This window comes from Pagrus pagrus (genome assembly GCF_965226575.1).
Source record: "Pagrus pagrus genome assembly, chromosome: 20".
Lineage (NCBI taxonomy): Eukaryota > Metazoa > Chordata > Actinopteri > Spariformes > Sparidae > Pagrus > Pagrus pagrus.
Window position 1 is genome coordinate 1,264,747 of NC_140207.1, and position 121,186 is coordinate 1,385,932.

At 41.7% G+C, this 121,186-nt stretch overlaps 6 protein-coding genes across 16 annotated transcripts; 2 read left to right on the forward strand and 4 right to left on the reverse strand.

Moving 5' to 3' along the window:
- Window positions 1–3,778: 3,778 nt before the first annotated feature.
- Window positions 3,779–20,173, reverse strand: LOC311249186 (protein NLRC3-like). 4 transcript variants are annotated; one of them, XR_014621137.1, is made up of 11 exons: window positions 20,073–20,173; window positions 17,212–17,370; window positions 15,017–15,225; window positions 13,045–14,827; window positions 12,402–12,575; window positions 11,769–11,942; window positions 8,652–8,825; window positions 7,601–7,774; window positions 4,994–5,167; window positions 4,135–4,830; window positions 3,779–3,960 (listed from the first exon to the last, which is right to left on the reverse strand). XR_014621137.1 is itself a non-coding variant. In XM_084340034.1 (10 exons), the coding sequence occupies exons 2-10, from the start codon at window positions 17,337–17,339 to the stop codon at window positions 4,824–4,826; spliced, it is 2,994 nt and encodes a 997-aa protein (XP_084196160.1). In that variant the 5' UTR covers window positions 17,340–17,370; window positions 20,073–20,173; the 3' UTR covers window positions 3,779–4,823. The 4 variants fall into 4 exon arrangements, 2 of the variants coding, with proteins under 2 accessions (XP_084196160.1, XP_084196159.1); XR_014621136.1 differs by having other exon boundaries at window positions 3,779–4,830; window positions 4,994–5,117; XM_084340034.1 differs by having other exon boundaries at window positions 3,779–4,830; window positions 13,045–14,824.
- A 3,084-nt stretch (window positions 20,174–23,257) lies between these two features.
- Window positions 23,258–74,183, reverse strand: LOC311249175 (uncharacterized protein). 4 transcript variants are annotated; one of them, XM_084340002.1, is made up of 20 exons: window positions 72,228–72,995; window positions 71,836–72,012; window positions 71,638–71,717; window positions 69,649–69,777; window positions 69,193–69,312; window positions 68,804–68,923; window positions 65,555–65,778; window positions 52,073–54,551; window positions 47,331–47,504; window positions 39,720–39,896; window positions 35,441–35,614; window positions 34,848–35,021; window positions 33,752–33,786; window positions 33,555–33,616; window positions 27,791–27,837; window positions 27,377–27,594; window positions 26,784–27,049; window positions 24,980–25,096; window positions 24,700–24,841; window positions 23,258–24,396 (listed from the first exon to the last, which is right to left on the reverse strand). In XM_084340002.1, exons 4-20 carry the CDS (start codon window positions 69,756–69,758, stop codon window positions 23,480–23,482), a joined length of 5,556 nt encoding a protein of 1,851 aa, XP_084196128.1. In that variant the 5' UTR covers window positions 69,759–69,777; window positions 71,638–71,717; window positions 71,836–72,012; window positions 72,228–72,995; the 3' UTR covers window positions 23,258–23,479. The 4 variants fall into 4 exon arrangements, with proteins under 4 accessions (XP_084196128.1, XP_084196129.1, XP_084196131.1 ...); XM_084340003.1 differs by having other exon boundaries at window positions 71,859–72,995; XM_084340005.1 differs by having other exon boundaries at window positions 52,073–54,548; window positions 71,836–72,995.
- Window positions 74,184–75,487: 1,304 nt separating this feature from the next.
- On the reverse strand, window positions 75,488–96,304 carry LOC311249177 (uncharacterized protein). Of its 2 annotated transcripts, none has more exons than XM_084340008.1 (20): window positions 96,273–96,304; window positions 95,901–96,053; window positions 94,776–95,011; window positions 92,100–94,170; window positions 89,892–90,065; window positions 87,770–87,946; window positions 85,983–86,156; window positions 85,387–85,560; window positions 84,246–84,286; window positions 84,039–84,100; window positions 82,119–82,165; window positions 81,772–81,945; window positions 80,631–80,671; window positions 80,424–80,485; window positions 78,504–78,550; window positions 78,090–78,307; window positions 77,499–77,764; window positions 77,017–77,133; window positions 76,737–76,878; window positions 75,488–76,433 (listed from the first exon to the last, which is right to left on the reverse strand). In XM_084340008.1, exons 2-20 carry the CDS (start codon window positions 96,032–96,034, stop codon window positions 76,051–76,053), a joined length of 4,740 nt encoding a protein of 1,579 aa, XP_084196134.1. In that variant the 5' UTR covers window positions 96,035–96,053; window positions 96,273–96,304; the 3' UTR covers window positions 75,488–76,050. The 2 variants fall into 2 exon arrangements, with proteins under 2 accessions (XP_084196134.1, XP_084196133.1); XM_084340007.1 differs by having other exon boundaries at window positions 95,901–96,074; window positions 96,273–96,296.
- Window positions 96,305–97,409: 1,105 nt separating this feature from the next.
- On the reverse strand, window positions 97,410–101,895 carry hus1 (HUS1 checkpoint clamp component). Its single transcript, XM_084340097.1, has 8 exons — window positions 101,760–101,895; window positions 100,961–101,088; window positions 99,992–100,168; window positions 99,509–99,616; window positions 99,307–99,381; window positions 99,078–99,177; window positions 98,044–98,178; window positions 97,410–97,823 (listed from the first exon to the last, which is right to left on the reverse strand). The coding sequence occupies exons 1-8, from the start codon at window positions 101,809–101,811 to the stop codon at window positions 97,741–97,743; spliced, it is 858 nt and encodes a 285-aa protein (XP_084196223.1). The 5' UTR covers window positions 101,812–101,895; the 3' UTR covers window positions 97,410–97,740.
- A 1,141-nt stretch (window positions 101,896–103,036) lies between these two features.
- Window positions 103,037–107,311, forward strand: cidea (cell death inducing DFFA like effector a). Of its 2 annotated transcripts, none has more exons than XM_084340100.1 (5): window positions 103,037–103,228; window positions 104,961–105,096; window positions 105,188–105,340; window positions 105,975–106,147; window positions 106,988–107,311. In XM_084340100.1, the coding sequence occupies exons 1-5, from the start codon at window positions 103,161–103,163 to the stop codon at window positions 107,106–107,108; spliced, it is 651 nt and encodes a 216-aa protein (XP_084196226.1). In that variant the 5' UTR covers window positions 103,037–103,160; the 3' UTR covers window positions 107,109–107,311. The 2 variants fall into 2 exon arrangements, with proteins under 2 accessions (XP_084196226.1, XP_084196227.1); XM_084340101.1 differs by having other exon boundaries at window positions 107,006–107,311.
- Window positions 107,312–108,255: 944 nt separating this feature from the next.
- On the forward strand, window positions 108,256–118,515 carry tubb6 (tubulin, beta 6 class V). Of its 3 annotated transcripts, none has more exons than XM_084340076.1 (7): window positions 108,256–108,424; window positions 109,702–109,810; window positions 110,358–110,468; window positions 111,105–111,220; window positions 111,839–111,967; window positions 112,068–112,882; window positions 116,565–118,515. In XM_084340076.1, the coding sequence occupies exons 1-7, from the start codon at window positions 108,368–108,370 to the stop codon at window positions 116,635–116,637; spliced, it is 1,410 nt and encodes a 469-aa protein (XP_084196202.1). In that variant the 5' UTR covers window positions 108,256–108,367; the 3' UTR covers window positions 116,638–118,515. The 3 variants fall into 3 exon arrangements, 2 of the variants coding, with proteins under 2 accessions (XP_084196202.1, XP_084196203.1); XR_014621138.1 differs by lacking the exon at window positions 116,565–118,515 and adding an exon at window positions 113,550–113,953 and having other exon boundaries at window positions 108,258–108,424; window positions 112,068–113,506; XM_084340077.1 differs by having other exon boundaries at window positions 108,258–108,424; window positions 112,068–112,904.
- The last annotated feature ends 2,671 nt before the right edge of the window (window positions 118,516–121,186 follow it).

Sequence of the window (121,186 nt, forward strand, 5' to 3'; positions counted from 1 at the left end):
TACACACAAAAGCCTGATGTTGGCAAGTGTAAGTGGGTTTTTGTTGCCAGTGTTAAAGGGGTAGAAGAGACCAGGAAGTAACACAGAACAAGAAGTAACACAAACATCAAGCACACACACAAAAACACACACAGACACACATAAAGACAGTATAATAAAACCAGTGAAAACTCCAGCTGGTCAGTTTTCTTTAAATCTGTGCTCGTTTCCTTTAGTTACAGTGGGTTTAATACGTATATGTGTATTATTCAGTCAATCACAACTTTGTTTCCACAGATGAATCAAACTGTTGAGTTCATTCTAACTTTACTTTACTTTACAGTCCACAGGGAAAAAACTGACTCAGAGGATTTAGCCGTATAATAATAAACACAATAATATTAACACTCACTGCCTGAGTTCAGTTTTCCTCCATCTGCTGTGTCGACTCAAATCTGATAATCTGAACTGACAGAACAGCTTCAGGTCACCTTCCTGTTCTCATACCTGGATCATCTGGTTTGTGTTGCTCCTCCCCTCAACATGTACACTCACACTGTGTCTGTGAGTAGGTGGTGCTCACTCAGAAAAGACTGATTTAAAGAGCCCGGAGTCAGAAAGTTGATATTCCGACCAAACGCGGGCGTGCCTCAGTGAAATGTCGCGAGACAGCTGCGAGATTTCCCACTTTGCAACTCGGGCAAGTGGTGTCCCGTGTATCTGGAATGCAGCATAAGCCACACCTGAATCACCTCCACCTGATTGGTCCACCTGGTAAGAGGGCTGGATAACTCCTTATTTCTGTCTCCGATGCTCCCAGCCCGCAGGCTTTTAGTTTCCTGTAGTTTGCATTAGTTTAGAATTGGTCTCATTTAATTCAATTTGATTGAAGAAAATATTGTTTAACAATTTTTGCCATTGTGTGGTCTGCCTTCGCGTTCCCCTGAGCTGGGTTGTAAAAAAACAAAAAAAAAGGAGACTTGTCAGGGATCCATCTTTGAAAAACCTAAAAGGTAATTTCATGAAACTTGCTGCTGTAATTAAAGTGCTTCCAGAATCCAGCTTGAGATGGCAAGTTATTTTAGAGGCATTTTTTGTTTTACATGTAGAACAGAAAGCTGTCGGCGACAGCAAGATCAGAGGTAAAACCTTGCAGTGTGAACTTGCCATAACTAATTCTAGTTATCTTTGGTTTGCTCACAGCTAACATTTAACTCATTTGAAGATACTAAAAGATATTTATGTACTTCATGCCAAACTGCAATGCTAACCCTAACCCCAAACCTATTGGGCTACTTTTTAAAAAACTTACTGCTGATGAAAAAGGCAGATCATGTTGCTGGTAGAGAGAAAACGAAAAGAAAACAAAAGAGGCAAGCCAATGTGCCTGCACTAAGGTAAACGTTAAAGCAGCACAATGTGATGTAGGCAAACTCTCAAATCAAAACAAGTGATTGACTGTCTTCGAACCATTTACATATATATACAGTGTACAGAATGGCTCATCTATCAGTCATCTTACAACACCAGGGTTGTTACACACAACTGAAATGTAGCTGTTCTTATTCACCAGCTGTGTGAAGACTGAGTGGAGGCTGTTATCTGTTCATTTAAATGTATCTGCATTCATATGAAGACATTTGAATAGAATTGAAGCAGGAAAGAGAAATCTTGGCCCAGATATCCATTATTCATATAACCAGCAGCTAAACCAGAAGCCCAGAAGAAATGTCTGTTGTCCCCAGAGGTGAAACCACCATCCAACAACAGCTGATGGGTTCCAGGTCCGGTTCTGATGTTGGATCTTGGACCCGGCGGCAGGCTAGTTCAACTCTGGCAAATGTTAGCATTGTGGTTTGGCGCGCAAACATGAGTGACGATTACCAACAGCGACACTGAATGAATAAATGGCGGCTGTGCTGCTGAACTCAGATCAGTGAGACGTGTGAAGGTGTGAGCATCACTGAACTGCATCGTGCTGTTAGGATGTAGAGACGATGTTACACCAGGTCAACATTTAGACACACTTAAAGACAAATCTCATCTTCTTATCTCATCTAAAGTTAGCTGTTACTGGAGTCTCACTCAAAACAGTAAGCTAACCTAGCGAGCTAACGGTTACTTCAAGACCGTTAGCGAGCTAGCTCATCATAAAGCGTCCTGAGTCAGACTTTACTAAACTTTACTGTAATAAAACTCCACCTTCATCTCCTCTCCTCTCCTCTTCCTCTCCTCCTCCTCTCTTCCTCTCCTCTTCCTCCTCTCTTCATCTCCTCTCCTCCTCCTCTCTTCCTCTCCTCGCCTCCTCTCCTCCTCTTCCTCTCTTCATCTTCTTGAGGACGTTTCTTTGTCGTTTATTGTTTGGCGCCATTTTCCTCCATGAACCTTCTACAAGCTTCCTCGCGAACAGAGGGTGGAGCCGTTAGCTGCGTCCAGTGCGCCTGCGCAGACAGCTGAGTGGGCGGAGCCTCTGAGGAAGCCCTGATGAAGGCGGAGTTATAAAACGGAGCTGAAGCTTCACGAACACATCAGGAGACATTAATAACACGAGGACATCAGCTTCTGATCTGTTTTCTGACTCATCATGAGAAAAGGGTTTAAACAAACAGAAGCAGACTACTTTTATCTCACTTTTAACTCAAACTGAACCTTCCTCCAATAAACGCACAACTTTGGAAATCCATAGAAAAAAATCAACAAGTAGATTTATTATGACATCATGTGTGAAATACATCAGTCTGTGTACAAGTTGGACTCTTTAGTTGGAGTTTACATGACGAGACAAGTGATGAGTTGTTAATATCAGGATGTGAGTTTTCTGAAACATCATTTCACACTCAAAATAATATAATTCAGATAAAACCTCAGGGAGGAAATGAAACCAGTCACAGCAGCATTAATACATAAAAACACAGCATTAGTACTAATAGTGAAAAGAAAACAAAGTCACACATTATTTTGTTAACTTATTGTGGAGCCACTCGTCAGTTTTTTCTGTGTTTTTAACCTTGTTGACTCGAGTGGTTGAAGTACTGCTTGGATCTTTTACTTACATGTACTGTAGTAATGTTGTAGAGTAAATACACCAAAGTACAAGTAAAAGTTCTGCATATAAAATCTTATTGGAGTAACAGCTCAGAAGTATTATACCTAAAGTACTGAAACATTACTGATGATGATTATTAATCAAAAATCTCACTGTCTCACAAAAAAAGTTTCATTCAAAAAATTTCAACAAGGTCCTTACACTTGGAGCAACACATGTTGCACTCGGAGTTGCATGTTTCGGTGACTTGGCAACTAAACACACAACAAAGACACCACGAGTGACGGTGTGTTGACCGCTGCCACCAGCTGAGAAGGTTTTAAAGGAGTTTTACACATCAAACTGTCCGAAGCTCAGCGAAGATACTCGATAGTTGTCTGAGCACAAACCACCAACAGAAAGCTTCTGTTCATTCAGACTGTGTTCATGTTGTTGGTAGAGGTTTGTGTTATTGCTCATTAAGATGATTAGAAACAGCTGATCAAATGAAAACAGTGTTTTTGATTCAGTCAGTAATGAAGGTAACATAAAGTCTTGTATGTGTCTCTACTTTACGATGCTGTGCCCTTTATACGCTGATGACATCATAGACGATGAAGCACTCAGTGTATTTAAATTTCATTTGTAGCACACAATTTGTGATTATTAGGTTTCATGACTGTATCATTAAAGTTCACTGGTCCAATAACTATATAGTGGATATAAACTGTACAGTACATTCATGTACAACACAACAGGGAGAGGAGACCACAATAGTTTTTTGTCCTTTTATTTTGATATGAAACAAATTACAGTGACTAATGCTTTGTTGTCATGCTTACGATGTCTACTGGAATCATTTACTTCTTGTTTCTTTATTTTCATTTTCTGAAAGTCGGATTTCCTCAGTGTCATTCTGCTTCTCTTTGTTTTTTAAGTGTGTGTCCTACAGACATCTGACAGTCAAACACACAAAGCACAGAATGGATTGTGAGTGTTGTAATAGAAAAGACATCATAAACACATGAAACACATTTCAAAACGTAGAGAAGAAAAACGGAACAAATACATTTAAACTTTCATCGAGCACGAAGCGAGAATTAAGAACTAAGAATGATACACAATCTTACTTTCATGACTCTGCACCTGCAGTCTGGCTGCTGCAGACTGATATCAACCTGCAAGAAGTTTAGAAACACAATGTGGACATTAGCTGCAGTTCTTCATCAGACCACAAGGTGGAGCTACAACACAAAGTAATAAACTAATAATCAGAGAGTTTAACAGGCCTGTGTGAGACTTAAAAAGCTTCAACAATAATGATTACAAATAGTAATAATCTGTTTTGTTGCTTTGGGTTCAGAGTTTCTGAAGGAATGATAAAAAACGGTCCAGGTCCAGGTCCAGGTCCAGGTGGAGGAGGTGTCTGAGTGTGGAGCAGAAGGAGTGGAGGAGTGTCAGTGTGTCTGCAGAGACTGTGTAGAAGGACAGAGCAGCAGCAGAGCAGTCCAGATACACTGATGATACTCTGTCACATCCAGAGGAACACAGGGATGATGCTGGACTGGACATTGTGTGTGACAGTGGAGCTGATCTCAGAGCAGTTCACACTGCAGCACTGACAGTCGTCTCCACTTGTTGCGATTGGTCCGTCAGTCACTGCTGGATGAAGCTCTCCTCTCCACTCCACCTCCCAGTAACACGGCCCAGTCAGAGCCTCTCCACCCACCAGCTGATGGTGCTGCTTCAACCTCTCTGGATCATCAGGACACAGCTGATCCTCTCAACACCTCCACCTTTCTCATCACTCTGACAGAGATCACCATCTGATGAGAGAAGCAGAGGGACAGTAGAAGTGATAAATCTCATGTCCCTCTCTCTCTCTCTCTCTCTCTCTCTCTCTCAGGAAATACTGGATCTTTACTTTGATACTGTGTTTAGTACAATCATGCTGAAACCAACATGAACTGACTCCAACCCTCTACTGACCTCAGAGTCTCCAGTGGACAGTCTGGACTCTTCTTCAGATCAGACAGCAGCTTCATGTCTGAATCTTGCAGCTTGTTTTCACTCAGGTTCAGCTCTCTCAGGTGGGAGGGGTTGGACTTCAGAGCTGAGGCCAGAGGAGCACAGCTGATCTCTGACAAACTGCAGCTACTCAATCTGAATAAAGAATTAATGATGACACCTCTTAAACTCTGCAGCTCCACCAGAGGCTCCATCTATACAAACTCATGTTGTGCAGCCAAACACAAAGAAAAACCTTCAGAAACTGATTTAAGATTCAACTCAAGATCACAAAGTTTATAAAGAAGACAAACATGTCAGGATGAATTTAGGACAATGTGAATAAAAGACATCTACAATATTTATTTTAGGAACAGTGGAGTCATCAAATCAAAGCATCTTCATTTTAAAGTATTCAGTCAGTATCAGCATCATGTAGCTTCATAAACATGTTGGAAAAGAAAACACTGAATATATTTGTTATTGTCTGATAGTTGAAATACAGACATTTTATTTCTTGTATTTATTAAACTTCATTTAGATTTAAGGAAACATTTAAAGCTCTGGTCTACGATCTGAGAAAGGTTTGAAAAAAGCATCCCCCCCACACACACATCCCTCCCCTCCGAGCTCGTATCGCTCTCCCCTCGGAGCCCCGCGACACACCCCCTCCCGCAACAAGCAAGAAGAGCAACAAGCCGGCCATCAGAAACCAAATACAGCCCAGCTTTGAATGCGGACTAACGATGTCGGATTCACAGGTAAAGTTATTACAATGTACGTTGAAACTCACATAAATCTTGTAAGTCATTACAATGTCCACAGCCAAGCTAGCATAACGTCATTAGCATGTTACAGCTACTACGTTACAGCTAGGTAATAAGTTACTATTTATCAACAGCTAAGTTAGCCACTTCTAAAAGTTTTTGAGGGCCAAGAGACTAACAGATGCTGCCGTCAGCTTTCATCACAAAGGTCGCTTCCACATTGTGGCTGAAAAACAAAACTTCATGAGCCTCGGACCAGTTGTGTCCCAGCTGTTGTCTGAGTAGCACCAAACCGCGACACAAACGTGCCCGTAAACCGTAATCTCTTGTTTATGACAGATAAGACACACAAATACACACATCGTAACGTGTTTATGATAATCCATCATGTTGATTTAGCAAAGGCTTCATTGAAAACAAACGGACAAGACCGGGAGGAGGGTTAGCAAAACAGCTGAGTAGTGACCGGGCGAGAGGTTGTTATGGAGAAATAAATCCGGACAAATAAGATAAAAATCCGGAAATAAATCCGAAACCCCAACGCGAAGCGAAGGGGTTTCATTCATCCATTCATTCATCTTACTTGCTGCTTCATTTAGCTGCCATGAGCAAATAAATAGGCTGATTTGGTGTAAACATAATAGCAATGTTAGCTTGTTGTTAGCTAACAATGCTAGCATAGAGGCTAACGTCAAGACAAGTAAGCAAGTGCTGACGACACTGCAGAGACAGACACCGTCTAATAACACAGAAACAAACTAAGGGCAGCTTTCACAGTCATCAGCAGCATCGGCATGAAACTTATCTGTGTCACAACATCCACAATAGAGACGAAGGTTACCTGCTCAACAGAAACGCCGCTGTATCAGCATCGGGTCAATATCTTCACGGACCTTTTGCCACCGTTCAAATGATGACCCGATGTTTACTTGGGTTTGAGCCCTCTTTGTTTCACATCTCGCTTTGTGTCTTTTCAGTGACAGACTTTCTTTCTTTGACTCTTTGTCGGTGGGGCGAGCAGAGGCACCTGAACTGCTCAGGGCAAAACAAACCTCTTGTCCGCTTGTAGTTGCAAACGCAGAAGTGGGTCGGGATGAGGCGTGAGCAGGAGCAGGAGAGTGAGCGAGGGGATTGGATCAGAAAATTGACCCAATACGAGCACTCGGACCGGATGCTCCTATTGGTCAACTTCTTTATAGTTTTACAGGCGCTAGAGAGAATGGATTTATTTGGTTCCTTTTACTCTTCACATTGTGTAGGTCGTATTATTGGGCCATAACCACCATCTAAATAATGTTATTACACGGCTCTATTGAATGCTGCTCTCTGATTGGTCCATCACTGCGTTGTACGGTCTGTTATTTCTGTATAATGACCATCGTCAAGTATAACAGACCGTTGCTAGGGACGGCGCTCTGATCCGCCCTGGCAATAGCAACATAAGCAAGACAGCACTGCTGTCCCTTCAGGTTACAACCTGTCGGGGTTTATTTCTCCATAACAACCTCCGAACTATACATTATCCCTTACTTAATAATAACGACAAATCTTTCAAATCGTAGGTCATAGCTTTAAGATAAAATCCAGAGCTTCAGAGTGAATTATCCAGAATTGACTTTTCTTGGTATATGAAGGTTTTAAATGTGCAGCTCATCATTGTTCTGCCACAGACAACAGACTAAACCACAGAAGAAGAAGTGGACTTTAGCATTAAGATACTCAGTGTGGATCAGTATAATATCAGCCTTATGTCTGCAGTTTAGTATAATCACAACTTTCACATCATATTAATCTGAGCACAGAAGTAAAAATGGTGTCTGACCTCAGAGTCTCCAGTCTACAGTCTGAACTCTGAAGAAAATCACACAGCAGCTTCACTCCTGAATCCTGCAGCTTGTTGTAACTCAGGTTCAGCTCTCTCAGATGGGAGGGGTTGGACTTCAGAGCTGAGGCCAGAGAAGCACAGCTGATCTCTGACAAACTGCAGGTCCACAATCTGAATAAAGAGTAAATGATGTAAGTTCAGAAGACAATGTTCCTGCTTGAAATCATTTAGTGTTTAATAATCTGTTCAGAGCTGAAGAAGGTTTAGAATGAAGAAGGTTTAGAAAATGTAAACTTTAAACACCTGAACCCAACAGGATGCAGGTTCAACACTGTCAAACACACAAAGTGAAACAGAGCTCTCATTAATATTAATGACAACGTGCTGCTGCTTCAATAAAGACGTAGTGACTCCACCTCTTAAACTCTGCAGCTCCACCAGAGGCTCCATCTATACAAACTCATGTTGTGCAGCCAGACAAAGAAAAACCCTCAGAAACTGATTTAAGATTCAACTCAAGATCACAAAGTTTATAAAGATGACAAACATGTCAGGATGAATTTAGGACAATGTGAATAAAAGACATCTACAACATTTATTTTAGGAACAGTGGAGTCATCAGATCAAAGCATCTTCATTTTAAAGGATTCAGTCAGTATCAGCATCATGTAGCTTCATAAACATGTTGGAAAAGCAAAAACTGAATATATTTGTTATTGTCTGATAGTTGAAATACAGATTATTTATTCATTGTATTTATTAAACTTCATTTAGATTTAAGGAAACATTTAAGATAAAATCCAGAGTTTCAAAGGTTCACATTGAATTATCCAGGATAGACTTTTCTTGTTGTATGAAGGTTTTAAATGTGCAGCTCAACATTGTTCTGCCACAGACAACAGACTAAACCACAGAAGAAGAAGTGGACTTTAGCATTAAGATACTCAGTGTTGATCAGTATAATATCAGCCTTATGTCTGTAGTTTAGTGTAATCACAACTTTCACATCATATTAATCTGAACACAGAAGTAAAAGATGGTGTCTGACCTCAGAGTCTCTAGTCTACAGTGTGGACTCTGAAGAAAATCACACAGCAGCTTCACTCCTGAATCCTGCAGCTCGTTGTCATTCAGGTCCAGCAGTCTCAGATGGGAGGGGTTGGACTTCAGAGCTGAGGCCAGAGAAGCACAGCTGATCTCTGACAAGCTGCAGCCATTCAATCTGAATAAAGAATAAATGATGTAAGTTTAGAAGACAATGTTCCTGCTTGAAATCATTCAGCGTTTAATAATCTGTTCAGAGCTGAAGAAAGTTCAGAATGAAGAAGTTTAGAAAATGTAAACTTTAAACACCTGAACCCAACAGGATGCAGGTTCAACACTGTCAAACACACAAAGTGAAACAGAGCTCTTGTAACCCAGTGAAAAGAAAACAGGTTAAAAAGTAATGATATGCTGATCTAGATGTACTATTTCTATGCTGAGAAAGTGAGAGATGACAGGCCAGTCCGAACACAGAGTTCATCAAGTCCCACCTCTGTCTGGGCGTGATTGACAGATCATGACGCACCTGTATGATTGGATGTGTGTGGAAGAAAGGAGATGTACTCATAGCGAACTGAGCATTATAAAGAGAAGTGAATTATCAAGTTCATAGTTGCTAAAACTTATAGTTTATGCACGCCAGTGAATCAATAAAGAAGATAAGTGAACTATCCGGGGATGGTCTGGAGTGAAAAAGTCCACGTTTTTCCTTGGTCGATCTCGGTCAGGTCTTATGGATGGAGTGAGAGCTTCTTCAGGAGATCCATTCCAATTGATGGCGAGCTTCCCAGCGTGATTGTGCTTGAAATCCAGAACCAATTCACCGAATACTCCACCTGGTGGTAGGGTGGTGCCAGCCGCCAGGACTGTCACACATGTACACACGTTCACATACATTCACTCATAAACCAGGAACATTCATAAGAACACTTGAATATTAAGGTATCTTCAGATGGTGGATTTGAAAGACGTTTTACTGTGACAGTGATCACAGGACACACAGACATTATTGACTTTTTGACAGACCAGATTTATTATTTTAAAGGGCCCATTTTATTTCATTGTCATTAATCTGTTATGTGTGAATTGTCACCTGCAAGTTCGTTTTACTAAACATTCTGTTGCAACCTACCTTGTCGTCTGTACTTTCCTGTATGGTTATTGCAGTTCTTTCTCTAAGCTCCTTTCGAACCTAGATTATCAGTGTGTTAACCAGGAGTGGGTTACACTCTCCTTAATATTAATGACAACGTGCTGCTGCTTCAATAAAGACGTTGTGACTCCACCTCTTAAACTCTGCAGCTCCACCAGAGGCTCCATCTATACAAACTCATGTTGTGCAGCCAAACACAAAGAAAAACCCTCAGAAACTGATTTAAGATTCAACTCAAGATCACAAAGTTTATAAAGATGACAAACATGTCAGGATGAATTTAGGACAATGTGAATAAAAGACATCTACATTATTTATTTTAGGAACAGCGGAGTCATCAGATCAAAGCATCTTCATTTTAAAGTATTCAGTCAGTATCAGCATCATGCAGCTTCATAAACATGTTGGAAAAGAAAAAACTGAATATATTTGTTATTGTCCGATAGCTGAAATATGGATTATTATTTTTTTGTATTTATTAAACTTCATTTAGATACCATATAAGTAAAGCTGGACGATATGGCTTCAAAACCAAATCTTCACACCAAACTTGATTTACGATTTTAATCGATTTTTTATTCTTTCTTTAAAAAATATGTATATTTTTTGAACTACAAAGGACAAAGAGATTATTAAAAACAAGTACTGCTTTTATTTAAAAAATAAAATTAACAAAGGCAAACTGATTTTCCCTTCTGTGATTAATAAATTGAACTGAATTTCCCTTTTGGAGTTAAAATGCAACCAAACACAAGCCCAGAAATATGCTTGTAAACAAAATGGCAGGCACTGCCACTGTTAACAACAGTGACAATGTAGCTATTCAGCTGGCTTTCTACTAACTTCAAACAAATTACTAATTTTTGCTTCTAGGAAAATGATTTCCAATATATTTAGTTTCTTATGTAAATATACCTTAGACAATGTTCACTTCTCTGACAGTGACACAGTGCACCTTCAAACACACTTAAAAAAATTAGTAAAAGTGCCTCCGCTTGAAAAAAACTATGTGTCCCCTTTTGATAAAACACTGTAATAAACATAAATTTAACATGTCTGATTGCATGCTATTACAAAAAAAGATCAATTTCCCCATTGGGATTGATATAGTGCAACCATAACTTTCATTAAACTTCACATTGTTTGCAGATAAATAAAAGGTGCCTCTTGTATACAAAAAGTATTTTATCCCTGAAGATATGTAAACAAAATCAAACATCTGCGTATATTGCATAGTAAACATCACATGTTGGTAGATGTACAGGACATCAGGTGCATGCTTTTCATCTTTAGTTTCAACTTTCTTTTTTTTTTTTTTTTAAAACACATTTTTGGCAAAGAAGACAACAATCCCGGCAGCGATATGCAACGCAGCTGCATCCTTAATAGCTTTCCACCGGGCCCCTTTCTTGTCATAGGGAATACAATGGCAAAATGATTCACCTAATGTTGGCTGCTTCTTAGCGGGTGTTTTTCCCTGTCAAGGTCTTGTGCATCTCATATTGAACAACATTTCTCCCACTCGGCTGCATGACTCTGAGATGCTCAAATAAATTGGTCATGCTGCTGCTTTCAGTTGCAACAGCCGTTAAACAAACTTTGCAGCGAGCTGTGGTTTGTTCAAGTCTGACGCTGCCAAAAAAAAAAAAATCAGTTCCAAAATACTGACGAGACTGTGCCTTCTTTGGGAACAAACTTCTCTGCTTGCCACAAAAAACACAAATTTGAATTAATTGATCAAATCGATTTATCACCCAGACTTTTTTTTGTTATATGAAGGTTTTAAATGTGCAGCTCAACATTTTTCTGTCACAGACAATAGACTAAGCCACAGAAGAAAAAAATGACTTTAGCATTAAGATACTCAGTGTGGATCAGTATAATATCAGACGTATGTCTGCAGTTTAGTGTAATCACAACTTTCACATCATATTAATCTGAGCACAGAAGTAAAAAATGGTGTCTGACCTCAGAGTCTCCAGTCGACAGTTTGGACTCTGAAGAAAATCACACAGCAGCTTCACTCCTGAATCCTGCAGTTCGTTGTAACTCAGGTCCAGCTCTCTCAGATGGGAGGGGTTGGACTTCAGAGCTGAGACCAGAGAAGCACAGCTGATCTCTGACAAACTGCAGTTCCACAATCTGAATAAAGAATAAATGATGTAGATGAAAGTCAATTTTGTAAGTCTGTCAGATGTGTTCAGGTTTTAAATGTGTAGCTCAACATTACTGTGTCCTCATCAATGAGCTTTCCCTTAAAATGAGTCAAGTAACTTTGTCATTGTGTTATTGTGGATCATCATCAGCCTTCTACAGACATCATCCACATGTCAGCACAACATTCATACAGCTGTTCATGTCAACACAGATTAATCTGGATCAGGACATAGATCGGTGACATCAGTCCAATATCCAGTGAGTCAATTACATCTGCATTTGGTTTGAATAAAAAGACATTATTCATGATAATCTGTTGAACTTCTAATTTTTTGTGCATAGATGTGTCTCTAAAATTCTAAATATTGGTTAATTTTGCAGCAGGGTAAATCCTACATTTCCCATACTAAGAGCACCACAGTTTGCAGAAATATATGAACTGACCTCAGTGTCTGCAGTTCACAGTTTGGACTCTTCAGTCCAGAACACAGCAGCTTCACTCCTGAATCTTTCAGACTGTTGTTGTTCAGGTCCAGCTTTCTCAGATGGGAGGGGTTGGACTTCAGAGCTGAGGCCACGACTTCACAGTGAGTCTCTGAGAGTCCACAGCCAGAAAGTCTGTGATGACAGAGAAAATAAAACTTAACTATAATACAGTTTGACACTTAAGCAGACTGGCTATAATGTAAATGTGTCATATTTTAATTAACGGGGTGCTGTGATTTGTGTTTGTTAAAGTTTATTTTCACATGTTGTTCAATGACCTGGATGTAAATGTATTTACTTCAGTCGTGTGTTAATTTTGTGCATCTTTGATTGTCTTATGTCACTCTGTGTGATTGTCATCAACCATTAAATTAATTTAATGACTCCTATTGCACTGATATCATAATTAGTACTGAAGATTATATTATTATACTTGTATTAGTTTTTCCTCAAGTGGAGTTTAACAAGATCATTTCTTCTCTGAGCTTGGTGATGATATCATTTTGTGGACGTGTGTTAAGTGTTTATCTTCACTCTGAAGTTGATGTCTTCAGCTTATGATGGTTTATGATGATGTGTTGATGAACACATCTGGACTCACAGAGCCTTCCTGCAGTTCCTCACAGCTGGAATCAGTCTCTGTCGTCCCTCCTTTGATGTGTTGTACTTCTTCAGGTACAACTCATCCAGAACCTCCTCTGACATCTGCAGCATGTAGGCCAGAGCTGAGCAGTGGATCACAGAGAGTTCTTTCTCTGATCTGTTCTCTGACTTCAGGAACTCTTGGATCTCCTGATGAACTGAGTGGCCGTTCATCTCCATCAGACAGTGGAAGATGTTGATGCTTCTGTCAGGAGAGACATCATCTCTGTTCATCTTCTTCAGGTTGTTGATGGCTCTCTGGATGATTTCTGGACTGTTGTCTGTCTGACCCAGCAAACCTCCTAAGAGTCTCTGGTTGGACTTGAGTAAGAGGCCATGAAGGAAGCGAACAAACAGGTCCAGGTGACCATTTTTACTTTGAAGGGATTTCTCCATCGCTCTGCTGTGGAAGTCTTCCCACAGAAAAGTCTCCAGTCCCTCTTTGTTCCTGTTGGTGTAAGAGTGGAACATGTAGACTGCAGCCAGAAACTCCTGAACGCTCAGATGAACAAAGCAGTAGACTGTTTTCTGGAAGATCACACTCTCTCTTCTGAAGATCTCTGTACAAACTCCTGAGTACACCGAGGCATCTGTGACATCAAGACCACACCGCTCCAGGTCTTCTTGGTAGAACATGATGTTTCCTGTCTCCAGATGTTCAAATGCCAGCCTCCCCAGCTTCAGAAGAACTTCCCTGTCAGCCTCCGTCAGCTCCTGTGGACTCGTCGCATGTCCCTCATCGTACTTCTGCTTCTTCCTCTTTGTCTGAACCAGCAGGAAGTGTGAGTACATGTCAGTCAGGGTCTTGGGCAGCTCTCCTCTCTGGTCTGTAGTCAACATGTGGTCCAGAACTGTAGCAGTGATCCAGCAGAAGACTGGGATCAGACACATGATGTGGAGGCTCCTGGAGGTCTTGATGTGTGAGATGATTCTGCTGGACAGATCTTCATCACTGAACCTCCTCCTGAAGTACTCCTCCTTCTGGCCGTCAGTGAAGCCTGGTACTTCTGTTACCCTGTCAACACATGAAGGAGGGATCTGATTGGCTGCTGCAGGTCGGGAAGTTATCCAGATGAGAGCTGAGGGAAGCAGCTTCCCCTCGATGAGGTTTGTCAGCAGCACGCTGACTGATGACTTCTGTGTGACATCAGACACGACCTCATGGTTCTTGAAATCCAGTGAAAGTCTGCTTTCATCCAGGCCGTCAAAGATGAACAGAAGTTTACAGACAGCGAGCTTCTCTGCTGTCACCTTCTGTAATGTTGGATGGAAAACATGGAGCAGCCTGAGAAGACTGTACTGCTCATCTCTGATCAGGTTCAGCTCCCTGAACGAGAGCAGAACCAGCAGACTGACATCTTGGTTTTCGGAGCCCTCGGCCCAGTCCAGAGTGAACTTCTGCACCGAGAAGGTTTTTCCAACTCCAGCGACGCCGTTGGTCAGAACCACTCTGATGTGTCTCTGTTGGTCAGGTGAGGCTTTAAAGATGTCGCTGCACCTGATTGGATCGTCATGGAGGGCCTCCATCTTGGAAGCTGTCTCTAGCTGTCTCACCTCATGTTGGGTATTAACCTCTTCACTCTGTCCCTCTGTGATGTAGAGCTCAGTGTAGATCCTGTTGAGGAGGGTTCCACTTCCTGTTTCATCACTTCCTGTTTCATCACTTCCTCCAGTCACATGTTCACATCTCCTCCTCAGACTGATCTTATGTTCATCTAAAGCCTCCTGCAGAACACTATCTGCTGGAAAAGAAGGAAAAATATGAGTCTAAAGAAAGAGTTTGAGAATCTGGTGATTATTTTCAGGACAAAGACCAAAACTAAAGAATGATTCTATCAAAATCTTTAATGTCTTTGCTGAACAAGACGACAAATTCATGAAGAAGAATCCAGTTTTCAGACATGATGACACAGACAGATGTTCAGTCTTACCTCGTACAGTGCTGCTCTGACTGGCTGATCTTTCTCCACACTGGGGACAGGAGGAGTCTTCTGGTGAAGCAGACTGGTCCCAGTATGAGGTGATGCACTGTTTACAGAACCAGTGTCCACAGCTGGTAGAGTCTGGATCCTTCAGGACGTCCTGACACAAAGAACAGCAGGACAGCTGCTCCTCCACAGAAACATGACTCTTCCTCTCTCTGTGGAGATGAACAGATTCTTTACAACACATTACATTACTGGTGACCAACCAACACCTCACATGTTGAATGCAGCTCTTACTCTACATATGGAGTTTTATATTCACATCCTGATATTTTTTAAATTCACTTTCTATCAAATATCATCAACATCATATATGTCAATCATTGTCTGGATATGAGAGATAATCTCTTAATTTAAAGGAGCAGACCACACACCTCATAGAGGTCAGGTCACAAACCTCTCCTTTGTAACTAAAGGTTTTTACCACAATGTTTGCACTGTCTATGTCCGCTTTAGTGAGCAGTCTCTTATTTATTTATTTATTTATTTATTTATTTAATTTATTTATTTTATTTAGACGGGACAATGCATATTAATGAACATTACATGTGAAATGCAACGTAAATATACCGGATTTAGCAAAGATGCTAATTTCCATCCGTAGTCCCCAGACATTAAACAGCACTGGCATAATAAACACAGGAGAACATCATACATTACATTACATTACATTACATTATTACAACTTGCGCATAAAGTGCAATGTTGCTTTCAAGTATATGCAGGGTTAAAGTACTATAAGTTTTTAAAGTGCAATATGTCTTTCAAGTGTTACAGGGTTCAAGTAATACAGGACTCACTTTGACGGAAAAACAAATGTATGCATGGTCGCAGGTTTGGTTGTCGAGTAACCATTTCTTTTGAGTGTGCTTAAAGGAAGAAAATGACAGACAATCTCTTATTGTCAGAGGTAGGTTATTCCAGATAGAACAGCTTTGGACTGAAAGGATGTTTTTACTAAAGGTGGTTTTTCGGAATGGCACTTCGCAGTCTCCTCTAGCAGTTGACCTAGTGCTGATTCCTCTATCAGACTTCCTTTGTACGAATTCCGCTAATGGAGGTGGGCACAGACCGTGTAAGGTCATGTATATAAAACTAACCTGTTTAAAAACCTTAAAATTAGCAAAACTCAGAAAGCTGTATCTCCTGAGGATGTTACAGTGGTGATAAGAGCGAGGTTTCCTATCGAACACCTTGAGCGCACTCTTATATAGCTGTTCTACGGGTTTGAGAGTTGTTGTACCTGTCCAAGACCAGTTTGTGAAGCAGTACTCCACATGTGACAGAATTATACATTGAAGATATGATTTAGCAACACTAATTGTCAGGAAGGGTCGGATTTGTTTAAAATTTTGAAGGTTGAATTTTATTGTGTTTGAGACCCTGTTTATATGTTTTTTAAAGGTTAGGGTTGGGTCTAATATGACCCTGAGGTACTTGAACTCTGACACAAGTTCAAGTTCTTCCTCACCCAGAAACACATTTGAGGACTCCAACACAACTGCGTCAATCTCTTACGCCGATACTGATCCCACTACGAGTGTTTTTGAAAAAAAAAAAATTCAAGTGACATGAGGCTGTCACAAACCCCACAGCACTTCTTACTGAGCAAAAAATATGCAAAATATCATTCAAATTAAATGTATCATCAATGTTTATCAATGAATGTATTTAAATGTACGTTATGTAGGCTTCGTGTACAAACAGATAAAAGCAAGCAAATTGCTAAAGCAGCTCCTTTAATGTTGTAAAAACTCAAGTGCACAACAATGCATTAATAACAAGTTCAAAAGTAATGACAGAATTTCAAAGAGTGCAAAAGGAAATTGGCAATCAAACAATCAATCAGACTCTGGAATCTGGATCAGTACGAGGATCAAGTTGAATGGAAAAACATAAGGTGTGCCTAATGAAGTAGCTACTACTGTTATTTAAGTGTGTCAGATACATATGTAATCAACATTTGGGTAATGGGTCAGAACTGGATTAGGGTTGAAAAAGTTTTATCAGGACATCCCTAGTGACTGAGTAAAAAACATCCCGGTAATTATAAAAGAACAGCGTTGCAAAGTAGATTATCAGATAACATTAAAAAAACTGAATCATTTACAGGTCACTTCAGAGTAAAAACTGTCCCTTACTTCATGTCTGAGGGTTCAGGTTCATTACTGAAGAGTGGAGGCTCCATTTTGGAGTGGTCACTCTTCAGAGACGGACAGCTCGATCCTGGAGACTCTGATCTGTCCTCTTTTTCCCCCAAGTCACTCATCTTCTCAAGTCTGAGAGGTCAGCCAGCAACACTAGAGACAGAAAACACAGTATAAATGTATACTGTATATGTATACTGTATATTAAAACCAGTGTTGAGGGTGACAAAAATAAAATGTTACAGTAATATATTACTTTAAGCAGTAACAGAGTAATTTAACACATTTCTAAAATGATTTGCTGTAATAATATTACAGATATTCTGTCTGGTAACATGTTGCCTCGTGAAATTAAGAGCAGGCAACTTGTTTAATCTGGTTCAAAGCAGCTCATAACAATAAAACAGTTTTTAAACTTTTGTCAGTACCAACATGCTATACATGGTTAGATTCTCCAAAATCCAGTGGTTCCGTTCATTTAAAGGGCTAGCAAGCAGCTAACATTAACTGACAGTCTTTACTTTTGAGTCACAGGTAACATCAGAGCCTCTCTTTAAGTGAATCTAGAGGAAATGCAGTGGAAGGAAAGATCGACTTGATGAAGCACATGTTCAACACTAAGATGTGTTTTTACAGTCTGAGCTGTGACCACCAACAGCTAGCTTCACTTAACGGACTCCACTTCTTCCAGCAGTTTTTTCTAACGTTTGCTAACAAACATCCAAATAAAACACACCAACTGGTTTATGTGGAGTGAGTGTGTTCATCCAAACCTGTAACTCAGTTAGTTTCTCACATGTTCTCCTCCTGTCGCTGTCGTTTGGCTTCCTTCTACTGTGTCAGCCGTCGACAGTGTGCACAGCAGTGTCAACAATTCATGCCTAACCCAATCAGCATAAAATCTACCTAGCAACAGTCAGCCGCTCCAGATACTACAAACAGACAGAAATAGTTTTGATAATCAACATTTAAACTTTCTAGCATCACTTACAGCTTCAATACGCGAGTGGGAATTTCATTTAAGAGCTTTCTCGTCTGAAGTCTTCTGACTGCCAACGCCCTGATAGATCAGATAACAATCAGGATACCTGCACGTCTACAGTCCACAAGGAGACTGAAAATATAATGACAATAATGTAAAACTTACGCTGTGTCCTGATGTCCCTCAGCCTGAAACTTCACAGTCCAAGTTCAACAAAGCACTTGTCAAAAATCCCATATTGTCTCATGTTTGAGGACAGAACCGAGGACTCAGAAGTCTTTTCTACAAAATGGAGAGTCAGTCCGACCAGGTGATCCAAGTAAATGTTTGACAGGGAAAAAGTTCAAAGTCCATTCTATAAGGACGTATCATTTTATATGACATTAGTTTATGACTTAATCTGTTACTTATGTCTTCAAGTTTGTTTCTGTCCCTTACAACAGAACTGGGAACTATAAAAGAAAATTTACCTGCTGACCCCAGACCTGCCAAAACTGAACTTGTTAGACTTAAGTGATAGTGCTCCTTCAATCAGCTCCAAGTCGGACTTTATAAACCCTTTAAAATAACTGCTTCAAGAGACTCGATACAGCTCACATGTCGACCTCGACACTGGGCAGCATTTCTGTGAGCTCCAGGAGGAAACACTGGTGAGCTGCATTTTCCTATTGACAGCCTCACTCATCAGTCCTGACATGTACAACTGTGTAACTGCAACAGAAGCCTGAAACTAAATTAATCTACACAACAATACAAACACTTAACATTAAAACGTACTAAGTGTGTTTCTGTCTCTGTCCAAATGAACACAGAGACCCACAAAGAGAGACAGACACACACTGTACAAGTTGGTTTTTAAAATGCATTTGTTCCTCCTCATGAACGATGAGATGTAAAGTGGAAGTAGTATTCTTTAGAGGTGGATCAGATGATTAAGTACAAAGATAATTATTACCAGACTTTCTGATTCTTTTGTTCAGTTTACAATGAAGTCGAACAATGAAAGGCAGAAAGTTTGATTGTGAAAATAATCATCTTAAAAAACTTAAACAACTTATGGATATGTATATTCCAGCTGTTTAATTTCTTGTATATGTCATAGGTGCTGAAAGGCTTCTACACCTTCCACAATACACCAAACTGACAGTTTCATATAAAGGTTAAAGATATTAATGGCTCATCTATCAGTCATCTTACAACACCAGGGTTGTTAAACACAATTGATATGTAGCTGACTGTTCTTATTCACCAGCTGTGTGAAGACTGAGTGGAGGCTGTTATCTGTTAATTTAAATGTATCTGCATTCATATGAAGATATCTGAATAGAATTGACAGCAGGAAAGAGAAATCTTGGCCCAGATATCCATTATTCATATAACCAGCAGCTAAACCAGAAGCCCAGAAGAAATGTCTGTTGTCCCCAGAGGTGAAACCACCATCCAACAACAGCTGATGGGTTCCAGGTCCGGTTCTGATGTTGGATCTTAGACCTGGCAGCAGGCTAGTTCAACTCTGGCAAATGCTAGCATTGTGGTTCCACCGCAAACATGAGTGACGATTACCAACAGCGACACTGAATGAATAAATGGCGGCTGTGCTGCTGAGCTCAGATCAGTGAGACGTGTGAAGGTGTGAGCATCGGTGAACTGCGTTAGGATGTAGAGACGATGTTACACCAGGTCAACATTTAGACACACTTAAAGACAAATCTCATCTTCTTATCTCATCTAAAGTTAGCTGTTACTGGAGTCTCACGCACAAAAGTAAGCTAACCTAGCGAGCTAACTGTTACTTCAAGACCGTTAGCGAGCTAGCTCATCATAAAGCGTCCTGAGTCAGACTTTACTAAACTTTACTGTAATAAAACTCCACCTTCATCTCCTCTCCTCTCCTCTCCTCCTCTCTGCTCCTCTCCTCCTCTTCCTCTCTTCATCTTCTTGAGGACGTTTCTTTGTCGTTTATTGTTTGGCGCCATTTTCCTCCATGAACCTTCTACAAGCGTCTTCGCGAACAGAGGGTGGAGCCGTTGGCTGCGTCCAGTGCGCCTGCGCAGACAGCTGAGTGGGCGGAGCCTCTGAGGAAGCCCTGATGAAGGCTGAGTTATAAAACGGAGCTGAAGCTTCACCAACACATCAGGAGACATTAATAACACGGAGGACATCAGCTTCTGATCTGTTTTCTGACTCATCATGAGAAAAGGGTTTAAACAAACAGAAGCAGACACCTTTTATCTCTGTTAAGCATCATATTTTATAAAGAGATGAGACTCAGCAGCTCACTGTCGATGCAGCAGCACCACCTGCTGTCCAAACCAACAAACTGCTCCTCACCTGCTGTCAGACCAGGTGTCACACAGGCTCCATGGTCTCTGCTGTGTTGGGTTGTTGCTGCTGTTTGACAGTCTGACAGCAGACTAACACTCATTTTCCTTCATCTGCAGCTCACTGAAGGACACAAACACACACCTCGGTAGGAAACTCAAACTGAACCTTCCTCCAATAAACGGACAACTTTGGAAATCCATAGAAAAAAATCAACAAGTAGATTTATTATGACATCATGTGTGAAATATATCGGTCTGTGTACAAGTTGGACTCTTTAGTTGGAGTTTACATGACGAGACAAGTGATGAGTTGTTAATATCAGGATGTGAGTTTTCTGAAACATCATTTCACACTAAAAATAATATAATTCAGATAAAACCTCAGGGAGGAAATGAAACCAGTCACCCAGCATTAATACATAAAAACACAGGATTAGTACTAATAATGAAGGAAGATTCAGAAGCTGCAGTTTAAATGTCATTTTTTTGACAAAAGAAAAGAAAGTCACATTATTTTGTTAACTTATTGTGGAGCCACTTTTCTGTCGTCAGTTTTTCCTGTTTTTAGCCTTGTTGACTCACCCAGTGGTTGAAGTACTGCTTGGATCTTTTACTTACATGTACTGTAGTGACGTTGTAGTGTAAATACACTAAAGTACAAGTACAAGTTCTGCATTTAAAATCTTATTGGAGTAACAGTTCAGAAGTATTATACCTAAAGTACTGAAACATTACTGATGATTACTGATCAAAAATCTCAGTCTTCGTATTATGAGGACCAATAGTGATCCCTACAACATCGTCACAGTGATGATATCGAGGTGTTTGGTCAAAAATATTGTGATATTTGATCTTGATTTTGTCAGCCAGAGATGGAAGCCAAGCTGTTAATATAGGCATGTTATAGCAGCATGTTAATATATATATATGTCACTGTCACATATTTGGAGCGGACGTTCAGCTGTCTAACTTCTCTGAAGGGAATAAGAAAACAATTCAGACCAAAACAGGTTTGAATCCAGTCGAAAATTGACTGAAACATTGTTGGAGCAGTTTTATTACATTAAAAAACAGGAGGTTAAAATACAAAAACTGGTCTGACTGCTGTCTTTGAGAGACTGAACCTGTCTGATGAACTTTCACTGTGTTCAGACAGAACACACTGAATTTTAGAGGCAGCACAGTAGAAAGAAGTGGATAGAAAACCACTGGAACGATGTGATAAGACAAGAATGCACCTGAGGTGATGCAGACTGACATGAAGACCTGTCCATCTGAGTTGACAAGGTTTCAGTTTCTTCTGACCTTGTTTGTCAAAGACACTACGTGTAACCATCATACATTCAGACAGCAAAATGTACAAAAGAACAAATGTTTTCCCTGAGAAAAAATAGTGGTTTGTTTGGTCACAGTGAAAGGGCCTTTTTTCCCCCCCAACTACAGTCAAACACTGTCAGAGTCAAAGAAAGCTCATCAGAACCACAGGCATTAACAGCAACACGTCTCATTTAAAGGCAAGGCAAGGCAAGGCAAGTTTATTTATATAGCACAATTCAGACACAAGGCAACTCAAAGTGCTTTACAGGCGCATAAAAATTACATTAAAAACATTTTAAAACAGGTAAAGAAATAGGAAAGCAGGCTAAAATGGAAAAATTACATTAAAAGCATTTAAAATACATTGAATCAAACATTAAGAAAATAAAAGTCAGAGAGAATAAAAGTCACGGTGTAATTCAAAGCCTTAAAATTGCTTCAGTGAATTTAAAATAATTAAAACTGTAAAAATTGACACAACCGCAGATATCAAAGTAGAAGTTGACACTATAGGAAAGCTGCAGTGAACAGTAATGTTTTCAGCCCTGATTTAAATGAGCTGACAGTTTGTGCACATCTCAGGTGTTCAGGGAGTTTATTCCACAGATGGACCATGGAAGCTAAATGCAGCTTCACCCTGCTTGGTTCTGACCCTGGGGACACTGAGTAGACCTGCCCCTGATGACCTGAGGGCTCTGGGTGCTTCATACCCAACCAGCAACTCTGACATGTATTTAGGCCCAAGACCATTTAGTGATTTGTAGACCAGTAACAGGATTTTAAACTCTATCCTTTGGCTCACAGGGAGCCAGTGCAGGGATTTGAGGACAGGTGTGATATGGTCCATTTTCCTGCTGTTGGTCAGGACTCTGGCAGCAGCATTCTGGATGAGCTGCAGCTGCTTGATTGATTTTTTACTGAGACCTGTAAAGACACCATTACAATAATCTAACCTACTAAGAATAAATGCATGAACTAGTTTTTCCATGTCTTGTTTAGACAGAAGTCCTTTAATTCGTGCAATGTTTTTGAGATGATAATAAGCTGATTTAGTGATAGTCTTTATGTGGCTGTTAAAATTCAGGTCCGAGTCCATAACTACACCCAGATTTCTGGCTTGGTCAGTGGTTTTTAGTGTAATTGAGTGAAGTTGGCCACTGACCTCAAGCCTTGCGTTTTTGGGACCAAAAACAATTATTTCTGTCTTTTCAGCATTGAGCTGGAGAAAGTTCTGGCCCATCCACTGAGTGACTTGTTTGATAAACATTGAACTACGTCATGTGAAGCTGTACAACAGTCAGCTGTTATACAGAATCATCATCACACTTTCTTGATTTAGCTTCAGCTTAAGTTGAACTCTCTGGAGAGGAGATGATCCACCTGACAGAGAGCAGCGATCAGGACTGAGCTGGCTTCACTTCCCTTTGGGGATAAATAAAGTATTCTTCTTCTTCTTCTTCTTCTTCTTCTTCTTCTTCCCTTTCTTTGTACCGTGTCGATCACACCTCGAGCTTTCTCTGCTCTGTCTCTGTTACTTCTGATTGACTGCAGTTCATTAGATGTTATAACACTACGCTCATAAAGTTTATCCAGGAGCTGGTCCAGGACAGGTTCAGACACTCGGTTTACAAACTCTGTCCTAATGAAGCGCAGCCTGTCCTCTGCTGGGACTCTGTCCTCTGCTGGGACCCTGTCCACTGTTGGGACCCTGTCCACTGTTGGGACCCTGTCCTCTGCTGGAACCCTGTCCTCTGCTGGGACCCTGTACTCTGCTGGGACCCTGTCCACTGTTGGGACCCTGTCCTCTGTTGGAACCCTGTCCTCTGCTGGGACCCTGTCCTCTGCTGGAACCCTGTCCTCTGCTGCGACCCCGTCCTCTGCTGGGACCCCGTCCACTGCTGGGACCCCGTCCTCTGCTCGGACCCCGTCCTCTGCTCGGACCCTGTCCTCTGCTGGGACCCTGTCCTCTGCTCGGACTCTGTCCACTGCTGGGACCCCGTCCTCTGCTGGGACCCCGTCCACTGCTGGGACCCCGTCCTCTGCTTGGACCCCGTCCTCTGCTCGGACCCTGTCCTCTGCTCGGACTCTGTCCACTGCTGGGACCCCGTCCTCTGCTGGGACTCTGTCCTCTGCTCGGACTCTGTCCACTGCTGGGACCCTGTCCTCTGCTGGGACCCTGTCCTCTGCTCGGACTCTGTCCACTGCTGGGACCCTGTCCTCTGCTGGGACGTTTCTCTGTAGAATTTCCCTTCTTGCCCTTCTCAGACACTCGGTTTACAAACTCTGTCCTAATGGAGCGCAGCCTGTCCTCTGCTGGGACCCTGTCCTCTGCTGGGACCCTGTCCACTGCTGGGAACCTGTCCACTGCTGGGACCCTGTCCTCTGCTGGGACCCTGTCCTCTGCTTGGACCCTGTCATCTGCTGGGACCCTGTCCACTGCTGGGACCCTGTCCTCTGCTGGGACCCTGTCCACTGCTGGGACTCTGTCCTCTGCTGGGACCCTGTCCACTGCTGGGATGTTTCTCTGTAGAATTTCCCTTCTTGACCTTCTTGGACCTGGAAGACACAAAACAGGCTATAAAAACACAAATAGTGTATCATAAATTCATGAAGATCTAGGTTAGCAACTTAATCGAATGAAAACTACTAACACTATTATTATTGATTAGCCCAGTTAGCTAACGCTTATACAGACTCGAAAGCGCAGCTGGTGCCTCAGTTATTATGACATTTGATTCCCTGATAATAATCGCTAACTTGTGAATACACGTGCACGTTCTATTGTAGTCTATTCTAGTCTGTCGCTGGGATCTAAACTCTGACAGGTGGAGTGCTGCTGCAGGTTGGTGAAGCCTTCACCTTTCAGATACACATTACGTTTCCAGACGTCTTTCCTCTCTTGGTCCTGGACCATCAAAGTCACTTTCTCTGGGTTTGTCGTCAGGAAAACTTCAAATGTTGGATGGAAATTTGGTCCATGCTTTGGACCAAATGGTGCATGCTGAAAACCAGAAGCAATGTGTCATTTTCAGGTCTGTTGCAAAAATGTTTACTTTCCTTATTGTAACCTATTTTCAACATGAAGCCAACATTGTATCATTGATAATTCTATTTATAACCATTAGAAGAGTCGACTCACCTCAGGCTGTATTGTAAAGCCCTCATGTTCACAGCGAGCAAAGTAACTTTGACCGATGCTGAGATGACAGTCGGAGGAGATCCTGATGTACTCAGCACCTCCTTGTTGAGCAGCAACCTTCAGTCACAGGACATTTTATTTTGGCATTTATGCTCAGATAGTCAAGTCCACGTTATTTATAGAGCACAATTCAGACAGATGACAGATGAGAACTATACTCAAATAAAATGACAGAGACGGACATAATCAAGAGGATACAAGTAAATTAGTGCTAGCAAAGAATACACAGAAAACAATAAAATAATCTCAAACAATTACAAACAACAGTGTGTCATCAGTCATGTCAGAGAAAACAGATGGTTCTTAAAATGGGTTTTAAAGAGGGAAGATCTAAAATGTTCCACTGTTAAGGAGCAAACAATGGAAAATATTCAATCTAACTAGTAGATTGTGTTTTGGTTGGGTTAGGGTTACATGCGCTTCTCTCGCAGCTAGTGGTACATGGTACAGCAGACGACCTACTGTATGTACTGAGTCCAGCCTGCGGCCCTTTGCTGCATGTCTCTGTACTGTCGGATCAAATAAAGGCTTAAAAGCCCAACAAATAATCCTAAAATGATTATATATACATAGTGCTGACTTGAAACAATTGCGAGGCGGTAAATCTAGTTTATTTTTTAATCATCCATATGATTTTGTTTTTATATGTAGTAGGGATGCTCCGATCAGCATTTTTGGGGGCCGATCCGATCACCGATCACAGGAATCATAAATCTGCTGATACCGATCCCGATCATCGATCACAGAATGGATGGGAGAATAATAATAATAATCCTCAATGTCCTGTATTTACAATCTAGCCTCGTGCAAGAATCTTTAAGGCTTTGTTCTATATGTTATAATACAAGATTTAAGCATTGAGCTACAATCAGGCAGCATTCATGACTCTGTACAGTCAAACTAACCAAAAACTTCTTATTGATCATCATTATAAAGTTTCAGGGCGGTCCTGTAACCATGGTAACTCACGGTGCCATAGGGGAGGGACAGACGCTGAATGAAGCCGTTTACACAGATACACTGCAGACAAAGTCCAGACTATAGTTGTTGTTTCACACATGTAGCACACAACAGGAGACTCTCCGTGTCAGACGAGTTCTCACGTGCTGACTAAACTCAGTTGATAACATAGCAGCGCGACGAGTCCCTGCTAGCTAAGCAGCTAAACTTAAGCGCCGCTCCGTGTTGAGATCCCGCCCTGTGTGGGTCACTGCACTGTCATTGGTCAGGCGCACACGCTGTTAACGATACCATTGGCTGTAGAGTGTGACAATCTGTCAATAAACATCAGCCAACAGTTCTCCTCCGATCTACATTGATCTCACAAGTCGCCTCTGTTAAGTTTGAATGGCAGAAATCCGTCGTAGCGACAGAGAACTTTAATCCATGGATTTATATGCGATCGGCTTTTCTGATCTGCACTTTGAGAGCCCACCGATCAACCTGTTTAGGGTCCATATCGGCCGATGACGATCGGCGGCCGATCGATCGGAGCATCCCTAATATGTAGCATGAAGGGACTACAACCATCAATGTACAATCCTGGCTGTATAATGTCAATTCAATAGTAAAAATAAATAAATACATCTGAAGATTTACAAATTGATATTGATTCTTAGCGCAGCATGAGAAGGTTTTACACTCGGAGCAAAGTGTGCCTGACCTGAATCATCTTTGTGGAATGAGCTGTGTCTTAAAACATGAGTTTAGGCTGATGGTAAACACATATGACACATGGCTTTACCTCATGCACAGGGATGTTGTCCTGCAGCAGAAATACATCAAGAACTCGATGTCTTCTGTCTGGAGGTCGGAGGAACAGCAGAACTTGGCCGTTTAATGGCAGTGAGACGTTGAGCACTCTTTTCACAATATCCCAGACCAGACCAAAGGCAGAGAGGTGAGGGACCTTCACAGCCACATGAGTGTCTGTGATCTCCAGCGGCTCTAAGATGCTCATCCCATCGTCAGTGATGTGGATGACAGACAACAGGCCATCAACAAGCAACGCTGTTAAAGGAAACAGCTGTTAAACTTTTGTTTTGCTGCAGGTTCATCTTTGGCAATTTTATGTCTGAGCACTTCAGTTCATAGAGTTCAAATGAATCTGTTGTCATCAATTCTGCAGTACTGGGGCCAGTTACCCTCTATCCTGCATCTGTTACTTTTGAATTCATTATCATTTTTCATGACCCACATGTGATCTGCTTGGATTGCTGTACTTTAAACTCCAACACAGTTTGTTGTTGCATGTCACTGAATGCTGCAAAGTACTGCACAAAAATCTTTAAATTTTACTGATTCATTATCTAACACTGAAGACAACCATGTCTTTACCATCCTTAGTTTCACAGTGTGGCAGGTGGAGCTGACAGACAGCAGCATCCTCTGAACACTTGATATCAAACAGCAGCCCTGCAGGTCTCTTGCCAGCTGACTGGAGGAGGCTCTCATCCCATTGGACAGTCTTGTACAGCAGCTCCGCCTCCTGAGCCACAACAAACACCAGTCCAGTAAAAGAACACTGGAACACACCTGGACCAGGACACCTGAACCTGCAGGACACAGAAATGCCGAAATATACAACAAGCATTAACTGACCATTTAGTCACATGATCTGTTAAGACAGGTGTTCATGTGCAGCAGGTGAAAGGCGAGGACAGCACCCCGGAGACCAAGCCACTCTCCTTCAGTGAAGGCTCAGCCAGGCAATAACTTTGGTTGAAGTGTTTTGTCATTTTATATGATTACCTGTATGAAGAGTCAGTTGTCTGCTCAGGTGAGAAGGACAGTGGAGCCTGCGATTAAAGAGGGCAAAAGTTGTTGTCAGAGAAGTGCAAACTTGTGTGGTCTAAAGTAATAAAAAAGTAAACCCCGATGTCAATATTCAACTCAAGCACACTGTTTGGATCGGAGAGGAAATAGTATCAATGAAGTAACTGTTAAAATCTTTAAGGCTAGCCTTGTTATTAATGCAGGAAAACAAAAAATCTGGAATAATAATGTAATAATGTACCAAATACAGGCTACAGTACATAACCACCACAGAAAAAAGGGAGAGAGATGAAGAGAGGGAGAGAAAGAGACAGGTCCAGCATGTCAGAGTGCAGCAGGTGGATATGTTATAGATACAGCTCATGTATCACTACAGCACTGAGGGAAATAAATGGCTTTTGTTTAAGGTAAAATAAGCACATTGTACAGTAAAAGCTTGTAGTGACTTTGAAAACGGAAAACTGTTCATGGAAACACTGTAAACATCTTAAAATGTCTGTTTTTTAGCATGTGAATTATAAAGCAGTTGCAGTTTAAAGTCGGGCTCAGAAGTTGTAAAGATTCTATCTGATTCTGAAACTTGACAGATGTTTTTTTTCTAATATTAAACATGCACACACTAGACCTGAAAATAATGGCGCACACACGCCAGGATATTATTAAGATTACTGTGCCAGAGGGAGCGTAAAGCACATGTGAACAGAACAAACCCAATCACTGTGACGTCATGCTAACAACAACAGCCACGCCTGGGGAGACAGCTGGTGGTTGATTTGCATTGCAGAGATATGCAAAGTCTACAAATTTGTATATTTCTGTAGTCAACATTATCCTCTAGGGCCAGCATCTGTACAATGTTTCGCCTCGTAGCCGCTGCGGAGCTGCTCGCGCCCGACAAAGTGAAATTATTTCAAAACGTCAGTTTGTCTCGGAGGACCGTTTCAGACAGGATTACTGATATGGTGCAAGATATTGAAAAAACACTTAAGAACACTGCAAGAGACTTTGAGTATTTTTCTCTGGCTTGTGATGTGACAACAGACATCACAAACACAGCGCAGCTTGCCATTTTTGTGCGTGGGATTACCGAGTTTGAAACGAAGGAGGAGTTGCTGTCTTTGCAAGCCATGCATGGCACTACTAAAGGTGAGGATTTGTACAGTCAAGTTGTTGTGGCCATGAACAATTTTGAACTGCCATTTGAGAAGTTGAGCGGCATCGCCACTGATGGAGCTCCCGCAATGGTTGGCTGAGTCGTGCAAATATGCTCACACGGTTTTATACACTGCGGGAAGAAGTCAGACGCTTCATGGAGATGAAGGGGAAACCTGTCATGGAGCTCAGTGATGGCAAGTTCCTCCGTGATCTGGCCTTCATGGTGGACATCAGCAAGCACCTGTCAGAGCTAAACATCAAGCTGCAAGGTCCCAACCAGCTCATCAGCTCTCTGCTTTCAAATGTGAAATCATTTGAAGTGAAGTTAAGGCTTTGGCAAGGACAACTGGAAAGGGGAAACACTGTGCACTTTCCCACCCTACAAGAACAAAGGCCTGATGTTACGACTGAATATGCTGGTGAGTGTGCAAAACTCATCCAGGCATTTGATGATAGGTTTCATGATGTGAAAAAAATACAAAAGGAACTTGACATGTTTGCGACGCCATTTAATGTGCAACCATCTGATGTGCCAGACAACTTCCAAATGGAAATAATTGAGCTGCAAAACAACAACGAGCTCAAAGCCAAGTCCAACAACCTCTCTCTGCTGGACAAACTGTATGTTCTTGCTGAGGATTTTCCCATCCTGAGGAGACATGCCCTGAAGTTTGCATCTGTTTGGGACAACGTATCGTTGTGAACAGTCCTTTTCAAAACTGACTCCTGCAAAGACTTGCTTCCGCTCAACACTGACTGACTCAAACTTGGAAAACCAGCTTCGAGTAGCATCATCCTCACTGCCAGCTGACATTAGACGCCTCACTAAAGAAAAACAGTTCCAGCCATCACATTAGGTGAGTCTAGAAATGCAGCAATCATGAGGCTTAGTAACACAGCAGTTATAGACTTTTTTCATCTTTTTTTTCATCCCTAGTTATATGTTCATAATAGTATGGCCCTCGGAGGACTTTAGAAAAATTTAAATGGCCCTTGATATGAAAAAGGTTCCTCGCCCCTGATTTAAACACTGTGGGCAAGTTTTTCCTCACTCGAATCGAGGGTCAAAGGACAGAGGGTGTCGTCTCTGTACAGATTGTAAAGCCCTCTGAGGCAAACTGTGATTTGTGAATTTGGGCTATACAAATAAAATTTGATTTGATTTTGATTTGATTTGATTTGATTTGAAGATTGCCATATCAGAATACATTTACATTGTGTTGGGACTGAGACAGGGATTGTGCCCATCCTCAGTTGAACTATGTCTCTTAGTTATGAAATTGTTTCCATCATTTGTACCATCCAAGGACTTCTTTTTAATCACACATATACCGTATTGATCTGAATATAAGACGATATTTTTTCCCTTGAAAAATGCCTGAAAATTACGCCTCGTCTTATATTAGGGGTCTAAGGAGTAACCCATGTAAAACAATAGGTAGCGCCATATGAGCGCTTTTCTCTCCGTCAGCGTTTAGTGCAGTGTGACCCTAACGTGATCCTGTAAACAAGCATGTAAACAAGTCGGCTGGAGTGGGTGTGTTAGCCTTCATTTGCATAAGCTACTGAATGACAAAAAGATGCAGCCAGGGCACAGAGATCCACTTGAAAAAACTGCTTCCAAAGTCGGTCAGGTGAATAAAAATCAGAGGAGAAGTTATGAGAGTGACGCCGAGATCGAAAAGTGGCCAAAGGTATGTCGATTGCTGCTCAGCGGCTTATACCGATGCCTAGCCTTATGCCGTTCCTCGGAGTGGTGTGCCGCTGTTATGCCGATGATATTCCACCGACACATGACGGTGCGTGTCGCTACAGACCGTTATGTTTCTGAGAGACTGTTGGATGGGTACCGCCCCCTGATGGATATGCAAATAAAGTGCCACTGGGCCACTGGTCCTGCCGTAAATGTATACATTGTTGTAGTCTTTTTTGACAATGCTAACTTAACACATTGCCGCAAATAAAGGAACGTAGGCTATGTGTTTCTTTTGGATATTATGTTGGTGGGATTAGGCATATAGACAGTAATTACACATGGGATTCTTGCGATATGATAGCAAAGTAATATGTCTAAATTTGGGTCTATAAACTACTTAAAGCTAATGAAAGAGATAGCCTTAGCTAACATGGCTACTGTTAGCCCAGCCACTGTAGCCAGTCTGACTAATCGATAGCAGAAACTTTGAGCCAACCAACTATAGTTAAAACATATCTCAATGTACAGTGAACATGATACATAATAAATGTATAGTGAACATGATACATAATATGCCACAATGGTTAATGTTCGACGAAGTAGATTTTATACGAAGTAATGTATTCTTGTGTTCTCCTAGTAAAGGAAACCTGTCAGTAAGTATTGTTTAGCTATGTTGATAACGGACGAGCCCGGACTCAGAGGGGAATGGCACTAGCGTATCATGACAAAATATTTGTGAAATGAACTAGTTTCGTGGCAGATAATGCGTTATATAGAGGCTGTGTGTCGCTGCCCCGTCACTCGCATTATATGGATATATCGGCGCTACGCTGGATCTAATTTCGTCCGAACGACTCCAAATGACACCAAAGTAAATGACCATATAATTTGCTAGAAATAAGGTCCAGGTTGTAAAAAACGGTAGTTATCCTTTAAGGGCATGAACAAGGACACTTATAAACTTTTTTAAACATAAGTTCAAAATATGCACCATTTATATTAAATACAGAAAACAGCCATTCAATTCCATTAATAATAACATAAAATCAGACCAGTATGTTCATAATCCTATCCATACTTTTGTCCGTGGCTTCATCGATGTTGAGTGAAAACATGCCATTTTTTAGCTTCTCGGATAGAGTTTTTTTAAACTCTGACGAGATGCCATGTGTAATAAAATAGCTAGCATGCTGCCTCGAAAGGGACAGGTGTATGAGGGCGACTTTATCCTCCGCTAATTTCTTTGACAAACTGACGAGGGGTCGCGAGATGTTAAATGACAGGTCGTGCTCAGCAATGAAGGAGCAGACGCGAATTTTTAAATCAGCCACACGATCAGTCTTTGAGGGCGGAATGTCGGCCGTGGCTGTTGCCCCCGGCAAATGTGAGGTGTGTTGAATGGCATGGACAGCTGATTTATGCCCTGGGTCTGACTCGTGCCGTGAGAGAACTTTTTTGCCACTGGTTCCATAGATCAGCCGCCTTGCACACAACGTGCAAAAACATGCCCCTGGTTCCCAGAGCTTTTGGCACCAGCTCCCAAAGGGCTTGCCATCACTACCCACCTCCTCTATCCACGCCCAGCGCCATTTATTCTAAATGTCCATGTCCACTTCGTTGGTGTCTTCTCCTGTTTTCATTAACCTGCGGTCCATCCTGTGAGTTGTGGTGCGTCATTAGAACGGGGATCACTTTCGACAGCACGTGAAGCGCCCCAAGTCCCGTCCCCACCCTACTTCTGATTGGCTAGTAGGCCTCTTGTTTGTGTGGTTAAGAATGAAAGCTGCGCTTCTCTTGGATCCAGAGAAATGTGTGTTAGATCTAGGTGAACCCCAATTACATTTTTTTCCCGCAGTCACGCCGGTACGCCGGAGATCCGGCACAGCGCTGGACTACTATCAGCCATGTGTTTGTGGTGTTTTTGGATGTTAATGCTCTTACATTTTGCAGACTGTTCTGACACTGTTTGTCAAGAAAATGTGCGCTGTTTATTGCACAAGTTAGGCCAGTAGGCTTATGCTCGTTTTATTGCACTGTTTTCATGGCATAGAACCGTGAAGTGCGTTCTGCGCTTTGCTTATTTGCGGGGCTATAGAAGATTTTATGATTTTTTTCCCCCGCATGATAAACACCAAAGATGTTGAAATGTACAAGGAAAACAATGAATTTTTTTTTTTTTATGCAAATGAAATTTTGTCCAAATAAAAAGTATTTTTCCAAATATGGGTCTTGAAAAAGAGGGGTCGTCTTATATTCGGGTCAATACGGTACATGTACTTAGTATGCCTAGTTGCAGGCAAGTACAGAGGACGCTATAGTCAGGATGTGTGTTGGATGGCTGAAAGAGGAAGATACCAGCACAGTCTGTCTTTGTCTCCAGTAACAGGAAGTGGCAATCACATCCTGTTAACGGTGAAACTCCATGAAATTCTGACCCAAAGCCAAAAACACATGCATGATGAGTCTATAAAGGATCTAAATACAACCCCTGTACAACTCTGAGCTTATCGTTGATATTTCAGCAGTATTTCTGTTGTTACAATTAAGCTCTTTTTAGATTAATTTATTTGTGTGCTAAGGTGCCACTTACTGGTCATGTTAAAGTAAAATAGTTGGTGCAAAGACTTTTCTTCAGCTGTTATGAGGGACAGTTGAGAGTAAACTTTAACCTCTTTTCTTGCCACATCTTTTTGAGTAATTCCATTGTTGTTTTACTAATTATGCAAATTCATGCCAGAGAGTATTAAGACTGTACATTTTAATTAATTAAAATCTGTAATTTCTGCAGTTTTAGGTCATCATAAATTTTTCATTGGTAAAGGCTCAATATGTATGTCCAAATAAAGTCATATACTAGAGGACTCTGTGCAAATGCTCCATTATTACCTTTTCCTCATCATCGGGCAGTTGGAGCTTTTTTGTCACATCCGGTTCGACATCAGAGTAATCTGATGGAGAGAAGAAGTAAAACAGAACGTACAATAATGAAAAGTTGCACAGTGTGAAAAAAATTAGCAGCACATGCTCATTTTAAAATGAATGTACTTGACCTTGATGAATGGGGGACATTACTCATTACTCACATTTTTTGTGAGCTGTGATCAACTTGCCATCAATCCTGTAGGGATGAACACAATCCCAAAAGTTATGGATCAAGTTTTAATTGATAGCCAGCATTGTTAGCCAGCTTCAAAGTCCTGACACAAGCCAACTGATCGAACACTTTGCATCGTGTTATATTGTCACCGCAAGACTAAAACTGATTAACACCAGGGTAACTATCCTAAACTAACAACTGGAACTAAAATAAGCAGTGAAAAAAACTGTCACCAACTCAAATGTTATAGAAATGGTACTTTTTAAAGAAAAAAAACTGAAATTGCCTGGTTACAAACTAAATTAAAAACAAAATCAAAATTACAAACAACTACATAAATTTTATTTTTTTTTGTTTTTTGTTGGCAATAAGGTTATTGACATTTTGCAACACACAGTGGAACAAAAAAATTAAAGTTGTAGCTTCTTCATGCAACACAAACATAGAACATAAATATTTGAATTTGTAGCACATTTGTTTCATGTATTTTAGATGCATATGTAGCTACATACTTCTGCCACATCATACCTAGTCCAAACAAGAACAAACTAAAAGTACTGTAAAACTAAAACTAAATATATAAAAAACTGAAACTTTGAAAAACTGAAGGTCAACTACATCTGGCAAACGCACTCTAAAAACTCAAACTAAACTAAATTGAAATCTAAAAGTTAAAACTAAAAAATGTTTTCTGCCTCCGTTCAAGGAAATAATTAGTCATCTGTCGAAATCCAATAAACATCACAAAAAAATAAAAACAAACTACGTTTTTCACTCTACTGTAAATTCTCATTTGTCTAATAACATTGCAACTACTGCAACTACCTGTGGGAAGTAGTACTGTTCTCGCCCACCATAGCAGAAAACCAAGGCTCAATTCATTGTAGAGGTACCTCTGTAGACTTGGCTGTGAGGGTTCTTATCCTTGTTATTGAATTAGCAACTCCAACGGATTGGTTGGGGTGCTCCCACAGTGGATGGTGGAACTGGAGGTACACTCCATGAGAGTAACACATTAACCTCCCTGTGTTTGGTACAATATTGCCAAAAACTGCATGGCATAACACTAACCCTATACTGACCTCAGAGTCTTCAGTCTACAGTGTGGACTCTCCACAAGATCAGACAGCAGCTTCACTCCTGAATCCTGCAGCTTGTTGTAGTCCAGGTCCAGCTCTCTCAGATGGGAGGGGTTGGACTTCAGAGTTGAGGCCAGAGAAGCACAGCTAAACTCTGATAATCTGCAGTCCCTCAATCTGAATAAAGAATAAGTGATGTAAGTTTAGAAGACAATGTTCCTGCTTGAATCATTCAGTGTTAAATACTCTGTTCAGAGCTGAAGAGGGTTTAGAACGGAGACCTTTAGAAAATTGAAACTTTAAACACCTGAACTCAACAGGATGCAGGTTTAAAACTGTAAAATACAAAAAGTGAAAAGGAGCCGTCATTAGTATGAATAACAATGAGCTGCTACTTTAATACATTCCAGCATAGGTGTAGCTCAACATTGCTCTGCCACAGTCAATGGACTAAACCCCAGAAGTAGAGAACAGACTTTAGCATTAAGATACTCAGCATGGATCAGTGTAATATCAGCTTTGGGTCTGCAGTTTAGTGCAATCACAACTTTCACATCATGGTAATCTGAGCACAGAAGTAAAAAACAGTGTCTGACCTCAGAGTCTTCAGTCTACAGTGTGGACTCTGCAGAAAATCAGACAGCAGCTTCACTCCTGAATCCTGCAGGTTGTTTCCACTCAGGTCGAGCTCGGTCAGATGGGAGGGGTTGGACTTCAGAGCTGAGGCCAGAGAAGCACAGCTGATCTCTGATAAACTGCACCAACTCAAACTGAAACAAGAATAAACAATGTGGATAAAAATCCATTAAGTTTTAAATGTGGAGCCCACCACAAATGCTGAGTGCAACAGCACTGTGGCAAATACAAATCCCAGGTCTGTCACAATTTGTCAGACATAATGTAGGTGCTAACTACAAACAAAACTTATTATGTCATACCAATGTTATGTCTTGAAAACTTGTATCTTGGAGTAAACAAAGTGGATGTAACACTGTGATACGACCCTCTCACTGAAGTTACATAGTGCAGAAACAAGTGACAGAGACACCATTCACCCTGTTACAAGACATTATACCATCAACATGACTCTGAAGCTGATACGTATTTTAAGGTAAAAAAAAAAAAGTGACATGATGTTGGTGCAATATGGCAGAGTTAAAGTCATACTTCAAACAAATACGTTGTACCATATCAACAGAAGTAGCTGCTAACTGATGCTAACTGCACCTGCCATAATATAATTAGCCTGGTGTTTGCACAGGAGCTTTGAGCCACCAGGAAGAGTAGGTTTTCAGACCCGCAACAAGGGCTGAACTTGCAGGAAATGCTTGCAAAGAGTATCACCAGAATGGGAACCAAAACCAAGCAGGGCAAGCGGTCAATGGACACTGGGTGAGAAGCCTCTTAGTGAAAACAACCAAAACACAGCCTCTGAGACCAAAGGAGGCCAGTTGGACAACAGGGAATACAGTATAGAGATGATTTAGAGTGGCTCTGACCAGGTCTATGACTCCAGGGACATTGACGACACAGCAGGTCTGGACAGGAGAGGCATGAAAGCGGCAGAGGAGTGAGTGGGAGGTCAGGCATCAGTCAACGGCTACCTTAGAAGTCTGAGCAGGCGTTACGGAGGAGTCAGGCCTGGGGTGCCAGGAGCCAACACTTTCTAGACAACGACCTTGGTGATGTTGGACTGAGGGAAGACTGGACACTGAACTGACTGACTATCAGCTTTTGAGGTATAAAGAGGTATTAGGAGACAGGACAGGCCAGGACTAGCTGGTTAGCATGCTAACTTCAGTAGACATCTCTGCAACAAAGATGTCTTTGACAGAACATCAACACTGTTGTTTCTTCAAATTCTTTTGATTAATTTCAGATTAAGTTTAGTTGGTTTGTTGGTTGGTTGGTTTGTTAGGATTACACAAAAAATACTGGACCAAATTTGGACTATGGGACTCAGCTCAGATAAGACCCCACTGACTTTTGGTGTGGATCCAGATAAAGGGACGCATCCAGGGGCCTTGGTGGAGGTATGTGTTCTACTGAGTGCCATTCTAGTCGAACTTTAATTCAAGAAACCTGAATAACTGAGCCATTCAAAATAGAAGCCAAAGCCTCCCTCACTGCCTAGACAGAGCATGAGTAGCATCATCAACACACTCTTCCAACCAGACATCAACAATGGCACAGGGAGAAGCATATTCAAGCAGGAGCTTCTTATGAGACAACCAGAAACCCTTTATGCTGATATTTGAGGAATTGGTAATCTCATTTTCAGAACTGGAGAGTAGATTTCAGAATTTGATTTACCAACAGGCTCTGCTAGTAGGGCTCTCCTACTAAGTCAATGAATAAGTGCAATTCATTGACCTGATTGGTTGAAGTTAGCCCTTGATAGACGATGATAGACAGATGGTTCGTCCAATCACCTGCCAAGCATTTTTTGAAAGTTCCGTAGGGTGACTTCTGAGGGTGGTTCTGCGTAACGAACCATCTGGCATGTCAGGTTGATAAAGATGGTCTTCCTGATTGAAATTCAACAGGAGATTAAGTAAATTAGGCACGGAAGGTGCGATGTCCAAGAGTTGGGAGATGAAATAGGGTCCTGAAAAATGCAAGGTTTGATGCCAAGGAGGTAGAGCAACTGTTGCTTTGTTTTCAGCAGAAGAAATAACTTTGTTTTATCAAGGATATGCTGCAATCTTTCGACTAGGAGGGACGGTTTCATTTTGATGGGAGTCAAGTGTGATACCTAGGAACTCCAAGTGTGTATTTGGATCAATCTAAAAGCTTCAGTGCTCCTTGGCATTCATTCTACAAGTCTGAACTCTGGTGATACTGGTGGGTTTGGAACACTTTCTTCTGAATGATATTCCCTCATGTGGTGTTTGGATGATGGTGCAAAGCAATGTCTAAGACAGATCTGTTGACTGCGAAGGCATCCAATTCACATAATTTTAGTACTCATCAATCCATTCGGTGAGCCCTCATGCACTATGGATTGGGGCATTCATCCTGGAAGAGACCACTCCCATCAGGATAGAAATGTTTCATCATAGGATAAAGCTAATCACTCAGAACAATGAACCATCTCTATATGAGGTCAACTGGACCCAAACCAAGCCAGATTGGCCATTTTCACCTCAATTAGGTGCTTTTGATAGCCATCCACAGGCATCTGGTAGTCCTCTGGCTGAATTTTTAACCACTCCTCTTGACATTATCGGTGAAGTTCAACAAATTTATTGGCTTCCTGGCACTGGCATTCCAAAACCTCAATTCTAGCCTGATTTAGCCATTCCTTTACTACATTTGATGCATTTGGGATCACTGTCCCATTGGATCACCCAACTGCACCCAAGAGCCAATCTTCTGCTGCTGATTTTAGGTTTTCCTGAAGAATTTGGAGATAATCCTCCTTAATTTCTCCATTTACTTTCTTTAGATCAGCAGATCCACTGGCAGCAGAACAGCCCCACAACATACTACCAGCACCATGCTCGACAGTAGGTATGGTGTTCTTGGGGTTAAAGGCCTCACCTTCTCTCCTCCAAACATATTGCTGCTCGATGTGGCCAAACAACTCAGTTTTTGTTTCATGCGACCACAGAGTTTTCCTCCAAAAGGTTTTTTCTTTGTCCATGTGATCAGCAGCAAACCCTTGATCCGCTGGATCAAGAGCTTCTTTCTTGCACGGCAGCCTCTCAGCTCATGTTGATGTAAAACACACTTGACTGTGGACACTTACACCTGTCTTCCAGCAGCTTCTAATTCACTGCAGACTTGCTTTTTGGTAGTTTTTGGTTGACTCTTGACCATCCTGACCAGTTTTCTCTCACACAGATGCTGTTTTTTCGGCAGAAATGTGACAAAGAATCGGTAGGACAGACAGGATGAGAGACACTTTTCCACATATAACTGCGGTATTTTTTCCTCATATAAGTTGCCAAAGACACTACCAGTTACCTCAGTGCTATTGTTTCATACTGTAACGTTGATTTGTGGGTTGAAGTGTGGGACATTTCTCTTTTATTTTAAGAGTGAAGGATCTGTTTAGCTGTCACCATCAGACCGACACACCCCTGATCCGCACCTCCGCCACCACCACACAGATGCCGTCTCGCCTCTGAACTGTCTCCCCTCTCCACATCTGTAACTTTGACACAGACGGTGATGCGGAGAATCTGTGCATAATTCCCGCACTGAAAGGGCAGTGTGAATGCAGCTGAAGTAGTATGTGTTCCACTCATTCCATCACAGAAAAATGAGAGCTGTAGAAATCATTGGAACTGAAGACTGCCATGATGCATGTTCTTTATAATTGTATGTAGACTTTTGACCATGACTGTATGTATGCGTGGAGAGCCAGCTAGTTTTTTTGTTTTTGTTTTAGGCCATTGTCAACAGCAGCATAGTGAAGACAAAATGGCAATGGCTTTCAAGCCTTAAGCAGGGGCCGGAGCGGGATGTGGACAGATAGAAGATGAATCTTTTCTTCTCTGAACATTTTCTGGTGGCTATGCCTTGTGGAGTAATAGAGAAAATAGGGAATGGAGAGCACTCCAATGGGCCGATAACATATCCTTTATTCCCCTCTTAGCTCCTCCGGCTATGAGTTGTTGAATGACATGTATGAGTCAGTGAATGAGTTTGTTAGTGCCAGAGAAGATGTACATTTCATAATTGTTGAGGATGATGTGCAGGTAAAGTGGCACCTGATGCAAAGTGGAATATTTTACAATAAAATAAAATAATAATAATAATAATAAAGATATAGACCTAAGAAAAATAAACACTTTATGCATCTATGTATACATACAAGTGCAGTTACACCTTAAAAATGAAAACATTAACAACAGAAATGGAACTGACCTCAGAGTCTCCAGTCTACAGTTTGGACTCTGCAGAAAATCACACAGCAGCTTCACTCCTGAATCCTGCAACTTGTGATTGTAACTCAGCTCCAGCTGTCTCAGATGGGAGGGGTTGGACTTCAGAGCTGAGGCCAGAGAAGCACAGCTGATCTCTGACAACCTACAGTAAATCAGTCTGTAAAAGAAAGGGAAGTTTTATATACAAAAATATATTTAAAATAGGATCAATAGCTGTTTCTCATGTATTGGTAAGTATAATTCTGTTCTGATCAATGAGCTTTTCCCCTTTGTCAATTATGTCATTAATGTCATTATGTTATTGTGGATCATCATAATGTCAGCCTTCTACAGATCATCCAATTGATGAATTGAGCTGCCTACCAACTGTTTTTTTAAATTCATAACATAACCAAAACAGTTATACATGAGCAGAAATACAATGCATTCCACCTGCAGTCTTTAATTTTAGAGGCACTATGCGTAATTTTTTAATATTTAATTTATTTTAATCTTCTAATATGGCATCGGAATAGAGCTACAATACAGCTAAAAACAAAGACAAAGAACAACAACTTTATAACTATGACATAACAAGCATAAACTATTATGTACATACAGTATGTACAGTGTTTATATACAAGTGAAACTGTTACTGTAAACTAATACAAATAGTGCCAAAAGTTCTGGCATAAATTACAAATGGGTATTTAATTAAGTATTAAGTGGGTTGTTATGTTCAGTATACCTGTCGATATAAAGGATATACAGTGTGCTTAGGTTTCTATTTGGCAATGACTGAGATAGGTACATGTAAATACATAATCATTGTATTATAATTTTAGGTAACCGTTTTGCTCTTTGAGGATTATCGACACTGTATGACAGATCTTCCTGTTCATCTTAGTGATGGCCTAGTTGTTTAGGTATACAGTGTTCTCTAGCACCTACTTGTTGACAAGTTGGACAAGGTTGTGATGGATCTGCAGTGATATTTCCTGTCCATTTCCTGACTCTGGACATGTATAGGTCCTGAATAGGACTGGATCAGCAGCTCCTGAGGCTGATTACTGAGCTGAGCTGGTGCAGGAAGTACAACCTCTACTGGGTCTTTTTGATGGTAAATTCGATGTTGGAAAACCACTTTTAAAGTAATGCAATGCAAAGTAATGTAATCCTGCTGAAATGAAAAAAACAAACAAAAACAAAAAACGCCGTCAAGATGGCGCCAGTGTGTGTGGCTGCCCGTTTGCTTGAGCTTAGTGTGTTTTTTGTTGTTAACCATCGGCACTAAACAAATTGAGTCTCTGCTGGTGTATGATCGCCAGTCTATGTTGTCTCTCCGACTGAATGTCAAAGATATTGTCGTGTCTGATCAAGGTGGACAGAATACTACTGCCCCCGCTCTTGGCAGGGATCCCGCCTCATCTGTACTGGGCCTGGGCCCTACCTTCTCGGCGGAAGCGTCCCCGTCGCCGCGGTAGACGCGATGGTCGGCTGGTGAAGTTGAAGCTCTGGCTGACACGCTCTTCGTCCATTTCCCGGACAGTATATGGATTATTCCCTCCTCTCACCTTGCCCCGGCACTTCCTTGACCCCATCGACGCCTGCCTGATGCCTGTCACCGGCTCTTTTGAGGGACTCCAGCCCCGCCGCCTCTGCCCCCTTCGGCTCTCTCAGCGCGGGGTAAACCACAGGCTCCTAAGGATGCTACCCCGGGCTCCCCGATCCACCGGACCACAGGCCCCAGCTCCCACCAGGATTGGCTTGGTGAACGCTAGATCCCTGGCGAACAAAACTTTCATCCTGAGGGATTTCTTCAGCTCCCGTGGCCTGGACTTCCTCTGTGTGACAGAGACTTGGATCGGTGCCGGTGAGTGCAGCGTTCTGGTCGAACTTTTACCCGTTGGTTGTTCTTACTTTAACTCCCCGCGGACGTCGGGTCGTGGTGGAGGAACGGCGACGGTTTACAAAAACGTTTTCAAATGTAAGCAGCACACCATCTCATCCTCATTTTCCAGCTTTGAAGTAACTTTATTTGAGGTGGGTCGTTCCGACCCGGTCATTTACCGACCCCCCAAATACAATAAGGACTTTATAAATGACTTTTCTGGCCTTCTGGCTGAAATCATGCCTAGGTATGACCGTGCCCTTTTTCTCTGGGATTTTAATATTCATGTGTGCTGTCCTGATAAGCCGTTGGTGAAGGACTTCTTAAGCCTTATTGACTCTTTTAATTTGGTGCAATGTATGCCTGGTCACACACATGAACACGGTCACACTTTAGACCTCGTCCTTTCTCATGGCTTATCTGTTTCTAACTTGGAGATCAGTGACGATGTGATTTCTGATCATATGACTGTATTGTTTGAAATTGCTTTGTCATGTGCTCATGTTAAATCTGGTGCCCCTGTACAGAATCGTCAGATTTTTAACTCTTCTACTGCCAGTGAATTCTCTGTGGCGTTTGATCAGCTCTGTGTCCGCCCTGCCTCTGTTAACACAGAGGAGCTCAGCTCTTGGTTTCACTCCTCCTGCTGGACCATACTGGACTCTGTGGCTCCAATAAAAACTGTGCAGCCCAAGGCTAAATCTGAGCCCTGGTTTAAAGGGGAACTCCGGTTATTTGACACCTGGACCTTTTTTTTTATTTTTTACTAAAATCTCCTTTGTCAGAATGTGTCAAGCCTGGTTGTACAGGATTCTGTCCCTACATCTGTCCCCCAAGACCCCTCATCGGTCTGATGAGGCTGCCCAAGTTAAGCTGTTTGTTGTATGTGGAAAAAGTCCTCACATAAACTAATGAATGTAAGATGCCACAGTGCCAGTGAGTTCATCTAGGTCAGGAGCTGCAGCCTAAAAAAACCTGTAATTTAGCAGATTCTGTAATTTAGGCTATGTTCAGACTGCAGGCAATTTTGATGTATTGTCCTGACTTTTTTGTAAGTGATCAGATTAGATTTTTGAATCCCTCACCATCCTATCTGCATGGGTGTGGTAACAATGTAGGTGTCAGTCACTATAAACACTGGTGATGTGGTTTTCCAACATGGAAGAATGAGGAATGGACATCCATCATCTTGCTCTCCCAGCACTGTCAAGTTGCAGAGCAGAGTATTTATTTCAACGTTTCTGTCAACGGTGTTGTCTTCGATACAGATCTTCTCGTAGCAGCCTGGATTCTGCTAAGCAGCTCTGATGTTAACATAGACACTGAAATGACAAGCAAGACATAACGCCATGCAAACTGCTCACGCATTGAGTGTGGCAAGCCTGAAGACCATTTTATCGACCTTTATTCTTGAATTAAATAGAGAGTTAACCTTGTTATTCCCCTTGACAATGGTCCTACCCCTCTGTAGGCCCACAAAATGTCGATAAAGGCAGGCAGAACTTTTTCCAAGGCTCGCCTTGCCAAAATAATGTGCGCAGCGTCAAGAGATCTGCCCCTATCTGTCTGCAGTGGTACATTCACAGAGGAGATAGAGACCAAAGTAATTTCCCAGCAGGGACGGCACCAAGATTTTTTCTCTGCCGGTGCTAAGGGGGGGCTTTGAACAATATGTGGGGTGCTAAGAAAACAGTCGATTTTCATGACTTCAGAGTATTAATTTTCTCAATAAAAGCGGATATTATATGCAGCACATTCCATATAAATGTTGTTTTTAATTAAACTTATCAGAAGAATGTTCAACAGAATATATATAAACCACAGGTCAATTATAAAAATGTTTTTTTACATGCCGAGGTAAAGGACATGGTGAAAAAAACTGTTGTGCTCACCAGATACTTTCTCGTGCTCACCAGATACTTTTCTCGTGCTCATGAGAAACTTTCTCGGGCTCACCAGATACTTTTCTCGTGCTCACAAGAAAGTATCTCGTGCGCACGAGAAACCTTAGGTTGTGCTTCCTGTGTGTAAGCCTCCGGGCAGTTGTGCTGCCTGTGCCTAAGCCTCCAGGCTCATTAAGATCATTAACCTCAAAGAATGGCAGCAGAAGTGGATTTATTCTCTTTCCTGAAAATGCGAAATATACCTGACAGTGTCATCAACCAACTAAAAGATGATAAGTGTAGTCCATTCTCCTTGCATTTTGTGTACATCCACCTATACCCACAGAGTTGGCCAGATGTTTGTAACTTTTCATGAATGAAAATAACTACGCGATCCAAAGCGACATATCCCTTGAGCCGAAACAGACTACAAGACTTCAAAGTTTGTTTTAAATGTCTTTCAGACACAACATAGCAGTGACGACTTGCAAGTAAAGCAGCAATGTCCTTATAATGAAGTCCCAGGTTAAAATATAGCCGAACTAACTCCTGCACTGTCATTTTCACACAGAAACACAAACCAAAATGCAGTGGATGGTCTCCCAGACATCATGCGTGCATGCAATACTTTCTCGTGAGCAGGGCTCGAAATTAACTTTTTTCCTCAGTGTCCCACAACTGTCCCGAATTCTACTTTGTATTGTCCCGGATATAACCAACAGTGTCCCAAATTTAAATTATTGTCGTCGCCCCCCCAATTATGCAGAATACATATAATTTGATCCTTTTTTGTCACTTAACCATCACACTTAACCATCACACCACCATTTATATGGTCCACCATATAAGTTTAAAATACTTATTTTATTAAACATATGAATATCAGTCTGATCTGTTGCCTCTCCTAGACTAGAAGGGAAAGGAGTTGTTTTAAGACATGTTTTCTATTGTTTCTCAATATCCAGACTAATTTATCATTATGTCAACATTAAAGAATTCTGATAGTTTTATTTTTCAATTCAATATGTTATGGCTGTATGGTCTCTGTGTTCCATAATACAATTTAATAAATGTATCTTTTTTCAGTTGTAATTACAAGTTATCATTACAAGTCAGTAGTACTATAGGAATATAATTTTATCTTCTGTTATCATTTATGAATGTCAATCATCTTGGTCTCACTCATTGACCCACCCCACCAGATCTTCCCCTTCACATTTACTGTGCTTACTCCTGCCCTCCTACACAACACTCCTCTCTGTCTTGATGTGTCACTCTCTCACATACACCTCAAGACCCCAAAACACAAAACATTGTTCAGGTGCTCCCTGTAACCTATGAGTTACGAGCCCTTTTCACACAGAGTCGCCGCATTATCGGTTTCTCCGCCGCTGGCTGTTCACACAGAGCCGAGCAGCTCCGGTGCAAAAGACGAACCAGAGTATAATTCACACAGAAAGCCGGCGATGATGACGGTACACGTCATCATCATGATGTGTATGGTGACGTGTGTGTTTTGTTCAAGGTGTTTCTCGGTGTCCTCCTATATCTAAACATGTACCCGCTGACTGTTTATAATGACATGGATGCTGTTGTAATGTGTTGTGATTGAGATCCTAACCCACCAAACGTCCTGGAAAGTGACAAAGTTACGTTTTTCGTACAAAGTTACATAATCGCCATCAGTAAACAGGACGCTGTCTGACTATTTCACTCGCGGGGAGGGATGCTGTTTTCTGGGGGTAAAGTTCACTGAAGTCTCGGTCAGGACGGCTGACCGCCGCAGAGATGTTTTTTCTTGTCTCACAGAGTCGTTGAACATGGGTCGGCATGTTCTCTGACCACTTTGCCACCACTTCTCAACTGCCTGCTCTGCATTATAGTCCTCAACCTCAGGGAAATGCAAAGATATACGGAGGAGGGAATTGAGCATTTTGTTTGAGTGAGTGTTAGCTATCGCTGAGCACTAGCTAACATTGACAGTTAAGACAACTAACTTACCACAGGGGAAGACGATGAATCATGACCAGGACTTGGGATGTCCTTGTTTCGGGAGTCGGCATCAGGGGGATGTTTATTCAACCACCTGTCGTTAATGATGGTCTATCGCTCTGGCTCTATGAATGCTGCATTGGTGCGAGTCAAGCAGCAGCCAGCAGCAGAGTGGATGACGTAAATGCATTTGCACGAACAGGCTAACTGCCTATCGTGAGGTGCCGCGAGAACGTAAGCCTTCTATAGTTTCGCCGCTCACACTTTTTTATTAAATTATTCAAACGACAAAGTAACGTCTAGATACTCATATTTAATGACTTTGCAAACAACACCCATTTCGAAGTTTAGTTGACATTTTTTTTTCACTGTCCCGTCATTGTCCCGGACCAAATATATTTGTGTCCCAGTAGGAATTTTAATGGTCCCCGGGACATCGGGACATCGTTAATTTCGAACCCTGCTCGTGAGCACGAGAAAAATATCTGGTGAGCACGAGAAAGTATCTGGTGAGCATGAGAAAGTATCTGGTGAGCACGAGAAAGTATCTGGTGAGCACGAGAAAGTATCTTGTGCGCTCCCCATGTCCCTTTAGGGGCTCTGTAGACTTCAGCACTCGACAGCAGCCATGATTCCACAATCAATGACAATTAACTCATTTAAAATACAACAATAAAAAATGCATTTGTTCCATATGCATAATCAGACAACTGTGCATTTGTAACAACATTTCAGATGAAATGGCTATCACAGACAGAATTAGTAATACCCAAAGTGCAGCCACAATGAGATATGTGGGCGAGTAATGTCGGCTTGTGAAGGCTGAGTCTCTAAGTCATCAAAGTGATGAGTGGGCCGCAGTTATATCCCCAGGATCATCAGCGGCCTGTCTGGTCAATGAAATGATCATTCTGATTTATAGCGGATGGTATGCGAGTGAAATAGTACCTCTTTAATGAGGAAATTAAAGAAAACATACTGTATGAAATTGCTTAATTTATGCCGGATCCTGCCTTCTTATTGAAGTTGGGCAATTCTTAACTAGTTGTTTGCCTTTGGATGCATTTAAAAAACTGTCTTTAAAAAAAGAGAGAAAAAGAGCAGTCAGGTCACTCGGTTACACCTGAAGTGTGTGAGTTTTGTGCACATCATATAAGCTATGCTGGCATGTGGATTCATACTTTCTGGTGTCTGATGGTAGTTTAGTTATGAACAAATTCACGTTGTCCTCTGTGGTTGTTAAAATAAGTATGATCATTGGTCAAATATTAGCCTTCCCTACCATCAGCCTCATTTTAACCCTATGCCTGTTAACTGGGCATACATGCATGATCATGAAGCCAGGGATTAGATTGGGAACAGAATGAATAGCTGGATATTAACTTTTATATATTTCTTTAGTATAAAAGGAAAAATAGGCTACTAAAATGCTTGAGGGTTCTTAACTGGGGCTATACAGATTTGTGACATGGCTATAGCACCCCATAGCCCCAGTGTAGCACTGTCCCTGTTTCCCAGGGAAGGCAGAATGGGTGGCATTAGATCATCAAATGCTCAATGCAAGGCGCGCACACCAATTTTATTTTGTGAGAATCTCATTTAATATCTTTTGTATGTTAGTGCCCTCCGTTATAGAACATCTACTTCAGTCCCTATAATATAAGTAATCCCTTTTCACTGAAAAATACATTTGGAGTGACGCGTTAAACACCTTTTAAGATACTTGGATTGAACTTTTTATATTTCTTGATGTCTGTGCTCAGCCAAACCCATGAAAAAAATGAAGCAAAGAAAATATCACACGTTATTTAAGGATTTAACAGCACCAGAAAGACAGCAAACTGACCTCAGAGTCTCCAGTCTACAGTTTCGACTCTCCAATCCGGCAGATATCTTATTCACTCCTGAATCCTGCAGACTGTTGTTGCTCAGGTCCAGTTCTTTTAGGTGGGAGGGACTGCACTTCAGAGCTGAAGCCACAACTTCAAAGTGAGCATCTGAAAGTCTGTAGTTATGAAGTCTGTGAATACAGATACATGTAAAATCTGTTATCTTGAAAGTAAACGGCCTAATATTTTCAATATAGAAACAGACAATAGATAGACCTATTACAAATTTACCCTAATATACCCATCATTTGTTTTGCGTTGCCTCATTTGAATAACACTTCTTTTCCCTCTTCTCCCATGTTTGGCACCAAAATGCCAATTTTTGTTCAACAATGATTTAATCACTAATTTCCAACATGCATACACAGTAAAATATTTGACAGCCAATGCATTGACATAAATGGTTGATGATTGATGTAAGAAAATAGAAGAGAGGAAATGAGTAGCTTTGCTTGATTTTTCAGCTGCCTTTGGCATCATTGATCATGAGTAAGTGATGAAAGAAAATAGAATGTTACGGCTTCTCCCAGTCTGTACTACAGCTATTTAATAATAGTTATGGGAGTTAAATAAGGAAAATGGCATATGGTATGGTGAAGTTATTTTGAGGTGAAACATGAGACATGGAGTGCCACAGGGGAGTTGTCCTGGGCCACTGTTGTGAACAATTTTTACGAATGATTCAATCAATGAGTTAGAATCAATGATTAGTGTTTTGAACACAAGTCTAGATTGGGAGTTAAAGTTGGCTGTTGATCAGATCAACAGTAATGAACTTACTTTGAATGTGTCTAAAACAACCAGTTGTAATGGGAACAAAGTACTCTTTATGTTTAAAAGGTTAATCTCAGTATACTGTAAGTACCATTTACTGCAATTCACTCTATTCCCGTCTCACTCAATACGATCTTTCCAAACTTCAACTAGTTCAAAATGCTGCAGCAAGACTACTCACAAAATCCAATAGATGGGTCCCCATTTTGTAGAATCTCTACATTGGCTACCTGTACGTTTTAGAATTGATTATTAATTATTTGTTTATTCTACTTATTTAAAACATATTTGGGTTTAGCCCCTGATACTATCACAAGCTGAATAATCCCCTTATGAGCCTGAATGCAATCAGAGTGAGGAGAGTACACATGTGTCTTGTTCTCCCTTGTTGATCACCACACTGGAGACAAGAGTGATTGAACATATTAAGTCAGCTACTGCAACTTTTACAGGGCAGCTGGTGGTGATGCCACCACTGGCTCTGCCCTTTCCCGACCCACCCCATGGACCAACCTTCCATTAATGGCAGGTTTGGTGGCGGAGGCACGACATCACAGCTTCCTTGCTGCTACTCCACAACTGGCCGCTTGCATCCTAATGCAGTTTTAGGGGGAGTGATTATTTGACTGTACATGGACATAATGGATGGACAGGACACTGAGACAGTTATTATTTCCAGTTCTGCCATTTCCATTTCCGCTTATGGTCGTCAGGGATGTGAATCCATCTGCCCAGAAGGATACAGATTTCTTTCAGCAGAGATCCAGAAACTGTTGCAGAAAAAGGCTGAGTCTGTCATTTCTACTCATGGCAGGCAGAAAGGATTTTACTCTGTACACTTCCTGATCTTGTAGAAGACAGGAGATTTCAGACCCATTTTGGATCTATGCATTTTGCATCCTTAACCAGTGCATCAACCTCAAGACATTTTATATGCTAATTGTTCAGCGATTAATGGAAATGGTTCAACCAGGCGACTGGTTGACCACCATTGACCTGAAGGCTTGCAGGCTCTCATGGCAGCAATCCATCCTCTGGTACCACTGGAACTACTGCATATGCAATGCATGCAGAGGTGGTGGTACTTGGATGCAAAGAAGCACAAGCGTTGCTTGGTAACTACTCCCCCTGTGCAGGGTGGGTAGGGTCCTGGCTAAAAAGAGTGATAGGTGGTGTGTGGCCTCTGACAGAAGACCAACACATCAACCGTCTTGAGCTCCAGGCGGTATTTTCGGTTCTCCAATGCTTCAAGACCCAGATGCAGTGTAAGTGATGGCCGACAAGCGCACTGCAAAGGCCAACATCAACAGGCATGGCAGAGTTCAATCTGCTACCCTGTTGAGGATGGCGGGAACCATGTGGATGTGGGCTAGAGCTGCACGATTCTGGAAAAAATGTGAATCACGATTTTTTTGCTTAGAATTGATATCACGATTCTCTGGCACGAATTTTTTCACAAAATGTTTCTTGCACTGATGAACTTTAACAAAACAAAAAAAACATTGCTTTGGCAGAGGCATAGTAGTAGCCTAGTTCTATCATTGGAAGAGAAATGATTTTTACAAAAGTAAAAAAAAAAATTGAGACATGCGGCTGATAACAACTTCCCCTTATCATCATATGCACATCAAACAGTCTGATTTCCTTAGAACTTAGAGCATATGGCCCTGAACATAGCACTTCAGAATTGAACGCTCAACTCTTGAATCTTTCATTGTATTCTCTACAAGGATTTTTTTTTAAAAATGGACTTAATACCTCATCAACTTATTAGCCTTTTTAAAATTATTATTATTATTACAATAATTTTTGTTGTGGTGATACAAATACAATACAGTTCATTATTGTTTCTCGCTTTCGGGGTTTCGAGGACGAGATGTCCACGTTCCCTTAGGTTTAGGTTTGTCAGATTGCAGTGCTGAGGTCCGACCCAATCCCTGCGGTGCCTGGGGTCGTAATGACGGTCAGGTCTGTGACAAGTGGCACGGGCATGTTCCTACAGGCTGCACTGACTTTCCTTTTGCGCATACTGAGAAGTAGAGATGTCTGTCATGGCGTCACCAGAGGTACCCGTCTCTCCTCGACCTTTCTTGAGCTCTCCCTTGCACCCACCACATTCCCCTCAGGGATTCAGGTTGAAAAGGTGTGCCTGCTGGAGTGTCTCTCGAGAGATTGATGGGGATGCAATGGGATGCTTTCCGGCATTGTTCAGAGTACCCCGCTTAAGCCTATCGAAGATCCTTCCGCTGTAGTGATCGGACTCCACTGGTGCGGACCACATGGAGGGGTTTATTACAGCGGGGGAACACACCCTGCTCTGTACACCTCACTTAGCTTGCCTGCATAAAACACTACAATAAACTTCACCACAATAAAACTTCACCACAATAAATCCAAACAAATCAAATCAAACCAAAAAATCACTCACCTAACAGCTCACGTGTTGTAAAGACGCTTTACCATAGGCTGAGGGAGGAGGCAGCGGCAGTGCTGCGTTTGGGGGCGCTTGAAAAAATCCAGGAGGAAAATGGGAGCATTTGTTTATGATGCAGCTCAACATATAAAATGCTTCAGAATCGCCGCGTGTAGAAATGACATCGTGTGTATGTGTGAATTGAGATCGCGATTTTTTAACGATTAATCATGCAGCCCTAATGTGGGCCTCAAAGCAACTGTTGTCTCTAAAGGCTCTCCTCAATAATGGGGCTGATGAACAGTGATGCCACGTCATGCAGAGGGGCAGGCCCCTCCCAGACGAGGGAAGGCTTCGCCCTGAGGTGGAAAAGCAGATTTGGACCAGGTTCAGGAAGGTGGAAGTGGATCTGTTTGTCAACCGATGGAACACCCACTACCCACAATGGTTTTCCCTGATGCTGCAACACGAACCACCTTTAGGTGTGGATGCATTAGCTCCTTTTGACAAGAAGGAGCAGCACCTCTACTCTGAGCTCCCTCCAGGTGTCTGAATTGCTTACCCTATTTTGAAGGCTGAACCCCAGTGGAGATACTCATTTCAGCACCTTGGACCTGTACCAGTCATACTCCAGAGCAAATCCAACTCTGCTCAACTCCCCACAGTAAAAGTGGTGATGGAAAAGCAAATCAGCGTGGCTCAGTTTGACTCGGCGCGGCCAAGAGTGGTAGAAGACCCCTTGGGGTCAATCAAAGTCCTTCTCCATAGCCTCCCCAAACTTCTCCCGCACACAGGTTTGCGCTTCAGCAGCCGCCAGAAGGGCTGCACAGCTGCAGCCCTTCTGGCGGCTGCTGCTACAGAAGACCCCTGGGCCAACTAAGCCCAAAAGGCTTTCCTCCTGCTTGCATGAACGACTCAGGACTTATGACAGGTGTGTGTCAGTTGTGTTGCACCTGACCCACTCTGGGAATGATACATCTCAATCTGCTGCTTGATGACCCTGGCAATGAGGTGTACAGGGTGTCAGCTGCATGTCTGTGGACCCCTGCAAAGTTAGGCCATGGCTCTACCCAGTTCAGTTTCATCCCTAGATCTATAAGCACAGGTGTAGCCATCTATCTATGGATACCACCACTCCTACACCGATTGCTGGAGAGGTTGTAGTATGGCAGTCAGCTGTCTCGCTGCCCATACCGTGAGCTCCACATGAATTATTGTAAACACGTGCTAATTGGCTGGTAATGTTTACACAAATTTCAGTGGGGAATACATGCATGTGATTGGAGGAGAGTATTCCAAATTGAGCCCAGTAGAGGGTGCTGCCTAATCTAATCAAATCAAATCAATATCGTAACCTTTGTTTTCAGCTCGACATGTATATAATTTCAGATGGTAATGAACAACATCATATCATAGGTTATATATGCATATCTGTGAAAAAAGTAAATGTTTGATAAGCACAACAGTAACTCTACATTGATTTTTTTAATCAATAATTATGCATGCACTCACACAGCCTTTCTGCAGTTCCTCACAGCTGGAATCAGTCTCTGTCGTCCCTCCTCTGATGTGTTGTACTTCCTCAGGTCCACCTCATCCAGAACCTCCTCTGATATCTGCAGCATGTAGGCCAGAGCTGAGCAGTGGATCACAGAGAGTTCCTTCTCTGATCTGTTCTCTGACTTCAGGAACTGTTGGATCTCCTGATGGACTGAGTGGTCGTTCATCTCCATCAGACAGTGGAAGATGTTGATGCTTCTGTCAGGAGAGACATCATCTCTGTTCATCTCCTTCAGGTTGTTGATGGCTCTCTGGATGGTTTCTGGACTGTTGTCTGTCTGACCCAGCAGACCTCCTAAGAGTCTCTGGTTGGACTTCAGAGAGAGGCCATGAAGGATGCGAACAAACAGGTCCAGGTGGCCATTTTTACTTTCAAGGGATTTCTCCATGACTCTTCCCAGGAAGACTTTCAAGGAAGAAAGAATGTCATCATGATTGTCATGATAATGACAATTTGGATTTTTGATATTTGGATAATCTTTTTCGTCGTCATCTTCATCATAATCATCATAACGAGAGTCATGATAATTTTCTTCATCTTCGTCATTGTCGTCATCATATTCATGAAGATCAAATGCATCATCATATGATTCTTCGTTATAATCTTCATCATAATCATCATAACGAGAGTCATGATAATTTTCTTCATCTTCGTCATTGTCGTCATCATATTCATGAAGATCAAATGCATCATCATATGATTCTTCGTTATAATCATCATAATCATCATAACGAGAGTCATGATAATTTTCTTCATCTTCGCCATTGTCGTCATCATATTCATGAAGATCAAATGCATCATCATATGATTCTTCGTTATCATCTTCATCATAATCATCATAACGAGAGTCATGATAATTTTCTTCATCTTCGTCATTGTCGTCATCATATTCATGAAGATCAAATGCATCATCATATGATTCTTCGTTATCATCTTCATCATAATCATCATAACGAGAGTCATGATAATTTTCTTCATCTTTGTCATTGTCGTCATCATATTCATGAAGATCAAATGCATCATCATATGATTCTTCGTTATAATCTTCATAATAATCATCATGACTTTGATTAAGATAAGTCTTTTCAAGAGATGAGGTTTTCTCCACCAGAAAAGCCTTCAGCACCTCTGTGTTCCTGTTGGTGTAACAGTTGAAGATGTAGACTGCAGCCAGAAACTCCTGAACGCTCAGATGAACAAAGCAGTAGACTGTTTTCTGGAAGATCACACTCTCTCTTCTGAAGATCTCTGTACAAACTCCTGAGTACACTGAGGCCTCTGTGACATTAAGACCACACCGCTCCAGGTCTTCTTGGTAGAACATGATGTTTCCTGTCTCCAGCTGTTCAAACGCCAGCCTCCCCAGCTTCAGAAGAACTTCCCTGTCAGCCTCCGTCAGCTCCAGTGGACTCGTCTCATGTCCCTCATCGTACTTCTGCTTCTTCCTCTTTGTCTGAACCAGCAGGAAGTGTGAGTACATGTCAGTCAGGGTCTTGGGCAGCTCTTCTCTCTGGTCTGTAGTCAACATGTGCTCCAGAACTGTAGCAGTGATCCAGCAGAAGACTGGGATCAGACACATGATGTGGAGGCTCCTGGAGGTCTTGATGTGTGAGATGATTCTGCTGGACAGATCTTCATCACTGAACCTCCTCCTGAAGTACTCCTCCTTCTGGGCGTCAGTGAAGCCTTGTACTTCTGTTACCCTGTCAACACATGAAGGAGGGATCCGATTGGCTGCTGCAGGTCGGGAAGTTATCCAGACGAGAGCTGAGGGAAGCAGCTTCCCCTCGATGAGGTTTGTCAGCAGCACGCTGACTGATGACTTCTGTGTGACATCAGACACGACCTCATGGTTCTTGAAATCCAGTGAAAGTCTGCTTTCATCCAGGCCGTCAAAGATGAACAGAAGTTTACAGACAGCGAGCTTCTCTGCTGTCACCTTCTGTAATGTTGGATGGAAAACATGGAGCAGCCTGAGAAGACTGTACTGCTCATCTCTGATCAGGTTCAGCTCCCTGAACGAGAGCAGAACCAGCAGACGGACATCTTGGTTTTCGGAGCCCTCTGCCCAGTCCAGAGTGAACTTCTGCACTGAGAAGGTTTTTCCAACTCCAGCGACGCCGTTGGTCAGAACCACTCTGATGCGTCTCTGTTGGTCAGGTGAGGCTTTAAAGATGTCGCTGCACTTGATTGGAGTGTCATGGAGGGCCTCCATCTTGGAAACTGTCTCCAGCTGCCAAACCTCATGCTGCTTATTAACCTCTTCACTCTGTCCCTCTATGATGTAGAGCTCAGTGTAGATCTTGTTGAGGAGGGTTCCACTTCCTGTTCCATCACTTCCTGTTACATCACTTCCTTCAGTCACAAGTTCACATCTCCTCCTCAGACTGATCTTATGTTCATCTAAAACCTCCTGTAGATCACTATCTGCTGAAAGAGAAGAAAAAAAATGCCAATCTGCTGATAAGTCATCAGTAATAAAATACTAAGAGAATATACAGTATAAAGAAAGGAGGATTATAAATTCCTGTTTGAGGAAACATCAGAAAAGCTCCTTTTGTAGGTACAAAAAAATTAAAATTGTGTGTTTTTACTCCAAGGTCATCTGTACTTTTTAGTTATTAGTTGCACATTAAAAACATCATTAAAATGTGGAGGAAATAAAAAAATATGTTTATCTTATTTGTATTGCTCGATTTAAAGAAATGGATTTAAACAATTTGAAAACGTATCTGAAAACTAAAAAACAATTTAAGAAAAAAAAACACCCACTGGTCTCCGTCTTTGTGCCTTGAATACACCACTCCACCATGTGGTTACTGCTTGTATCTGGTTACTTTCGAACAGAAGTTTGGTAAAATGTAGACTAGGTTAAACTGTCTCAAAGTACTTTCACCTTCACACTGTACTTAGTTGAAGTACTTAAGTACATATATTACTGTGAACTTGTGACATTAAACTGCAGTTCACTGTTATATGCTTGATGTTCCTCTGAAGATAAACTCTCAGTCTGGCTGTATGTTTTCTCCGCTGTAAGCTCTGAGCTCCGTTTGCTGTTCGCTCAGTTTAGCCACACACACACCTCAGGACTCTGCTACCCAGCGACTGCTAGTAGCTCCCCTGCCGATTTCAATACTGATGCCAGTGCCCTCTTTTTAGAACCAGCACAACACATTTGCAAGGTCCTGCCAGCAAGCCGTTTATGACTAATGGGATAGATGGACCAGTCTCTACATTAAAGGGGACATATTATGCAAAACTCACTTTTTCCTTGCTTTAGTATGCATATTTGCGTATCCGGAGTGCCTCCCCACCCCTCAAGCATGAGTTTCGACAACTAAGTCAATATTTTGTACCTGCCGGAGTCAGGAATTGAGTCTCTAAACAACCCGTTTGGATTTCACCCGTTACGTAACAGTCCGGGTGATTTGAATACTCCAGCCGTCGCGCTGGCTATCTCCTCCCACACTACGCAAGCTACCTGGACGAGGATCCCCCATTTTCTCGTTCTCGCTTCACTTGTACGCGACAGCCTGACCGCTACCATGTACAGTAGGTACTACTTCAAAGTGGCCATTTCACTCGCGGGGAGCGAGATTCACGCAACGTGTGAAATGTCAGTGACAACTGTAGCCACTAGGTGGAAGCATAGTCCTGAATTGCAGCTCAAACGATTTTGGGACAATTCCACATTTGACCACAATGTAGCTGCAATGGAGAGTGGCGCTGTTTTAGGCTACAGGTAGAGTGAATGGAGAGGGGGACTGCTAAACCGTATCAGATTGATTCAGACTGATTGTTTCACAGCGGTGGGACACCTCAATTATCTGGGTGACCTTGGATAATCACTTGCGTTTTACAGAGCTAAACTACATTAGTTGTGTTTTTAAGGAACATTTGTTTACTGGTAAAATTGCCGACCTGAATTATTGTCCCAGTCCGCCCCCGTGAGCCTATATCACGGCCTGACTGGATGTTGCTTAAATATAAGAATAGCCTATAATAATATCTGATACCCTAAAGACATCTGAGGTTGTGATTTTCCTCGCTCTGCAGCCACGGCTAATAAGCGGAGGCAGAAACAATTACGCACAGCCTACAGAAGTTTCAACGTCCATACAAGCATTTAAGAAATGATTCTTATCAGTTCCATAATTCAGAGAGGATTTTTACTCAACGAAAAAATGTATAAAGATCAGCTTTTAGGTTGAAGACACGACAGCAGCACCTATGTCCAGACGCTGATGTGTGATATGACTAACGTATAGCTCCCCTGGTAGAGCAGCTCCCTCAGTAAGCAGAATCTCGCGCTTGTATGAGTTCGAATCTCAGTATAGGCAGTAACTTTAGTTAATGTGTTTTCTTTTCTCATCATCATTATGATCACATATGGCTCCAAGTTTGCGCAAATAAATGAGCAAATGAGCATTAATTCTCCGCTGGCCGCGGCACCAGCTTTCCTGCTTGTGTACATAAAATACATTCAATTCTGACACCACAACTGTAGCGTACCGAATATCAATAGATGATAACCAGAAAAAAAAAAGTTCTATTGATCTGATTCACCGGCTTCATGGATGTCGGAACTATTTTCTGAGAGGGGGGGCGGGGGAAGCACGCACTTTTATCAATGATTAAGGATTTGATTTGAAGTTATTTTATAATGGCGTGCAGTTATAAGAGAACTAGATGGATGAACACGGCATCTTTATTGTTAAGAAAATGAAACTTTGACCACTAAATCAAGCCATTTAAGGAACAACAGCATTGGCGGCGTTTCCCTGTTTCGATCGTTCTTATGGACTTAAGAAGGCTCTTAAGAAGGGTTCGCCCCGTGGTCCCCCACCCCCCACAAGTGCAATTAGGCTACGCATGTATCGTGTGTGTGTGTGTGGGCGGGGTGTGGGTGCGGGTGTGTGTGTGTGTGTGTGTTGACGGCCGCGTAGTGCTTTCTACCGATCCAGCACGGATCCACCAGGGAGGGATTGTGGATTGGAATGAGGGTGCCATCCATGGCATGGGGCAGGAGAATCGGTGTCACAGCTGCCACACTCCGTGACACCGATGCCTTGCTGAGGCCAGGGCCACCCCCCACCACCTCCAGGAAGCTCCCCACTGCGTAAAAACGCAGCGCAGCCAGGAGCTGCACCTCCGGGCTGAGGCCAAAATTGCAGCGGGTTGCTCTCTGGATGTGTGGAGACACCAGAGTGATCAGCCGTTGGATCTCCGCACGGGGCAGCCAGTACTTTGCCTGGACAGCCCGGTCTGACAGCACCTCCAGTGGGGAGAAGTGCTGACGCACGTATGCATTTATGTAAACCGTCTGGCTTCGCGCACGGCGACGCTGTTGGTTCGCAGCGAGAATGTGCTGTATTGCAGCCATGGCTTCTCACACGCGCGGACTTTGGCAACGCATTTATATACTGTAGAGTAGCAGGTGAAGCCTCTCTGGATGAGGTTCAGCTGAGTTTAATTACATCTGTTTCCTTGATATCTGTGAAATGCCACAGGGTTGTTGTATTTTTATGTGTAGTACTATAAACTCATATATGCAGATGTGTGTGGAAAACTTAAACGTGTAATTCAATAACAAGTTTTTTTTTTCTTCTTCTATTAACCTATGTTTCTTGCGCCAGTGGTCCGCAGCTATGAGCGCATTTCAACAGTGAGCATTGTTTTATTATTTCGAAAAGTGGAGGATGTAAATTTCCCTGATGCGTCCTGATCACTGAGCATTCGGTCGCTAAGAAGGCTGTTAAGAGTGGGTCAGCTCGATCTTACATTTCCTTCTTAGTGAAAGATCTTCTTAAGCTAAGAGCGACTCTGGGAAACACATCCTTCTTTCACAGCGTTCTTAAGAGCGCTCCTAAGAAGATCTTAGCACTTAAGAGCTCCTTAACGAATCTGGGAAACGCGGCCATTGGCAGGGCCAGACACAGCTTAATGAGCTTCTCCACCTCCGAATGCAGGATGGACACATCCTGGATGGTGCTTACTTCTCGTCCCCTACACACATTCCGTATTATTCAGTATGGGGGAATGCAAATGTTAAGGCATCTGGAACAAGTTCGCTTAACTGGAAAGACCACATCCATCCCCCACACTTTTGAAAAGCTTGCTACGCCAGCGCCCCCACCCCCACCCCCGCGCGCTGAGGACAGCAAAGAGGTCTGCAACAAATACATTGATCACTTGGCCAAGGGATCTCCTCCTGCATGGAGACTGCTTCAGGGACTCACTCCGCTTTAAATAACCTTCTGTATATCCGACTACTGTGAAGCTGCTGATTATGTATTTTAATAAAGCTAGAGAAAACTGTCTGACATGACGTGGCGTCGTTCTTTCTATAAGCCTGTTGTAGAAAATATAAGGAATAGAAAGCACAAATATTTGTGTTAAATTCTGACACCACAACTGAAATAAAGAAAGCCGGTCATAGACGTCGGAACTCACGCACCCCATCAGCCTCCCTACCCACGGGAAGATACGAGAAGTAAGCACCATCCAGGATGTGCATATGGACCTGGTGCGCTCCGAGGCGGAGCGGCGTTTTGATCAGGAAGGACTCCGCATAGCTGCAGGGCGAGAGCAGGCAGTTCTTGAGGCGGCTCAGGGGAAACGAGTGGATGTGGGTTCCTCGGAACTGACCCCCTTTCCACAAGAGAGGTGGAGAAGCTCATTAAGCTGTGCCTGGCCCTGCCAATATCTGTCGCGGCATCCGAGCGCTCTTTCTCAGCCTTGCGCAGGCTGAAAACCTGCTGCGCACCATGACGCAGGAGAGACTAACACATTTGACCGTTATGAACGTTCACAGTGACCTTATGGATGAAAGCGATGTCTCGACCCTGCTTAAAATCTTCATCAGTGGGTCAACTGAGAGAAGGTCCACTTTTGGATATGCATGAAAGCCCTGAGTCAGGAGCGCAGACTTTTCTTTTTTTCATTCAAGGGTACAAATAATGCCGTTATGTTCCTTAAATGGCTTGATTTAGTGATCAAAGTTTCATTTTCTTAACAATAAAGATGCCGTGTTCATCCATTCTAGTTCTCTTATAACTGCAAGCCATTATAAAATAACTTCAAATCAAATCCTTAATCATTGATAAAAGTGCGTGCTTCCCTCGCCCCTCCCAACAAAAATCCCGCCATCTCAGAAAATAGTTCCGACGTCCATGAAGCCGGTGAATCAGATCAATAGAACGTTTTTTTTTCTGGTTATCATCTATTGATATTCGGTACGCTACAGTTGTGGTGTCAGAATTTAATGTATTTTATGTACACAAGCAGGAAAGCTGGTGCCGCGGCCAGCGGAGAATTAATGCTCATTTGCTCATTTATTTGCTCAAACTTGGAGCCATATGTGATCATAATGATGATGAGAAAAGAAAACACATTAACTTTAGTTACAGCCTATACTGAGATTCGAACTCACATCAGGGAGCGATTCTGCTCACTGAGGGAGCGTCTCTACCAGGGGAGCTATACATCAGTCACAACGTGTTCATGTGTCTTATTTATCACCGACCCACTGCCCCAGCTGACACACATCAGCGTCTGGACATACGTGCTGCTGTCGTGTCTTCAACCTAAAAGCTGATCTTTATACATTTTTTCGTTGAGTAAAAATCCTCGCTGAATTATGGAACTGATAAGAATCATTTCTTAAATGCTTGTATGGACGTTGAAACTTCTGTAGGCTGTGCGTAATTTAAAAGGCTTCATAGTGAAAAAAATCATTCATCTCATCCGCCATCAACATCATCAACAACTCACTAAGTTTGTCCTTGCTAGAGGGACCCTGTAGCGACAGGCCGAAGGAAGGAGTTGGAATGAGGTGTGGAGTGGGTGAGGTATTATTAGCTACATTCTTGTATTTAAGCAACAACGAACAGAAACATAAATCAGGCAACTCTGTCCATTCCCGTTCATGGTCACTGCTCCCTGCTGCTGCATGTTGTCGTCCTCCTGCTCACAGATGCCACCTGGTGGTTGTTTGGGCACATTGCCGCTTCTCATGAAAACACAATTGATCCTCCACTAAAAAGGTGCGTGATTCTCGCGTGATTCACGCGAGAATCACGCGTGAACTCGGCCACAACGAAGTAGTACCTACTGTACAACCCAAAAGCCAAGCACTGCTGTTCTGTCGTCGGATGCACGGATCCTCCTGTTTCGCTACATCGCCTCCCTACCAAAGAGGATATCAGAGCGAAGTGGCTACATTTTTTTTTTACATCAGGGAAACGTCCCAGCTTCAGTGAGCAGAAGCGTTATGGTCTGTGCCAGTCACTTCACACCGGACTGTTTCAGCAACCAGGGTCAGTATAACGCTGGACTGGCAACGAGATTGTCCCTTAAAAGATGGATCCATACCCACTGTCAATGATGGAACTGTAAGTATTTAAAAAACAGTATAGTTTGTGTTACTTTGGCCGTTTAGCACATGAGCTAACGCTAACCGTGGGTGTAAATATGAGGCTGAACTAACATTACATGTGAAGTTATCAACGTTGAGCTTACTGGTCGTAGGATTCACGATAATGTTAATGTTACCAAACGTTAATGTGTCATATCAGCACTCTTTTACAACATGACAGTGAATTGAGAAAATGAATTAGGATATTGAGATTTTATCGCTTCTAACCGGCCGGTGAACCACTGCTCGGCTGTGAACATGGGGAGGAGACGGGGTGAAATGTCTCAGTTGTTCGCGGACGGTGAGTTACGTTAATTCATTAGCATGTTGTGCTGAAGGACAGTGTGTTAGACGCCCAGGAGTAACTTGGCAGTCGAACGACTTCCTGTGTGTTGGTATACATGTAATACGTGTGTAGCATTAGCATTAGCTGTAGCGTTAGCTGCTGGCATGAGAGACCAGGCCTGAGAGCACCAAAATGTTATCTGCAGTAAAGCAATTGCTACTTTGTTATGGAGCTGGAGACAGGGGCTACCTGCTACATGTCTGCTGTGCTACTATCAGTTATATGCAGGCACGGACACAGAAAAGTTGCTTCGCAAATGTGTATTGCTCGTTGCCATGGTCACACGATGCCGTCCTCACGTCGCTCATTAGCATTAAAGGGAAAGGCACTCAAACCGGCCGCTTAGAGCAGGGCTGTGAAACTGGTGTGTAAAGAACCCTGCTGTGCTCAATCTAGTGGCGAACCGTGCCTATCAGAACTGGGCCTTCTGTACCCCCCCCCAAAAAAAAATCACTAACGAAAAATACGTGGCGTCCCAGGCCATTTTTAAGCTTTAGTCAAAATATAATTTTACTGCTCCATCTTCAAAATTGTGTTGTTCTAGTTATGCACACAGCCACACACACGCACACACTATCGGACGTCAGGTAGACAGTCACTTTATGAACAATCATTTAACAAGTGTGTGGAAACAAAATGCAACCAGTTCAACGAGAGGCAACAATGTCCATCTTTTCATTAAACGGTTGTCTTGAAAGGGCACTGAAAATAAATCCGCGACAATATCATCTCCACCTGTTGCCATTTTCAACGTCGGCTATCAATCACAACTCGCTAATTAAGCTAGGTCTCGCGTCTGAGCAAGCGGGCCTTCTAGAATACCCTGGAGCCGTAAAATTTTTTAAAGAATACGCCCATTGGCTACAAATCCAAATATGACTGATCAAATTGTCAATCCAAATGTACATTCTCATTACGTTTAATGGTCAGGGCATTCTACAGTATAAAGGAAATAGAATACCCTGAATGGAGGATATTCTCCCCAGAGACACCGTAGAAAAATATCTGATTGGTTGAATTTTTTTCCAACACAAAACCACTCAATGGCGCAGTGTATGGACAGAAAAGTACAGAAACAAGTTGGCGTAATTTTATTTTATTTATAGAATTAATAGGATACGTTTCTTTTTCATCTGAGGATTCCAGGGCCTTCTCTGAATACCTTGAAGGCCTTGAAGATTCGCCACTGGCTCAATCCTTCGTTTTTTTCGACCAACGCATGTTACTAACATTCCATTTAGACATCAAGGAACCATGTCAACAAGCAGAAATGAGCATAATATGTCACCTTTAAGTGTGAATATTGTCCTTCTGGAATTTATTATTATTCCAGCTTCCGTACGTTTTTTCGGCTTGCTTCTCCTCCTACAAATTTTGAGCTACAGAAACCATTCAACTATCAAAATGTTCAGCTTTTTAAGGACATGATGGCTTTTCTTTTTTTTTTATTTTCCTATTCATCCTTATGGGGAATTTTTCAAATGTCATTCTGCAACTACTTCAGCATACATTCAGCTAGAGAAACCGTTTAACTATCAAAATGTTCAGCTTTTTAAACACTTTCAGCTTTCTGAACTTTCAGCTTTTTAAAAAAAAAAAATTACAATGGAAGCGAATGGGAAAATCTTTAAATTCAAACTTTAAAAGAGTTACAAGACTTTGAACTATTGGGCATGTATTCAGCTTTTTAAAATCTTTTATGGTTATGAAATCATCACAGTTTTAGTTTTAAGGATTTTTAGCTCGTCTTCTGATTTTATAATGGGTGTGTATTGCGTGAGCTAGAGTGCGTGACATCATCGCTAGAGTGGAGAGCAGCTGCAAAAACTTTAGAAAAATCTCTCTTCAGCTTCATTTGGATCCCACATATTTTACTTCACATAGACAATATATACATAGAAATGTAGGAAATCTTGTTGGCTTTTTTAGCTTTTTCAAATATTCAGCTTCATGTTCAGCTATAGAAACTGTTCACCTATCAACATATTCAGCTTTTTAAGCCCATTCAGCCTGTTACTTTTCAGCTTTTGAAAAATTCAGCTTTTCCTGCAAAATCTTGACCATTCATTCTTATAGTTTTATGCATTTCAGGCAAGTATTTTCCAGTATATTCAGCAGTTTTTCCGAAATCACTTCAGCCATCAGCATTCACACTGTATTTTCGCAGGAAATGCAAGTTTTCTAGTTTGTCTGAGTAGTGAGTTGTTAGCCAGTGAAAGTAGCTAGAGTAACAGCTAGGGCTGTGAATCTCTGGCAATCTCATGATTCGATTTTGATTGTTGGGTGTCAGTTCAGAATCGTTTTTCGATAAAAAACGATTCTCTATCCAAAATTGATTATCAATTAAGTAAACAGAAAAGAGGGCACCATTTTCAGTCTTTTGTTTATTGTGTGCTAAAACATTAATTGGGGTCCTTAATCTGCTGAAATACAAAATGAAACAATTAATAATTAATTTGAAAGCATTCATGCGTGTATGTGGATCACAAAATAATGGGGTGTGCTCTGCTGTGTTGTTAAGATTCAGGAGTGAGACCGCTGCTCTGCTCTGTTAACATTACTGTACATCACAACACCTCATGACAGCATAAAAAAAGTGTTCACAAACATGTGGCCTGCTTAATGTTTGTCTTGCAAAGGTAATTATCCAGTTATCAGATAAAAGAAACGCTTGCAGCTGCTGCCTTGTTTGAAGATGAAATCCAAGATAACTTCTAAATGTGTTGTGCTGGTTCTAAACAGAGGGCACTGGGATCGCATTCTTATTGTAAGTCGCTTTGGACAAAAGCGTCTACTAAATGCCCAAAATGTAAATGTAACTCTAGCGCGTGCATGCTGTAATTTGTCCTGACGCTGCACTACCCTCACAGTTTAGTTCCGCCCATTTCGTTCCGTCAACTTGACGCTACTAATTCACATTTAGAAAATACATTTTTGACATTCGGAATAGATTCTAAATCGTGGGAGATAAGATAATGTTTTTACCCATCCTGAATAACAGCATGAGAGGACAAATAACAAAGCACTGTGAATCTCTGACAAATGCGCTCAATTTCCTATAGCTTCTTCACAAAATAAGCCTCCTGCCGGTTTTCTGGTGGAACACTTTTATGTGAAGCAGCAGCTCCAGAAAATGTTTGGATTTCATCAGCAGTAAGTAAACATTGCTCTGATGTGACTTCAGAGATCAGTAAACCGTAAAATAAGACTGGAGCAGCAAACAAACACACAGAGGTGAAAGTAAACTCAAAACTGCAGAAAATCCATTTGAAGCTACAAAAGTCCAAAGAGCTGAACATTTGCATAATTGTTTATTTTGTTTATTCATGTTTCCTGTGATTGTATAGTTGGTGTTAATATTTTTTGGCAACACTGTAGCTTTCTCCCTGGTCACCAGCACAGACATTTGTTCTCATGTTGGCCTGTCCTCTATGCTACTGCCAGCTTGTTTGCTTCCGCTTACTACCAGGAGGGTCCAGCTACCACTGCTGTCCTGACTCAACTACAGTGCAACAAGTTTCCCACTGACAACAGATAAGCAGAAACTACACATTCAGACTGAACCCTCCCCTGTTGAGAGTGCATGTTGGCACATATAAAAACATTTACTGCTTTTGTTTCAAATTGTAACACTTCATGCAGTTCAGCATATTTGAATTTGATGATGTACTTTTTGGATTGTATCAACGTGTTTCAATGCACTTACTGCAAGTTGCTTTGCATAACAGTCTTACATTTTTAAGCTGTTTGTAGTACTGCAACTGACAAGCTAATTAGCTACCTTCTGTAGCCTGATAATTGATGTGTGTGTGTGTTAGTAAGTTAGAGAAGAGGAAGATGTTAGCAGAAAAGCTAATATGGGCTGTTGTTCAAAGTCTGTGGCTCTCATCAGTGTGGCTGCCTGCCTGTGATACAACAGTAATGTTCCTGCTTTTGCAGAGTTTAATAGTTTCTATCTCTGTCCATGCAGACGGGATCCAATGACCTGATGATGATCTAATGATTGGAAGATCATTGCATTGTAATCAAATATCTAATGCAGCTGTGCTGTATGACACGACAAATAAAGCTCAGCAGAAGTTCAAATAGGAAGACTACTTTTTTGCATGCTCAGTCCTTAATTTAATTCTCATACCATCCTTTTATTCATCCCTCTCACTCATGCTCACTCACGTTCTGATGTCGTCAATTGATTACAGCTGCTCGCATCAGCTGCTCACATCTATCCGATAGCACAGCATCACACCTTCAGTGTTAGCCTATCATCTTGCTGCTGTCTTTTTAAATACGATTATCTCCTTGCCTTTAGTTAATTCATCGTGCATTTTTGCACGTGCCCTCCACCTCCCCATCATTGCCCAGTCTTCGCAGATTCACCAGCTTCATCATTCATCTATCTCAGAAAAGTCATCAGCCACCACCACCAGTGTCTGGACTCCATGGGGGGATTCTTCTTGTTTCTGCTCAGGGCAGACGCCCGTCGATCACAAAATAGCCCCGTAGGGTCTAAGCGCCAAAGACTTTCTGACAAGACTCATTATAACATATCATCTGCTGTAATAAACATTTTCTTTGCTTAATTCACTAGTCTCTCCTGATAAAATGTATTATAACATCAACTACTGATGTTTTCAGACAAGATGACATCAACAGACAGATGTACAGTCTTACCTTGTTCAGTGTTAGTCTGCAGTCCAGCTCTTGTTCTGGATCTTTCTCCACACTGGGGACAGGAGGAGTGTTCTGGTGAAGCAGACTGGCCCCAGTATGAGGTGATGCACTGTCTGCAGAACCAGTGTCCACAGCTGGTAGAGACTGGATCCTTCAGGACGTCCTGACACAAAGAACAGCAGGACAGCTGCTCCTCCACAGAAACATGATTTTTCTTCTTCTCTCTGTGAAGAAAGTTTTTTGTAACTAAAATGATTGTTAACTGTTGATGAAAAATATCTGGATTTGGCCAAATTTGTATAGATGCTTGGCTGGCCACAAAGAACAGTAAAAAGCCAAGGTAATTATTCTTTTATTTGAATTCAACTTTCAGACTGTAATGACAATGATTATTCCTTATATTTGAACTGCCTTTCCTGTCTGTCATTTAGAGATCAGCCATGAATACAAACTCAACACTTCCTTCAGCTACTTCACAGTAAAAGTTCTCTCTTTTTTTGGCCTTTATTGATAGAACAGCTCAAGATAGACAGGAGAGAGGGAGTGACGCGCAGCAAAGAGCCCCACGCCGGGACTCAAACCTGGGGCCGCTGCAGTGAAGACAAAGCCTCTGTACATGGGACGTCAGCTCTACCAACTGAGCTAAACAGCGCCCAGAAGAAGTTCTCTATTAAAGGGAGGTTGGATGTCCCTGGACTGAGGTTAGAAGTGCTTCATATACATTTCATCATTTTCTGCCCTCGTATTATCCCCCAATAACCTTTAATAAGCACTACACATGGAAGTCCGTTCTTCAGCTTTAGGAACAATATATGATGCAGTGAATCTGTGTTTTAAAGTCTACCTACCAATGATTCAAAACTTTCAGCTAGGGATGCTCCGATCGATCGGCCGCCGATCGTCATCGGCCGATATGGACCCTAAACAGGTTGATCGGTGGGCTCTCAAAGTGCAGATCAGAAAAGCCGATCGCATATAGTCAAGTCAAGTCAAGTCACAATTTATTTATAAAGCACATTTAAAACAACCTCAGTTGACCAAAGTGCTGTACAATTTCAAAAGCACAACAAAGTTAATCACAAAAACAATAAAAAACAATAATACAATAAACAATTAAAAACAATGCAAGGGATAGTAGTCAATTTAAAACAAATCTAGATTAAAAAGAGAATAAAAAGAGTAAAAAGCCAGAGAGAGGGAAAAGAAAAAGAGAGAGCCAAGATTGTTTGCTTAGCTGGGAGTGAACGCCAAGGAGAAAAGATACGTTTTGAGGAGTGTTTTAACACGTTCAACGGACTGTGCGGCTCTAACATGGAGAGGTAGGCTGTTCCACAGCTTAGGAGCCGCGACTGAGAAGGCTCTGTCTCCACAAGTGGAGAGTCTGGACCTGGGTACTGCCAGGAGCAGCTGGTTAGATGACCTGAGTGCCCTAGCAGTGGTGTGCAACTGTAAAAGCTCAGATAAATAAGGTGGTGCCAGACCATTCATACATTTAAAAGCAATTAATAAAATTTTAAACTGAATCCTAAAATTAATAGGCAGCCAGTGCAAAGATGCAAGGACAGGAGTTATGTGCTATAAATCCATGGATTAAAGTTCTCCGTCGCTACGACGGATTTCCGTCATTCAAACTTAACAGAGGCGACTTGTGAGATCAATGTAGATCGGAGAACTGTTGGCTGATGTTTATTGACAGATTGTCACACTCTACAGCCAATGGTATCGTTAACAGCGTGCGCGCCTGACCAATGACAGTGCAGTGACCCACACGGGGCGGGATCTCAACACGGAGCGGCGCTAAAGTTTAGCTGCTTAGCTAGCAGGGACTCGTCGCGCTGCTATGTTATCAACTGAGTTTAGTCAGCACGTGAGAACTCGTCTGACACGGAGAGTCTCCTGTTGTGTGCTACATGTGTGAAATAACAACTATAGTCTGGACTTTGTCTGCAGTGTATCTGTGTAAACGGCTTCATTCAGCGTCTCTCCTTCCCCTCTGGCACCGTGAGTTACCATGGTTACAGGACCGCCCTGAAACTGTATAATGATGATCAATAAGAAGTGTTTGGTTAGTTTGACTGTACAGAGTCATGAATGTTGCCTGATTGTAGCTCAATGCTGAAATCTTGTATTATAACATATAGAACAAAGCCTTAAAGATTCTTGCACAAGGCTAGATTGTAAATACAGGACATTGAGGATTATTATTATTATTCTCCCATCCATTCTGTGATCGATGATCGGGATCGGTATCGGCAGATTTATGATTCCTGTGATTGGTGATCGGATCGGCCCCCAAAAATGCTGATCGGAGCATCCCTACTTTCAGCTGTAAACTGTGAGTCATCAGTAAGTGGACCTCTAAGCTTAAATTTCTCCATATTTTACATAAGTAGTTAGTTTAAGAGCAAACTCAAACTGTCACGGCACAAAATCAATCACAATTATGATAAACTGATTCAAGGTGCAACTGGTAACAACAGTTGATATGAGGAAGGGCCAAACTAGAGAAATATTTTGAAAAATTTCATGTTTTAGCAGATTTAGATTTTCAGATGTCAGGGCAAAAATATATTAACATTTCTGTCTAAGTGTAAATTTGGAAAAGGAGGTAGTCAGGTAATGTGCTACAATAATACTATCAGTATCAGTGGCTATGATAAGACTAGTCCCTGGTTTCCATCGGGTACGAGTCTATGATGTTATGTGTGTGAAACTACTTTTGCTCAGTCCTCCACACGACTTCATATCCCACCGAGAGCGTTACCGAAGCGGAGAGTGCTGCCGGCTGATGCCTACTGACAGTAGACCTCCTGAGATTTAACTTACTTTGTCACGTTCTTTTGTGTTCTGTGTTCTGTGTTTCTACCATGGGTGAGCGGGCTACATACTTAAATCTTCCCTTTTTTTTATTGACCGGATGCACTACACTGTTCCTGTGTGTGACTTCCTGCTGGGCACAATCCATCAAAAATAGTCTTGCTGTGTATTCTCCGTGGAGTGGCGAGCCACTTCTGGGACGCTGCTGAGACATGCCGTGGCGCAGCTGGTGGAAACATGAGCATTGAGTAGAAACGCTGTAACCGCGACCGTAACGGACCCGGTGGAATCTAGAGGTAAGGTCCATTAGTTTGAAACAGTATCTGAACTAATAGTTGTGAATCATGAATATAAATCTTTTAGAAGAACATTTTGTCTTAATCCTCAGTGCATCATCTTTATCTTGTCAGTTTACAGTAATAACTCTCTTACTTTGTGTCTGAGGGTCCAGGTTCATTACTGAAGCATAGTGGGATATCTTTGGACCAGTCACTTTTCATAGACAGACAGCTGGACACTGGAGACTCTGCTCTCTGTCTGTGGTACTGACATCTGGAAACATCAACTTGTTTTAATTTACAGTATGTAGTATAAATCCTTGATTAATCCTGCCATGACAAACATCATTTAGGAAGTACTAAATAAATTTAAAAAAAACTTTTACTACCATGTAAAAGTTTGTAGCCTCTGAAATTAGATTTAGCTTTTCTAGGTGATTAACAGCTGTAACAGATACTAAGAGTAAGACGGAACAATTGATTTCTCTTTCTCTTTTGCCAAAAGTAAAATAAGTCATAGAAATTAGTTATTTGTTCTCTTACTTTGTGTCTAAGGGTCCAGGTTCATTACTGAAGGCTGGAGGTTCATCTTTGGACCAGTCACTCTTCACAGACACACAGCTGGATATTGGAGACTCTGCTCTCTGTCTGTTGAACTGAACTCTGCAAACATCAAGATGTTTTTATTTATGTCGTGTGAATCCTTGATTAATTCTCTGATGACAGTCAGTCGTTTAGGTGGCTCTAAATACATAAATACACAAACACACAGTTTCTAGCCTCCTCTTAGATTAGATTAAGCTTTTCTAGGTGTTTAACAGCTGTAACAGATACTAAGAGGAAGATGGCCCAAATAAGAAAAGTTTGTTAAGTTTAGGCAGCAAATACATTTTTAAAAGGAATTTTAATAACAAATAAAAAAAATCAACAGAAAACCTGCTGCTGGCAGAGGTAACTGAAAACAAGTCATATAAATGAGTTAGTATAAGTTCTCTTTACTTTGTTTCTGAGGGTCCAGGTTCATTACTGAAGGCTGGAGGTTCATCTTTGGACCAATGACTCTTCATAGACAGACATCCATCCTCCTCTTCCTCCACACTATCACTCATCTTCTGATCTGAAGTCAGTCTAAGAGGTGAAACAGAAACACTGAACTGAACTGACTGAAAACAAAGTTCACACACAAGCATTAAAATGAACAGTAGAAAGCAGCAGATCATAGACCTCATCAGACTACATCCAGAAGATGTTAACCATGTTTTAAAAAGTCTTCATCAATAATATTCTGAATTAGACACATCATTTTTTTCTGGAGCTGATAACTGAAGTTCCTACAGTGTGAGGAATCACATGGAAGCCACAAACAACGGTTACTTTATTAATATCTTTAACTTCAGTCTCTGTTTCAAAGTCACTTAACGATGTTCAAGCTGCTTTGCAGAGACAGAAGGAAAGATAACAAGCCAACGGCCTCAATACGTCGAAGAATGGAGAGTAAATGAGTGCGTTTCCATCACAGCTGAGCCGAGCCCGAGACGATAAAGCCTTGTGACTACTGCTGGGTCATTGGATGCAGTGAATCCTGATAATATACACTCACATTGCACACAAAAGCCTGATGTCGGCAGATGTAAGTGGGTGTTTGTTGCCAGTGTTAAAGGGGTGGAAGAGACCAAGAAGTAACACAGACCAGGAAGTAACACACACATCGAACACACACACAAAAACACACACATCTGTGCTTGTTTCCTTTAGTTACAGTGGATTTAATATGTATATGTGTTATTCAGTCAATCACAACTTTGTTACCACAGATTAGTCAAACTAGGGCTGCTCGATTATGGAGAAAAAAATCATAATCACAATTATTTAAACGATTATTTTTGAGTTTGGAAACATGATGCATTTATTCAGCATTTCTCTCAAAAAAATAATTGAAAAGTTCAAATCGAAAAATACAAAATGTTCGAATCGAAGATAATGTACAAATATGTATCCAACTGTTCTGCAATTTCTATAAAACATTTAATGAATAAAATAAATATACTTAGAAAATCAAATAAGACAAACGATAGGGTGCATATCTTTAGTTAAAAAGTATCCAATGGCAGCTGTTATATTCTCGTGCCTGTCTAAATTTGACGGATAAGGAGTCACATTATACATATAGTACATACAGTGTGTCTGAGATCGATGTCTGACGTGCAGTATTGGCGAACCGAACCAGTGTGAACGGATAAGCCGGCGGTGCTGAGCGGGGCTGTGTCGGTCTGATGGTGTTCACTGTCTGATAACTGAACAGGTCCTTCACTCAACAAAATAGAGAAATGTCCCACAAAGCGGCGTTACAGGACCAAACAACAGTAACGTAGTAACTGGTCGTGTCTTTGGCAACTTGTATGAGGAAAAAAATACCGCAGTTATACGTGAAGTGTCTGTCCGACTGACTCTCCGTCACATTTCTGCCCGAAAAACAGCGTCTGTCTCCGGCAAAAAACTCGAACTCACAAAGTGTTTGTCGCGGTGATTCAGCCCTCCTGACCGAGACTTAGTGAACTTTCCACCAGAAAACAGCCTCCCTCCCCGTGAGTGACAGTCAGACAGCGTCCTGTTGACTGATGGCGATTATGTAATTATGTAATTTAGAGAAAAACGTAACTTGAGTGAGTGCCAGTCAGCAGGGCCGCGTTGAATGTTTTTTTTTTTTGGGGGGGGGACGACTGACTTGCGCATGCGCGTCTCTTTCAGAAAATCTCTCGGCTTACTGTACCACGAAAAATGCCAAATAAATCGTTTCAATTCCATTATATTAGTTTGGAGATCGTTTGACCCAAAAATCTAAATCACGATCAAAATTCGATTAATTGCACAGCCCTAAATCAAACTGTTGAGTTCATTCTAACTTTACTTTACTTCACAGTCACAGGGAGAAAACTGACTCAGAGAATTCAGCAGTATAATAATGAACACAATTATATTAACACTCACTGCCTGAGTTCAGTTTTCCTCCATCTGCTCTGTCGACTCAAAATGGATCTGAACTGACAGAACAGCTTCAGGTCACCTTCCTGTTCAAAATGCAGTGGAAGGAAAGATCGACTTGATCAGGCACATTTTCAGCACGTTAGCTAACTAACATCCAAACAAAACACACCGTTTATGTGGAGTGAGTGTGTTCATCCAAACCTGTAACTCAGTTAGTTTCTCACATGTTCCTCCTCTCCTTTATGTTCTCCTCCTGTCGCTGTCGCTTGGCTTCCTTCTACTGTGTCAGCCGTCGACAGTGTGCACAGCAGTGTCAACAATTCATGCCTAACCCACTCAGCATAAAATCTACCTAGCAACAGTCAGCCGCTCCAAATACTACAAACAGACAGAAATAGTTTTGATAATCAACATTTAAACTTTCTAGCATCACTTACAGCTTCAATATGCAAGTGGGAATTTAATTTAAGAGCTTTCTGGTCTGAAGTCTTCCGACTGCCAACGCCCTGATAGATCAGATAACAACCAGGATGCCTGCACGTTTACAGTCCACAAGGAGACTGAAAATATAATAACAATAATGTAAAACTTACGCTGTGTCCTGATGTCCCTCAGCCTGAAACTTCACAGTCCTCGTTGAACAAAGCACTCGTCAAAAATCCCATACTGTCTCATGTTTGAGGACAGAACCGAGGGCTCAGAAGTCTTTTCTACAAAATGGTGTCAGTCCGACCAGGTGATCCAAGTAAATGTTTGACAGGGAAAAAGTTCAAAGTCCATTTTATAAGGACGTATCATTTTATATGACATTAGTTTATGACTTAATCTGTTACTTATGTCTTTTAGTTTGTTTCTGTCCCTTACAACAGAACTGGGAACTATAAAAGAAAATGTATCTGCTGACCCCTGACCTGCCAAAACTGAACTTGTTAGACTTAAGTGATAGTGCTCCTTCAATCAGCTCCAAGTCAGACTTTATAAAGCCTTTAAAATAACTGCTTCAAGAGACTCGATACAGCTCACATGTCGACCTCGACACTGGGCAGCATTTCTGTGAGCTCCAGGGAGGAAACACTGGTGAGCTGCGTTTTCCTGTTGACAGCCTCACTCATCAGTCCTGACATGTACAACTGTGTAACTACAACAGAAGCCTGAAACTAAATTAATCTACACAACAATACAAACGCTAAACATTAAAACGTACTTAGTGTGTTTCTGTCTGTCCAAATGAACACAGAGACCCACAGACAGAGACAGACACACACTGTACAAGTTGATTTTTTAAATGCATTTTGTTCTTCCTGATGAACAATGAGATGTAAAGTGGAAGTAGTATTATTTAGGGGAGGATCAGAAGATTAAGTACAAATATAATTATTACCAGACTTTCTGATTCTTTTGTTCAGTTTTGATCAGTCACCAAAAAAAAAAAAAAAAAATCCCTCCATTATAAAGGTATTTCATATTTTTAAGAAATGCCTTTAAATTCTACACCAACTGTTCAACACTAAATATTAAAATACACCAAAGTGACAGTTTCATATAAAGGTTAAAGATAATAATGGCTCATGTATCAGTCACCTTACAAAAATGTAATTGAAATGTAGCTGTTCTTACTCACCAGCTGTGTGAAGACTGAGTAGAGGCTGTTATCTGTTTCCTCTAGGATTTTTTTCAGCAGCGGGGGCAGGCTCTCCGGGGAGCCGTGGCGGCGTAAACAAATGACACTTGACTGCAGATTTTACTTTTATGCCCAGCATAATCCCCCTTTTTATTGAATGGCCAGTTGAAAATGGCTTTTTAAAGGCTAAATGTAAAAATAAAAAATAATTTAAAAAATACAACAATAAAATACAAACAATAAATAATAATTTCTTGATGGGGCTGTAGAATCAGTGGCAAAGTTTGCATCCAGGCTCAGAACAATGAATTTTTCTGGGTTTTTTTTATAGAAGAGCTCTTTCTGTCATCACTAACATGTTAATAATCAAAGAAGCTCTGAGGCTTTGTTCTATATGTTATAATACAAGATTTAAGCATTGAGCTACAATCAGGCAACATTCATGACTCTGTACAGTCAAACTAACCAAAAACTTCTTATTGATCATCATTATAAAGTTTCAGGGTCCTGTAACCATGGTAACTCATGGTGCCAGAGGGGAGGGAGAGACGCTGAATGAAGCCGTTTACACAGATACACTGCAGACAAAGTCCAGACTATAGTTGTTATTTCACACATGAAGCACACAACAGGAGACTCTCCGTGTCAGACGAGTTCTCACGTGCTGACTAAACTCAGCTGATGACGTAGCAGCGCGACGAGTCCCTGCTAGCTAAGCAGCTAAACTTTAGCGCTAGTGATATTGGATCTTGGACCCGGCGGCAGGTTAGTTCAACGATGGCAAATGTTAGCATTGTGGTTCTGAGTCAGACTTTATTAAACTTTACTGTAATAAAACTCCACCTTCATCTCCTCCGCTCCTCTCTTCCTCTCCTCGCCTCCTCTTCTTCCTCTCTTCATCTTCTTGTGAACGTTTTGTTTGGCGCCATTTTCCTCCATGAACCTTCTACAAGCGTCTTCGCGAACAGAGGGTGGAGCCGTAAGCTGCGTCCAGTGCGCCTGCGCAGACAGCTGAGTGGGCGGAGCCTCTGAGGAAGCCCTGATGAAGGCGGAGTTATAAACCGGAGCTGAAGCTTCACCAACACATCAGGAGACATTAATAACACGAGGACATCAGCTTCTGATCTGTTGTCTGACTCATCATGAGAAAAGGGTTTAAACAAACAGAAGCAGACACCTTTTATCTCTGTTAAGCATCATATTTTATAAAGAGATGAGACTCAGCAGCTCACTGTCGATGCAGCAGCACCACCTGCTGTCCAAACCAACAAACTGCTCCTCACCTGCTCTCAGACCAGGTGTCACACAGGCTCCATGGTCTCTGCTGTGTTGGGTTGTTGCTGCTGTTTGACAGTCTGACAGCAGACAAACACTCATTTTCCTTCATCTGCAGCTCACTGAAGGACACAAACACACACCTCGGTAGGAAACTCAAACTGAACCTTCCTCCAATAAACGCACAAATTTGGAAATCCATAGAAAAAAATCAACAAGTAGATGTTTTATGACATCATGTGTGAAATACATCAGTCTGTGTACAAGTTGGACTCTTTAGTTGGAGTTTACATGACGAGACAAGTGATGAGTTGTTAATATCAGGATGTGAGTTTTCTGAAACATCATTTCACACTAAAAATAATATAATTCAGATAAAACCTCAGAGATTAAATGAAACCAGTCACCCAGCATTAATACATAAAAACACAAGATTTGTACTAATAATGAAACGAAAACATCGTCACACATTATTTTGTTAACTTATTGTGGAGCCACAATTGAAGTACTGCTTGGATCTTTTAATGTACTTCCATGTACTGTAGTAATGTTGTAGTGTAAATACACTAAAGTACAAGTAAAAGTTCTGCATATAAAATCTTATTGCAGTAACAGTTCAGAAGTATTATACCTAAAGTACTGAAACATTACTGATGATCAATATTGATACTGATCAAAAATCTCACTGTCTTCGTATTATGAGGACCAATAGTGATCCCTACAACATTGTCACAGTGATGATATCGAGGTGTTTGGTCAAAAATATAGTGATATTTGATTTTGTCATCCAGAGATGGAAGCCAAGCTGTTAATACAGGCATGTTATAGCAGCATGTTAATATATATATATGTCACTGTCACATATTTGGAGCGGATGTTCAGCTGTCTAACTTCTCTGAAGTGGGTAAGAAAACATTTCAGACCAAACTGGTTTGAATCCAGTAAAAGTGACTGAAACATTGTTGGAGCAGTTTTATTAAATTAAAAAACAGGAGGTTCAAATACAAAAACTGGTCTGACTGTTGTCTGTGAGAGACTGAACCTGTCTGATGTGCCACAGTTGTGAACTTTAACTGTGTTCAGACCGAACACACTGAATTTTAGAGGCAGCACAGTAGAAAGAAGTGGATAGAAAACCACTGGAACGATGTGATAAGACAAGAATGCACCTGAGGTGATGCAGACTGACATGAAGACCTGTCCATCTGAGTTGACAAGGTTTCAGTTTCTTCTGACCTTGTTTGTCAAAGACACTACGTGTAACCATCATACATTCAGACAGCAAAATGTACAAAAGAACAAATGTTTTCCCTGAGAAAAAATAGTGGTTTGTTTGGTAACAGTGAAAGGGCCTTTTTTCCCCCCAACTACAGTCAAACACTGTCAGAGTCAAAGAAAGCTCATCAGAACCACAGGCATTAACAGCAACACGTCTCATTTAAACATTGAACTACGTCATGTGAAGCTGTACAACAGTCAGCTGTTATACAGAATCATCATCACACTTTCTTGATTTAGCTTCAGCTTAAGTTGAACTCTCTGGAGAGGAGATGATCCACCTGACAGAGAGCAGCGATCAGGACTGAGCTGGCTTCACTTCCCTTTCTTTGTACCGTGTCGATCACGCCTCGAGCTTTCTCTGCTCTGTCTCTGTTACTTCTGATTGACTGCAGTTCATTAGATGTTATAACACTACGCTCATAAAGTTTATCCAGGAGCTGGTTCAGAACAGGTTCAGACACTCGGTTTACAAACTCTGTCCTAACAGAGAGCAGCCTGTCCTCTGCTGGGACCCTGTCCTCTGCTGGGACCCTGTCCACTGCTGGGACTCTGTCCTCTGCTGGGACCCTGTCCTCTGCTGGGACGTTTCTCTGTAGAATTTCCCTTCTTGACCTTCTTGGACCTGGAAGACACAAAACAGGCTATAAAAACACAAATAGTGTATCATAAATTCATGAAGATCTAGGTTAGCAACTTAATCGAATGAAAACTACTAACACTATTATTATTGATTAGCCCAGTTAGCTAACGCTTATACAGACTCGAAAGCGCAGCTGGTGCCTCAGTTATTATGACTCTTGATTCCCTGATAATAATCGCTAACTTGTGAATACACGTGCACGTTCTATTGTAGTCTATTCTAGTCTGTCGCTGGGATCTAAACTCTGACAGGTGGAGTGCTGCTGCAGGTTGGTGAAGCCTTCACCTTTCAGATACACATTACGTTTCCAGACGTCTTTCCTCTCTTGGTCCTGGACCATCAAAGTCACTTTCTCTGGGTTTGTCGTCAGGAAAACTTCAAATGTTGGATGGAAATTTGGTCCATGCTTTGGACCAAATGGTGCATGCTGAAAACCAGAAGCAATGTGTCATTTTCAGGTCTGTTGCAAAAATGTTTACTTTCCTTATTGTAACCTATTTTCAACATGAAGCCAACATTGTATCATTGATAATTCTATTTATAACCATTAGAAGAGTCGACTCACCTCAGGCTGTATTGGGAAGCCCTCATGTTCACAGCGAACACTGTAACTTTGACCGATGCTGAGATGACAGTCGGAGGAGATCCTGATGTACTCAGCACCTCCTTGTTGAGCAGCAACCTTCAGTCACAGGACATTTTATTTTGGCATTTATGCTCAGATAGTCAAGTCCATGTTATTTATAGAGCACATTTCACTAACTAACTGAACTATACTCTATAACTATACTCAAATAAAATAACAGAGACAGACATAATCCAGAGGATACAAGTAAATTAATAATAGCAAAGAATATGCAGAGAACATAAAAATAAATAAATAAACACATCTGAAGATTTACAGATTGATTTTGATTCTTAGCGCAGCATGAGAAGGTTTTACATTCGGAGCAAAGTGTGCCTGACCTGAATCATCTTTGTGGAATGAGCTGTGTCTTAAAACATGAGTTTAGGCTGATGGTAAACACATATGACACATGGCTTTACCTCATGCACAGGGATGTTGTCCTGCAGCAGAAATACATCAAGAACTCGATGTCTTCTGTCTGGAGGTCGGAGGAACAGCAGAACTTGGCCGTTTAATGGCAGTGAGACGTTGAGCACTCTTTTCACAATATCCCAGACCAGCCCAAAGGCAGAGAGGTGAGGGACCTTCACAGCCACATGAGTGTCTGTGATCTCCAGCGGCTCTAAGATGCTCATCCCATCGTCAGTGATGTGGACGACAGACAACAGGCCATCAACAAGCAACGCTGTTAAAGGAAACAGCTGTTAAACTTTTGTTTTGCTGCAGGTTCATCTTTGGCAATTTTATGTCTGACCACTTCAGCTCAGAGTTCAAATGAATCTGTTGTCATCAACTCTGCAGTACTGGGGCCAGTTAGCCTCTATCCTGCATCTGTTACTTTTGAATTCATTATCATTTTACATGACCCACATGTGATCTGCTTGGATGCGTGTACTTTAAACTCCAACACAATATGTTGTTGCATGTCACTGAATGCTGCAAAGTACTGCACAAAAATCTTTAAATTTTACTAATTCATCATCTAACACTGAAGACAACCATGTCTTTACCATCCTTAGTTTCACAGTGTGGCAGGTGGAGCTGACAGACAGCAGCATCCTCTGAACACTTGATATCAAACAGCAGCCCTGCAGGTCTCTTGCCAGCTGACTGGAGGAGGCTCTCATCCCATTGGACAGTCTTGTACAGCAGCTCCACCTCCTGGGCCACAACAAACACCAGTCCAGTAAAAGAACACTGGAACACACCTGGACCAGGACACCTGAACCTGCAGGACACAGAAATGCTGAAATATACAACAAGCATTAACTGACCATTTAGTCACATGATCTGTTAAGACAGGTGATCATGTGCAGCAGGTGAAAGGCAAGGACAGCACCCCGGAGACCAAGCCACTCTCCTTCAGTGAAGGCTCAGCCAGGCAATAACTTTGGTTGTAGTGTTTTGTCATTTTATATGATTACCTGTATGAAGAGTCAGTTGTCTGCTCAGGTGAGAAGGACAGTGGAGCCTGCGATTAAAGAGGGCAAAAGTTGTTGTCAGAGAAGTGCAAACTTGTGTGGTCTAAAGTAATAAAAAAGTAAACCCCGATGTCAATATTCAACTCAAGCACACTGTTTGGATCGGAGAGGAAATAGTATCAATGAAGTAACTGTTAAAATCTTTAAGGCTAGCCTTGTTATTAATGCAGGAAAACAAAAAATCTGGAATAATAATGTAATAATGTACCAAATACAGGCTACATAACCACCACAGAAAAAAGGGAGAGAGATGAAGAGAGGGAGAGAAAGAGACAGGTCCAGCATGTCAGAGTGCAGCAGGTGGATATGTTATAGATACAGCTCATGTATCACTACAGCACTGAGGGAAATAAATGGCTTTTGTTTAAGGTAAAATAAGCACATTGTACAGTAAAAGCTTGTAGTGATTTTGAAAACGGAAAACTGTTCATGGAAACACTGTAAACATCTTAAAATGTCTGTTTTTTTAGCATGTGAATTATAAAGCAGTTGCAGTTTAAAGTCGGGCTCAGAAGTGGTAAAAATTCTATCTGATTATGAAATTTGACAGATGTTTTTTTTTCTAATATTAAACATGCACACACTAGACCTGAAAATAATGGTGCATCACACACTCCAGGATATTATTAAGATTACTGTGCCAGAGGGAGCGTACAGCACATGTGAACAGAACATACCCAATCACTGTGACGTCATGCTAACAACAACAGCCACACCTGGGGAGACAGCTGGTGGTTGATTTGCATTGCAGAGATATGCAAAGTCTACACATTTGTATATTTCTGTAGTCAACACTATCCTCTAGGGCCAACATCTGTACAATGGTTGGCAATTTCTGCATCCCAATATGCATTAGTGTAAATATTTTTGGGGTTTTTGCTTCTTATTTATAATGTTTCTACTGCTTTTTTACTTACATTTTTATATATTTTTACTTATTTATTACTACTGTTTTTAATTGATGCTCTCTTTTTTTGTTATCCCCTTCGCTGCTGTAATACTGCAAATGTCCCAGATGTGGGACTAATAAAGGATTATCTTATCTTATCTTAATAAAGTCAGCTGCTTCAGAAAATAACGCCTCATTGGTTATTGTGGTCCTGTTTGCAAAGTACTGATGTAAACATCCAGATAATTCCAAATATCACATGTTTGAAATTATTGGGGTGGCCCTGATGAGTCTGCGAGCAGTTCAGGAGGTTTAGGACTGGATCGGTAAAACCCTCACATGACCAGATAATCAGGGATGAATTAGCCCAACATTCCTGCAGTCTGAACCCAGTTGAGTTAAAGCTGAAGAAGAGTTGAAATTTAGATTAAAGTTGAAGTTTTGTACTTTCACTCCTCTTCATTTAAACACTGTGAAGATTGTCATATCAGAATACATTTACATTGTGTTGGGACTGAGACAGGGATTGTGCCTGTCCTCAGTTGAACTATGTCTCTTAGTTATGAAATTGTTTTCATCATTTGTACCATCCAAGGACTTCTTTTTAATCACACATATACATGTACTTAGTATGCCTAGTTGCAGGCAAGTGCAGAGGACGCTATGGTCAGGATGTGTGTTGGATGGCTGAAAGAGGAAGACACCAGCACAGTCTGTCTTTGTCTCCAGTAACAGGAAGTGGCAATCACATCCTGTTAACGGTGAAACTCCATGAAATTCTGACCCAAAGCCAAAAACACATGCATGATGAGTCTATAAAGGATCTAAATACAACCCCTGTACAACTCTGAGCTTATCATTGATATTTCATCAGTATTTCTGTTGTTACAATTGAGCTCTAATTAGATTAATTTATTTGTGTGACCAAATCAAGTCATATACTCGAGGACACTGTGCAAATGCTCCTTTCCTACCTTTTCGTCATCATCGGGCAGTTGGAGCTTTTCTGTCACATCCGGTTCGACATCAGAGTAATCTGATGGAGAGAAGAAGTGAAACAGAAAGAGCAATAATGAAAAGTTGCATAGCGTGAAAAAAAAAATAGGAACACAGGCTCATTTTAAAATAAGATTTGAACGTACTTGACCTTGATGAATGGGGTGCACTGTTTCATTACTCACATTTTTTATGTTTGTCGGCTGTGATCAACTTGCCATCAATCCTGTAGGGATGAACACAATCCCAACATTTATGGATCAAGTTTAAATTGATGTCTACTTTGAGTTAGCCAGCTTCAAAGTCCTGACACGAGCCAACTGATCAAACACTTTGCATCGTGTTATATTGTCACCGCAAAGACTAAAACTGATTAACACCAGGGTTACCATCCTAAACTAAAAACTGGAACTAAAATAAGCAGTTAAAAAAACTGTCACAAACTGAAATGTTATAGAAATTATACTTTTCGAGGGAAAAAAACTGAAATTGCCTGGTTACAAACTAAATTAAAAACAAAATCAAAATTACAAACAACTACATAAATTTTCATTTTGTTTTTTGTTTCTTTTTTTGGCAATAAGGTTATTGACATTTTGCAACACACAGTTGCACGACAAAATTAAAGTTGTAGCTTCTTCGTGCAACACAAACATAGAACATAAATATTTGAATTTGTAGCACATTTTTTTCATGTATTTTAGATGCATATGTAGCTACAAACTTCTGCTACATCATACCTAGCCCAAACAAGAACAAAGTAAAAGTACTGTAAAACTAAAAGTAACCATATAAAAAACTCAGGTCAACTACATCTGGCAAACGCACTCTGAAAACTCAAACTAAACTAAATTGAAATCTAAAAGCTAAAACTAAAATAAAATAAAAAACAATTGAAAATTCAAAACTTTAAAACCTTGGCCAACACTCATGTTCTCTGCCTCCATTCAAGGAAATAACTAGTCATCTGTTGGAATCCAATAAACATCACAAAAAAAATTAAAACAAACTACCTTTTTTACTCTACTGTAAATTCTCATTTGTCTAATAACATTGTAACTACTGCAACTACCTGGAAGTAGTACTGTTTTCGCCCACCATAGCAGAAAACCAAGGCTCAATTCCTTGTAGAGGTACCTCTGTAGACTTGGCTGTGAGGGTTCTTATCATTGTTACTGAATTACCAACTCCAACGGCTTGGTTGGGGTGCTCACACAGTGGATGGTGGAACTGGAGGTACACTCCATGAGAGTAACACATTTACTTCCCTGTGTTTGGTACAATACTGCCAAAAACAGCATGGCATAACACTAACCCTATACTGACCTCGGAGTCTTCAGTCTACAGTGTGGACTCTCCACAAGCTCAGACAGCAGCTTCACTCCTGAATCCTGCAGCTTGTTGTTGTCCAGGTCCAGCTCTCTCAGATGGGAGGGGTTGGACTTCAGAGTTGAGGCCAGAGAAGCACAGCTGATCTCTGATAATCTGCAGTCCCTCAATCTAAATAAAGAATACATGCTGACCATTTAGTCACATGATCTGTTAAGACAGGTGATCATGTGCAGCAGGTGAAAGGCGAGGACAGCACCCCGGAGACCAAGCCACTCTCCTTCAGTGAAGGCTCAGCCAGGCAATAACTTTGGTTGTAGTGTTTTGTCATTTTATATGATTACCTGTATGAAGAGTCAGTTGTCTGCTCAGGTGAGAAGGACAGTGGAGCCTGCGATTAAAGAGGGCAAAAGTTGTTGTCAGAGAAGTGCAAACTTGTGTGGTCTAAAGTAATAAAAAAGTAAACCCCGATGTCAATATTCAACTCAAGCACACTGTTTGGATCGGAGAGGAAATAGTATCAATGAAGTAACTGTTAAAATCTTTAAGGCTAGCCTTGTTATTAATGCAGGAAAACAAAAAATCTGGAATAATAATGTAATAATGTACCAAATACAGGCTACATAACCACCACAGAAAAAAGGGAGAGAGATGAAGAGAGGGAGAGAAAGAGACAGGTCCAGCATGTCAGAGTGCAGCAGGTGGATATGTTATAGATACAGCTCATGTATCACTACAGCACTGAGGGAAATAAATGGCTTTTGTTTAAGGTAAAATAAGCACATTGTACAGTAAAAGCTTGTAGTGATTTTGAAAACGGAAAACTGTTCATGGAAACACTGTAAACATCTTAAAATGTCTGTTTTTTTAGCATGTGAATTATAAAGCAGTTGCAGTTTAAAGTCGGGCTCAGAAGTGGTAAAAATTCTATCTGATTATGAAATTTGACAGATGTTTTTTTTTCTAATATTAAACATGCACACACTAGACCTGAAAATAATGGTGCATCACACACTCCAGGATATTATTAAGATTACTGTGCCAGAGGGAGCGTACAGCACATGTGAACAGAACATACCCAATCACTGTGACGTCATGCTAACAACAACAGCCACACCTGGGGAGACAGCTGGTGGTTGATTTGCATTGCAGAGATATGCAAAGTCTACACATTTGTATATTTCTGTAGTCAACACTATCCTCTAGGGCCAACATCTGTACAATGGTTGGCAATTTCTGCATCCCAATATGCATTAGTGTAAATATTTTTGGGGTTTTTGCTTCTTATTTATAATGTTTCTACTGCTTTTTTACTTACATTTTTATATATTTTTACTTATTTATTACTACTGTTTTTAATTGATGCTCTCTTTTTTTGTTATCCCCTTCGCTGCTGTAATACTGCAAATGTCCCAGATGTGGGACTAATAAAGGATTATCTTATCTTATCTTAATAAAGTCAGCTGCTTCAGAAAATAACGCCTCATTGGTTATTGTGGTCCTGTTTGCAAAGTACTGATGTAAACATCCAGATAATTCCAAATATCACATGTTTGAAATTATTGGGGTGGCCCTGATGAGTCTGCGAGCAGTTCAGGAGGTTTAGGACTGGATCGGTAAAACCCTCACATGACCAGATAATCAGGGATGAATTAGCCCAACATTCCTGCAGTCTGAACCCAGTTGAGTTAAAGCTGAAGAAGAGTTGAAATTTAGATTAAAGTTGAAGTTTTGTACTTTCACTCCTCTTCATTTAAACACTGTGAAGATTGTCATATCAGAATACATTTACATTGTGTTGGGACTGAGACAGGGATTGTGCCTGTCCTCAGTTGAACTATGTCTCTTAGTTATGAAATTGTTTTCATCATTTGTACCATCCAAGGACTTCTTTTTAATCACACATATACATGTACTTAGTATGCCTAGTTGCAGGCAAGTGCAGAGGACGCTATGGTCAGGATGTGTGTTGGATGGCTGAAAGAGGAAGACACCAGCACAGTCTGTCTTTGTCTCCAGTAACAGGAAGTGGCAATCACATCCTGTTAACGGTGAAACTCCATGAAATTCTGACCCAAAGCCAAAAACACATGCATGATGAGTCTATAAAGGATCTAAATACAACCCCTGTACAACTCTGAGCTTATCATTGATATTTCATCAGTATTTCTGTTGTTACAATTGAGCTCTAATTAGATTAATTTATTTGTGTGACCAAATCAAGTCATATACTCGAGGACACTGTGCAAATGCTCCTTTCCTACCTTTTCGTCATCATCGGGCAGTTGGAGCTTTTCTGTCACATCCGGTTCGACATCAGAGTAATCTGATGGAGAGAAGAAGTGAAACAGAAAGAGCAATAATGAAAAGTTGCATAGCGTGAAAAAAAAAATAGGAACACAGGCTCATTTTAAAATAAGATTTGAACGTACTTGACCTTGATGAATGGGGTGCACTGTTTCATTACTCACATTTTTTATGTTTGTCGGCTGTGATCAACTTGCCATCAATCCTGTAGGGATGAACACAATCCCAACATTTATGGATCAAGTTTAAATTGATGTCTACTTTGAGTTAGCCAGCTTCAAAGTCCTGACACGAGCCAACTGATCAAACACTTTGCATCGTGTTATATTGTCACCGCAAAGACTAAAACTGATTAACACCAGGGTTACCATCCTAAACTAAAAACTGGAACTAAAATAAGCAGTTAAAAAAACTGTCACAAACTGAAATGTTATAGAAATTATACTTTTCGAGGGAAAAAAACTGAAATTGCCTGGTTACAAACTAAATTAAAAACAAAATCAAAATTACAAACAACTACATAAATTTTCATTTTGTTTTTTGTTTCTTTTTTTGGCAATAAGGTTATTGACATTTTGCAACACACAGTTGCACGACAAAATTAAAGTTGTAGCTTCTTCGTGCAACACAAACATAGAACATAAATATTTGAATTTGTAGCACATTTTTTTCATGTATTTTAGATGCATATGTAGCTACAAACTTCTGCTACATCATACCTAGCCCAAACAAGAACAAAGTAAAAGTACTGTAAAACTAAAAGTAACCATATAAAAAACTCAGGTCAACTACATCTGGCAAACGCACTCTGAAAACTCAAACTAAACTAAATTGAAATCTAAAAGCTAAAACTAAAATAAAATAAAAAACAATTGAAAATTCAAAACTTTAAAACCTTGGCCAACACTCATGTTCTCTGCCTCCATTCAAGGAAATAACTAGTCATCTGTTGGAATCCAATAAACATCACAAAAAAAATTAAAACAAACTACCTTTTTTACTCTACTGTAAATTCTCATTTGTCTAATAACATTGTAACTACTGCAACTACCTGGAAGTAGTACTGTTTTCGCCCACCATAGCAGAAAACCAAGGCTCAATTCCTTGTAGAGGTACCTCTGTAGACTTGGCTGTGAGGGTTCTTATCATTGTTACTGAATTACCAACTCCAACGGCTTGGTTGGGGTGCTCACACAGTGGATGGTGGAACTGGAGGTACACTCCATGAGAGTAACACATTTACTTCCCTGTGTTTGGTACAATACTGCCAAAAACAGCATGGCATAACACTAACCCTATACTGACCTCGGAGTCTTCAGTCTACAGTGTGGACTCTCCACAAGCTCAGACAGCAGCTTCACTCCTGAATCCTGCAGCTTGTTGTTGTCCAGGTCCAGCTCTCTCAGATGGGAGGGGTTGGACTTCAGAGTTGAGGCCAGAGAAGCACAGCTGATCTCTGATAATCTGCAGTCCCTCAATCTAAATAAAGAATACATGCTGTAAGTTTAGGAGACAATGTTCCTGCTTGAATCATTCAGTGCTGAATAATCTGTTCAGAGCTGAAGAAGGTTTAGAACACAGAAATTTAGAACATTTCTAAAAAAAAACTCTAAACACTTGAACCCAACAGGATGCAGGTTTAAAACTGTTAAATACAAAGTGAAAAAGAGCCGTTATTAGTATAAATAACAATGAGCTGCTACAATACATTCCAGCGTAGGTGTAGCTCAACATTGCTCTGCCACAGTCAATGAACTAAACCCCAGAAGAAGAGAAAAGACTTTAGCATTAAGATACTCAGTGTGGATCAGTGTAATATCAGCCTTATGTCTGTAGTTTAGTGTAATCACAACTATTACATCATAGTAATCTGAGCACAGAAATAAACAATGGTGTCTGACCTCAGAGTCTTCAGTCTACAGTGTGGACTCTGAAGAAAATCACACAGCAGCTTCACTCCTGAATCCTGCAGGTTGTTTCCACTCAGGTCGAGCTCTGTCAGATTGGAGGGGTTGGACTTCAGAGCTGAGGCCAGAGAAGCACAGCTGATCTCTGACAAACTGCACCAACTCAAACTGAAGACAGAATAAACAATGTGCATAAAAATCCATTAAGTTTTAAATGTGGAGCCCACCACAAATTCTGAGTGCAACACCACTGTGGTAAATACAAATCCCAGGTCTGTAACAATTTGTCAGACATGATGTAGGTGCTAACTAAAAACAAAAACTTATCACGTCATACCAATGTTATGTCTTGAAAACTTGTATCTTGGAGTGAACATGTATGTAACACCGTGATCCGACCCTCTCACTGAAGTAACATAGTGCAGAAACAAGTGACAGAGACACCATTCACCCTGTTACAAGACACTGTACCATCAACATGACTCTGAAGCTGATATGTATTTTAAGGTAAAAAAAGTGACATGATGTTGGTTTAAAGGTGCAATATGGCAGAGTTAAAGTCATACTCCAAACAAGTATGTTGTACCATATCAACAGAAGTAACTGCTAACTGATGCTAGCTGCACCTGCCATAAGATAATTAGCCTGGTGTTTGCACAGGAGCTTTGAGCCATCAGGAAGAGGAGGTTTTCGGACCCACAACAGGGGGTGAACTTGAAGCAGGAAATGCTTGCACAGTGTATCACCGGAATGGGAATGGAAACCAAGCAGGGCAAGCAGTCAGTGAACACTGGGTGAGAAGCTTCTTAGTGAAAACAACCAAAACACAGCCTCTGAGACCAAAGGAGGCCAGTTGAATAAAAGGGAATACAGTATAGAGATGATTTAGAGCGGCTCTGACCAGGTCTATGACTCCGGGGACAATGACGACACAGCAGGTCTGGACAGGAGAGGCATGAAGGGGCAGAGGAGTGAGTGGGAGGTCAGGCATCAGTAAATGGCCACCTTAGAAGTCTGAGCAGGCGTTACGGAGGAGTCAGGCCTGGGGTGCCAGGAGCCAACCCTGTCTAGAAAACCACCTTGGTGATATTGGACTGAGGGAAGACACTTAACTGACTGACTATCAGCTTTTAAGGTACAAAGAGGTATTAGGAGACAGGAAAGGCCAGGACTAGCTGGTTAGCATGCTAACTTCAGTAGACATTTCTGCAACAGAGAACAAAGATGTCTTTGACAGAATGTCAACACTGTTGTTTCTTCAAATTCTGTTGATTAATTTCAGATTAAGTTTAGCTGTTTTGTTGATTGGTTGGTTTGTAAGGATAACGCAAAAACTACTGAACAGAGTTCCACCAAACTTGGACTATGGGACTCAGCTCAGATTAGACGGACAGATAGATGATGGATCTTTTCTTCTCCGAGCATTTTCTGGTGGCTATGCCTTGTGGAGTAATAGAGAAAATAGGGAATGGAGAGCACTCCAATGGGCCGATAACATATCCTTTATTCCCCTCTTAGCTCCTCTGGCTATGAGTTGTTGAATGGCATGTATGAGTCAGTAAATGACAGTTTGTTAGTGCCAGAGAAGATGTACATTTCATAATTGTTGAGGATGATGTGCAGGTAAAGAGGCACCTGATGCAAAGAGGAATATTTTAAAATAAAATAAAATAAGATTTAGACCTAAGAAAAAAAAACACCTTATGCATCTATGTATGTACATACATTAAGTGCAGTTACACATTAAAAACTAAAACATTAACAACAGAAACAGAACTGACCTCAGAGTCTCCAGTCTACAGTTTGGACTCTGCAGAAAATCACACAGCAGCTTCACTCCTGAATCCTGCAACTTTTGATTGTAACTCAGGTCCAGCTCTCTCAGATGGGAGGGGTTGGACTTCAGAGCTGAGGCCAGAGAAGCACAGCTGATCTCTGACAACCTGCAGTAAATCAGTCTGAAAAAGAAAGGGAAGTTTTGTATAAAAAAATATATTTATAATAAGATTGATAGCTGTTTCTAAATTCAAATTCAAAAGGGGCTTTATTGGCAATTTTGCCAAAGCATATGTCCAAACATTTGGACACATTTCTCATGTATTGGTAAATATAATTCTGTTCTGATCAATGAGCTTTTCCCCTTTGTCAATGGATCATCATAATGTCAGCCTTCTACAGACATCATCCAATTGATGAATTGAGCTGCCCACAACTGTTTTTTTAAGTTCATAACATACCCAAAACAGTTATACATGAGCAGAAATACAATGCATTCCACCTGCAGTCTTTAATTTGAGAGGCATTTGAGAGCATAGCAATAGTATTTTATTTAATTTTAATCTGCCAATGTGGCATAGGAATAGAGCTACAATACAGTTAAAAACAAAGACAAGTGAAACTGTTACTGTAAACGTATACAAATAGTGCCAAATTCTGGGATAAATCAAAAATGTGTAATGAATGTAATTATTACACATGAAGTGGGTTATGTTCAGTATGTATATACCAGACGATTTTAAGGATAAACAGTGTGCTTAGGTTTCTATTTGGCAATGACTGAGATAGGTACATGTAAATATATAATCATTGTATTAGAATTTTAGGTAAGCAGATGTTTTGCTATTCAAGGGTTATTGACACTGTATGACAGATCTTCCTGTTAATCATAGTGATGGCCTAGTTGTTTAGGTATACAGTGCTCTGTAGCGCCTACTACAGGCTAGAAGTTGGACAAGGTTGTGACGGATCTGCAGTGATATTTCCTGTCCATTTCCTGACTCTGGACATGTATAAGTCCTGAATGGAGGCCAGGTTGGCAGCAGTGATGTTTTTTTTCCTGCAGTCCTGACTGGCTTTTATAGTCTGTTCCTGTCCCGTTTGCTGGCCGACACAGATGTACAGAGAACACACTGGATGATTGCAGTGTAGGACTGGATCAGCAGCTCTTGAGGCTTGTACTTCCTGAGCTGGTACAGGAAGTACATCCTCTGCTGGGTCTTTTTGATGGTAAATTCGATGTTGGACAACCACTTTTAAAGTCCTGCTGTAATTGTGAGATGTCTTAGAGGGGATGAGGTTTGTGAATGTGGGCTTATCAAACTTACAGTAAAACACATGCAGGTCAACTGCTGATGCTTGGGGAATGTTTTTTTGTTGGCACACAAGTCCTCACATAAACTAATGAATGTAAGATGCCAAAGTGCCAGTGAGTTCATCTAGGTCAGGAGCTGCAGCCTAAAAAAACCTGTAATTTAGCAGATTCTAGGCTATGTTCAGACTGCAGGCAAATTTGATTTATTTTTCAAATCATATCTGAAAGACAGAGTGTCCTGACTTTTTTGTAAGTGATAAGATTGGATTTTTGAATCCCTCACCATCCTACCTGCATGGGTGAGGTAACAATGTAGGTGTCAGTCACTATAAATGCTGGTGATGTGGTTTTCCAATATGGAAGAATGAGGAATGGACATCCATCATCTCGCTCTCCAAACACTGTCAAGTTGCAGAGCAGAGTATTTATTTCAACGTTTCTGTCAACGGTGTTGTCTTCCATACAGATCTGCTCGTAGCAGCCTGGATTCTGCTGAGCAGCTCTGATGTTAACATAGACCGAAATGTCAAGCAAGACATAACGCCACGCAAACTGCTCACGCATTGAATGTGGCAAGCCTGAAGACCATTTTAGCGACCTTTGTTCATGAATTGAATAGAGAGTTAACCTTGTTATTCCCATAGACAATGGTCCTACCCCTCTGTATTAACTCATTCAAAATGCAACAATAAAAAGTGCATTTATACAATTTGCATAATCAGACAACTGTGCATTTGTAACAATATTTCAGATGTAATGGCTATCACACTTTAATTAAGGATTTAACAGCACCAGAAAGACAGCAAACTGACCTCAGAGTCTCCAGTCTACAGTTTCGACTCTCCAATCCGGCAGATATCTTATTCACTCCTGAATCCTGCAGACTGTTGTTGCTCAGATCCAGTTCTTTTAGGTGGGAAGGACTGCACTTCAGAGCTGAGGCCACAACTTCAAAGTGAGCATCTGAAAGTCTGCAGTTGTGAAGTCTGTGAATACAGTACATGTAAAATCTGTTATCTTGAAAGTAAACGGTCTAATATTTTGAATATAGAAACGGACAATAGATAGACCTACTGCAAATTTACCCTAAAATACCCATCATTTGTTTTGCATTGCCTCATTTCAATAACACTTCCTTTCTCTCTTCTCCCATGTTTGGCAACAAAATGCCATTTTTTGTCCAACAATGATTTAATCACTAATTTCCAACATGCATACACAGTAAAATATTTGACAGCCAATGCATTGACATAAATGGTTGACGATTGATTAAGAAAATAGAAGAGAGGAAATTTATGAGTAGCTTTGCTTGATTTTTCAGCTGTTTTTGGCATTATTGATCATGAATATGTGATAAAAAAAAATAAATTAGAATGTTATGGCTTCTCTCAATCTGCACTACAGCTATTTGAATAATAGTTAAAGGAGTTATAGGAGAAAAATGGCATGTGGTATGGTGAAGTTATTTTGAGGTGAAACATGAGGCATAGTGCCTTAGGGGAGCCAAACTTCAACTATTTCAAAATGCTGCAGCAAGACTACTCACAAAATCCAATTTATGGGTCCCCATTTTGTAGAATCTCCACATTGGCTACCTGTACGTTTTAGAATTGATTATTAATTATTTATTTATTTTGATTATTTAAAACATATTTGGGTCTAGCGATTAACAGAACTGGTTCAACCAGGTGACTGGTTAACCACCATTGACCTGAAGGCTTGCAGGCTCTATGGTTCATGTCCATTCTCTGGTACCACTGGAACTACTGCATATGCAATGCATGCAGAGGTGGTTTGCCTGCCTTGAAGCACAAGTGTTGCATGGTAACCACTCCCCCTGTGCAGGGTGGGTAGGGTCCTGGCTAAAAAGAGTGATAGGTGGTTTTTGGCCTCTGACAGAAGACCAACACATTAACCGTCTTGAGCTCCAGGCAGTATTTTCGGTTCTCCAATGCTTCAAAACCCAGATGCAGTGTAAGTGATGGCCGACAACCGCACTGCAAAGGCCTGCATCAACAGGCACGGCAGAGTTCAATCCACTACCCTGTTGAGGACCATGTGGATGTGGACCTCAAAGCACCTGTTGTCTCCAAAGGCTCTCCTCAATAATGGGGCTGATGAACAGTGATGCCAACCTCATGCAGAGGGGCAAGCCCCTCCCAGACGAGGGAAGCTTTACCCTGAGGTGGAAAAGCAGATTTGGACCGGGTTCAGGAAGGTGGAAGTGGATCTGTTTGTCAACCGATGGAACACCCACTACCCACAATGGTTTTCCCTGATGCTGCAACACGAACCACCTCTAGGTGTGGATACATTAGCTCCTTTTGACGAGAAGGAGCAGCACCTCTACTCTGAGCTCCCTCCAGGTGTCCGAACTGCTTACCTTATTTTGAAGGCTGAGCCCAGCCACCCAACAGAGATACTCATTTCAGCACCTTGTACCTGTACCAGTCATACTCCGGAGCAGGTCCATCACATGCACAACTCCGCTCAACTCCCCACAGCAAAAGTGGTGATGGAAAAGCAAATCAGCATGGCTCGGTTTGACTAGGCACAGCCAAGAGTGCTGGTAGAAGACCCCTCGGGGTCAGTCAAAGTCCTCCTCAGGTAGCCATCTATCTATGGACACCACCACTCCTACACCGATTGCTGGAGAGGTTGCAGTAATGGCAGACAGCTGTTTCGCTGCCAATACTGTGAGCTCCACATTAATTATTGTAAACACGTGCTAATTGGCTGGTAAGGTTTACACAAATTTCAGTGGGGAATACATGCGTGTGATTGGAGGAGAGTATTCCAAATTGAGCCCAGTAGAGGGTGCTGCCTAATCTAATCAAATCAATATCGTAACCTCTGTTTTCAGCTCGACATGTATATAATTTCAGATGGCAATGAACAACATCATACCATAGGTAATATATGCATATCTGTTTCAAAATTAAAGAAAAAAGTAAATGTTTGATAAGCACAACAGTAACTCTACATTGATTTTTTTAATCAATAATTATGCATGCACTTACACAGCCTTCCTGCAGTTCCTCACAGCTGGAATCAGCCTCTGTCGTCCCTCCTCTGATGTGTTGTACTTCCTCAGGTCCACCTCATCCAGAACCTCCTCTGATATCTGCAGCATGTAGGCCAGAGCTGAGCAGTGGATCACAGAGAGTTCCTTCTCTGATCTGTTCTCTGACTTCAGGAACTCTTGGATCTCCTGATGAACTGAGTGGTCGTTCATCTCCATCAGACAGTGGAAGATGTTGATGCTTCTGTCAGGAGAGACATCATCTCTGTTCATCTCCTTCAGGTTGTTGATGACTCTCTGGATCATTTCTGGACTGTTGTCTGTCTGACCCAGCAGACCTCCTAAGAGTCTCTGGTTGGACTCCAGAGAGAGGCCATGAAGGAAGCGAACAAACAGGTCCAGGTGACCATTTTTACTTTTCAGGGATTTTTCCATGATTCTTCCCAGGAAGACTTTCAAGGAAGAGAGAATGTCATCATAATTGTCATCAGGGACATTTGAGTCATCATGATCATCTTTATCTTCGTTATCATCTTCAGAATAACCATCATAACGAGAGTCATCATCATTTTCTTCATCTTCATAATAATCATCATAACGAGAGTCATCATCATTTTCTTCATCTTCATAATAATCATCATAACGAGAGTCATCATCATTTTCTTCATCTTTGTCATTATCTTCATAATAATCATCATAAAAAGGGTCATCATCATTTTCTTCATCTTCATCATAATCATCATGAGATGAGTTTTTCTCTACCAGAAAAGTCTCCAGGACCTCTTTGTTCCTGTTGGTGTAACAGTTGAAGATGTAGACTGCAGCCAGAAACTCCTGAACGCTCAGATGAACAAAGCAGTAGACTGTTTTCTGGAAGATCACACTCTCTCTTCTGAAGATCTCTGTACAAACTCCTGAGTACACCGAGGCCTCTGTGACATTAAGACCACAGCGCTTCAGGTCTTCTTGGTAGAACATGATGTTTCCTGTCTCCAGCTGTTCAAACGCCAGCCTCCCCAGCTTCAGAAGAACTTCCCTGTCAGCTTTCGTCAGCTTCTGTGGACTCGTCTCACGTCCCTCATCGTACTTCTGCTTCTTCCTCTTTGTCTGAACCAGCAGGAAGTGTGAGTACATGTCAGTCAGGGTCTTGGGCAGCTCTCCTCTCTGGTCTGTAGTCAACATGTGCTCCAGAACTGTAGCAGTGATCCAGCAGAAGACTGGGATCAGACACATGATGTGGAGGCTCCTGGAGGTCTTGATGTGTGAGATGATTCTGCTGGACAGATCTTCATCACTGAACCTCCTCCTGAAGTACTCCTCCTTCTGGGCGTCAGTGAAGCCTCGTACTTCTGTTACCCTGTCAACACATGAAGGAGGGATCTGATTGGCTGCTGCAGGTCGGGAAGTTATCCAGACGAGAGCCGAGGGAAGCAGCTTCCCCTCGATGAGGTTTGTCAGCAGCACGCTGACTGATGACTCCTGTGTGACATCAGACACGACCTCATGGTTCTTGAAATCCAGTGAAAGTCTGCTTTCATCCAGGCCGTCAAAGATGAACAGAAGTTTACAGACAGCGAGCTTCTCTGCTGTCACCTTCTGTAATGTTGGATGGAAAACATGGAGCAGCCTGAGAAGACTGCACTGCTCATCTCTGACCAGGTTCAGCTCCCTGAACGAGAGCAGAACCAGCAGACTGACATCTTGGTTTTCGGAGCCCTCTGCCCAGTCCAGAGTGAACTTCTGCACCGAGAAGGTTTTTCCAACTCCAGCGACGCCGTTGGTCAGAACCACTGTGATGCGTCTCTGTTGGTCAGGTGAGGCTTTAAAGATGTCGCTGCACTTGATTGGAGTGTCATGGAGGGTCTCCATCTTGGAGGTTGTCTCAAGTTGCCAAACTTCATGTTGGGTATTAACCTCTTCACTCTGTCCCTCTGTGATGTAGAGCTCAGTGTAGATCCTGTTGAGGAGGGTTCCACTTCCTGTTCCATCACTTCCTTCAGTCACATGTTCACATCTCTTCTTCAGACTGATCTTATGTTCATCTAAAACCTGCTGCAGAACACTATCAGCTGAGAGAGAAAGAAAGTCACTGTATCAAAACAATGTGCCCTGTTTTTAGGTCAAACAGGTCTATAAGACAATGTTTTGCATTTTCATCTTTTTGAGATAGTTAATAGAGGCAGATAAGAAATTTGTAGTGATAAATTGGATCTATAGCCTTCAAGTATTTCCACATGGGTGCAAAACCAAGAAGGTAGTCCAATGCTTGCTTCCATTAGTTCTTGTACACCAAAAGCGTAACTCACCTAATCTTCATTTTGATTTATGTGAGCCATCACTGAAGCATATAAAATAAGACTGACAATACACATACAAAGAATGATGAATAGTGAAGAATAATGAAACTTAGCTCCAACAGCTAAACCTCAAATACATAACTAAGTTAAGTATTTGGAGTACAGCTCTATGATTTTAAATGGTCCCATGAATTTAAAATCCATGACATGAACTGGGAGGTACCAGGTGAGTTAGTATGGAATGACCTTTGTATTGTATTGAAATCACTGCTAGAGTCTGTAAACTGCCTTGCTGGCCAGATGTGCCAAAAAAGCACACATTTTCTTTGTTTGTTTGCTTTCTCATATAGTTCCCGACTGTGTGCAAAGACATTTACCTTGTGCAGTTGTAGTCTGACTGGCTGTCTGCAGTCCAGCTATTGTTCTGGATCTTTTTCCACACTGGGGACAGGAGGAGTGTTCTGGTGAAGCAGACTGGTCCCAGTATGAAGTGATGCACTGTCTGCAGAACCAGTGTCCACAGCTGGTAGAGACTGGATCCTTCAGGACGTCCATACACAACACACAGCAGGACGGCTGCTCCTCCACAGAAACATGCCTCCTCTTCCTCTCTCTGTGAGGAAAAATACATTTAGTGATTAGATGGTGATCAAAAACATGAAAAGCAAAGTTACTTTCCTGTTTGAATCCAGTAACAACATTTCTAAGAAAATGTTTAGTTTTGACATTTTCTAAACATTTTTCTTTAAAATCAAGACTAGATCCTTCTAAAGAAAAGAGTTATTCACAAAGTGTCTCCGATGTTAAAATGCTCCTCGTGAAAATCCGTTAGGAGACAGACAAAGAGGAAGGAGAAATGCTGAATGACAGTGAGTTAAAGAAACACTACAGTTTAGACTGTGCAGGGGGAATGTCTGCGCTCACATCTCTGAGCCAACACAACAACGCTTTAACAGCAGAAACGAAAGTTATCAAAACTCTGAGACATCTACAGCTACTACTACTACTGCTGCTTCTGCTACTACTTCCTCAACCACACTGAACAGTAGTAGAGCAGGTCCTAGCACTGTGTGGTTTGTGAGTAGTTAGATTTTACTAACAGTCAGCACTCGGGCTGAGAGCGCCCTCTGTTTGGAGATAGCTGATAGGTAGCTGTATCCGCCATGAATATTTTGATTTAAAAAATTGGCTGTTCAATCATGTTTTCATAATCCTGCATTGTGCAGAGATTTTATTTTTTGCCCATATCATCCAGCCCTGTTCTGTATCAAATCCTATGTCCTAGAGAAATCACTGTAGCCCAGAAAAACAAATAGTTCATCTAGTACTAGTAGTAGCAGTATTAGAAGTAGTAGTAGCAGTAGCAGTAGTAGTATAAGTATAAGTAGTAGTAGTAGTAGTATTATATCATCTCCTTACTACTCGCTTAACTGACAGATCATTTTGTCTTCCTTCTCAGTAAATCATCTACAGGTGAGGCTACAGTTAAAACAGTCTCTTACTGTGTGTCTGAGGGTCCAGGTTCATTACTGAAGCGTAGTGGGACATCTTCAGACTGGTCACTCTCCAGAGACAGACAGCTGGGTCCTGGAGACTCTGCTCTGTCCTCCTCTTCCTCCACCTCTCTACGGCTCATGTTCTGGTCTGAAGTCAGTCTGAGAGGTGAAACATGAACACTGTTGGTGAGTAAAGAAACAAGTCTGTACAAGAGTCACGACAACAGAAGAGGAAGTAACACACTCTCTCTCTCTCTCTCTGTCTCTCTCTCTCTGTTTTCACTGTAACTGCAGACCTTCTCGCATTTTTTCCTCTTCAGTCGACACAGAAATAACTGAACAACAGTAACATAATAAAAATGTTGTATTAGCACTCACCCTGCATCAGCTGTCAGTTTTCCTCCCTTGGATCTGTTGAACAAAAATGGAGTCTGTAAAATCTGTTTGTAGTTTTATTATCCCCGCCCAGTTTTCATACAAGTGGAGGAAGAGACAAACACTTTACATTCACTGTAAATCACATGACTGTTTGTCTGTTTGCTGCTCACACAGATCAGCTTTTATATAACAGGACTACTGCAGGCTCAGGGAGGGCGGGTCCATACAAAGGGACAGGTTGGTCAATGAACTTCATTTCTATCTCTCTGCTCCAGTCTACTTCATTATCTATAAACACTACCAGGCATTAATAATGATCACTGCCCTGTTTCACAGCTCATTAATGTAAACTGTTATCATTCAGTCAGTTAAGAAGATAATCAAGCATTGATCTCATATGAATAACTTTAATTTTTGATTTGTTAAATCACCGTCAGAAGACCACCAGTGGGTGCTGTCCTCATGGACTGTTGACCTGCATGGAGCCAAAGCCCAGTCAGACGTCGTTGGTCATTACAACAACTACAGTCTACAAATATGCTGAAATATCTTCTGTGAACAAATATTCCTGGTATTAATACTACCAGACAGATTTTACCCAGTGAAGTAAAGGGTCAGTTCACACAAATCACATTTTTCTGCTTAGCAGAGCAGCATTGTATGGAAAGGGTCATAATTCATCTAAACTAGCACCTGCAGACATTTAATAATGACCTCAGCCCCATGAAACTCACAGCCAACACATTTATACTGTGATTACCCGACAAACCAAACTAACACAGCTCTGATCTCACCTGCTGTTTGTTTGAGCAGCTCAAAGTATGTACTCAGCCGTGACCTTATGATTCATTATTGGGATTCAAGCTCCAACATGTCTCGTTCATTATCAAGCACCCTGCAGAGTTTCAGCTAGAAGGTGTTTTTTCTTTTTTGACAGCCAATTAAAGGGTCAGTTCAACCAAATAACACTGCACATGCACAGTGTGTAGAAAGTCGACATCAGTTCTGGGACGTCCTGCCGCTGATGAGTTTCTCCAAAGGAAATCTTTGGAGGCTTTGAGCAGCACAAATGAAAATGAAACTCAGCTCACATCCACTGTGTTGTGTGGACGAGACAGCAACACAATGAAACCAAACTAAACACCAACAACACTTTTAATGCAGAACAAAACATTCTCACATAAATTATATAAACATGTTACATTTCCTGTCCAAATGATTGATAAATGAACATTTACCACCGTGTCCTTATTAATACCAAATGTCCGTGGGTCAAGTCTTCCTCAGTCTTCCTCAGTCTCATTAAAACGTAGGACAGACTCGCCGCCATCCACAGTTTTGTCTCATGGGTTCTGTGCAGGACATCAAACTCTGCCACGTGGAGAAACGCCTGAAACACGTTCACACGCCCATTTTTCATTTCCCAAAACTCAGAGAGAAGAAACAGCTCATGCCGTCTGCAGAGCGCCTACGCCACCGCCGGGATAAAGTACTGCAGCGACACGTCTTCATGCAGCAGAATCAGGTGGACGACCCTTTCATGGACGATATCTGTGGGGACAAGAGGACGGCGTCAAATCCTCGAGTGGAAGCAGAAGTACCACAGCACAGCATCAGTCAGTAACAGTGACGGTAGTTTCAACACATTCTCAGTGTCTGTGGAGTTTTTTATTATTATTTTGACAGTTCATGTTCAAATTAACATGAAATTGGATTTTAAAATAAAAAGTTGTCACACGTCGTCGGCACACAAATGGAAAAGTCAACTCACTGCACATGGCCTTGCTGGGGTTGACCTGCTGTCCCATGAGGAACTGCTGCAGCTTCCTGATGTCCACCCGGGCCTGGGCCATGGCCTCGGGGTCCCTGCTCTGAGACGGACCACCGTCCTGGGAGGCGTCATCACCTGCAGAGAGGGACGGAGGGAGATGAGGAGGACGAAAGGAGACAGAACGAAGACGCTGGAGCTGAACTAAAACCTGAACCACTGTGAGCGGAGAGACGGTTTTCATTTAACATTTAACCTGCTGATTAAAATACAAAATGAGGTCATCATCACATGAGACTGATCGGACCAACAACAGCCACCTCATTCATTTCAGTGGAGCTCTGCAGACTGAGGGATCCAGAAAACACTGGCTGAGGAATTAAACATACAGGACAACAAAACCTTCATATCAGAGCTCATGATCGTCCATCGAGCTCCGGTCCGGTCTGAGTCTGCTGAGAGACGTCAGGAGACAACAAACAGACATTTCAAATATTTAACACTTTTTGGTTACAGGAGTGTAGATGAAACACCAGACGTTGTTGGAAATCAATCAATTTTTCAAGGAGAATTTCAAGCACGTTCCTAATGAAGCATTTAAAAAATTTTCAAGGTTCTGTATGAACCCTGAATAAAAACAAAAGTGCCCCAAAAATATTACAAATAAGGTCAAATATGTTCACTGAAGAAGAAGAAGAAGAAAATCATACAGATAAACAAAAGGTTGTGAGGCTTGACTTAGGAACAACAATGCTATAAATTCAATTCTAACATGCTGATGTTAGAATTTGCTATTTTTTTCCAGGAATTTGGTCATAAATCAAAATAACGAACAAAATAAGATCATATACGTCATGATGGTGATAAAAGGATGAAGAGGAAAACCAAAGTCATCAATAAAATGTTTCTGTGGACAACATGGACGTGTTAATCAAACGTTACGGTGAAGTAAAGTGTGAAGTGAGGGATCATCCTCTGAGGACCACGACTGTGTGTCAGACTGACGGCTAAAAACAGGTGACAGGAACAGTTTTTACCCCACGGAGGGTTTCCCAGGTCTTTGAAGTGAGTGGTGACAGAGACCAGGTCCGTCTCGATCTTCAGGTTCATCTCTCCGTTCAGGTTGGCCTCCATCACCTGACACACACACACACACACACACACACACACACACACACACACACACACACACACACACACACACACTTTTCTTTACTTTAAATTCAGATCAGAAAATGTGTGAAGTCTGGAAAGATGCGATCGTACCAGGAAGTTGGAGAGGTTCTTCATTCTGTCCACGACGTTCTTCATCGTCTTCAGAGGAGGCAGGTAGATGCTGACCTGCGAGGACACACGTGTGAGCAGACGTCTTTCACGTCAGGTCACCTGACTTCACTTATCTCTGTCTGTGTGAACAGATCACGTCTCCACTGTTTGGTTGAAAACGCTTCATAGCGACGTCACTTACATCGAAGTCTGGCATGCTCGGCTCTTTGAACTCGTGCCAGAGTCTCCGGGGGATGACGTCAACCGGGACGTCGTGAGTGACGACCCTGCTGATGCTGGACAGGGTGGGCTGGACAGGACAGAAGGAGGACGTCACTCAGTTAGCTGTCTCAGAGCCTCTGAAGACATCACACAGTGTAAAGTGTAAAATTAACTGTTTCTTTCTACTTTCAGGCCAGAATTTAATTTTAGTTTTATAAATAATGTAAGTATAAAGCAAGAAATCTGTCCGTCTGTCTGTTAGGCTCAAACGTTTGTTGCTGAGGACCAGAAGAAGTTCAGTGTTGACTTTGGCGGGTTAGGGACAAGCGGGCGGCTGTGGCAGATTTTAAAATCGTAAATATAAAACACGTTTGATATTATCAGGCTGAATAAACGACACATTTTGAATGAAGTCCGGCTCGATGTCACTCTTCAGTGGTGTGTAAGTCGTCTACAGTCTCACCAGCTCGGCGGCGATGGTGAGGCAGGGGCAGTGCTTCTTGGTCAGTTTAAGTTTGACAGCCTTGGCGTTCTGGACCGTCTTCAGCGCTCTGGACAGGTTCTCTGGAGTCACCTCCAGACAGATCTCATTGTCCTCAGAGGACACGCCCTCCATCTGGTACTCATCGAAGACGTTGGCCTGCAGGGAGGAAGGACACACCGAGGGTCACTGATGATAATGAGCCATGCAGGTTAAAATACAGCGTGTCTCCACCACGTCTTTACAGAGACCTGTCTCCACCACGTCTTTACAGAGACCCGTCTCCACCACATCTTTACAGAGACATGTCTCCACCACGTCTTTACAGAGACCTGTCTCCATCACGTCTTTACAGAGACCTGTCTCCACCACGTCTTAACAGAGACCTGTCTCCATCACATCTTTACAGACACCTGTCTCCACCACATCTTTACAGAGACCTGTCTCCACCACATCTTTACAGTGACCTGTCTCCAACACGTCTTTACAGAGACCTGTCTCCACCACGTCTTAACAGAGACCTGTCTCCATCACATCTTTACAGACACCTGTCTCCACCACATCTTTACAGAGACCTGTCTCCACCACATCTTTACAGTGACCTGTCTCCATCACGTCTTTACAGAGACCTGTCTCCACCGCGTCTTAACAGAGACCTGTCTCCATCACATCTTTACAGACACCTGTCTCCACCACATCTTTACAGTGACCTGTCTCCACCACATCTTTACAGAGACCTGTCTCCACCACATCTTTACAGTGACCTGTCTCCATCACATCTTTACAGACACCTGTCTCCACCACATCTTTACAGTGACCTGTCTCCACCACGTCTTTACACAGACCTGTCTCCACCAGGTCTTTACAGACACCTGTCTCCACCACGTCTTTACAGAGACCTGTCTGTCTTCTTAGCGAAGGTGAAACATGTACCTGAACTGGAGCTCTTACCTGCGACAGCTCACACCACATGCTGACCCCTCCATTGGCCACTTTGCCCGAGAGGACGAAGAACAGGTTGTCTGGAGTCAGACGCAGGACACAGATCTTCGTCAGCTTTGAGATGGTGGTGATGACTCCTGGTGAGGACGAGCAGGAAGACAAATACAACTTCAACATGATTTAACTCAGCCAAAGATGGACTGTGCCTGATTAATCAGTGCTCTTTGGTTTTACTTATTAACTTTACTACGAAAACAACTTGTGATAATTTTTATATATTCTATTAATCTGTTTTTTTATGATAAACCTGAGAAAAGAAATATCGTTGCTCCAACTGCCCAGACTCATAATAAAGTCTGTGAACGTTACATTTTGTTGGACCATCAGAAAAAAACCTACATTATGAACAGAAATTGATTAATTTCCAATAATTCAATACATCAACAACAATATCTAGCTCCTGTGATAACAGATGACTCTTGGTTGAATCTGCTTCAATTTGAACTCTGGATTTTTCTTTAGTTCCAAACTTCATTGATTTTCTGGAGGATTCTGATCGTATTAATTAACGTTAACGTCAGTGCGAAAGTATCGATTTTGATTAAACTAAACGCATATTTCAGCCCCTGCTGTGAGCCGAACTGAGGACTTTTATAACACTTAACAGGCAGAATGAACGACACATGTTGAATGAAGTCTGGCTGATGTTTATTTGTCCGCAGAGAAATGTGAGTTTTCGCGCTGAAGTCTGGTGGAAGCTGACGGGTCAGCAGCGTCAGTGTGTCGGCGTGGAGCTGCAGAGACTCACGGGTGAAATGGTTCAGACACGCGACATCGATGATTTTTCCTCGAAACTTCATTTTAAGTTTTGACGCTTAATTTCACTTTATAGTCCGTGAGCAGCTCTTCCGGTCCGGGTTCCGGCGGGTGATTTGTTTGGTCCGTCCGCGTGAAAGGTCCGACGGAAACAGCGTTCATCTATAAACTGTTCCCGGGGATAATGAAGGTCAGCCAGAAGATATAATCAACAGGAAAAATAAATAAATAAATAATAATAATAATAATAATAATGATAATAATAATAATAATAATAATAATGATAATAATAATGTTGTTTTCCTTTTTGAGTCTGTAAAATATTTGATAATAAACAGCAGCCAATGAAAAAGTTAACACAATTTTTGTGTATTTTGTCTCTGTTGTTATAACTGTAGATAAAATAATGTTGTTTTCCTTATAAATGTAATACTTGTTATTATAGAGTCGCAGATTTAAATGCGGGCTGTTGAAGCTCAATAATAATTGAATCTATGTCACATTTTAAGCAGGTTTACTCTCTCTTCATATTGAGAACATGTTCCTGAGTGCAGAGTCCGTCATGCTGAAGCTCTGGTTCAGCTCAGGTGAGAAGATGAAGACTCACAGCATGAAGAGAGGCTGTGAGTGTGCTGCAGTAATACTGGTCTGTGTTTGTTGTAAGTCTCCGGATGACCTTTACTCTCAGGCAGTTACAAATAAAGGCTTGATTATTATTCACTCACCACATTAAAATGTTCCCTCTAATCTGTGAAACAGGAACAGCAGCTGGTTTCTGCTGTAAGCTCCTTAAGTCTCTGGAGCAGAGTCGCTCTGAAGGTTTTAGTTTCTCTGTGCTGGACACAAGAAACAACAGTGAGGAGAGAGAAGTGACTCATTACATGAGGAGATGAGCTGACGACACTCTCAGCTGTTTGTTCAGTACATCACATTAATACTTTATAGTCTACACAGAACAGAAATATTGTTTTTTTTTACTTCATTATATTAATTTATCTGACAGGGAAACAGGCCTGAGGCAGCTCTCCCTCCTATTGGTTCTCAGCCCTGATGAGTGACCAATCACAGACTGACTTGGAAAACTATCTTTAAACTGACAAACATCATCTGAGTGACTCATGACGCACCTCAGACAGGATCAATAGATGATCTGTCTCTCTACATCACTACCGGACAAAGCTTTGATCAAATAAGGTCCATGAGGGGGACCGGAAGGGGCGGGGCTTCAGCTCTCTATAAAGTGATGTCATTGAGCGGCTGTGTGCAGGTGATCAGACCCCGGAGCTGCAGCTGACCAGTCTCCTACACTCCTGTTCCTCCCGCTCACTGGCTGATCTGTTGATCCATTGATTGATCGATCTATTGATCTATTGATTGATTGATTGGCATCACAATGGCGCCGCTGTCCATCCAGTCTGGAGTGAAATACGCCAGAACTCTGCTGCCGGACTCTCTGATGAGGTGGGTGAACAGAACTCGTGCTGAATGTTGGTTTGATTCGCTAAAGTTAAAATAAAAAGGAGAAAAATCTTCTTAAATCTAAAGATTTGACGGATGTGGTGCGTAATTTGGCGCATCTGGAGTCCATGAAACCAGCCGTGCGTAAAGATGTTTCTGTGCTGAAAAGTCTCAGCAGCACCGCAGTGTGGATCCACTTTGTACTGACGTGGACGGCTGCAACAGAATCAGAACCGCACTGCTCAGAACGAGTAAGAACATTAGGATGTTTTAGTTTTTAACCGGTTCCACAAACACAACGTTTTTTTTCGTAACTCAGATACACACGACTCTCCAAGAGCAACACACTGAAGCCATAAACACACTGTTGGCAAAATACATGCACAAATGTCCCGAACTCCTTCTGAGTCGTGTGTACTCAGTAGTTCACTGATCCAGGCTCAGGTTACTGTGTTTGTGTCCGGAGGTTTAGACAAAGACACACGTTTAACACGTTTAACGACGACACTGACACACAAACATGATAAACCATCATTAATGTCCTCATGACTCCACTAATCAGGACTTAAGAGACTAAACTAAAAACAAGTCAGTGTCAGCAGCACAGAGCCATTGATCCACTTTCAGTGTCTGCCTCCAGGGACGTGCAGAGGTTTTGGGGCTCCAGAGAAAAAAGGCCCCCCACAATATTCAGGTTTCATTATTCTCTCTGCGTTACTCCAGTGATCCTGCTGACATGCAGCCGTGTGTGATCAATGACTCGTGTTGTTCAGCTTCCTGCTCGAAGACGTCAGAGTGACTTCACATGCATCCAACAACCTGCTGACACCAAAGTCTTTGATAATATTAAAAGTGTGTTTCTCCTCCTGAAGCGTCTCGACCTCAGCTCTGCAGCCTGTTGGCTGCTTTGTTGACAGTAAACAGGAAGCGGCTGTGTGTCGCACATTCATCTTCTGAATGTGTTGTTTCTCCAGACGACACTCGAAAACAAGAATGATACCGACACATCCCGCATGTCTGCATCGGGACATGCTGCGTAGGGAATGAAGCCGAATTAGGAAAATCCATCAGATTCAGAGTATTTTCATATTTTTGAGTCTCAGACTCTTTGAGACACTTTGAGGTGGTGACGTGTCTCAGTGAGTCTGTTCTGGTTTTAAAGCCTCACAGCAGCGAAGTGGACCAGTTCTGCTCGTCTGTACCCGCTTCAGTCATCAGATCCACATTATATTCATGATTATTGATAAAAATCTCATCGTGTTCATATATTAAGTACCAACAGTCGGCCCTACGATATAATCTAAATATTGATATCGAGGTATTTGGTCAAAAATTGTGATATTTGATTTTTGTCGTCCAGTCTGAGATTTAAAATATCTACATGTGTGTCATGTAATTTAATATGAAGGCCAGCTCCAGATGTGTATATCAATATTAATTAAGTATTTAATAAACTGAGGATGTTTGTGTGTCAGCTGTAAATAAATTTGAGGATTTGTTAGAAGAAGAAAAAGTGAGCGAGATGTTTTACTTCTACCTTCTCCTTTTCAAACTGTTACTTCTGTTTTTATTTTCCTTCATTCATTAATAATAATTCTGACTATTCAAAGAAACATTATAATGTTTGCTTGGAATTATGATTGTTCATATTGATGATTGTCATGATGATCAAATTACTGGTTCATGTAAAGTGGGCCTGAAGGTGTAATTAGATTCTGGTCCTCTGACCCGGCAGGTCCGTGTCAACAGTCCAGACCACCCTCTCTCGTCACGTCCTGCCCTCGGCTCAGCCTCGCTGTCTGAAGGTTTGCACCAGCGGCCGGAGGCGGCGAGCTCTGGAGGCGTCGTCTCTGGACGAGCTGCTGCTGCAGGTGGAGTCGTACTCGCACGTCTGATGTCAGACAGCTGCTTGTTAAATCCTCCGTACGTGGATCAGTGGTTTCCTTTTGTGTTGCGTCTCAGGCGGCGAGGGTGTTCATGCTTTCCTGCCACTTCCTGACTCTGGTCCTGGAGGAGGACGGGACCGTGGTGGACTCGGAGGAGTTCTTCCAGTCTCTGCCCGGCAACACGGCGCTGATGGTGCTGGAGAAGGGAGAGCTGTGGACGCAGAACAAGGTGAGCATCATGTCGGGAGATGATCCAGAAGAAGAAGAAGAAGAAGTCAGGATGAGACTCGACACTGCAGAAACATTTATTCATCAGCTCGTCTGTTAATTAATCCAAAGATAATTAACTACTTACATTAATCATTGAATTCATTTCTCAAGCCAAACTGTCAAACACTGTCTGGTCCCAGCTTGTTAAACATCACCAGACTCCATTAACAAATGTAGTGATTTTAAGAGTTGTTTCATGAGGAGGAACTGAACAAACTTTGTGAGGACAGACTCTGAATCATTGTCTCCTTGTTGTAAATTCAGCATTAAATGAAAACAGTAAGTTGTTTGTTTCCTTGTAAAAAGTGTCAGTTTGTGGCAGCATGGCTGCACCAGCCTGTCTGCTCTCTCCAGTTCCTCCACAGGAGGGCAGCATGTTCAAATGTTTTACACTCTGTTTGTGTCCACTTTAAAGGAACAGTTCACCCAGAAAGTGAAACTCAGTCATCGTCTCCTCCTGATGATATAAAGTGTCGTAGTCCACAGAACATTTCTGCAGCTTCACAGTAAAACAACTGAAGCAGCTGGAGACTTGATTTAAAACGGCTCCATGCAGCTCGTCCATCACATCCAGGTTTCATCTTCTGTCGCAGATCTTCCCGAGCTTCCGTCAGCCGAAGAAGAACGGGATCGCTAAACTGACCTTTGACCTCTACAAGCTGCACCCTAAAGACTTCCTGTGCTGCCTCGCCATCAAGGCCAAGCTGTATGAGATGTACTCGCTGTCCTACGACTTCAGGTGCACCAGGATAAAACACGTCCTCAGGTGAGTCCACCTCTGCTGGTACATTACAGAGTACATTTACTCCAGTTATTATGAAGAAACTGTACTTTACTTGAGTACTTCCTCACTGTTTCAACTGATCCACTGGACTAGTAACCACAGTATCACCAGACTCCCTTTAAAAAAATTGAACATTTTAAGAGTTGAGGAGAAACTTTATAAACTTTCACATGGCTGAAACTAATTGTGAATCATTGGTGCCTTGTAAATTCAGCATTAAATCAAAATTGGAAGGTGTTTCTTAACCACGATATCACCAGACTCCATTAACAAATAGTCTGATTGTAGGAGTTGTTGCATGAAGAGAAACTTTACCAACTATGTGAAACATCGTCTCTGACAGATTCTTGATTATTTGGGTCTTCTTCTAAATTCAGCATTTAATCCAACACACAGTCGTTTCTTTCCTTTAACAAACTGTTGTTTTGTTGCAGCGGAAGCTTTTCTCACCTGCCAACATTTAGCAGCTGTTTGAACACACTGTTTACACTGATTTCACCATTTACACTCAATTTATGAAAGAAGAAACATTTTATTGATCTAAACATGTCACATTTTACAAACACACTAAACAGTAACCAGTATAGGCGACTTCTTTGTCCCCAGACTCCCTTAACAAATGTGTCAGTTTAGTGAGTTGTTGAGTTGGAGACACTTTATAAACTGTGTGAAACTCTGTCTCTGACTGATTCTGACTGATTTGTTCCTTCTTGTAAATTCAGCAAATGTTCTGCATGAACTTCTTTCTGTCTTTGAGGAGAAACCTCCTCTTGAAGGTGATCTGTTGTCACCTGTCGGCTCTTCTCTCGGTGACTGATGCAGGTTGTGTTTTGCCGTCAGGTCGGTGCTGCGCTGCTTCACCTTCCTCACCAGACTGAGCGGTCAGCTGCTGCTCTACACGTCCTCATCGCTGCTGCAGCTCAGCGGAGACGACGACTGTTAGTGAACGTTTTCCTCCTGTTCAGCCTGTTTTATCTGCTTCTCCTCGTCCGTCTGGACACCGAGTGTTTTAGTTTGCCTGTCCGGTGAGATGTGAGTTTCTGCTGTGACGATTCGTTTTAACGCCAAAATAAAAAGTTTAGTTCTGATAAATTAAATTCTGACTGTGAATCAAATGAATTAATAAAAGATGAGTTTTCTAACTTCTCTGGATCTGTGAGGTTCTATAAAGCAGGAGGTCTCACTCTGTAGGTTTCCAGAAACCAGAAACCAGCAACAGAATACAGTTTATACAGTACATGTAAATATATATACTTTATTTGTAATCTCGATACTTAAGTACATTTAATATCAGATACTTTAAGACTTTTACTCGAGTACTGTTCATATGGTTGACTTTAACTTTTACCAAAGTAATATTTCTACACCACATCTTTACTTTTACTCGAGTATGACTGTTGAATACTTTTTACAGCACTGTTTACAGTGATGTAACTAAGTACATTTACTCAAGTACTGTACTTAAGTACAATTTAAGGTACTCATACGTTACTTGAGTATTTCCATTCTCTGCTACTTTATACTTCCACTCCACTAGGAGGCAAATGTTGTACTTTTTACTCCACTACATTTATTACTTTAGTTACTTTACATACGCAGTCAGTGAGCAGATGTTCTATAGTTCAGAACCAGAAGTGTTTCAGAGCTGTGAACTGTTTCAGAACCAGAACTTCAGAGCTGTGACCTGACGCCCTGACGCCTGCTGACCTCAGCAGCAGCTGACTGATGTCACACGTGGTCCTGACGCAGCAGCTCCTCCAGGTGTCGTCACGTCTCCAGTTTGTTCTGTGTGAACATCAGACCGGCACTGATGGAACAACTTAAAGTTCTACTGTGGTTCTGAAGCAGCATGTAATCTGTAAAGTAACTAGTTACTCTGGTAATCAAATACACGGTGAGTGGAAGTATAAAGTAGCAGAAAATAGAAATACTTCAGTAAAGTACATCAGAATTGTACTAAAGTTCAGTACTTGAGTAGATGTACTCGGTTACATTCCATCAGTAGGACACAGTGGTTTCGCTGAGGGGGACGGACTGGACCCATGGGTGCCCCCTCAGGGCGTGGTCGCGTGAACGCGCACGAGGAGGAGACGAAGCCGGCTGCGCGCTCCCGTGTGACAGACGCACGCCGACACCCAGCAGCGGAGCGCGGACACACGAGCAGAGCGCAGCCGGGACCAGAGACCGACACACGGAACCAACATGAGGGAGATCGTTCACATCCAGGCCGGACAGTGCGGGAACCAGATCGGGACCAAGGTAGGCCACAGACCGGGTCACCGCGAGCCGAACCCCCGCTGGGTTCTCCGCTATTTAGCGCGTGTCAGCGGTTCTACAGCCGCTTTACAGTCCTGAGTCCACCAGGGTCACTGAGCGGTTCCGATCAGAGGCCGAGTACATTTACTCAAGTACTCTGCTTCACTGGTACTTTACTTTGAGGCACTTGTACTTTATACTTCCTACTTTATTTTATCGACAAGCGACACAAAAAACACTGATTTTCTAATAATCAGTCGACCCATAGTACACAAATATATGTATAATATACTTTTACTTGTACTTTTGATACTTAAGTACTTCTAATATCAGATACTTTAAGGCTTTTACTCGAGTACTGTTCATTTGGGTGATATGAGTAATATTTTAACACCATATCTTTACTTCACCTCCAGTGTGACTTTGAGTACTTTCTAAAATGTAAAAGAATGTAAATAAATGTAATCGAGTACATTTACTCAAGCACTGAAGTACAATTTTGAGATACTTGTATTTATAATGGAGTATTTCCATTTCCTGTTACTTCACACTTCCACTCCAACACATTTCATCCTGATCCAGAATAAAACCTCGTGTCCTCGTTTCTGCTTTCTGTCTCGTTTCCATTAATCTGAAGATTTTAATTGATTTTTACTAAACGGATCAATAACAGATCAGACGGAGTTCAGCTGTGAGAGAACGAATGAGAGCAGTGAACTGATCTCTGATCTGTGATAAACTCCACACAGTGGTGAGGAGGAGTGAAGGGAGCTCAGAGCCACTGTGAGAGTATTCAAGGAATCTGACACACACACCACACACACACACACACCACACACACCACACACACCACACACACACACACACACACACACACACACACACTCTGACCACTCACACAACTATTCCAGTTTCTGGGCCGACAGTCGGAGGAGTGAACGTTGTTTCAAGAGAAACATGAGCAGAGCTGAACGAACAGTCAACAGGTCACGCTCTGTAACCCCAGAGGCTGCTGGGTAATGGAGTGTCACGCTCTGTAACCCCAGAGGCTGCTGGGTAATGGAGTGGCGTGACTGTGCGGACAGTAACTCAGCTGTGACGCAGCTTCTCAAACAGCAGGTTGTAAATAAAAGTAGAGACATGGCTGACATGTGTCAGTGAACGCACCACGCAGGCAGGAAGTCAGCTGCACAGACTGATCTCAGTTTCTTCTTCTTCTTCTTCTTCTTCTTCTTCTTCTTCTTCTTCTTCTTCTCTTCTCGCCGCTGTGACTCGGTCAGTTCTGGGAAGTGATCAGTGACGAGCACGGCATCGATCCTGCGGGGAGCTACGTGGGCGACTCGTCTCTGCAGCTGGACAGGATCAACGTCTACTACAATGAGGCCTCCTGTGAGTGCAACACAACAGCTGACTCACACTGACTCACACTGACTCACACACACTCACACACACTCAGGAGGTCTGCTGAGTGCATCCAGTACTGTGGAGTTAATAATACACTCATACATATTTTCTGTCATCATCATGTTTCAGAGCTCATTGTGTCAAATAAATTGAAACTTGAATGTTACTTTGTTATTTAAATTATTCTGAACCTTGAATAAAAATCCGATGTCGACCTCTGAGCGATAAGTTTGAGAAACTCCGTCCTACATGAAACTGTTAAACATCTACAGAAGACCCAAAAATGTTTTGCGAGGATCATTTTTCTCAGAGAATCTTCTACAAAAAACACTTGAATGACAAAAAGCATTCGTCCTTTTTCCCTGATTAAAAACAGGTTTGACAGATGATGTCGTGATATCAGTCACACTTCTAAAATTGATCCACTTTAACTCCTTTTTTTCAAACATCGGATGCTGGTAAGCGTCACGTGTTGGTAGAAACACGAGATAAAGGTTTTGTTGCCGTTAACGACTCTTCTGTGTTTGCGCAGCACATAAATACGTCCCCCGGGCCGTGTTGGTCGACCTGGAACCAGGAACCATGGACAGCGTTCGCTCGGGAGCCTTCGGGCAGCTCTTCAGACCAGACAACTTCATCTTCGGTAACTTTGGTTTATTTTACTCACTGATTCAGCTTTAACTTCTGATAATGACCGAAGACCTTCAGCTGGACTCTGACGACTATCTGGGTTGTTTCTGCTTCGTGTTCCTGATAAACCCTGTAAAAGAAGAAAGGTTAAGTTCATATTCAGATGCACTGATCCTACATCAGTGACACGCTCTCCCTTCTGTAGCTTGAGGACAGTCTCTGTCTGTGCTCAGCAGCGAGTCTCTAACTGAGTCTACAGCGACTTTATCAGAGCTTGTTCTGCAAAACTAGAAGCTAAAAGATCATTCTCTGAGAGTTCGTCACCATCAGAGACACTTTCTGCAGAGGACGGAGGAGCTGGAGAGCGATGAACCTTTCCAGCATTGTACAGTAAACAGTGAGAAGACTCCAGGGTTTGTTTAATAAACTGATGTCTGTGCAGCAGGAGAAGCAGGGAGGCTGTAGATCTCTCTGTCGGTCTTAAACACACACATGAAATCAAATCTAGCAGCTCCCCCGTCCTCCCTCTCCCCCGGCTGAGAAATGGGTCACCAGTCGAGAGTGTGTCTGCACGCACATTCCCATCTGTTGTGGCGATCGTTTTACAGTTCACAGATGGATTTTCTCTGTGCTGATTGGTTGTCTGCAGGTCAGACAGGTGCTGGGAACAACTGGGCCAAAGGTCACTACACGGAGGGGGCGGAGCTCGTGGACTCGGTCCTGGACATAGTGAGGAAGGAGTGTGAGCACTGCGACTGTCTCCAGGTGAAGATCGCTTCTGGTTTGATCGATATCAACACGTCAGGGAACATCATGAATGTTGCTCCAGGATCGTCACTGCTGTTCACTTATTTATACACAACACACTTATTATTTTCTTTTTTGATCTGTTTTCAGTTTGAAAGGGTTCAGGCAACAAAACTACCTGGTTAGGTTGAGGCTAACTTCTCTTGTGTGCATATTTTTCCGGTCTCTTTCCCGAGTCACAAACTTGTGATATTGCAAAAACATGAATGTTCAGCTGCAGTATTGGTCCTCAGAGGTTTTTATCCACCAGCAAGCTGACAATTCCCCATTTCCAAAGGTTTTTATATAATTGTTCAGACATTAACGGTTGTCTTAACAGCTCCTCAAAGTACTTTAACTTATTGTAGTAGTACTCCTGAGTATCAGACCTCAGAACTATTCGGGTTCATCAAAAACTGTCAAATACAGACAGTTGGCATCAAATGTAAATAGTAAATCTGTAGCTTCATTAGGTGAAGCTCACAGTAATGACTTGTCATAAGGGTCCTTTTAAAAACGCGTCTTACTTAAACTTCTAATACGTAAATATCTGGGAACAAAGTGTGACTCCCCATCTGACTGTACTTCTGCCTGTAGGGTTTCCAGCTGACTCACTCTCTGGGAGGCGGCACCGGCTCAGGTATGGGCACCCTGCTGATCAGCAAGATCCGGGAGGAGTACCCCGATCGGATCATGAACACCTTCAGCGTCATGCCCTCGCCTAAGGTATCAAAGAGAAGACCAGCTTGTCTTTTTGTCTCCTTGTTGCAAATTTTCCGTCACAGCTCAACACCTCGTCATATCTGTTGTTGTTTGATCCTTCCAGGTGTCAGATACCGTGGTGGAGCCCTACAACGCCACTCTGTCGGTCCACCAGTTGGTTGAAAACACAGACGAGACCTACTGCATCGACAACGAGGCCCTTTACGACATCTGCTTCCGCACGCTTAAACTCACCACACCCACGTACGGCGACCTCAACCACCTGGTGTCGGCCACCATGAGCGGCGTGACGACCTCGCTCCGTTTCCCCGGGCAGCTCAACGCAGATCTTCGCAAGCTGGCCGTCAACATGGTGCCTTTCCCCAGACTGCACTTCTTCATGCCAGGATTTGCTCCCCTGACAGCACGAGGGAGCCAGCAATACCGAGCGCTTACCGTTCCCGAGCTCACCCAGCAGATGTTCGACGCCAGGAACATGATGGCAGCCTGCGACCCTCGCCACGGACGATACCTGACCGTCGCCACCGTCTTCCGCGGGCCCATGTCCATGAAGGAAGTGGACGAGCAGATGCTGAATGTCCAGAACAAGAACAGCAGCTACTTTGTGGAATGGATCCCCAACAACGTGAAGGTGGCCGTCTGCGACATCGCTCCCCGGGGCCTCAAGATGGCCGCCACCTTCATCGGCAACAGCACGGCCATCCAGGAGCTGTTCAAGAGGATTTCGGAGCAGTTCTCGGCCATGTTCCGCCGAAAGGCTTTCCTGCACTGGTTCACGGGCGAAGGCATGGATGAGATGGAGTTCACCGAGGCGGAGAGCAACATGAACGACCTGGTGTCCGAGTATCAGCAGTACCAGGAGGCCACCGCCAACGACGGCGAGGAGAACTTTGAGGACGAGGAGGACGACATCGTTGAGTAAGGAGACCGAACAAGACCGGTAAAACTCTGAGAACACTGGTAGAACAATCAGTTGGCGTCAGGAAAATAACATAGTCCAATCTTTTAGCTCTGAAACAGTCGCTGAGCCACACGGCGGTAAACTAATCACTAACCCTAACAAGAAAATATTAAACGTCGCCAAAGCTTGAAAGTGATTCAGTCAATCATAGAAAAACTTGTGAACCTGCAAACCAAAGCTTACAAATCAAATGACTGCAGTCTAACAAAAACCTTGGCTCAGACTTTCAGGTGTGAAAAGCCTTTAAATCACTTCATGACCAACTTCAAACTTATAGATATAAATTAATATCGAACTTGTGCGTGTTTTTGAAATGAGGGACTCAAATTTTGAAACGTATTTGTTTTCATTGTCTGACCAGAAATCAACCACCGACCACGTTCTTTCTCGAAGTTTAACCTCGTAGTTTCAGCGTCACCAAACTTCAGAGATCCTTTTTGTGAAGAAAGTAGATTTTTGAGTCTCATTCCAAACTCGTCAAAAACTGACGCTCTGGGATTGTAGGTCGGTTCAGCCGCCATCCCAAAGTCTCAAAAAATCAACTTTTCTTACTAATAGGACTTCTAAGTTCTGTATCGTAGGCAACTGGACTTGTTTCAGTTTGTTGAAGACGTTTCACCTCAGGTGAAACGTCTTCAACAAACTGAAACAAGTCCAGTTGCCTACGATACAGCACCTAGAGGTACCAGGACCTGGAGGACTGAGAACCTTCTTCAACATCTTACCTAAAGACAGAAGCGTCAGACGGTGGTGACAAATGACCCATTTTGTTGCTTGAATATGTGCTAACAACACAAAATGTTTGAAAGCAGTTGGTAAAATAATTAAATAATGTAACAGGTGTCATCAATGCACCGACAGACACAAGACACTGAAGTAGAAAGACGAGACACGTGATCCTGATCAGCTGTTTCTGGACCGGACTGTGTTTGACTGTTTGTTGTTTCAAACTGTGATTTTTGTACATGTGAACGTCTCGAGAGGCTGAAGGTTGAAATAAAAGCTTCTTTGGAGGCCGGACGCTGTGATGTCGACCGTGTCTGTGGTCTTTATCTGTGCTGTACTCTGTCCTGCTGCTGTGTGTTTATGTTGTACATAAACTTCTTTATGTTTAATTATACACGAGGTTTATTCTTATTAGCAGTCACCTCAGATATAAAACAGTCTGGAGCTTCACCAACTGACTGGAGAGCCACATGGAGGTAAAAAGTAAGTCGTACTTCATGTTGACTTCTGACTTTCTATATGAATAGTACTCGAGTAAAAGTCTTAAAGTATCTAATATTAAATGTACTTGAGTATCAAAAGGATAAAAAAATTAACTATACATATTTAAATGTACAGTATGTACAGTATATGCTGTATACTATGAGTCAAGGATTATCAGATCTGATGAGCTGCTTTTGTGCTGATGCAGCATGTAATCTGCAAAGTAACTAGTAACTAAAGTAAAGAGTGCGTTAGGACACTAATGTCAGTTTGAGTAATTACAAGTGAAAGGAATAAAAGTGATGAAACAGGAAGAATCAGAGAGAAAGGAGGAAAGAAAACAGTAGTGCAGATAGAGAGATAAATAAAAGAGTGAAGTCGATGATCAGAAGACGACGTGAGGAATTAAAACAGATGAAGAGCAAAAAAGGACAGAAAATCCATTAAAGGTGACTCGAGGTTGTTGAGATGGTTTCAGAAGCTCAACGCCGGCGATAAACTGATGTGTTGAGGTTTCAGTCACCTCGCTGACATGATGACGCGTCAGACAGCAGAGAGACAATCAGGACGTTAATCTCTCGTCCAGCGTCGAGTGTGAGACTTGATTTCCCAGCAGTTCTGTTTGTGTTGAGGATTATGTGCTGACCGTCGCTGTCAAAGACAAAACCGCTGCTCTCATGTCTGTGGAGCTCAGCTGATGTCTGTGCATCTATTCTCCATCGCTGGCTCTTTGTTTCTCTGCAGCGCGGTGCCGTCAGCAGCCTGACGGTGCAGTCAGCTGCTGGTTAGAGCACCGGTGTGTCCTCGCTCCCCCACAGGCCGTTAAAGGTGCACTACGTAGATTTACAGAAGATTTTAATATTTACAGTATTAATGAGGTGATAACACAAACTGTCTCCATCAGTGAATAAACGAGCTGCTCTCAGAGGAGAATAAGAACCTGAACACTGTCTGAAGCTGGAGAGGTGGCAGGGTCCGCCACATGTAAACAAAGTCAAACAGTGTAAACTGTGTTGTCCTTTAAGGTCGGTTTGTTTATGCAGTTTATTCAGTCATGAGCCACTGAAGATCTTTGATTCGACAATAAATCAATAATTTAAAAAATGGAGCACGTAATCTGTAAAGTAACTAGTAACTAAAGTTATCAAATAAATGGAGTAGAGTAAAAAATACAATATTTGCCTCCATAATGTAGTGGAGTGGAAGTATGAAGTAGCAGGAAATGGGAATACTCAAGTAAATTACAAATACCTCAAAATTGTACTCAGGTACTTGAGTAAATGTACTTAGTTACATTCGATCACTGCATTAAGTGTTGTACCCAACAGTCATACTCGAGTAAAAGTAAAGATATGGTGTTAAAATATTACTTACTACTAAATGATACATATACTTCTGATAAATACTGGACACTACGGATCTATTGATGATCAGAATGATTTTGTCTGATTGATGATAAAATAATGAATTTAAAAATGTGATTTTTCTCTTCTGATTATAATTATTCCCTAAAAACTACAGACTGCTCCTTTAAAGTGAGAAATCAGTTTGGGTGCAGGGCCAAGGAGTGCGTGTGTGTGTGTGTGTGTGTGTGTGAGTGTGTGTGTGTGTGTGTGCGTGTGTGTATGAGAGAGAGTGTGTCTGTGTGTGTGTGTGTGTGTGAGAGAGTGTGTGTGTGTGTGTGACATATGTGTGTGCGTGTGTGTGATATGTGTGTGATGTGTGTGTTTGTGTCTGTGTGTGTGTGATATGTGTGTGTGTGTGTGTGATATGTGTGTGTGTGTGTGATATGTCCAGCTGTTGTCTCGTCAGGAATGCAGCTGGGACAGAAATAATTCTGACCCGTGTCTTCGGTGGACGCAGAGATCCGACCCGCTCGTGTAGAACAGCTGCACTATGTGTTGTTTGGTTCCTGGTCAACACTGAAGTTCTACCAGCATTCGTCAGAACCACAACACGAACCGACAACATGGCGGCTCATTTGTCCTCAGGCTCACGGTGCGATCAGACCAAACCAGGGGACTTTTAACACGTCTACATTTCACACAAAGATGCAAACGGACATGAATTTGTGTCTTTTCAGGAAAAACGCAAACATGCAAACTTTGCGTTTTTCCATGAGTTGACAATATTGAATTTTCAGAGAAAAATTCACGTCCGTCGACGGGTTTTACAAAGTACTGCTGCTCAGTCAGGTGCAGATCCAGACCTTCTGGAGGAATCACCACCTGGAGTCACATCACATCAGACAAACCACCGAACATTAAAGCCGTCTGACACTGAGATGAATCTTCTGACTGTAGCGTAGATAAACACTCGCGCTCGCAGCCTGAAGTCAAACGTTCACGTTCACGGCTTCTGCTCGCTGCTTCTGTCTGAAGTTTCTCGAGGATCTGATGTAACTGAGTTTCACCTCTGTTCCTCCAACAGGAGCTGGCCTGCAGAGCAGCAGCTGGACGAGCCAATCACAGAGCAGGAAGACAACTTCAGCCCAATCGATTAGAGGCAGAGGCGGGTCGTCGCTTCCTGCAGAGTTACACTTCCTGTTGTTTTTAAAGGTTTAGACACTGTGTGAGTTACAGGAGCAGCTGTGTTTAATCACCGCTGATGTAAGAAATGTCGACAGTTTAAATTCAACTGGAACAAGAATTCATGTTTTTACTGAAGAACGTGTCCAAACTTCAGCCCGACCCCAGAGAGACGGCCGATCCTGGACCGCGTGAAAACCACTTTGTATTATTGGTGTTTCAGCTTTTACAGTGATCAACAGTTTAGTTTAACTCCAACATGTTACCGTGTTAGCAGCAGGAGAAAACTCGTCACTGTGCTTAAACTCACATGAATAACACAGTTAAATAACCGTTTTTCTCTATGATGTTTGGCGCAGAGAGGCTGTTATTGTCCTCATGTATTTTTATTTGGTCGGATCGATTTATTTTGTTGATGTAGAATTAAAACAAACAGGATTCTCAGCTTTGCTTTTTTTATTTGTAGTGATGATTTTACAAAACTCATTTTAGTGGAGCTGAACACTCAGAACAAACTCCACCGTGTGTTTACATATTCCTCCTAAAATCAATTAATAAATAAATAAATTTCTCAATAAAAAAGTCAACGTGTCATTAAATGCACCAAAAATAAAATCAAGATCGAATTTAGGCATTTATTAATTTATGAAAAGTGACGTACATTTAATTTGCTTCTGTATTAATTCACCTTTTCTACATACTTATTGTTTTTTACCATTTAATTCATGTATCTATTCATTTTTTAAATGTATTTATTTATTTTATTTACATATATTAATGTATTAATTTGCAAAGAAAATACAGAAATATATATGTAAAACAAAATAATTCATGAATGAATAAATTCATAAATAAAATGGAAAAGTGAATAAATATGGGAAAAATTACAAAGTAAATAAAGACAGAAGTAAATTAAAACAAAAATATCAATTCATGTCTTTTTAAAACACATTTTAAAATAAATTTATTTATTTATTTGCATATTTATTTCTGGATCGTTTCCTCTTTGTATTTTGCAAAATATTACATAAACATTTATTTTTGTATATATTTATGTGTTATTTTACAAAATGAAAAGTGATAACCATCCAGAAATAAATATGCAAATAAATAAATACATTTAAAAATAAATATATTCATAAAATGAACAATTAGATGAAGCAAAACAAAACAGAAACATTCATTTATGTCACGTTTTATAAAATAATTACGTCCTTCATTTATTATTAGATCATTTTTGGTGCTTTTAACGACATAATAATTTATTTATTGGATTATTTATTTATCCATTCTTGATTTTGGCGGCCTCGGTCCTCCATATGAGTTCACATTTCTCTGTTGGTTCAGACTGAAGATTTGTTTTCTGGGTGTTTTTAATGTTTGAACAGAAATGTAAACCTGCAAAATAATAAATAAAAACAAACATTAACTGCTTGAAGTTTTTATGTTTGTCAGTGACTCACAGCTGCTGCTGAACAACACGGGCTCATCGTGACCTCTAGTGGTCACAACGAGGAACTGCACCACACAGGTGAGAGCCGCATGAGCAGCACATGGAGGCATAAAAGCTTCAGACACAGATAAACGTTCAACATAAAGCAGGAAATCACAAAATGAAAAACCTAAACTGTGACAGAGTAACAATCAGACTGTAAAACAAACAGGAAGTTCATCTCTTTCATCAACATTAGTACAGTTTAATGTTGCGTTAATTCAACTTTGACTGCTCCTTTAAAAGTTAAGTGCAGTTTTTATCATTAAAGGAAGTTTCAGCAGAATATTCTTCTCAGTTTCCATTTGGAGCATTTTCACTGAAGAACTGCAAATTTATGAGAAATATGCACATTTAATAACTTTACACATAAACTAATAAAATGGGAAATTAAATGCAAAATAAATAAATACAGGAAATTTTACAACGGTAAATAAACACAAGCAAATGAAAACAGAAATTATAATTTATGTCACATTTCATTTCCATTTTATTAATAAATAAATAAATAAAATAAATAAAAATAAATAAATACAAATAAATTATTTGCATATTCGGGTTTTCTCTTTGCATTTGGTAAAACAAAACATAAAAATGTATCAACTTATCTACCTTTATATTTATGAATTATTAAGCAAAATGAAAAGTGAGAAACATCCACAAATAAATATGGAAATAAATAAATTTAAATACATGAATTAAACAGAAATGTAAACAAACACTGTGGAAATGAAAATGTTAATGCAGTAACTTTTTTCAGTTGATATCTTCAGTTTCTCCTGCAGACCTGCACGTTCACAGTATTTATAATAAAGGTACGTTGGTGCAGTTAAAGTCTGTTTTCTTAACGAAGCCCTGAAACACGACTGAACCGACCGGCTTCTCTCTTCATCACCTGTAACTTGATCTTCTGTTTCCCTCCTCTCCTCAGGTCAGCCTGTAGTTGTGACGAGCAGCCACCAGGAGGAGCTGCAACACAACTCAGTGGATCAACCGTCTGACTGACAAACGTCACTGAAGATCGGAGCATCAGCAGCAGCCTGACGTCACCTGTTCGTGTGTCCTCCAGTGAAGAAGCACACGTGTACTCTGATGAATCATTTCTGTTCCTCCTGATTTGAGCATGAAAAGTTCTCCTCTCACAAATTCACCTCAAACTGAACTTCAGGAAACACGAAGGTGAAACTCTGAGACATTCGCTCCGTCAGCAGCTTCTCTATGTGTTTTTAGTCAATTAAGGTACCGGTGAGATAAGTGGCTGCCCCAAACGAGCGACCTCAGATAATTGGCTGCGTGTAACGAGGAGGCAGTGATAAGTGGCCGGCTGTACGCGGCGGCTCAGATGAGTGGATAATGTTAACGAGAGTACTGCTCTGTGATCGGCTGCCAAGACGAGCTCGCCCAACGCCAGATGGTTTAATTGGCAATTACAGGAACAAGAAGCTCTCTGCTGCGAGAGAGTGAATATTCAGAGACCGTCTGCTCGTTTCTGAGTCGACTGAGACTCTGCTGCTGGATGCTGCCTCGACTTTACTCTGCATCAAATTAACTCACGGTCCTTCCCTGGTACCGAACGCTTTCTAACCACTGCTGCTCAAAGCACCAACAGGGTATCAATCAAGTCTCAGGGTGCTTTCACACCTGAACTTTGGTTCATTGGTTCAGACCGAGGGGACAGAGAATGGCCTCGTTGAAAGTCTAATGAAAAACACTCAGTGTTGTAGCCACAAACTTCACTGGAGATGTCCCGAAGTCTTGTTCAGATCACCTGGTGTCACCGGCACAACGATCCCTGGAGATGTCCTGACGTCTCGTTAGAAACACCAAGTGTTGCTGCTACAGATCGGCTGATAACTCATGGTGTGCATCACATCGTCGCCCTGTTCTCAGAGTATTTCTGTAATCTCACAGACGTCTTCTGTCCGTCTCAAAGGATAAACAGTTTATTAGCAACACTTCAGGCTCATGTTGAGAAAATCTGGATAAACTTTTAGATTTGTTTCCTTCTGCTCGTGTTTCTCGACTCTCAGTCAGCAGTTATTCTGGTGAATGTTGAACAACTTTGTTTCACTGACGTCTGAGTTGCGACCGTCAGCAAAAACACTTTTCTCTGCTGCTGTTAAAATGCTGATCAGAGCTTGTGTGTTTTGTGCTTCAGGCTTCAGCAGAAGAGAAGATAATACAAACATCTTTGTTTTCCTCATACGAGCCACAGCACCGTGTCTCATGAACGCAGAAATCCAGCTGCTCAGATTAAAATGCTTCATCGATGACAGAAAGATATCGGTCCTGTGACCAGATAGGATGACTCAGATCACGTGGAAACATCTCAGGCGTCCCAGAAACTTCAGACATTATTTTCTCTTATTGTTTAGAAAAGAAAGAAAGAAACACTTTAAATCTTTCATGAGACTCTGAACTGTGGATGTGTTATTGCCGTCTTTGCCCCTCAGGCCACAGATCTGTGGACCGATCTGTCCCTCGCTGTCTTCTGGACTAATGTTCGCAATCTTCACACTGACTGCAGGAGGCAGAGAAAGAGACGAGACGAGAACACAGTTAGTGGAATATTTAGCAAAACAGTCAGAGCTTCTGGAGGAACAAACATCAGGTTCTGATCCGGAGCCGTTCACCGACGGGAGCAGAGCTCAGAGTTACTGTTGAACTTGTGGATTTATCTTCACTCCTGTTTATCAGCCTGACTGCAGCAGTGATCCGGAGGTGACCTCCACTGTCGGGTGGTTCTGTTCTGTACTGTTGACTGCTGACTGGAGCTGGAGGGGAAATGGACTTTACTTCATGAAGGTAACGTTACAGAGAGGAGACAGAGAACCAGAACCAGAACCAGAGTCTCTGCTGAGTGCTGACTTCACTCAGAGCTTCAGCTCAACTCTCTGATGTGTTAAAGTTTCCTTCTGGTTGTGTTCGGTCTCGTTCTCAGACTTCCTTCCTCTCTCTCTGACTCTCTCCTGAAGTTACAGCCACAGACGACCAGATGAAACTCAGCGTCACCTCGAGGACACTGGAGGATT

Bases quoted from the DNA above. Each gene is read 5' to 3' on its own strand.
- LOC311249186 (XM_084340033.1), bottom strand. From the start codon at position 17,339: ATGAGTGACTTGGGGGAAAAAGAGGACAGATCAGAGTCTCCAGGATCG. The intron at 12,576-13,044 runs GTGAGTCCAGAT...CTGTCATCACAG, and splicing joins AGGAACTGCAGGAAGGCTCT to ACTTTCTGGCTGTGGACTCT. The intron at 7,775-8,651 runs GTCAGACACCAT...CTCTTTATTCAG, and splicing joins TGTAGACTAGAGACTCTGAG to ATTGTGGACCTGCAGTTTGT.
- LOC311249175 (XM_084340004.1), bottom strand. From the start codon at position 69,758: ATGAGTGATAGTGTGGAGGAAGAGGAGGATGGATGTCTGTCTATGAAG. The intron at 27,838-33,554 runs GTAATAATGGAG...CTTTAATCGCAG, and splicing joins TGCCCGATGATGAGGAAAAG to GCTCCACTGTCCTTCTCACC. The intron at 24,397-24,699 runs GTGAAGGCTTCA...TGTGTCTTCCAG, and splicing joins ACGTAATGTGTATCTGAAAG to GTCCAAGAAGGTCAAGAAGG.
- LOC311249177 (XM_084340008.1), bottom strand. From the start codon at position 96,034: ATGAGCCGTAGAGAGGTGGAGGAAGAGGAGGACAGAGCAGAGTCTCCA. The intron at 84,287-85,386 runs GTCAGTATAGGG...TCATCCCTACAG, and splicing joins TGTAGACTGAAGACTCCGAG to GATTGATGGCAAGTTGATCA. The intron at 76,434-76,736 runs GTGAAGGCTTCA...TGTGTCTTCCAG, and splicing joins ACGTAATGTGTATCTGAAAG to GTCCAAGAAGGTCAAGAAGG.
- hus1 (XM_084340097.1), bottom strand. From the start codon at position 101,811: ATGAAGTTTCGAGGAAAAATCATCGATGTCGCGTGTCTGAACCATTTC. The intron at 99,382-99,508 runs GTAAGTGACGTC...GTGTCCTCGCAG, and splicing joins CGAGCATGCCAGACTTCGAT to GTCAGCATCTACCTGCCTCC. The intron at 99,178-99,306 runs GTACGATCGCAT...TGTGTGTGTCAG, and splicing joins AGAACCTCTCCAACTTCCTG to GTGATGGAGGCCAACCTGAA.
- cidea (XM_084340100.1), top strand. From the start codon at position 103,161: ATGGCGCCGCTGTCCATCCAGTCTGGAGTGAAATACGCCAGAACTCTG. The intron at 105,341-105,974 runs GTGAGCATCATG...CTTCTGTCGCAG, and splicing joins AGCTGTGGACGCAGAACAAG to ATCTTCCCGAGCTTCCGTCA. The intron at 106,148-106,987 runs GTGAGTCCACCT...TGACTGATGCAG, and splicing joins AGGATAAAACACGTCCTCAG to GTTGTGTTTTGCCGTCAGGT.
- tubb6 (XM_084340076.1), top strand. From the start codon at position 108,368: ATGAGGGAGATCGTTCACATCCAGGCCGGACAGTGCGGGAACCAGATC. The intron at 109,811-110,357 runs GTGAGTGCAACA...GTGTTTGCGCAG, and splicing joins CTACTACAATGAGGCCTCCT to CACATAAATACGTCCCCCGG. The intron at 111,221-111,838 runs GTGAAGATCGCT...TTCTGCCTGTAG, and splicing joins AGCACTGCGACTGTCTCCAG to GGTTTCCAGCTGACTCACTC.